The sequence below is a fragment of the Macrobrachium rosenbergii genome, chromosome 14 (genome assembly GCF_040412425.1).
Source record: "Macrobrachium rosenbergii isolate ZJJX-2024 chromosome 14, ASM4041242v1, whole genome shotgun sequence".
Classification (NCBI taxonomy): Eukaryota; Metazoa; Arthropoda; class Malacostraca; order Decapoda; family Palaemonidae; genus Macrobrachium; species Macrobrachium rosenbergii.
Window position 1 is genome coordinate 36,598,177 of NC_089754.1, and position 129,207 is coordinate 36,727,383.

Sequence of the window (129,207 nt, forward strand, 5' to 3'; positions counted from 1 at the left end):
AATCACTTTGGCGGTAGCGCTCAGAAGTATTTAACACCTATTTCGTAGTTTATCTTTCAAGACGTATGAATTTAGTTCAAATTATCTTAATGATCATTTGACCTTTCCAATATATCTAATTTAGTTCTTGAAAGGGTAAGTCCGTACGTAACAGACAAAATTCAAACCAAAGATTTTACGAAATTTAAACATCTGGAAGATACCGTATGTAGGTAGGGGCTTCGGTTCTTATAACACTCATCTCCAAAATCAAATAACCCCACTTCAAATAAAGTATATAAGGATTCTCGTTGATCATTATGCCTAAATCACAGGAAATTAGACTTCATCTTGCCTTGCACGGATTACGTAAATCCTTCGGACTTTTTATATTATATACAGCAAGCATGACAGAGTTCAGGCGCGTACAAGTTTGCCTTGCATGTCTATGACGCCTGGTCACACATGCAAGTATGGAAAAACACGCACTTAACAGAGATGGCTGATCGTTTCAACGCAATTTTCCACAATTTTCTTATATTTTTTTTTTTCATTTCACTTTTAATTCTACGCCTTAAATTATTTTTTCTATATTTTTTTCTGATACTATAAACTCTGTAGATATAGTAACTTGTGAAAAATAACTGCTCGTCCGGTAGCCTTAAGTTACATACTTTTAACTGCACTATTTTAAATTGTAAAAAGTAAGCTTGGAGTGAAAGGGAATAGGGAACACCAACAACTGTCAAATCATCAAAAGCACGATTCCACTCTTATTAACGCAAAGGGAATCATTGAAGATTATAATGTGACATTAGCTAGTCAATACAGTCTTCGTTTAGGTGGTCTTTTGCAAAGAAATATTCATACATTATTTTGGCGAATACATGACGGACACGGCCAATAAATAAATAATATGTAGATACTCTACTCGTTGAATCATCTGGTGGACGACAATAACTACAAAAACAACACAGCATCACTATAACTGACAATGAAAATTACAATGAACGATACAAAAACATAAATCAACAATGAAAATCTCGATGAACAATATGAGGCAGGAACTTCCATCCTACAAAACATTTTACCTGATCCCCACTGAAAAAAAAAAAATAGTAGTAGTAGTAATAGCAGACGGGATTTGCCTTTGAAACGGCTCCCTTGCTCGTTCTATCTTCCCTTTACAAAAGAGCCACCACGAGTTCATAATCAGTTTCTTCTTCTTCCGAATACCGTGACGTTCCTCCGGGGCTCATAATCACGCACGGAATAAGCGGAGGAGGCACTCTTCCTCTTTTTGATGTCAGGACTGCAGAGAGTCTCTCTGATTGCAGACCCCAATAACAAGCATCATGCTATACAGGCCCTACCCCTACTCTCCCCTCCCTCCCTTATCCACGACCTTCCTTTTTATCGTGAGGCTCTATTGTATCATAAAGGAAAAATGGAAAATGGAGGAGGAGGAGGAGGAGGAGGCGTTCTGCCGAAGAAGGAAAAGGGTTACTTTTGTGCTGGTCGGAGAATTTTGCATAATGTCTTGAACGTCTTCTGAGGTTTCTGAAAATGTCAAATGTCTATGACTTCTTTTTTTTCGCTCGAATATTTTTCTTTGACAGAATTGTAAATTTATTCATGTCCTTGGTGGCATCTAGAAGTAGCATGTCAAATACTTCGCAGAAAAAAGTTGAAGATATCTCTAGAAAACATTTGCCCCACATGATGTTTTTAGAGAGAGAGAGAGAGAGAGAGAGAGAGAGAGAGAGAGAGAGAGAGAGAATGAAAATGGTTTCTCTTTAGGAAAATATAACAAAGAGTACTTAAAATGTCACTGATGTTACTCTGTTGGCACCGACTCTGTACACAGTTATAACAAAGCTAATTTTCATATAAAAAAGTGTGATCGTCTAACCCTATCTCCTAACAGTTCCCTCTTGTTTTTAGCTAAAACTATTAGGAAACTGTCTGCAATTCTGGCTCTTCCTTCTCTCGTAACGTATCGGTACCGCGCCTGCCTTTCGCTTTGAAAAAAATATTTAATATATATGTTTGACTCCTTGGTTTCCTCCAACTCATCCTCCGATGATCGTATTTACAGACGATCCTGTTAACCCCCACTACTATCTCTGTGTGCAGATTAATTATAATTCTGATGCACCAGAAGACTAGGAAAGCCTAGGGGACCCATGCCATCACTTGGCAGTATCTCAAGGAATGAGATGACTTGTCTCAATATTTTGCAGCTGGTACAGCCATATCCTAAAAACAGAAACTACTTTACAGTACTCCTTCCAACTTCTTCCCTATCATTCAGACTTCTACAAGAGCTAAGTTTTCAAAATGACTCCACTTTGGAAACTAACAAAGTTTCTCAGGAAGGTAGTCTATTTCTCTTGTATTTGAAGACCGTAAATGTGTCCCTATTCCCATCTGCAGTGGCATTCGTTGTGTGTCTGTTCTCTAAACGACTTGTTTTTCTTCAATCAACTTTTTTTTAATTATTTACCTTGTGCCCTGCACACTCATACGCAGATTTGTGCTTACGTCTATTAATGTGGATGTGGATACTACCTTTGGGGTGGAGAGACTAAACGTGGTTTGCATAAATGTTCCTAGGCCAATTTCTTTCCTTTAATGTCTCTTCATAATCAAGTTTGAAAACTGATCCCCCCCAAATCTATCAATATTTTACTCTTCCAAATAAAATGTAGCATCTTTAAATGCTGTATGTGCTTTCCTAAGCATCTCCTTCCAACGTTATGTAGAACTTATCCATCCTCGTGTGAAGAATTATTTTCATAATATTCACAAACTTATCTTGATGACAAAGTGGAACCTAAGTTCTTACACCCAAACTTTAATTCACTTTACTTCCAACGCAAGGTCAAAGCCTTCTGCTTCTTTTGCAAATATTATTTTTGGCACTGCTCTTGAGATGTTCTTGACTGCTTCCTCCTCCACTTCTTCGTCCTTGCTGTAGAAGTCAGGCTTTATAATTACGGAAGTATGCGCGGAAGTCACTTTCTCAAGGATCAATCTGTTTCATTAATCTTTCACACTGTATCTCTAATCTCTAATAGGTGGAATTCGCTTCCCACCTCAGTATTTCCTGAAGAATTTAAACTGTTTCTTCTTCTTCAGAAGAGGGAAATTTATCACTTTATCAGTGAATTCCACAAACACACTTGTCTTTGAGGAATCGGGCTTGCTAGGGAGTGCACACACACACGGTTCGAATCCTGGGCAGCGCAGAGGCACTTATCAGTTATAATTCCCCTTGGGTGTAAGTTATTCCCCAGGTATATGAGTTCAATATTAAACTATAATTGTGGCTTAATATTTGTGGACACTCACGCATGTGCATGTGTCATCTGCGCAAAATTTCCAAATGGGTTAAAAGAAAAATAATGGAAAAGAAACAGGGCATCTGATGATACAAATTAACTCCCAATTTTTTGGAGGAGGCTCAACTCATGACGCTGCAAACTGAACCATGAAATATTTTCATTTAAATCACGGCTCGTTTCTCCCATCACGCTAGCCCATAACGGTCAGCAATTGTCATTCTCTCTGTATTACATTCGTCCCGAGAAATCAGCGTGAAAATTGCCTATGATACAAAATATCGAGCTGGGACACGGTCTCCGTCAACTAAGGCTAATTATGACGTATCGGTATGAATGATCTACACGCAATGGAGTGTGTGTGTATGCATACATGTATACCACACGCAATGTCGAGTATGTGTACGTATGTATGCATGTTTACCACACGCAATGTAGTTTACGTGTATATATACATGTATACCACCATACTATATGTACACACGCGTGCGTGTACATATCAGTTACCGTTTTAGCCACGTATTCTTACGTAAAACATAAATCAGCTGAGAGAACAATTGAGAGGTGCATTGAAAAATGCTTTATCAACACATGCAAAAGCTGCTAAAATAGGGGAGAGATGCATAAATCTTTCAAGGAAACTATTTAAAAAAAAAAAAAACTTCTGTTTGCTCCTACGACGTGTGGTCAAAAACGAGATCCCGTGTGTCTGTTCTCAGTCTCTATCAGGTAGTAGGGAGGAGAGTAGAGGGAGGGAGCAAGCGTTATGAGGCTATGTTATATACAAGGTTTCCTTTTTTTTTGGCATTTGCTCTTCCATAAGGGTGACAGGTAAACAGAATTACTAATTTATAAAGATATTTCGATAATTTTTCTGGTAAACATATTTTATTCTGCCTCGAGTATTGATTTAACCAGCATATTGGGACTTCGTTCTTAATTTTCATTTCAGAAAAATACTTAATAACTAAGACTCTTTTTATCTGCACAATGAGCTTGATAATTAGATAGCCTTTCCCCCCCCCACCCCATCCCCAAAAGAGGCCATCAAAGGTTAATTAAGTTCTTTGGACAAAAACAGCATTAGAAAATGTGACAAACTGACTTCCGTCATTTTCTGCACAAAATTCGACTGAGATGGGATTTGGTGGTGGAGTGATAAATGAAAGCAATTTTATACATCAACATTTTAGTCGTTCTAACAATAAGGGATCAACTGGTGTTTACTCGTTAGTTTATATTATAATAATGCTCTTAAATGTACCGGGCAGGTTTTCCAAAATATTGATATCTTTCTCAGTCTTCCTTCATTTTGACTACAAAAATATAACAGGAGCACTTGGTTTGAGATATGACTTTTCCAACTGCCGAAATCAAACTGATCTTCAATTGAAGAATGAGAATAATTTCCGAAGTACTTTCCAACAAGGAAAAAATAAGTTTTTGATGCTCATTTTCACAGAGAGCAAAAGTATTAAGTGCAAAATTAGCCAAATTATCTCCCCCACTTTCGACTTTGGACAAAAATTGAAAATCAAGGTCAGATAATTCATAAAAACTTATAGTGCTCATGAATTTTCACTAATCAAAACGCATTCTTAGTATAAATCAATACTAAGATTATCTTATGTTCTACAAAAGAAAAACACCATTATACATGCTACTCTATAAAAAAAAATTAGTTTGGTAAATACTACAAAGCACAGCATAATCCACGTGATGTCTATTCTTGTGCATCGAATGTACTGGGTTTCTAAGGGCACATGAACAATGTCTGAAAAGTAGCTGGTTCTAAATTAATTTTTATTAACATCTAAAATAGTAGAACTTAAGTATTTTGCAACTGACCGGACCATACGAAGATGCATGTCATAAATAATTTCAAAATGTATACTGAATACGAACTCGCCAAATATAAAATAGTTAACCAACTTCACGCAACTGAGAACTATAGACAGGTAAACCGGTTAAACAATACGTTCAAAAAAGCACTTCACTTCTAATAATAAACTCCATATATGTTTTCGAAAAGCATGCAACAAACCCGCACTTTTCTGAGAGAGAAGAGAGAGAGAGAGAGAGATTTTAATTCACTTCCGTTCCAGACCACGCCAGTCTTCCCTTTCGCTCACAAGTGAACCCAACACACGAGATTCCCCCCAACTGACCTGCTCCGAGTGCCAGACTAGACTGAGAGGAGGTATCACAAGAGTGCCTTGGCCTTCTGCACTCGTGCTTGTTCGTGTTGATGCGGTTGCCATGGCAACCACTATGCCATGCTGACCACGTGCTGCGACTGTTTGCTGTGTAAACAATGTCGAATGGGGAAATGAGGCTCGATTTTATCAAGAGTCAACATTGTCGTTTTAACAATTACGATCGTTTTCTTTTTTTTTTTGCAAGTTGCTGCTTTCGCTGCATTTGGTCTCTTAAGAAGAGAGAGAGAGAGAGAGAGAGAGAGAGATTTCAAAAACTCATATTCTGATTTCTGGCGTTCATATAAAGCATTTCATGTACAGCATCTCTTCTGAATAACATTTACAGCAACATCATCAATAACAAGAGATATGAATACTTCATACTTTAATCTGAAATGCAGAGGCAGATGGGGGAGGCAACCTTTATCCATACCAGCCCGGAAGGAAACAATACAAAGAAAAAAAAGAGGTAACGAGAAAAAGTGGTATTTCAACTGTCTATAGCCTTGCGTTTAATGCTCGTTTTATCCTTGGTGGAAGGACATATTACAAACAAGCAAAATTAACTGAAAACAGATAACAAATGTTTGTGGAATGAAGACAATTAAGATTGTTGTAATTGGAATAACACCAGGAGTTGATGGAATTACGAGTGATATGTTGGGGTACTTAAGTAGGTTGATTTATGAAAATTACGCTGTCAAGACAAGCACTGGGGCAACTTTGGCCGTTCAGCACTTGATACGTGAGAACAGGGAGCTGGGCAGCAAGACAGATATCCACCCAATTAAGGAGATGATGCACCAGGATCTGAAAGTGGAACTGGGAAAAACCCCACACTTGCACTGAGGTAATAGTGAGAAACTTCGAACAGCAAGAGTGAAGAAAGGAAGCAGAAGTGGAGGTCAATTGAAAAGCTACAAAGCAGGTTTAGATAAGGGCCGAAGGACGCTGCAACCACTCTTTAGTAACGCCTACAACGGACCACGTAAGGTGCACTGACGGCACTACCACCTTGTGGGGAGTTGGGGTACGTATGTGTTAACGTGACTGAGTGGCTGACCAGGGTTTTACTGCTACCTTAAGGCAGCAGGGTATGTGCAAAAAATTGCTGATAGAAACGAAGGTGGAAATCTACGAAGGGAATGGAGATGAAAGGCGAATGATGAAAGGGAATTAAACAAAAATTGTTAAAAACCGTTGAGATGAATTGTCTGCATTTGTGTGTTGTAAGCAAAACTGAAAGGTGAGAAATGTAAATGATAGACAGAAAGGGGTGTCTAAAAATGACCGTAGGTGAAAGGGTTGATCACAGGGTATAACGCATTTTTAATTAGGAAGTTTAATGAGGAAGGAGGCGAGGAATATCTAGAAAGTCCTGGATAGATGGTATGAAAGTAGTATTGAAAACGAGAGGGTGGGGGCTTAATATCCAGGAAGCATGGTTAATGTGTGTGTGTGTGTGTGTGTGTGTGTGTGTGTACGCGCGCGCGCAAGACAGATGCGAATATAGCCAAGTTCACTGAACCACCCGCCTTTACTACAACCACTAATAAAGACAGCATTAGTCTGTAATACTCTTTGGCTCCCAACCACATTCAGACGAAATGTAATGAACGAATTACTCTCAACGACTTCTTCAATTAAGAACTGGGGGTGGTTCATTGCAATAAGCAATTACGCGCCGACCTATCTAGAGTCAAACAATTATTCAGGTATTATCTTGTCTCCGGGGACAACGGGTTATTTCTACTGCGAGTTTCAATATGCCCATCTCGATACACCAGGAAATGTTATGTTGTTGTTCGTGTGCGCCTTCCTACAAGGGCTTTTTGATGATGGAAATAACGACACTGGTGTAAATATGTTCCATAAGAGTTATATTAGCTGATACACGACATTTCAAGTCGGCTACCTTCATTTCTGCCTCCATTCTTGAACCTGGTGTTCCTCGGAAAAATATTTTTCCAAGAACCGCTACAGACGTTTAGGCTTATGTGTGGTGTACCTAAGATACTGTATGTATCTATGTATGTGTGTGTGTGTGCTTACAACTACAGAGCCTAATCTTTCGTCAAGAAAACAACCTACCTGGAAAACCTGCAATTAAGATGCAGCTCTAAAAGTTAAAATGCATTTTTGAAAGAAAACTTGAACTGAAAACAAAATTTTTTGGGCTGCTGAGAGGATGTCATCATGAGCATTTCGCAAATTCGCTTCAACTCTTTCATATAAAAGGAAAACGACAGACGAATTTATAACTAATGAGAGGTATGAAGAAATTACTGCATGCACACAAAACGTAAATTCTTTCGCTCCATTCTGATTGTCATCTATTATATGCACGGTATAAGGAAGAACAACACGCTTCAGAGGTTTCCTATCAGGAAAACTTCAAACTTCAAATGACTGACAGGTCAAATACCGACAACTATTTAGCAACTTTTGCGCCATACAATCCCAAATAATAGCCTGGATTAAGAACAGAATACAACAGAACAAAGAATTTAGATCAAAGGCCAAGCGCTGGGACCCATGACGTCATTCAGCGCTGAAACGGAAATCAACAGTAAAAAGGTTTAAAAGATGTAACAGGAGGAAAACCTCGCAGCAGCTGAATCAATTGAATCAGCTGTTTGAAGAGGGTGAAAGTAAGATGGAAGAAAGAGGAATATATATATATATATATATATATATATATATATATATATATATATATATATATATATATATATATAATTTATATATATTATATATATATATATATATATATATATATATGTATATATATATATATATATATATATATATATATATATATATATATATATATATATATATAAAAATATATATATATATATATATATATATACACTTATGACTTCGTTACAGTACTAAATGTTAGTACAGAGTAGACAGAACAATAAGGCGAGGTCTACCGGCGTTAAGAATAGAACAGAATAGAACAGAATAAAGAACTTAGGCCAGGGGCCAAGCGCTGGGACCTACGAGTTCATCCAGCGCTGAAAGGGAAACTGAGAGCAGAAAGGTATGAAAGGAGTAACAGGAGGAAATCCTAGAAGCTGCAGCTAGGGGCCGAAGGGACGCTGCAAAGAACCGTAAGTAATGCCTACGGTGCACAGTGTGAGGCGCACTAACGGCACTACCCCACTTCGGGGACCTGGATTAAACATTCAGATCAAGTTAAATCTCTCCCTCGACTTCCTAAGAATGGAAGGAAGACAGAACTCGGTCAAAAGACAGGAAGAAAGGAAGACTCGGAAGGACAAATCATATATTCCTTGCAAATCATAGTCTTTCTAGTAAAGGTAACATGCCAAGAGAAAATACAAGGCACACGATTTCTTTGACTTAGTTATTTTATTACGTTTTTTATTACTGGTTCCTCTCGCAGTTTACGTTGCAGAGCCTAATGTTTTGTGCGGGTTTTGAAAACTTATATAAAAGGCTCTGAAGAGAAATTTACAGGGCTCTGGTTTTCGTTGTGGAATATCTATTTTTTTTAATGTCATGGGATTGTATGTGTTCGTATTCCAATACTGTAAGCACACACGTTGTATATGTATATATTGTATGTACACATTCTGCGGCTTTTGAACTTTTTTTAGTAATGTGTACATGTACATATATATATATATATATATATATATATATATATATATATATATATATATATATATATATATATTTATATTTATATATATATATTTTTATATATATATTTATATATATATATATATATATATATATATATATATACACACATACATACATACATACACACGCACACTATATATACATATAAATATTCGTACGTATAAAGTGTTTTTAAAAATATAAATCTGCGCCTTAGTAAGTCTGAAGAACAAAGAAAAGTTAGTTACACCAGCGATTACAAATAGAACAGTAAAGTTCACTGGTGTTAAGAAAGGATAGCATAGAGTAAAGAATTTAGGCCAAAGGCCAAGCGCTGGGTCCTACGAGGTCATTTAGCCCTGAGGCGGAAACTGAGAGTAAGAAGGTTTGCAAGGTGTAACAGAAGGAAATCCAGCAGTTGCACTATAAAACAACTGTTAGGAGAGGGTGGACAGCAAGATGGAAGAAAGAGAATATGAATGGGGGTACAGTAAAAGGAATGAAAGGGGTTGCAGCTAGGGGCCGAAAGGACGCTGCACAGAACCTTGAGTGATGCCTACAGCTGTGCACTGGCGGCACTAAACCCCTAAGGGAATGGTGTTAAGAAAGAGGTGTGGCTATAGATATATCTGATTATTAATTAGCTGAAGCAGAAACGAAAATAAAAGGTACTTACAGTTGCAAAGGTGTGGTTCAGTAACTGAACAAATATGTCACAGGACCGCAGTGAGGATGATGAAAGAATGTAATTAATCACAAGGATGAATAACGAGCTATGGTGAAAGAAACCAAAATTAGGAGTTTCTGAGGAGTATGCAAAATTCAAGCATGGGGTCACTTAGTCAGCAGAGTGTGTTTGCACGCATAGGAACAAAATATGGAAGTATGAAAAGGCTGAGTGATGGGGTAATGACATAGGAAGTTTGGTGAAGGAAAAAACTGAAATAACTAAGGAAACAAGGTGAATGATAATAAGAGACAGACACAAGATAATGATAAATATTATCAAGAAAGAGACAACGCTTCCTTCCCTGCTAGGAATGTGAACTGTATCTCCGGCGAACCTTATGATCTTTCAGCCTGGTCTCCACCCACACCCACACACACACACACACACTGCAGAGGAGGTTTCCGTGCGGATAATTACAACTTATGACTCTGGGGGACCTCGGGGAAGACACCTTACAATCAACGAGGTGACAAGAAGAGTTTAGCCTGGCACGCAACGTGCCTTCAATAACGGTGACCCACCAGCGTGATTGATTAATGTCTGACTGGCAAAAAAAAAAAAAAAAAAAAAAAAATTAGTTTTCTGTAAAAGAAAACTCCGTCCGCACTTTTTCCTGTCCGCCCTCAGGTCTTAAAAACTACTGAGGCTAGAGGACTGCAAATTGGTATCTTGATCATCCACCCTCCGATCATCAAACATACCAAATTGCAGCCCTCTAGCCTCAGCAGTTTTCATTTTATTTAATGTTAAAGTTAGCCGTAATCGTGCTTCTGGCAACAATATAGATATGCCACCACCGGGCCGTGGTTAAAGTTTCATGGACCGCGGCTCATACAACATTATACCGAGACCACCGAAAGATGGATCTATTTTCGGTGGCCTTGATTATACGCTGTAGCGGCTGTAGAGAAAACTCGACTGAGCCATAGAAACTTCAGCGCATTTTTTGCACGTTTTTATCCTTATTCCTATTATTATTATTATTCCAGGGATTCCCTTATTTTTATATTCCGCTGGAATTCCTTGGTAACAGTTGATACCATATAATTCGAATCTCGATATATATATATATATATATATATATATATATATATATATATATATATATATATATATATATATATATATATATATATATATATAATTTAATTGTATATGTGTGTGTATTTATAGCATATTGTGAGTCTTTTTAATGAAATTAGCTATTACCAAAGAATTTTCATATATATATATATATATATATATATATATATATATATATATATATATATATATATATATATATTTGTAAATCTGTTCTCATTAACACGCATACAAAACTAACCGTGACAGTACTGTCATACATAACATAGATGTTTGCAGACATATATCAGTTACGAAAATTACATTATCTAAACCTAGAGCGCCTTCATATATGTAATACAGTATCTTCAGTTACAGAGGTTTACTGTAGCCGTAAGGAAACTCCAGGTAATAAGAGTTGGTCTACAGTTGTCTTCGCTTTTATGTTATGAAGCCAATTTCGGTCAACTTAATGAGAGCTACTATTATACGGTTCATATCAAGTTACAGGCTCCGTAAGGAACACTAGCACAAATATCTGAAATAACCATTATAAAAATATCAGAATCACTCCACTTCTGTCAAAGTTTCTCTGAAATTGATGATGATGATAAGCAAATTGGTGTGTCATAATTAAAGCACTTTTCAAATACTCGTTTCTACTAAATATAAATTACTCATGTTTTGAGACTAGTGATTTGGCAAAACTGGTGACCAATTCATAAAACAAAAAAAAAAAAAAACACGCCATTAAAATTTTATGTGTAATGAAATAAATAAATGAAAAAGTATAAGAAAAACTAATGGCTTCATATCTGACGGCAAATTTCACCTTCTCAACCATTCAGTCATCATCAGTCTCACTGAAACTTTGACAATGGACTAGGCCTGATATATTTCTACGGGTTTTTATTGCAGATACTTATTATGTTGTTTCCAGAACCTGGAACTCATAAGAGACATATAATAGAAATGTGGAAATAATAACAATTTTAACCTTTACCTTGAATTTCCAACCTTAAAGTATCGTAAAATCACTCCGTCTAACTTTCCACAAGGTGAACTTGTAGCTTTGGGAAACTGTAGTTGAACTTGCCACATGGAGACTAACTTTTCTTGTGAGTACTGTATGCCATTTCCTGTAATGAAGATACAGAGTATTACAGACTAGCTTAAAATGTCACTAAGCGGGACACTGTAGCATGGAAGAACACTGTGATACATGGAGCACAGAACACTGGCATGGTACTTAATTTCTGCACTTGAGTAATTTCATGGTTGATATTCACTACGCAAGTATCAAGTGTTAAGCTTTGTGATTTCTTTATACTTTTCAATAATGTAAGACAACTCCACTAACTTCAATGGGAATGGATACTATGAGATACAGCAAAAAAAAAAAAAAAAAAAAAAATTATCATTAACCTAAGTACAAAATTCATCTAACTGCTGCTATGTAAACATCTCCCTAACTTCTCTCAATATGCTGTCTGCATTGCTGAACATGGGCAGTGCCCTTAAACATTAATTATCCGCCCAAAATAAAGCTTTTTTTTTTAATTACTGTCTTGCTTCGGCCTTTTAGATCAGAAATCAAGGTTCCAAACTTTACCTGGCAGTTCTTAAACCATCAACACATGGCAGAGGACTAGCCCTATCACTACTTAATACCTTCATGCCCACATCTGTCATCCAAGGATACAAAAGGCTTCAGATGACTAATTCAACTGTCAGCCCTCTAAGCTTGAGGTAAAGTCAATTATACAAACCCTGCGGAATCTAGGGAGGTAAACCACACCCTAAAAAGGTAAAGATACAGAACCCTATGAAAGGTAAAGATACTTCAATTCTGGCTGTATTAATAAACAGATCCTGGGTTGGGCAAAACCATCTTGGTAAGATCATGTTAAGTCTTTACTATCCCTTCTTGGTACCCTTCCTCCTCTTCCCATAGAAACATCCAAGGTTAGGTATGGTTGGGTTAAGCAAGCCAAACTACCTAGCATGGGCAAGAAGCACACCCCAATCCAGGCTATGATTTGTGACTTGCTAGGCTAGATTTTGACAGGATATCCAAGGAACAATGCGGGGAAAATCAATTTCTCATCTAAGAAGGAACCCAGTATTGCCAATGGATAAATTCTAACCAATGCAACGTTCTTTTCCTTTAGGAACACTGTATACTGGACAAGCTAATGGCAAGTGAGATAATCGATGGTTAATGTGGTAATTTTTTTATGATTCACATCATTCTCCCACCTCCATTTATTGCTACTCTCTACTCTTTTCTCCCTTTCTTTATCCAGTGTTCCTAAAGGATATAAGAACGTTGCACTGGTTAGAATTTATCCATTGGCAATAATGAGAAATTGATGTGCCCCGCCTCCACATTGTTTCTTGGATATCCTGTCATAATCTAGCTTAGCAAGTCGCAAGTCATAGCCTGGATGGGGTGTGCTTCTTGCCCATGTTGCGTAGTTAGGCTTGCTTAACCCAACTTTTGATGTTTCCATGTGAGGAGGAGGAAAGGTACTAAGAAGGAATAGTGAAGACCTAACGTGATTTTACCAAGATGGTGTTGCTTAATCTGGCAAAGAGGCTTTGCCCAACCCAGGATTTGTTTATTAACACACCCAGAATTTAACTACCTTTGCTTTTCTTAGGATGCTGTGCCTTTACCATTTTTAGGTGCGGTTTACCTACCTAGATTCCGCTGGGGCTGTACAACTGATTTTACCTTAAGCTTAGAGGGCTGACAGTTGTAGTAGTCATCTGAAGCCTTTTGTATCCGAGTGAGACTGAGATGTGGGTATAAGCTGAAGTTATTGAGTAGTGATAGGGCTAGTCCTCTTCCATGTGTTGATGGCTTGGGAACTGACAAATAATTTTTCTAGATCACGTCCCTAAGTTATTACTTCCTCATGCACAGCTGTTTCTGGAGGGGACTTGTGTAAGACAAAACAAAATCCTCTCTCATCGAGAGTCATTAGCTTCCAAGAACAAAGGTCATAGCAGTAAGACATACTGAATTCTAATAAATGAATGGGCTAGTTGTTGGTGTGATTGCTAAAAAAGTTACTTTAATTCAAAGTCTGCTGTTCTCACTCTCCATGTCTAAGGTACTGGTTCAAGCTGTAAAAAGGTAACAATACTTCCCCCCATAACAGTCAGGAATTATGTAGTTACCTTTGTCACCAATACAGGCGTCCATTCATTAAAATTGGCACCTTGATGAGCTGAAATATTTGACTTAGGAATTTTTTCTTATGCTATGCCACAAGCTTTATGAAGTGTTGATTTTTACTTGGAAAGATTTTATTGCCAGTATACTATATATGATGAGGCATTCTTTAAAAATCAGGTTAAAGATTATTCACTGAAATAAAATATACCTGTGATGTAATAAGTTATCTGATACACCAACTGTAGTAATGGAAGTTTTTGGCTAAATGTGAAGAAACTTGATACTTTTTGAGAGCTATCTCACTACAGTATATGGTGCTAGGTTAATTCACAGTTTTCAGTACTAAAGTAAACTTAAACACCAACCCTTAAAGACAGCCATGCATGTAAAGGTGGACTACAAACAAAAAATTATGCATACTTTTCACACTTTGTGAAGGTCAAATAAGAAACTCTAGCACTGCAGGGAAACATTTATGGCAAAGTTATAGTCTGTTCATTGAAATGTGTTTTTGCTTTGCAGTTCACAGAATGCTCCTCACAATGTGAGTCGAGACAGACCTGTTAGCTCTTTAGCAGTACTGTAATTGAATCTCAAACTTTCATTTGGCAGCTTTTCCAAAACTCCTTACAGTTGCCAATTTTGAAAATTTTTGAAAACTCTTTGTGCTACTATTCCACTGTATATGAAATGCTTGCTGCTTGTGGTTTATTTGATTTTTTCAACTGGCATTATGTCCAGTCTTGGTTTATCTGATTTTCCCAACTGACATTATATCGTCTTGGTTTATTTGATTTTTTCAACTGGCATTATATCCAGTCTTTCATTGTTGGAGCTGGACTATCACATTGCTGTTGCATTTTGCCCTGCGCTAAAATAACAAAATTAATCTTGGATTTATGAAGAATTTAAGGTATTTTGTATTTCTTGGTAAATTCTTAACTTTGCCCTTATTTTATTTGTAAGTGAAGCAGATGGTCTCCACATATGGTGATAAAGGGACACTTTACATGCAGGCATTTTGGAAGCCTTATACCGCAAGGGATTTGGTGCCCTGAAGGAAGAACAACAGGAATTTCACAACCTCCAAAAGTAGTACAAGCCTACAAGGGTATGGTGTAACTGACCTCCCCAAACAATTTCTGTGATGAAGCACTTCCAGTTACACACCTTTTTGGATGCTTCCATCAATGCATACAGCCATGCATGTACCAGGTGAGCAAAAATGGCAACAGAACTTAAGTAATACCCTTAGCAGCTTTTTCTGTGTACATTTAATGCTCAACTGCAGTCTGTTGCAGTAAAATGCCGACGTGGCACTCCACTGGGATGTCTGTCAAAGAAGTGTAGAGGCTTGAATCATCAACCAAGAAGTGAAAAGTAAGAAAATCACCGAGAAGCAAGGTACAGCTTTACACTACATTCTCACGGATGACAACCCTGCGATCTCAATAATTATGGCCGATCAGCAGGAAGGTTGTGCATACCAATGTGGTTGTGCTACACGGCCAGCTACCCTTCCCAGAAGGCCTCAGCCACCTATCACAGAACATGGCAACAATACTGAAGGCCAATCTGTACAGTAGGGTGTCTGGTGCGTTTTCATGGGCGAACCTCCCTTATCGGTTTCAGTAGCATCCAACTAATCATGATACCACTGCCACTGTGTGCAATGATTTCTTCAGTTTAACAATGGCTGCCTTTTATGTAAGAAGTGTTGATATGTATTTTAGAAGTAAAATAATTCCTTATTCATCTGGAAGTAACCCTCTCCAACATATAAACTTTAGCTGAATATACAGTAATCAGTCACTGGGACTGGGTTCCAACCTTAAGGTACGGAATATTTGTGTACAATGCTAAGGAGATGGGGAGACTCCTTAAACCAGTAAGGTTCAGTGTGCAAGGTTAGGTTAATATGAATTTATGTATTTCACTTTTATGATTTACAATGCTCTTGGTCAGGTTGGGATAGGGATCTGGTCAGGTAAGAACCTGCACCCAAGGTTAGGCTATGTCTGATTAAAGTACGTATTTTACTCTACAGCTTACGGTGCACTAGGTCTGTTTAGGTGCTGAGGGAGAAAGGGGTGGGCTAGTCCAAGAGGCCGATGTTCCCTGGACAGGTAAGGACCTACACTCGAAGTCTGCTTAGGTTGGAGAAGGTAAGGTAAGGATGCATCCCTGTAATTAGTCTCATTGATTCTTTGTCGGTAAAAAATGTATAGAACACAAGATGAGGAGTCAGAAAAGAGGAATCATAGTACAGTATTACCCCCGTCCCTCCTCCCTTCACTCGGTATGATTCTGTGACTAAGGTTAGGTTTCCTTCAATTATGAAGAGCTGTACCTATTCATGGATATTTTCCAATTTTTTCCAATAATTGTTAGAGGTTTGGGCATAAGAAACGCAAAAATGAGTGATGTGCTTTAAATGTGAAGGTGAAAAATACAAAAAAAAAAAAAAACCCTAGATAAACGGGCTGAAAAATATACACTTTGTTTTTTCAAGTAAGCAATTCGTGGTTGGGTTATGCTATCACAAGGGTGTGTGACCTCTAAGCCTGGTAAGCTGCTGTAGACTTCTCTACCGTAGGTCAAGTTAATGTAATCTAGGCTAGGCCTAATGTATGTCTTTCTTGGCATTTTCCCAATGGCTACATTTCCTCATGATGAATAAGATGCATACATCTTCACGACAGCTAATTTCCTTTTAGGGTTTTCCACTATGCTATTACTATTGACAGTTTACAGGTTCATGTCTTTCCACAATGGAGGTGTTACATGCGCCTACGTTAATTTTTGGGGGTAAATATTAAAAAAAACAGCGATTTCCCCATTCATGATAGTCAAAACCACATACGCCACAATATATGCAGCTAAAATAAAAACTCGTTTTCGGTTTAACTCGCTTCCCCAACCAGTCTTGAGTTAGGTGACACTTGCTCAACTATGCTCTCTTTGCTGTCAATAGCCAAAAATACCTGTTTTCCCAAATGGGTCCTTCTATAAATGAGTATGGGTAGTTGATAAAAACACCAGTTTTTGTCAACAACAATGGTCCAGCACTTACCAAAGGTAACTGGATTAATGTGATTCTGGACGGAAACATGAAATCTAATCTAGTGCTTAAATGAATATTACTCAAACTACAGTGCTTACCAAATCCTGATGCATATGAAAACGAAGTAGCCTTGAGTGATTGGATTTCAGCCTTTTAAGCCTGAGAAGTCATGTTTGTAGCCCACGTGTTTAGCAGGCTCCCACCTCTCCAATCAAGACATTCCAACAGCGAATAATTCTTGGTTTATCCATAAAATAAAGTAAAGCCAGGTGGTTTGACACTAACACTTGCTATGGAATATAAATAAGTCAATCACAAGGAAAAATAATCCGCAGAAAAAAATCAACAAGTAAGGACTTTTCAAGTCACTGACGTTTACAAGGATATGGTTGAAGACAGTAGGCACTAGCGGCTCAGGTCTGCCATCACAAACTTCAAAAAGCAAGCGAACACTTCAACGTCGAATTCCATTCACAGATGTAGTCAGCCAATGGCATTTTTTTTTATGTTAGACATTATTAACATATAATGTCCTTTAATAAATCTAACTCTTACAAAACATAACAATGTAATAGAGCCATACGAGGTTAAATTAGATTTATTATAATTTGCGCATTTTTTTTCTTCCTACGATAGGGTTTACTTTCAGGAATAATTTGGCGTCAGAAAACTGAGCAGGAATAACAGGAAACATATTTACTGGGTAATCGTTCTCTGTATCCTTTCAGATGGAAATCAGACAGGCGCCAGGGGAACCGATTTTCCCGACTGCAGACTTGAAAATTACGCGGCCATTAAAACATTTCATAATATACTACCACGTCACTCTCTCTCATCCTCAGTCTTTGATCATGATTATACATAGAAAATTCCATATAAAAATCTGTTAGCAAGAGAACGGGCATCATAGTTTACTTGGTACTGTACCATGGAGTTCATTTAAATTCGAAATTAACAAATCAGGAGGTAATGTTATTTGCTTCATCAATCTGAAATTATCATTTTCACATTAATGTGGAACAAACCTTTTAAATTAATCTTATTCGGAACAGAAAAACACCCTGTACGTGAAAAGGAAGAAGCGAAAAAGAAAGAAAGAAAAAAAGCTCAGTTCGTAACTCGCACTGAATATTTCCCGTTTTCTTTTGTCTTGTCTCAGAGCCAACAGCTACGTGATTACGGGCCTTTCGAGGAGTACCTTTGAAGAGCTATTTGCAATCGTCCTCTTATCCTAATGACTTTTAAACAGTCTTTTTAAACCATTCCACGAATAACGAAAAAATGAAAGATAAAAGAAATATGAGTGGGGAAAATAAAATTGCAATGCAACAAAATCATACCAAACGTCAACTAATAACAAGCTTAGTTGCAACATGCTTCGAGCTTGCACAAGATTGCTTTTGCATTATTTGCATAATTCATTTCGGCGAGATAACCGTAAGGAAATCAAGTCGACAGTTAACTCGGCAATGCATGAGGTGGTTCAAATGCTCTAGTTTAGACGAAATGAAATCCCGGTCAGCTAGAATATCAAACGATCTCAAGTTAAGATGATGTTTTTACTTCGCGTCATGATGCTGCACGTTTTGTGAAGCCATTCGAGAAGTCGCAGAATCGTGGTTTCGCCCGATGGTCCGAGATACGCCAGATAACAATTGTCTTCCTCCCTCTGCAGCCACGACAGGTTTTTCATTGGTATGCATAGGGTGAGTATCGATGTAGCCTGTGTAACGTTTGCTGCGAGTCCAGTGTCCACATGAATGCTAACGAGGTGGGTTGCCAGCGTTCACTATCCAAGGATAGTGCAGATGATGCTCGATTCTTGCCATATTCTCTAAATTTACTCAAGTTAACGATTTATGTCTTTTTCCATTATATTTAACTTGATAATGATATTATTTGCCATTCCAAAAGGTTTTATAAGTCTATTTGGTTCCAACTGTGCGTTCGCGTCTCTTGGAAACTATGGAATGAATATTCGCGAGTTCATTGTCAAAATTTATTATCTTCCAGGCACAAACTGACAGGATTTTGAGCTGGACCGGAGTCTGAATGGTACCCAAGACTTTTTTTCTTTTTTTTTAATATAATAGTGTAGCCATATCGTAAAAAATAACTAAAATGAGTCTTGTGAGACGGCAATTCCCGACTATAGCAGGGACATTATCCACTGTCCTGAAGCTCGGTCTAAGGTACCGTCATGCTGTATTCTTATATTTGGATCAGCGCGCGCGAGACTGACCCTGGGCTGGACTGACAAAACTAATATATATATATATATATATATATATATATATATATATATATATATATATATATATATATATATATATATAAGGTTCACTATTTTAATAGCATTTTTGAGGTATCATAATTTGAAAACATATCTTTTAAGATTATTGAAAAAAGTGAAAAATAGGTACCTATATAAAATTAGGCAAAATAAAACCTAACGATTTTTGGTGAGTAAAACTGGTATGATGCGCAATAGGAATGCAACAAAATAACACAGACGGAAGAGGAAACGCGCAATGATTACGGGCTCTGCGTTTTAGTCTTGGCCAAGAAAACAGAGAAAAATCGAAAGTAGGCAAAAGGAAACCATATGTAGGTCTAATATAGAAGACATGATATCGCACGTTAGCCGAATACGAGAAAGTTCAGCTTTAACAAAGCCGAATGAGGGGAAAGATACAATAAAAAAAAAAAAACAGCAGAAGAAACGAATAGGAAATCACACAGTAAAAAAGCAACGTTCTCCGCGCCAGAAAAAGAAGTCTCCCGAGAATAGATCGAAAGAAGAAGAATTTCCACGTACAACTAGTCATAGTCATTGTCTTGCATGTGGGTCACTCTCTCTGTGTGACGGTTACATTTTATCTCTTGATCAATACAAACCTTTTTTTTTTCCCTTGAGGACTCCATTTCAATTCAGCATTTTGATTATACTGGTCTTTGACACACAAGCCAGAGGCAGGTCTGTGCCGACGTTCTGATGAAAGGGTTATTCTATTTGCATTATATTTCATGTTTGTGTGTATATGTTTATTTACAGAATTATGCATATATAGGAGACTTCGTGGAAGCAGACATGATTTAACTTTCTCTTCATATACGTGCTTACATGCATTATATATATATATATATATATATATATATATATATATATATATATTATATATATATATATATATATATATATATATATAATATATATATATATATATATATATATATATATACATATATATATATACACACACGAGTATAGGTTACATTTATATATGAGTTTGACAGAAAAATTGGAAATCTGCTTAATGTGAACAAGTTTTAATGAACAATCTTCATTGTATTCAAGAAAATTACCTATAAAAAAGGACATTAATACTGGGGAGAATAAACATATGTTCTAGTAAACCTTAGGCGGTATCCCGCTCAAAGATTTAGTTTCTGATTCAGAGTTATATCTAAAAGTGTGTCAATATCAGCTATTTCCCTTGAGAGAGAGAGAAGAGAGAGAGAGAGAGAGAGATGAAGGCCATGGAACATCAATCATTCCCGTGCGGGGGATGAAGTTTGAACAACTTTTTGTGAAGAGGATGATGAGATTCTATTTAAATCTGTTCACATTTAGCCAGTGTGTTTTTTTTTTTTTATTAATTTCGCAATTTAAAAAAAATCCGTTCTATATCTTCCCTTGACCTACAATGAACTTTTTTTTTTTTTACATACCGAACTTCAAACAGTCACAACTTTTACCTTCTCGTTTCGCTCTTCTTTAAAAATCGACTCTGCTTTTCGCTCGTGTTATTACCATCAGTCCAACGTTCTTCCTCATTCCTTCGTTTGCTAAAATGCCTTCGGCATTTCCTCTTTTTTTACAGAAAGCAAAAAGAGAGTAATTTTCAAATCATATTTCATTTTCATTCTTGTTCTGTTCCCTTTTATTCTTCCTCTTCTTCTTATTATTATTATTGTTGTTGTTATTATTATTACCACTTCTTCTCTCCTCAGTTATTGTCATTATTAGCATGACTTTCTTTCTTCTTTCTCACAATTTATTATCCAAAATCCCCCACACTTCCTTTTTATTTCCCTCAGCCAACAAAAAGAGAGAAATGTCTAATATCTCTTGTAAGAAGAAAACTCCTTATAAGAGAAATGATGTGGTGACAGCCTTAAATAATGGCAAGTGGTATTTGCGACGTCGCGGAAGATACCTCGAGGCTCGAATCTCTCTGTTTCTTCCTCTTCTTCTTTAATAACGTCCAACGCGGGCGGCTTTGACAGACAACGCCCTTCTAACGGTTAGGCATAATCTGATGATTTTTTCCCCCCCACCCAAAAAAAAGGAAATAATTTAGTGTACAGTAATAATGATAATCATAATTTGTTAATGTCAAGAATTTATAAAGATTTAAACTGAGAGCTCTCAATAGAATTTCTGGCTTTCATCGTCAGGTTGTATTTGATCTGTTTAATATAATATAAGTTTGTGATTATATATTTTATGATAAATTATATGTATATATATAATATATATACAATATATATAAACCCACGTATCTAACACTGCATTTTCTAACATAATCAAATACAGGTTTTGACATTGGAAAATTGAGTTCAGCTTCGCTGAAGATAAGGGAAAATGCCTTCTTATCACTGAGTCCATTATATTCCATCACGTGTCATGGAGTTTATAAAGATTAAACTGAGAGCTTTCAATAGAATTTCTGGCTTTCATCGTCAGGTTGTATTTGATCTGATATGTTTAATATAAGTTTGTGATTATATATTTTATGATAATAAATTATATGTATATATATATACACACACACACATACACACATATATATATATATATATATATATATATATATATATATATATATATATATATATATAATATATATATAAACACGTATCTAACACTGCATTTTCTAACATAATCAAATTACCAAACTTACAAGTAGACATTAAACATTATAAATGCCTAATTCACTGTTAGTTCTTACTATATAATGTAACACGGCTTCACGACAACTAATACAAACACATCTACATCACGAGCAGAAATAAACCATACATGTGCTGGCAATATTCTAATTTGAAAGGTTAAGGTTAATGACACAATCATACGGCTGAAATTTTTATGCAGTTATAAAGTAAGTCTTTTAAAAGAGTCTAGAGAGATACCTTTCGATTAAACTTAAAATCATACTAAAGTTTAAAGCCTACAAGTTAAAGATCGCGAAACTGTGAGTCAATCTGGTAACGTTTTCTTTCCTGGTACATGCCTACTCCGGAACTCGACAATAAACAATTTCATTAAATAATTAATTCACTGACAAAAGGATGGCGTAGGAAGAGTCTCACGCAATATTTGCATAACACTGACCTATGCCATTAATGTTTTATGCAAATGATTGCGTGAATTCTACATTGCATGAACGGTAAAAGACGTGGGAACTTTGGTAGTCGAAGCTGACATTTGTTTTGCCCGTTTCTGTGAAATGGACTTTATTTTTTATAATAATATTCTCGGTTTTGCTTCGTTTAGTGACAATATCTGCAATTCGTTTACCTTCGCTCTGCGTTAGACCTTGGCTAGCTTCGTTTGGTATTTAATTTTCTCCCTTATTGCACAGTTCCTCGTTGGGAGAGTCGGTAGAGTTGTCGCCAAGCACTCGCTAGGCCCGAGTTCGAGTCTCCGGCCGGCTAATGAAGAATTAGAGGAATTTACTTCGGTTGATAGAAATTCATTTCTCGCTATAATGTGGTTCGGATTCCACAATAATCTGTAGGTCCTGCTGCTAGGTAACCAGTTGGTTCTTAGCCACGTAAAATAAGTCTAATCCTACGGGCCAGCCCTAGGAGAGTTGTTAATCAGCTCAGTGGTCTGGTAAAACTAAGGTATACTTAACTTTTCACTTATTGCACAAAGGGCTAGACATTTCTCGTACGGAACCATTACGCGCACACACACATACACATTCATACATATGAATTTTTGTCACATACTCGCTTAATCTTTTTTATATTCACAAGCATCGTTCAACACTGAATTCTCCCTTTCTTTGGAATAACTTTTCACCCAAAGGGAATTATAATTGATAACTGCTTTGATATGATACTGTCGACGTATAGTTCATATATATATATATATATATATATATATATATATATATATATATATATATATATATATATATATATATATATATATATATATATATAACTCCAACTCTACAGTTTTGACATATCGCCTTCCACTTACCTATTAATAGTACTAGCAACAGTAGTAACAGGAATTACCTATGAAACGGCTCCCTTGTTCGTTCTATTTCTCCTGTTTGTGTACCCCCCCCCCCGTACCAGCGACTGACATCTATGGGAGTTACCTATAGTCTGTTTTTTTTTTCATCTGTCCACCCGCCTGTGGTGCTCGCGCATGGTAACACTGTGTCCCGGGCTTTAAATAGTTACGTTGTGTAAGTTTTAGGTAAATAGAAAGTTATCTGGGTGTACATTTGCAACTGAAAAGTGTTTTAATAATTTACTGTATGCGAATTACACGGTTAATATTCGAAATAGGATATTATCCTAAAACTTACACATAGTGTAACTATTTAAAGCCCGGGACGAAATGTTACCATGCGCGAGCACCACAGGCGGGTGGACAGATGGAAAAAAACAGACTATAGTTACGTGAACGGCATCCCAGCGGGACAGTCATTCTTTTACGAGGCAATTTTCTCGACGTCATTCCAGGCGCTTAAAATTTGGTTACATCACTGAAGTGTTTTCTTCTTTCTCTTCTCTTCTTTTCGCTTCTTCCAGAACCTGAAATTTCATCCCATTATGTCACTAACATCCAAGGTCTTGAGTCTTAAAAAAAAAAAAGTGAGGCCATTATTTGGAGAAGCTCCAGTTATCTCAAGTTTATGCGTTTTTTCGCCGGGTCTCGAGGGGAAGTTTCTCTAACGACTTCCGTCGCCCTTGGAAGGTTAATCCTTTTTAGGGTTGAACATCGCTATTTTGGAAAGAGCCGCCGAAAGCTTCTGGAAGACGTTGGAAGTTGTGGGAGTGATGCCTTCGAAGTGGACCACTTGGATGGTGCCGTCTCTACATCCCAGGATCACGTTCTGAGAGGAAAACGAAAGAATAATAAAATAATAATAATAATAATAATAATAATAATAAAATCCAAGGGGATCTTTCTTTTTGTCCGCCCCGGGTTGGGTTGGGTAGGTAGGGGATATGGAAGGTATGGGAGACATGACATATCCAACCTCCTCCTCCAAACCTGTTTGTCTGCCCCAGGTGGGGCGGGGTAGGTAGGGGATCAGGAAGGTAGGGGAGACATGACACATCCAACCTCCTCCTGCAAACCTGTTTGTCCGCCCCGGGTGGGGGTGGGGTAGGTAGGGGATCGGGACGGTAGGGGGACATGACACAGCCACCCTCCTCCAGGAAACCGGTTTGTCCGCTCCAGGTGGGGGCGGGGTAGGTAGGGAATCGGGACGGTAGGGGAGACACATGACAGGCAGATAATAAATGGGAAACAGATTATAGTCAAAAGTTGTTAATTTGTTGAAAGGAACAACAAAGATTACTATTCTAATATTTCAAAGTATTTGCGCTTAGTACTATAACTGATTGTCCAGAAAGAGCAATGAACTTCAAAAAGGCTGAGGCAGAGATAAGCGCCAGGGAGTGAGGGAACGTTTCTCTTCTCAGGCATCACTCTTTGGATATTGCGAGCCATACAAAAGTAATGAAACATGACTGCTCATTTTCTCTGAGCATTTTCCGCATAGAGTTTTCTGCCATTGAAATTAGCAAGCTGATAAGAAACTCGCCTGCTAAAAAAAAGAAAAGGAAACTCATCTGAAAAAGTCATTGTTTATAAACGACGTGTGCTAGTATAGGCTGGTTACAGAAGACAAATATGGAAAGAGAGTATGAGACTGTGATGAAAGGGAATGAACACATAAAACAAGGCTAATAAAGAAATACAATACACGGCGTTACAGAGAGAGGTTCGCTGTCTCGCGACCTTTAAAGTTTCTACTGTTATTCCTGTTCGGATACAGTGTTTACAGGAAAAATAAAAATTATTATTATTAGCATAATAATAATAATAATACTAATAATAATAATAATGTAACATGTTGTTTATGGTAACTTTACTTGAGCCAAACATGGATATTGTTAAAGTTTCTTCATTTGTACTTGTTCGGATAAAATGTTTACAGAAAAATTTAAAAGATTTTTTATAATAATAATAATAATAATAATAATAATAATAATAATAATAATAATAATAATAATAAAACTAAAAATTTTTAAATAATTTTGTTAACATAATAATAATAAACTCAAACATTTAAAATAATTTGTCAGCATAATAATAATAAGATAATAATAATAATAATAATAATAATAATAATAATAATAATAATAATAATAATCAGTAAAACTTAGCCAGTGCGTCTGAAAAACGTCGATGACGATAAGCTGATTATTTGCACGATAAATAAAAATAATCAATTTAAGCCAAACATTTTTGCCCTGTTTGCCCGCTTGTTATTACTGTTTGTTCGGCTAATAAAAGACACAATCGTTTGATTTGAAAGTAAGTCCTTTTTCTCTCTAGTATACTTCGGGCTTTAGGTAAGCTCTCTCTCTCTCTAGTATAATAATATACTTCAGAATTTAATAATAATAATAATCTCTCTCTAGCATTAGGAAAAGTATACTCAAACATTTAAAATAATGCTGTCTCTCATAATATTAATAACTTGGAATTTAGGTAATCTCTCTCCTCTCTCTAGTATTAAGAGAAGTATTCTGAGCAGTTTAATGTAGCCAGTCTCGTATTAAAGATGAAGCACCGTCGTAATCTCTCTCTCTCTCTCTCTCTCTAGTATTTCATTGGTAAAAAAATAAATGACAAATCGATAAAGAGGAAAGAATTTCAATGTTCACGGCAAAACAGTATTTTTCCCCATTAATTGTTTGCCCTTCCTAACACTTATTTTCTTAATTATCTGATTTTTTTTCTAAAGAATGAAATATAATTGCTAATATTGAAAAGAGACAACGTATTTGCATAGGGCTTGGGCAGAGGAGAAAGAAAGTGATCGCGTGAAGTCACGCCTCCTCTTAATCCCCATCCCCTCAACCCGCCCCCCGCCATAATCCCTCACGTGAGACCTTGTTTTCTCTAGGCAGTGGGCAAAGCAGAGATGTGTATTACCGCCAGATAGCCGCTGAACGTGGCCAAAAAGCCGCTGAGAAAAGGAATCTTGCTCTTTTCGTATTATTTAATAATCTGGGATGATTTTAAGGTCGAATGGGGATGATGATTTATTTCAAATTGGAGTGAATCACTAGGAACTGTAAAGTCACCACATCGGCGCCAGGATATTTCGGCGGCGCCATTCTTAAGTCTCCTCTCTGAGCTTGTTTTATTTGGTGACTTCCCATTTTCTTCAAGCTCAATTAATGTAAAACGTGCCAGGTCACGCATTTTTAATCATTTTTACTTTATGGTATTTATAGAATGTCACACATTGTATATCACATGTTTCTTCATTCACAGGCATCAAGACTGTATCCATCTGTAGCTCTGTATGTTTTCATTGTAATTTGTACTCGTTCAAAAATAATTGACAAATTGTTTGACCTCAGGAAGTCAATTCCATTGTCTTTTGCAATATATTGAGGTAAACACGGATAACTTTTACCTGCTGGTTTGACATACAGTGGTTCAGTATCCCGGAGCCATTTTTCCGGCGATTAGTCTTGTCAGGATTTCTCCAAAACGCTCTTCCTAACACGGCGCTGTAATTTTCTTAATATGACTCAATATGCGATTTATTTTTCGGAAAAGAATGAAATATAATACCCCACTAAGGGGTATTAAATGGAGCGGATATCCCCTCCTTTGCAGTTAAACGCGGACCCGTGGACAGAGGTTTACCTACCTCCCATCACAGAAGTCACGCCCGCCCTCTTAATCCCCATCCCACCAGCGCCCCCACCGCCATAATCCCTCACGAGACCTTTTTTCTCTAGGGAACCCATCAGTGGCGGGCAAAGCCAGAGATGTGCCAGGATAGTGTTTGGCGGGCGCCATTAATAGTCTGAACGTGGCTCACGCCTAAAACGTGCCAGGTCACGCATTTTTAATCATTTTTACTTTATGGTATTTATCTTGCATTGTATATCACATGTTTCTTCATTCACAGGCATTTATCCATAATCTGTATATTTTGTGATTTTAATTTGGTTCTGCATATTATTGTTTATTGTTTGATGATTTATTTCAAATTGCCTGGATCTGTAATAAACTAGCAGTAACTTTTACTGCTCGTTTCTTTGACACCTACAGTATGTATGCTGATCTAAATAAAGGCAAAAATACATATTATGAAGTAAGCAACGAATGATTAAAAACTTTCAGTGGGGTAGTACAGCTGAGTTCGTCGTTTCGGCCGTAAGTCATTTAGGCCGTAAGCACGTTTACGTGCAAAATGGGCGCCGTGTTTAGTACCAGCCCCTTGGGGATGTACGCAAAACATAAAATAATAACGGTAAATACCATAAACATAACGGTAAATATCATAAACATAATGTCTTACATTGTTTTGGATGTTACGGCCTAAGTGACTTACGGCCGATTCGCCGAAACGACCAGGACCGGTACAGCTAGCCCCAGGACTGAGACTGTAAAAAGGCACTGGGCTAGTACAGGTAGCCTAAAGGGTTCAAAGGGTTAACGGGGCAAAATAATTAAACAGAAAATATATAATTTACGGTGACCTGATATAAATTTAGTCATCCACAGTTATTTTAATTATTAACCCGTTTAGCTGCGATATACTGGGGAGGTGCATAGGCACTGAAAACCGTAGATTTACCCGAAAACAAATGCTAAATATCCTTTTCCATGTATTCTAAAAAGTGGGGAAGGCTATTTTATTACAATAATTGGCCATATCCACTAAAATGTTTATTTCATTGTGATTGAGGACCATTTAAAAAAAAATGACCAAAAATTTTTCAGAAATTTAGGAAAACCTTCCTGTAAGTGCTAAATGCAATGCAATAAGCTTACAATGATTATATTATACTAAAATGATATACAACGAAATTTATCAACACAGAAATATTTTCAAAATATTTTTATTATTCAGAAACAAGCTTATTAATAAAATATGTGTCAAATGTAGCATTATTTTTGTTACATGAACTCCAAAAATACAGTTTAGGAAAACATGAAATTCCTTTTAAATATTTTAGCATCATCATTTCCATTTTTGTAATTTTTAAGTTTGGAAAATCTCAAAGCACAGATGCTTCCACACACAACTTCTATAGAACAACGCTTAAAACAGAGAAAGGTCTACCTTTTTTTAGCCATCCCCTTAACTTTTTTGGCGCATTTGACAGGAAGTACGCCACACAACACATCTAGGGAGGTTTTTTTTTTTTTATTATCATACTGTCCTATGAAATGGCATTCATTTTGCCATTTGCCATCTGCCTTCCATCATAGTGACAACTGTAAGTGGTTTTTGGCTCTCAAGAGTACAGGCCTAGTCTGCAAACAACCCTCTTATTTATTAACCTAACCAACAATAAAAGCCTCGACTAGGATTCCGCATTTGAAATTCCCAAGCAGGCTACAGTATTTTTTTTAACTACTCAATCAAAAAGCTTAGGCTAGGAGACTACATATAAAATTCCCCAATGGGCTACATTTTTTCTGACTACACAAAGTAACCTGGGCTAGGATGCTTAGTGTGAAATTCCCTAGTAGTCTAAGCCTATTCGACAAAGTAACCTAGGCTAGCATATTTAATGTGAAGTTCCCTAGTAGCTACAATATTTCTAAGGCTGCTCAGCAAAGTAACCTACACTAGATGTCAAGTTCCCTAGTAGTCTACAATATTTTTAAAACTACTCAACAAAGTAACTTATGCTAGGATACTAAATGTGAAGTTCCCTAGTAGTCTACTGTATTTTTAAGACTACTGTACTAAAAAAAAAAAAGCCTATTCTAAGGTGCTGTATCTAAACCCCTACAACTACTCAATAAGAAAGCCTTGCCTAGGACACTGCATCTAATATTCCCTATTGGACTAAATTTATTTCAACTACTAAACAAGTTCCCAAGTAGTCTACAGTATTTTTTTGTTTGCTCAACTAAGAAGCCTAAGCTAGGATATTATATCTGAATTTCCATAGCAAGGTACAATATTCTCTAAACTGCTAAGGCTACAGTGTGACGGTATAAAAAAATTTCAGCAGCCTAAATCATATTACTGTAGTTTCTACAGAGAGATTAGGACAGGAAAGCAAGGGTGTCTCCTTATAGCTATGAAAAGTTTCTTCCTGTGAAAAAAAAAAAAAAAATTGCCGTGAAAATCTTTACTCCAAGTAAAATATTCATTGGCAAATTAAAATAACAGGCGTTACTGACGGCCCAAATCCTTTTAATTGGCCATATCATTATATTATAGGTTGTACTGATGGCCCAAATCCTGTTAATTGGCCATATCATTATATCATAGGTTGTACTGATGGCCCAAATCCTGTTAATTGACCATATCATTATATTATAGGTTGTACTGATGGCCCAAATCCTATTAATTGGCAGTATCATTATATTATAGGTTGTACTGATGGCCCAAATCCTGTTAATTGTCCATATCATATTATAGGTTGTACTGATGACCCAAATCCTGTTAATTGTCCATATCATATTATAGGTTGTACTGATGACCCAAATCCTGTTAATTGTCCATATCATATTATAGGTTGTCTGATAAATCATATTATAGGTTGTCTGATGACCCAAATCCTGTTAAATAAATTTTTGTACTGATGACCCAAAAAGAATATTGTTGATGACCCAAATCCTGTTAATTGTCCATATCATATTATAGGTTGTACTGATGATTAAATCCTGTTAATTGTCCATATCATTTATAGGTTGTAATGACCCAAATTGTTAATTGGTGATCATTATGTCATAAACTACAGTCTAACTTAAATAAATTTTAAAAGAAATATGTAGGCACACATAAAGAGCTTATCATTTATAATATTTTTAGAGTGGTGACAATATACATATATATATATATATATATATATATATATATATATATATATATATATATATATTATGTCTATATTTCTTTGTAATTCGTAGTTTTTAACACAATAATTACTCCTTTCGCTCCGGAAATAAACATTAAAAAAAGGTTTCAAAATTCCCGCCAAATTATCTGCCACTCGAGAAAAGCATTTACACCCCAAGTAGCTGTTGCCATCTAGCGGTAATTAGCGAGTGCAAACCCAAAACAAACAACAACTGATCAATCAGCGTTGGCTTTTAATGCAGACCGATAACCATTTAGCTGCTAGCTTGTATTTTAGGAAACAGTAAAAAATGTTGCTATGGCTCCGAAAGTACTATTTTACCAACAATATTGACAATACATTTCAAATTTCCCGCCAGTTGAGAATCACATTTGCACCCCAGTAGCTGCTGCCATCTAGTGGCAACAAGCGAGAGCTAAACAATAACAGCACACAGCTGATTAGTCAATGACTCAACGTACTGTTGGCTGCTGAGGGTCAATGGCATGGAGTAGGGATCTCGCTTCCCCGCGTGCGACCTCGGTCAGCCATATTTAAACCCCCAGTCAAATACACAGTACTATACTGCAGTGACTAATCACTAAGGCAGCAAAATGCTTTTTTTATGTTTAATTATAGCAAGAATGTTATTTCCAATAAAGAGAAACTAATCATTACTGTAATTTCGAAATATTATTGTTCTGATGTCTATGTTTGTTGAAATAAAGAATTTTGCATCTTAATTTGTATATATCTCAATTCTAGAAAGCCATATACAGTTTTATTATATAAAAACATAAAACACACAGTCATTATATACACAAATAACTATATCTTATAAATAATGGAATCACCTATTTTAATCTGTACTTATCTCAAATATTGGAAATCACCTATTTTAATCATTTATTCAAATATTGAGAAAGTCAAATATTTATAGCTTTTTAACATTTATTCCCTTTGAGAGCAATCAGAATATTTATAGCTTTTTGACATATTCCTCTCTCTCCCTCATTTATGTAATATATATATATATGTATGTATGTATGTATGTATATATATATATATATATATATATATATATATATATATATATATATATATATATATATAATATAATTATATAGTATATGGGACGACATGGCGAAATTTCGGGGATGTTCATACAGTTGCATATGAAAGAGAGAGAGAATCTTCCTTCGTGACCTCACTCACCTTGGCCTGTGGGCTGAAACTGATGGAAGACGCCCCGTGGGCCTCGTAGGTGAGTATGGGCGCGTGCGAGAGAACAGATATGTCCCACAGGTGGAAGCCCTCACCGTGCACGCCCACAAGGATGTTGTTGTACCAGGGGCACCAGCAGGCGTCCGAGTACCCGCCCGTACTCTCCGATGCCTTCGGGTGGGGAGAAAGAGCATTACAATGAGGCAGAAAAAAAAGGAAAAAAGCCTTTCCGATGGATAAAAAGATTGTCACGAACCAGATCTGTAAAAGTTACAATGACAGGGGAAAAGTGAGGTGTCATGGCAGCAAAAATACGAATTAAAGCAAAAAAAAAAAAATAAATAAAAATAAAAAGGGTAATTGGGTAGGAGAGAACTTGAAGATTTACGAATGGTTAATATGAGTTCCTTACTCCTACGAACAATAGATTAGTCAATCTGATGTGAATTAATGAATGAATATATATCGTTGTCAGCTAAATTAAAGGTCAACTATGCTTCCTTAACTTTATTCTATCGTTCGACTTTCAATCTACGGTTTACATTCTTTATTTACGTTTATCAGCGTTATAGAACTGTAGATGTTAAGAAAAAGAATTATTTTATGACCATCCTGAAAATCTGCGGAAACAATGTCTTTCAGAATGAATAAGCCTTATGCTTTAAAAGATTTTAAAAAAATAAATAGGCAAAATCATTAAGTATTCGTTTAATTCTCTTCGTAAAATTCCAGGATGTTTAAGCATATGAAGGAAAAGAATATAAAATAAATCCTAAACAAATATATGCATATTTGTGTGCAACAATATGAATATGCATAACCATATGTCCGTGTGTTTGGGAGGCTGTATATACACCTGTTAATATGGAAAATAAAACGATTTTGCAGAGAGGGCGATGTCACATACCTGTTCGTTTTTAAGGACATACCTGTATGTTTTCGAGGACATACCCTTACGTTTTTTAGGACATACCTGTACGTTTTTTAAGGATATACCTGTAAGTTTTTTAGAAAATACCTGCACGTTTTTAAAGACATACCTACACGTTTTTAAGGGCATGCCCATACGTTTTTAAGGACATGCTATACGTTTTTAAGGATATACCTGTTTTTAAGGGCATACCTGTACGTTTTCAAGGATATACCTGTATGTTTTAAGGACATACACATACGGTTTTAAGGACATACCTGTACGTTTTCAAGAACAAACCTATACGATTTCAAGGACATACCTGTACGTTTTCAAGAGCAAACCTACGTTTTTAAGGACATACCTGTACGTTTTTAAGGACATACCTGTACGTTTTCAAGGACATACCTATACGTTTTCAAGAACAAACCTATACTATTTCAAGGACATACATTTACGTGTTCAAGGAAATACCTGTACGTTTTCAAGGACATACCTGTACGTTTTTAAGGACACACAGGGGTTCCATTTTGTCGACGTGCCAGATCCTGATGGTGTCGTCCATGGCGGAAGAGAGAAAGATGCTGCAGACGTCATCTGGGGGCATCGGCCTCCAAGCAAGACGCGTGATCATGGAGCTGTGCCCTCGGAACAGGGTGCGGGTCCCCCGTCTCTCAAACGTCTTGCACTGCCGAGGAATTCGGTTTTATTTATTAATATTGAGCCACAACGAGAACAGGTGGTCACATGCATCAAGACAAGTGAGAGACAAGTATAAATCTCTCCTCTTTTGTCACTGCCCTAAAAGGATCCTCATTGTATTTTAATACTTTGCTTACATTTTCATCTATTTATTTATAAATTTATTACTTTCTTTTTTAATAACTGTTCTCTTCCTTCTGTATTTCCTAATTCCTTCTAGATCCTATGTTCTTTGGAAGTTTGAGTTTCAAGGCAATGGCTCTTGTTGGCTTGTTCCATATGAACAGGGTTCAGATGGAATAATAATAATAATAATAATAATAATAATAATAATAATAATAATAATAATAATAATAATAATAATAATAATAGCTAGTAGAAGGAAACTCTTGAAACAGAGGGATTACTTCCTTGCTTAACGGACATTTAGTGGTGAAGAAACCTTGATTTTATTGAGCATCTGCATATCAAGCAAGGGACCAAGAGAGAATGGACACAGTTTTGATACCTTCACTTTCAGAGAAAATATGAATTTTGTTTTCGATCTTGATTTAGTTAAGGAATTGATTTAATCATCCGTTTAAATACTGAAACTTATTGAACATTTTGGAAATAAACAAAAGGTCGTCTAGAACAAGGTAACGATATTCAATTAAAACTTTCTTCCTACCAATCACAAAGTTGATATGCTTCATCTTACTAGAAATTATACTCAACCAAGCATCTTCACTGATATACGTGGCCTATTTTAATGACTTTACCAGCCACTTACCATCAGGATATCCCCAGAAACCGTGCCTAGAAGGTAAGTGGTGTTGTCTCCAGGCCTGAAGGCAAGCCTGGTAGCTGGAATAATTTCTGGGAGCAAGACGACGGGTCTAGAATTCCCTGATCCAACGTGAACATGAGGGGATTTATCTTGTGTTCCTTCTTCATTCGGTAACAAAGAAGGCAGACCCCCTGCGATCTCTAGAGATACCCAGGGTGGGACGCAAACTTTCATCAGGGCTGTGGAAATGAAAATTTGGTCAATGGTATTTCAGTCATTTCTGGAAATGTGCTAAATTTGATGGGCTCTTACATGTGGAACTACTTTGAGGGAAACTCTCTTTACATGGAATACTTGTGAAAAAAGGAGCCTGTTGATGTTTGTGCCTGAGTTAAAGCAACTGAAGGAAGGGGAGTGGTATTGATTTGTTCTTTGCACTGAAGTATACAGCACGAATTAAACTGTCAAGTTCCAGGCAATGTATGTTGACTAGTTATAGTAGTCAGATAGGTAAGAAAGCAAGACTTTTTCTTTGCATGATAAATTCTGAAATACATTATGAAGTTAGAGGTTCTGAAATAGGAAACAGCATGATAAACTTTCACAGAAGGACTCAGTACATACAATCTTTTTTTATAACATAGAAGAAGTTAATGCAGACAACGGCATCGTATTTAGTACAGTTCTAAACAATTAATATGGAAGGAATTTGACATATGAAAAGTTGAATTTGGTTTTAGGCAACATTTGCACCTTCTACCTTTTCCTCAAGGAGAATCCTCTGAAACATATTTCCCGTTATATTTTGAGGTTAGACTAATTCACAACATGTAAAAAACCACAGAAAAAAATCTCCAAATTAATATCACAAAGAAACGAAAATTTACCACTAAGACGCATGAAAAAAACTCTCATTACTGATCCCAAACGCTGACTTGATATCCATGTAATTCTAGGAAAAGATTTGTTAGCTAGACATAACGGAGAAGAACAAAGAAACTCTGGTATGCAGCAGCCTGACAAAGGCCCCGAAACAATACGTGCATTGATATGCTGATGATTTCAAAGTATATGCAGCACCATATCTGCCCCCAGTCCTTTAATGGCTTCTGTGAATGAGTGGATAGAGGATTAGCCAAGCATATTTGAGCCTTACATCTCCAAAGGGGTGAGGGGTATGTCTTTATCACTACTTTTTACTGAATGTAATGAAAAAAAAAAACCTATTACTTAACATTTCAACATCAGTTTAAACAAGATTTCGAAGGCTTCGTTTTACGGCGTTTTAGTCCTTTTTCGTAAACAACGGATAACTGAGAGGAAACTTTGAAAGAAAGGAAAATACTGAATTAAAACCTGCAAGAATCACAAATAAAACAGAAAAGAATAGAATATAGAACTTGGGCCAAAGGCAAGCGTTGGGACCTATGAGGTCATTTAGGGAGGTTGGAAGTGAAAAGGTTTGAAAGGCGTAACAGGAGGAAAACTTCACAGTTGCAGCATGAATCGATTGTTAGGAGAGGGTGGAAAGCAAGAAGAAGGAAAGAGATTACGAACGGAGGTATACAGTAATAGCAATGAAAGGGGTTGCAGCTAGCGGTCGAAGGGATGCTGCAAAGATCCGTGCTGGCATAATGGCACCTTAATCAAAAACAACAGGAGGGACAATAAAGAGACTCTCAATGTTGCTACCAAAAGGACAAAATATTGCAGTCTGGGACATCAAGTGAAAGAGGTAGATTCGGAAATGAGCAATTCCCGTTTACGATCTCCTCCATTAGTCTGTTTGAGAGTTTCGGGTAAAATGTAATGTATTAAAAAAAGGCATTCGGAAAGAAATATTCTACACAAGGAACAGAAAACACACTATTTCAGAAGGTAAATATAAAAAAGGAAGCATAAGGTGCGTCAAAGCACTGTGCTTTTGGAAGCACATCACAAGATGCTTTTGGAAGCACATCACAAGATGCTTTTGGAAGCACATCACAAGAAGCTTTTGGAGGCACACCACAAGATGTTTTGGAAGCACATCACAAGAAGCTTTTGGAAGCACACCACAAGATGTTTTGGAAGCACATCACAAGAAGCTTTTGGAAGCACATCACAAGAAGCTTTTGGATGCACATCACAAGATGCTTTTGGAAGCACATCACAAGATGCTTTTGGAAGCACATCACAAGATGCTTTCGGAAGCACATCACAAGATGCTTTTGGAAGCACACCACAAGATGCTTTTGGAAGCACATCACAAGATGCTTTCGGAAGCACATCACAAGATGCTTTTGGAAGCACACCACAAGATGCTTTTGGAAGCACATCACAAGATGCTTTGGAAGCACACCACAAGATGCTTTTGGAAGCACATCACAAGAAGCGAGAGAACAGAACACAGAAAAAGAGACGAGTGTTTTTAGAAGATCACAGAGCCCACCCCCGCCTGGCGTGTTGAAATTCGTAAACTTTGTAAACCGATAAGTTAAAGTATTCTAAGTATTACCCTGACCTTTATGCAAGGTCAAACTGACGTATCGGAAAGATACCGTCCATATGTGATTGTCATTCCATGCAAATTCCAGAAGTTATGGGAAAGTTGAATACTTCGACTTGCTGTCATCGGCAGCCGACTCAGATGACGAATTTCCGGAAGAACAATTATGAATTCCTTGCTATTATTATTATTATTATTACTCAGAAGACGAACCCTATTCAAAAGGAGCAAGCCTACCAAAGGGGCCACTGACTTGAAATTCAGGCTTCCAAGAATATGGTGCTCATCAAGAAGTAAGAGAAGGTAAAGGGAAACTACAGAGTGAAGAGATCTCACTTGTTAAAAAGAAAAAGTAAATAAATAAATAACGTATCACTGAACTTGAGACTACTTAAAAAAATAACAAACGGCAGCAATTTTGTCATTTTCCAGTGGAAGAGAATTCCAAGAGATTTAGAAAATACATAGAAATAACAAAGGACTATCAGTACATAAATGTCACTTTTACTGCTACCGGAAAAATAGGGTGCATCCTCTTATGCTGAATGAAACTATAAATTTCGTGGGAGACACAAATTGCCTTGTACGGGAGACATTTACCGTCCGTTTGAAGGATGCTCCGCCGATGTAACTCTTCCAATAAAGCTGCAGAGAGAGAGAGAGAGAGAGAGGAACTTACTCGTGCAGCGGTATAATCCAGAAAATGTGAACAGCCATTCCTTGACGGTCCCGTCTTCAGAAACTGACACTAGACCGTAGCCACTTCTCTCCTGTTTCGGCACAAAGTGAGAAAATAATACTGTAGAACACAATAGAATAAAGAATTTGGGCCAAAGGCCAAGCGCTGGGACCTATGAGGTCATTTAGCGCTGGAAAGGAAATTGTCAGTACGAAGGTTTGGAAGGTGTAACAGGAGGAAAACCTCGCAGTTGCACTATGAAAGAATGTTAAAGAGGGTGAAAAGTCTGATGGAAGAAAGAGAATATGAACGGAGGTACAGTAAAAGGAATGAAAGAGGTTGCAGCTAGGGGCCGAAGGAACGCTGTAAACACCCTTAAAGTAATGCCTACGGGACAAAGTGAGGAAAGTGAGAATGAGAAGAAAATAAATTATCTCAAACAAATTGTACACATAATCAGTCAAAAACTCTTATTTAGATAGTAGTGGTTCATAATTACGTCACGTGCTTCATAATAAACTCTACATTTTATTAATTGCAGAACTTATGAATTATTATCTCAAACAGTTCATATCACGAAGTACTTTTCGTTGACAGCACTAGAAAATTAGTGCCAAGTGATAAAAAAAAGTTTTTACAAGTTTAAAATTTTTAGAACAAACGTAGACGATGAAATTTAAAAGACATAAACTAGCAAACTCTGAAAAAACGTTTTCAGTGCTACGGGATCAGTGTAAAAATATTAAAACGTTTTTGTAAGTTTAAAATATACATCGTCCAATTATGGATTTCAAAATACACACAACTTTTCCATTCTATGTCTGAGAAAACGTTTTGCAATATGAATTAGTATTATTATTATTCAGAAGATGAACCTTATTCATATGGACTACCATATCACTTGTATACATTAAAAGTAACAGTGGACCAAGAGCGCTACCCTGTGGAGCTCCAGACACAATAGGTCTTGGTTCGCCAAAGATCCCACCAACAGCAACTAGCGAATTCTGAGAAAAGTTTACAGCGCAAAACGATAAAAACGTTTTTGTAAGTTTAAAATAAATATAGAGCGAACGTAGACGATGAAATTTAAAAGACATAACAACAATAGAGCATTAAACTAGCAAACTGAAAAACGATTACAATGCTAGGAAATTTGTGAGAAATTATAAATATTTTTGCAAGCTTAACATAAAAATATACCAAAACAGACGATGAAATTTACACACATAACAACAACAGAGCACTAAACTAGCAAACACTGGGAGGCGTTTAGAACGTTATATTAGTGCGAAATGATAAAAATATTTTTGCAAGCTTAAAATAAATATATACCAAAATAGACGATGAAATTTAAAGACATATATAACAATACAACAATATTTCGTGTGTCTCTCCCTTACACTCACACTTGACCCGTTCAGAGGAAGAGGGATCTCCGTCGTGACCCGGGACCTGTTTGCAGGACATGTCGTATCATCAACAGAAGGACCTCCCCCTCCTCCTCCATCAGCGACGTCCTCCGCACCGGCGACAGATGCGCCCTTCCCGGAATAGGATCCCAGAGAGGCCACCGTGGCGTAGGATTCTCGCCAGTCCACCGCCCACACGGGAGCGCTGTGCTTGTCCACGCTGCAGCTGTGGAAAGGATATGATTGGTGCTGTGTTCGATGCTGTGATGTGTGTCATCAGGGAGAGGAACATGTCTTATTTAATAGATATTCTCTCTCTCTCTCTCTCTCTCTCTCACACACACTTCGGAAGACAGATCATTAAAAAATCAGTTTGAGATTTTTTATTGTATTATAAAAGATTCTCTTTCTCTCTCTCTCACTTGGGAAATAAGACAAATATTACAAGTTAAAAATGCGCAGAAGTTTCTTCGGAGCAATCGAGTTTTCTGTACAGCGTATAATCACGGCCACCGAAAATAGATCTATCTTTCGTTGATCTCTGTATAATGCTGTATGAGCCGCGGCCCATGAAACTTGAACCACGGCCTGGTGGTGGTCTGTCCTATATAGTTACTAGACGCGCGATCATGGCTAATTTTAACCTTAAATAAAAGAAAAACTCCTAAGGCTAGAGGCCTGCAGTTTGGTAAGTTTGATGATTGGATGGTGGGTGATCAACACACCAATTTGCAGCCCACTAGCCTCAGCAATTTTTAAGATCTGAGGGCGGACAGAAAAAGTGCGTACGGACAGACAAAGCCATCTCAATAGTTATATTTTACAGAAAACAAAAAGTAGTGTGAGGATTTTTTGCTTGCATTATAATTCTCTCTCTCTCTCTCTTCCATGTACATTTCTTTCAGGTCAAATATACTGTGATGTCGAAGAAGACACAGAGGTACCTTGATCATTGACGTTCCTGTTCTCTCTACATGCCTCTTCTCTGTCTATCTGTCTATCTATCTATCTACCTATTACCTCTCTATCTTCTTTCCTATCTACCTACCTGCTTCTCTAACTCTCAAAGAGCAAAGCTCTAATTCTTTTATATCCTTCTGCGAAGTGAATTACAGGAATCAGGTAATATCATGAGTTATAGAACCAGTTGGAATATGAGCTAACTACGACCTGCAGGGTTACGCCACATCATTAATCAGATAACAAAAGGGAACCGCCTTGAGTTACCCGCCCTAAAAGATGGTAATCTCGAATAATCGCAAATGGAGATTTATTTTCTCCATGGGTGGCGACTTCTCTAAAAGAGTTAGTTTCAAGAGGGGTTAAGTGAATGCAAGATATGCAAGGTTTCATAAACTCTCCGCTTAGGCGTTCATCACAGGTGAAAAGGTTCATCTAACATAAGGAAAGATAATTCTTGACTTTTACGCGAGGCCACAAACTCGAGACTATAACTCAGTATATCCTGGAATGGAATGGAATATAAAATTGAGGCCAAAGACCCAACGCTAGGACCTATGAGGTCATTCAGCGCTGAAATAAAAACTGAGAGTAAAAAGGTTTTAAACGTGTAACAGGAGGGAAGCCTCGCAGTTGCACTCTGAAGAAATTGTTAGGAGAGGGTGCAAAGTAAGATGGAAGAAAGAGAATATGAACGGAGGAGCAGTAAAAGGAATGAAAGGGGTTGCGGCTAGGGGCCGAAGGGATGCTGCAAAGTAGTTCACTTCCCTGACAGCACTACCCCCTACGGGAGTAGTATATTCTCATTTACTAACAGTAGTTTTTAGAATGATTATTGTCATTATTACTTGTGAACATATACCATAAAAAAATGTCGGTATAATAAAGTCGAAGACTTGGAACGTCACGTACCATTTAAGTCGAAAGATTTATTCTCATTATTAAAATTGTGCCCCATTTACTAAGACTGACTAAATATTTTACATAAACTGGGGTAACTACGCCTAGGTTACCGACTCCGGAAACATGCATTTGGTAGAAAATTCTTTTACTAAAAAGAGAGAGATATAAAGTTAATCTATCAGTTTTAAAGAAACATTCATTCAGTCCATATTTGTTTTTTAAATACTTTCACAGTATCAGCATTTATAATCTACTGAGGAAGCCAATTTCCATCAGATCGAACATCCCAAACTGAATCGGTCATTTACGATTAGCGACCACTGCTGAGGAAATGATTACATTGAATTCGTAGATGGAAGAAGAAGAAGAAGAGGAGGAGGAGGAGGAGGAGGAGGAGGAGGAGGAGGAGGAGGAGGAGGAAAGGGATAAAAACGATAATAATTAAGGTTAAAGGGCAGAGCACAAAGTGAGGAGGAGGAGGAGGAATTAGAAAAGAGGGGAAAGGGATAAAAACGATAATAATTAAGGTTAAAGGGCAGAGCACAAAGTGAGGAGGAGGAGGAGGAATTAGAAAAGAGAGGAAAGGGATAAAAATTATAATAATTAAGGTTAAAGGGTAGAGCACAGAGTAAAGAAGGCGGAGGCTATTAGAAATGTGGAAGAATGACACAGGAATAACCTTAAGAATGGCAACATTTAGTGCGAGAAAGAACAAGAATGTGATGCAGAATATGTGGAGAGGTTAACGATGGAATAAAAGCAGACAATCAATGCAGTCAGGAAAAGTAAAAGCTATAAATAAATTAGTTAAATGAAGATTTAGTAACAAGAAGGGAAGTCACACGATTAGGGAGAACTTACTAGTTATCAAAAAATAAATAAGATTGACGAGTCTGAAAAATCGAGATGGCCAGAACAGGAATAGGAAATTAAATATCTTCTCATGTTTACAAGAAACGAATAAATTGCTGAAATGCACTGCTATTGACAATGACCGTAGCACAAACCAAACGGCATAGTTTGCTCTTGGGTCTGAAAACGAGCTCTCCATCCACCGCCAGAGCACCTCACTATCCAACATAATCTGACAGGCAGGTAAAAAATGGAGACGAGGTCTGCCCTAACCTGACAAAAAAGAAAGGACAAACTGGTACCTGCATCAAACCCGAATGGCAGGAGAAGTAGCAGATGATACAGCCATTAACCTGACAGGCAGGAAAAGGAGAAACTTATGGGTGAATTAAACCCAAAAGCCAGGAAAAGTAGTTAAGGGATACATACGTTAAACTAACAATCAGGAACAGGAGTGTCATCTAACTTGGCAAGCATGGAAAGGGAAAACTGACATCTGCTCTACCTGACAGGTAGGGAAAGGAGGTATCTTGACATCTCCACTGACATCTGCTATAACCTGGTGATCAGGGCAAGGGATAACAGAGACATATCTGTACTGACATGACAGACAGGAAAAGGAGGAACTGTCATGTACATTAACCTAACAGGCAGGAAACTAATAGCTAAACTAACCTGATGTTCAAGATTTAGCTGATCTGCACTAACCTGACAGGCGTAAAAAGGAAAAAAGTGACATCTGCAGTAATCAGACAGGCAGGAAAAGGCAAAAGTGACATCAGCATTAACCTGGCAGGCAGGAAAAGGCACAAATGTCATCTGCAGTACTCTGACAAGAAGGAAAAGGCAAAAGTGACATTTACGGGAACCTGAAAGGCAAGAAAAGGCAAAAGTGACAGTTGCATTAATGTGGAGGCAAAAAAGGGACTTGTCATTATACTTACAAAAATAAAAGGCAAAAGTGACAGAATTGGAAAAGGAAAAGTAAGAGGAATTGTAACACAGAACGAGATATAAGGCCAGATTGAAAAGTACGAGAGAGAGAGAGAGAGAGAGAGAGAGAGAGAGAGAGAGAGAGAGAGAGAGAGAGAGAGAGAGAGAGAGAGAGTTAGCAAACAAGACCAAAATTATTTTTCTGTTTGCTATCCACTTCAAATAATAATTTTCCCCCCTTCAAGTTAAATTAAGTATACCTTAGTTTTACCAGACCACTGAGCTGACATGCTCACACATGCAAAATCCCGAACACATGTATATTTTTTGGCATAAACAACTTGTGTAAGTATGTGATGTTTGTATGTTTTTATAGTGATTATACAAGAGACATGCACGCATACATACATAACCTTTGAGTTTTGTGATATGGAGGCCAGCCCTATGAGAGCTGATAGTCAGCCCAGTGGTCTAATTCAAATATTTTAATAATAATTTATGATATGCAGTTGTGCGGTAGACTTGTAGATAGCATGGCTGCAACTAATCCTTATGTTTTGAAAGTTTATTATATAACTTTGTTATATGAGTCTTACATTTGATATGCCACAAAGAGGGTCTTACAAAAACAAATGAATCACAAAGAGCGATTCCCCATGAACCAAACTGCATCTAGATTTTCCACTAACAAACTTATAGGTAACATGGTTGTAACTAATCCTTATGTTTTGAAGCGATACTACTCAACATTATAATAAATTTACATTTAATGTGCCACAAAGAGAGTCTTACAAAAACAGATGACTACGACTCTGTTTCCAACAATCCTTTTAGAAAGAATCGCAGAGAACGATCTCCCTCTAACAAAACTGCATCCAGACTTTCTACCTGAAGCCGTACTCACCTAGTATCCATAATTAGGGTAGGAGTCGGCGTATCTAGCTGGTAAACACGTATGGTGCCATCGAGGAGGGCAATGCAGCATAGCTGAGGTGCAACAGGGCATGAACTCACCACGGTGACGGGCAAGGGTAGGCTGATCCTTGATACCCAGGAAGCGTTAGAGTGGAAAACAACAGAGAAAGGGCAGCTGTTATTTTGTGACTAAAAATTAGTGGAATTCCTCCTCCTGCAGCGTCTGATTTTACGCTCGATTGCAACGACAAACCTTGTTCGGTGGAAGACTCAATTCATGATAACTGATTGGGTAGGTTTTATATATATATATATATATATATATATATATATATATATATATATATATATATATATATATATATATATATATATATACACATACAGTATATATATATATATATATATACATATATACATATATATATATATATATATATATATATATATATATATATATATATATATATATATATATATATATAACGAATCATACCTCATTATAAAACGATTTAAACGAACAGAACTTCCTGTGAAGAGAAAAAGATCACAAGAAAACTCCTGGACACTTAATTCACTTATCTTTTTTTTATTTTTATTTTTCGCCAATTTTCGAGGCTAACTCCATGAAATCTAGCTCCTGCCACTTCGTGACAGACTGGCTGACTGTCTTAACCGCTCATTTCCTGTGACTGGATGCGAAGGAGGTATGCGGGAAATGACAGAAAAAGATTTTTAGGAACTTTCCCGTCTTTTTTTACAATTGATTTTAATTTCAGGTTCACCGAGAAATTTTCATGAATTAGTTTTATATATCCTTATTATCATTAGCCATAAAAATTTATTATTATTATTATTATTATTATTATTATTATTATTCCAAGAAAGAAATATAAATTAAGAAGAATGATACTTCGATTATTATGAAGTATTTGGTCTTATGATATCTGGAAGAATGGGTTTGCACTAAACGTAGATTTGTAAACGATTATAAGATTCACAAATTTTTCCTATGCGTTTCATATGTTGATAATCAATTACGCAAGTGATAAAACATACAAATACTATTCTAAAAAGGTTCTATTTCGATTTCTAAAACGTACAAATAATATTCTAAAATGGTTACACTAGAAAGGTTGTATTTAGTTTACTAAAACGTACAAATACTCTACAAGGGTTGTGCTAGAAAGGTTGTATTTAGTTTTCTAAAACGTAAAAATACTCTACAAGGGTTGTGCTGGAAAGGTATTTAGTTTTCTAAAACGCTTAAACATTAGTCTATAAAGACTATATTTAGTTCTCTAAGACGTACATATAATATTCTAAAAAGGTTATATTTAGTTTTCCAAAACATGCAAGTAACATTTTGAAAAGGTTATATTTAGTTTTCTAAAACTTACAAATAATATTCTGAAATGTTTCATTTAGTTTCTTCCAATGATATTATTTTAAAACACTGAGGTGAAAAAAGCTCTCAATTCCATATGGATCTCTGCAGAAGAAGAAGAAGAAGAAGAAGAAGAAGAAGAAGAAGAAGATCCGGAAATGGCACTTAACGACCGTAAAAAAAGCCAGTAATGGACTCATTATTAACGATGATTCTCAACGCCCACGCCAAGATTAAAATGGAGATGATTAAGATCGAGTTAAGATTGAGGATTGTCACGGGGGATTTCCTCTCCGGAATTGCTTTCAAGCGAAGGCCGTTGACTCTCCTCCGCCTTCTTGAAAACAGTGTCGACTCTTAGGGAATTTGCCGCCATTACGGTGAATCACGTAAAAGCTTCCTGCTGTAGGCGACGTTATGAGGCAGGGCTTCGTAACGGCTGTGTGCATATTTGGATCGCATGCATGCACACGCTCACACGCATATATAATATATATACACATATACATATAATAAAGGGCGTCCATAAAGTCTCTTTACAATTAAAAAAATATATTACAAAAGCCACTGATGAGATATCTTAGTCATATTTGTTCTACGTACTCAGCAGTCATCAAAGTTTTTAATCACATTGCATTTGCGTATTCCAGGTACTCTGTTGACGAAAGAGGTACTGTTAAACGAACCCCTAAAAACTGGCTACTCCTCAAGAAAAGGGACTGCATGTTCGCAGGTTCCTAAATTAAGCATTCAGTTCCTCGCTGGATGAGTCGGTAGAGTTCTCGGCTAGCACTCTGCTAGGGCCGAGTTCGAGTCTCCGGCCGGCCAACGAAGAATTAGAGGAATTTATTTCTGGTGATAGAAATTCATTTCTCGGTATAGTGTGGTTCGGATTCCACAATAAGCTGTAGGTCCCGTTGCTAGGTAACCAGTTGGTTCCTAGCCACGTAAAACAAGTCTAATCTTTCGGGCCAGCCCTAGGAGAGCTGTTAATCAGCTCAGTGGTCTGGTTAAACTAACGTATAATTAACTTTTTCCAGACCGGTGGATTGGAAGGGGTGGCCCAATTCCCTGGCCACCTCGTTCACCAGTTATCACTCCCCCAGACTTCTTTCTATGGGGTTATGTTACAGATATCGTGTGTCGAACAAAGATACGGGACATCACTGATCTCAAGCAAAAGCTCACTGATGCCACTGTCACCATTGATGGGGCTATACCACAGCGAACATGGCAAGAAATCGAGTACCGCCTTGATGTGCTTCGTGCAACTAATAGTATCCATATAGAGGTGTATTAAATGAGGCAAAAAACTTATACATGTACATACATACATACATACAGTATAAAAATACAGTATATTCTGTACAGTACTGATTGGAGATAGTGAAGAAACCCTACAGAAACCAGGGAAAGAGTTTTAAAATATTTGCAAGACAAGAAAGTTGAAGGTAAATGTGAACATGAGTAGTTTTTTAATATATAATATATATATATATATATATATATATATATATATATATATATATATATATATATATATATATATAAGTAAAAACACAAAATATATATATATATAATATATATATACATACATACAGATAGACAGATATAGAAATAGATAACTATATATAGGTAAAAAAACAAACAAGCTATTACCACAACTCGGGCTGGTCGATTCTCTTGGCACTCCACCCACAGAAAACGCCTCCGGAATCATCTGAGAAGGAGAGGTTGCCGTAGGCCGCCAGAATTAACCACTGAAAGGATAATAATAAATAATAATAATAATAATAGTGGGTTTTATATTAGTGATAATTGGCACATATTGAAGGCTAAGAGAAGACAAACAGAAATACAGAAGGAAGAGAAAAAAGATGCAATAATAATAATAATAATAATAATAATAATAATAATAATAATAATAATGGTGGATCTTATATTAGTAACAACTTACAAATATTGAAGTCTAAGACGACAGATAGACGTAATAGATTGAAGTAATAATAATAATAATAATAATAATAATAATAATAATAATAATAATAATAATAAGTGGGGTCTTGTATTATTGATAATACTGAAGGAACTGAAAATAAAAAAGGCAAAGAAAGGGCAAAAATCTAATGCTGAGGGTAAAAAAAAAATAATAAAAAGTAAAATTAAACAAAAATAAGATTTATAACACAAATGAAACGCAATTACAGCACCGCGGCTACACTGCATGAAACCACATCTTTAAATAAATGTTCTGAAAGTAATTACAAATGGAAGCAAGAAAAACTGAAGTAACGGAAGCAATAAAAATGAAGAATGTAACAGAAAATCATAGAACGATTTCAGTCTAATAACATTAACTGGAATTTTTTACTTAATCTTATTACTCTCTCTCTCTCTCTCTCTCTCTCTCTCTCTCTCTCTCTCTCTCTGTCAGTTGGATCTTCAAGTTCCCTCGCGTAACAGGTTCTTTCAGTATCATGATAATTTTTTTATCAATTAATTTCTTTATTTATTCTAAACTATATTAAGAAATTTTGTGATTTAGTAACCTAGGGGGAAACTGATAGAGACAGGAAATGAATTTCATTATTAAGAAGGGATAATCAATTATTATTATTATTATTATTGCTTATTTATTTTTTATTGACTTATCGATTTAATATTTACTATTATCATTATTTTTATTTTTATAATTATTCTTATTATTATTATTATTATCATTATTTATTATTATTATTATTATTATTATTATTAGTTCACCCAGACCACTGAGCCGCATCTGAAGATTCAGAGAGCTGGCCAGAAGGCTCTGTACGTAAATGGGGAAAGAAAACTGAAACAAGGCGCAGTCAGAGAAGTTGGGCAGCAAAATGTAAAGATACAAGAGAGAAACACACACATACACACACAAAGATATTGGGTTTCCTTCCATACTGACCTCTGCGGTAAAACAGCTTCATTATAACGAAAGCAGATAATAAGTGAAATATTCTAAAATATAAAACGTCAATAAAAAAAAATGAATATAACCTCTACCGTAAAACCATAGTTTGATACACAATAGGTCTAACGTACCTGAAACAGAGTAAATTAACAGGAATCCAAAACGAAAGCAGAAAATAAAGTGAAATACCCTAAGATGTAAGATTGTAATAAAAAACATGTTGAATTCCATCTTGATGATTATCTCAAAACGTTGATACCAATTGCGAACAAAAGCATCTCCTTGGAAAATTGGATGGATTGTAGTAATGAGCATCCGCTTGCCAGGGTTTTCATAAACAGGAAGTAAGGGTGACTAAAATAAAAACGTGATTGTGATTGAAAGGCTTCATGGAATAAAAAAAAATATACTAAAAATGTGGTCTAAGATCTAAGGGACTCTAAGGTATATTAGGAATAAAATAACGTAAAAAAAACTTTCCAGAATCTGTATGGAGGAGACAGGCTTGGATGAAATGGAGGAAAAGACTATCAGCAGAACTGAGAGGAGAGATAAAAATTAAAAATAAGGAATTCTTTAACAGAAAAAGAGAAGAGGAAGTCTGTCTACAACGAGAAAGTCTTCGAAACATTAGGAGATAAATAAGAGAAAACGCCTTCCAAGGCTTAACTAATTGCTTTACCGCTAAATGATACAAAGACATTACGGAGTTGAGCGGAGTGTGAATTATGTAGTTCTGGCGTGGGAAATTAGACGCAACATTCTATACCCGGCACAATAATTAAGTGAGAACTTTAAATAAAATACCTGAGGACCTAAAAAGCCACAGAAGATCGTAAAAGAGACAATATTCACCTCCAACTTTCAAACAATACGATCAGGGAAGGAAAGAAAATATAAAAGAGCCATTAAAATGAAAGCTGAACACTAGATATATGAACTGGACACTCTTAGAGAAAACGGGGACGAAAGAAAACGCGATTACAAACCGGAGAGTCGTTGCAGAAGACGATGCAGTTCACTCTCAACCCTTCGGTGACGTCACTGCGAAAGGTCCACAGTTCCTCGGTCTTCTTGCTCTCGTTGTCAACTGTAAGAGAATAATGGAACCTTAGGCCTATAATACAGTGACATGCCAAGTCATGACATGAGGTATCAGTATGAGAGGAAAAGAAGTTGTTGCTGCGATAGCACCTTTGAAAAGGAGTTGAAAACTTCCAGTTACTCGAGGAAAGTCAAGTCGAAGTTTTGTAGATAGCGTTGGAGGAGGGTAGGTATATTTGCGAAGGTTTCAGGATCTTCTACATTTCAGAATGAAGAAAAGAAAGGCCAATTTACGGTCTACAGAGGACGAATATATATATATATATATATATATATATATATATATATATATATATATATATATATATATATATATATATATATATATATATAATCTGCTGTAACTGTTGAAAAATCTCTTAATGCACTGTTTTCTCTAAGTGATTTAAGACTGATATCCTGTTGTACTAGATATTAACGCAATATGACTGTCATTAGTTTGGAAGAGGAAAATAACTTATTTGAATAATGTCACAGGAAAAAAGACTTTTAATTACTCAACTTTTATGGAATAATTTATGAATAATGATGCTTAAATGGTTTTCTAGGATGCGGTTATAAATAGAAAGTAAGTTATTCTCCTAGAATTATGTAGGTGCCGTGTAAAAAAATATGGAAAAATATTGAAGCAAGAAACGGTATCTCAAGATTTTTTTAATAGAGATTACAAGTAAACTATCAAGATTTTTTAATAAAGGTCACAAGTAAACTCTATATTTAACCTAATGATTAATAGAGATTACAAGTAATTTCTATAATGATAAAGTTCCTGGAGCTTGGAGCTCATGTTGGTTATAAATTTATCTCAGGTGAATATATTAACTAAATTGTAATTTTTTGTACATGCTTTTTTACTTTTAAAGTAAAGAAAATATGCACATAATACAATTTGTAAGCTGAGCTCATTAAAGTAAAAACTCACTTATACTCACATGGGGGAAATTATTCATTATGTACAGACGAAAATATATATTTTTTCTGCAACAGATTAAAACCAAGTAATTAATAAAGAAAAAATTTTAATTTTCCCAAAGATATAGCTTAATTTATAACAGTAGTAATTCCAGTTTAGTTGTGACATATACATAAAGGATAAGGCATAACGGAAATATCTTTTGCAGAATAAGCAAAAATGAACTGACAAATTTACATTTAATGCTCAATATTGAAAGAGTAACTAGCGTCCTCGTAAAAATACCAAAATTTAAAGTAATTTATATTTAGTATTTGTATTTTTCCTAGGTATACAAACCATAGCTTTACATATAGGGATTAATCCAGTGTATCGTCTGTCGGCTGTGTACTGAATAAAAAAAAAAAAAAAGACCTCCATAGGTCTACCTCGGCCACTGTATTGTGGTAGAGGTAGGTTAATTCTTTACAAAAGACTACGGTTTATATACCTACGAAAAATACAACTTACTTTTAAAATTTGGTATTTACTCCCATGGGGATACAAACCTCCGCTTTCCATAAGTGGAGTCTCATTCCTCAGGAGGGAAGACCCAGTAGAGTTAGTGCCGACAGTGCACCTCACACGGTGCACTGTAGGCGTTACTTACGGTTCTTTGCAGCGTCCTTCGGCCTAGAGCTGCAACCCTTCATTCCTTTTATTGTACTTCAGTCCATATTCTCTCTCTTCCATCATACTTGCCACCCTCTCTTACGTTGTTTCATAGTGCAACTGTGAGGTTTTCCTCTTGTTGCGTCTTTAAAATCTTCTTACTCTCAATCACCCTTTCAGTGCTGAATGACATCATAGGTCCCAGAGTTTAGCCTCTGACCTCAATCTTATATACCATTCCATTCCTTGAGTTGAAGGACGATCTACCTACTATAAAGGTGCAGTTAGCACAACACGAATGCCATTTCTATCCATTCCATTCCTTAAGCAGGAGGACGATCAACCTACTATAAAGGTGCAGTTTGCTCAACACGAATGCCATTTCTATCCATTCAATTCCCTGGGCATGAGGACGATCCTCTATTATACAGGTGCAGTTGCACCACACGAATGCTATTTCTAGCCATTCCGTTCCTTAGGCAGGGGTAGGACGATCTACCTGCTATAAAGGTGCAGTCTGCAGAACATGAATGCAATTTCTATCCATTCCAATCCTCAGGCGAGGGGGCGGATGACGCTCTACCTAATATAAAGGTTCAGTTCACACAGAACGAATGTTATTTCTAATCATTTAATTCCTTAGGCGGGAGGACGATCTACCTACTATAAAGGTGCAGATAGCAACACGAATGCCATTTCTATCCATTTCATTCGTTAGCCGGGAGGACGATCTACCTACTATAAAGGTGCAGTTAGCATAACACGAACGCCATTTCCATCCATTTCATTCCTTAGCCGGGAGGACGCTTTACCTACTATAAAGTGCAGCTAGCATAACACGAATGCCATTTCCATCCATTTCATTCCTTAGCCGGGAGGACGGTCTACTTACTATAAAGGTGCAGTTTGCACAACACGAATGCTATTTCTATCCTCACCAGTCTCCGAGTTCTTGTCCTCCTGGCGCGTGGGGTGGCTCGTGTAAATCCGGAGGTTTTTGAGGTTTTCAATCGAACACAGCTGCCTCTCGACGCATGCCAACCCCTTCAGCAGGCTGTTGACCTCCACTCCTGCGACCTCGTGATGACCTGATCCTCCGTCAGGTGCCAAAGGATCTTCAGTCTGGTTTTGAAAGCCAGTGAAGAGTTGAAGACAAGGATGGGGGGAAATGACATGTCAATATATGCAAAATAAATGAACTAAGAAATAAACAAAAACCTGGATGCTCAATTTAACCTTTTTGTGAATAATTCAACGAAACAGATTCAGAATTTTTTTTAGAAAACGCTTAGGAAATACAGTTAATTAAAAAGTACAAAACAAAATATCTGAAATTCAAATGACGTTCACTTTAACTCTTCTGTGAATTATTCAACGAAATAGTTCAACATTTTTCCTCCTTGTTCCAAACAAGGCTTAGTAAATAAAATTAATTAAAAAGTAAGAAAAATGTAAGTATTTTGAAATCAGAGGCTTCTTATACGACCTCGTAAGTATATTTGTATGCTAATGTAATACGTGAATAACAAATTAGTGCTCCATACTCTGGCTCAACCATCTACTGAGTCTAATGTAATTGAGAAACCAGAAGACGACGGAGTCTAAGGGGAAATGATTGAGAGACTCCTTTGATGAAAAAGGCTTAAAGCGGTTGAGAATGTTCCAATTAATTTAGAAAAAAGCCTAATTTAGTAATTAGTCGCCTTCTACAAACCCCTGTTTTGCGAAATGCTTTGCCATTAGGAGATGCGAAGTTTTATGTTTCCTGAATACAAGAATTTTGTTCTGTAGTTTTGAGGGATAATTTTTACTATATATTTACATACACACACACACACACACACACATATATATATATATATATATATATATATATATATATATATATATATATATATATATATATATATATATATATATATATATATATATATATATATATATATATATATATATATATATATATATTATAGCAGGACCTCATTTAAACAGGATGGTATCTAACACAGATTTTATTCACAAAAGCTAAAAAAAAATTATCCGGTAGCTGGACGATGGGGACAGATTAGTCCTTGAAAGCTTGTATATCTTTTTGAAACATTTGTGGATACAATCTCTGTTAGGTCCTGTCATTCTTTGTATGAATGCTCAGTGCAGTTGTGAATGCGATCAAGTTTAATTTAATATATATATATATATATATATATATATATATATATATATATATATATATATATATATATATATATATATATATAGCTTAGTGTAAGGAGTCAGGAGTCAAACACAGATGTACAAACTGTCTTTATTCCAACGTTTCGCAAGTGTCCATTTAATAACATCATCAGGGCTGTTAAAATTAAACATAAAACTCCTTTTTAGTTCTTACAGTATTACAAGGAATTTTATATATGTTTCATTTTAACAGCCCTGATGATGTAATTAAATGGACACTTACGAAAGGTTGGAATAAAGACAGCTTGTACATGTGTGTGTCCTCTTCTCTTTATTGATTATATATATATATATATATATATATATATATATATATATATATATATATATATATATATATATATTATCATCGTGCCATAACACGAAATGACAAATCTTACCCAAAAATAACGATCAAGTATAAATATCACGGCATTACGGTATTCAAGTACGTTACAATTATCAGCAAATCCATCAAACAGGGATTATAGACATCGAAAGAGATAACTATTAAAAGAAAGAAAAGTTCTTGGTAAGAATATGCTAAGAATATTAAAATTAAAAAGTTTTACTTTACTTACACTAAACTTCTTTGGATCGCCTAAGTAATACTGCTTCTTGGGATGAATTTGACGCTTCCGCCTTGTTAGATCTGTGTCGAATAAAAAATTTAATAAAAACCCAATCAAAAAATATATACGGCTAAATGAAACTATTCATATTGAGTGATGTTAGTACCAGGAGAGAAATGTTAATAAGTATATTATTATTATTATTATTATTATTATTATTATTATTATTATTATTATTATTATTATTCAGAACATGAACCTTATTCATTTGGAAAAGCCCACAGGGGCCACTGACTTGAAATTCAAGCTTCCAACGAATATGGTGTTCATTTGAAAGAAGTGACATAAGGTAATAGGAAATATAGAAAGAAGAGACTAGTTATTAGAAAAGAAAAAATAAACTAACAAATGAATAAGTGTACAGCATATATAAAAATTTAAGTAAATTATTGAGATATTGTTACTTATTATATATGAAAACTTCATCTGTCACTAATTCGACGATTAAAAAAGTAGCAGAATTACATGTGAAAAACAAACGGACTGAAAAAAATCGGAATTGTGAATATTGCGTGAAAGATTGGTTGAAAATCTTTGAAATTTTAAGCGTAATTAGAGAGGTGAAGTTTGTGGCCAAAACGGAATAAGGTAAAAGTGGAGTGAGAAAATCAAACATCAATGTCAAAATTTTGTTTGTCTGCAAAAAGTAAGAGAATATTTGAAAATTAAATCACAAATTGAAATGCGATGTCAAAATTTTGTTTGGTTGCAATAGATAAGAAATATCTATACATTAAATCAAAAATTAAAATGCAATGTCAGAATTTTGTTTGGTTGCAAGAAGTATGAGAATTTGAAAATTAAATCACAAATTAAAATGCAACGTCAAAATTTTGTTTGGTTGCAATAAATAAGAAATATCTATAAATTAAATTAAAAATTAAAATGGAATGTCAAAATTTTGTTTGGCTGCCAAAGGTAAAAGAATATTTGAAAATTAAATTAAAAATTCAAATGTGATGTCAAAATTGTGTTTGGTTGCGAAATTTATGAGAATATGTAAAAATAAAAAAATTCAAACGCAATGTCAAAATTTTGATTGAGAATAAAACGAAGCAGAAAGGAATAACAATTAAAATACAATCTTAACATTCCAGTTGGCAGTGGAAGGTAATAGGAATAATGGTGAGAAGTGTTTAATAAACGCTTAAATAATCTCGTAAATTACTAAACCATTCGTGCTAAAAATCACCATAGTTTTAGATGCTGGAAAAAGACAGCGTGAACTCCGTCACGTGCGCGTTTATAACGAGTTTTTTTTATAACGTGTTTATAACGAGTTAAGTGCAAGTTTATACATCGTTTAACTTACCTTTCAGCAGAGAAGTACTGTGTCCCTGGCGGCTACTGAACTTTGATAATTTCTGGGTCATCCTCGAACTCTCTATCATATCAGTCACTATGATGCGTAAAAAAAAAAATAATTTTCTAAGGTACTTTTAAAAACTAACACTCTAAGAAATTTTAAAAATTATTTCTCTAAGAGACTTGTAAAACAGAAATTCTCTAAGATACTTTTAAAAATAATTCTCTAAGATACTTAAAAAAATAATTATCTAACATACTTAAAAAAATAATTCTCTAAGATATGTTTAGAAAAATAATTCTCTAAGGTATTTTATCAAATAAATTTCTAAGATGCTTAAAAAAATATTCTCTAACATACTTTAAAAAATAATTCTCTAACATATTTAAAAACAATAATTCTGGAGATACTTTTAAAAAATAATTCTCATATTTTCAAAAACAATTCTCCAAGATACTTAAAAAAATTATCTAAGATATTTTTAAAAATAATTATCTCCAACACTTTTAAAAAATAATTCTCTGAGTTACTTTAAAAGTAATTCTCTAAGATACTTTAAAAACAATAAAATAATTCTCCAATATACTTTTTAAAAATAATTCTCCCAGATGCTTTTAAAAAATAATTTTCTAACATACTTTTAAAAAATAGTTCTCTAACATGCTTTTAAAAATAAATCTCTATGATAATTCAAAAAATAATTCACTGGAAATGATATGATTGGAAATTAATGAAACTTGCTATATACAAGAAATAAATAAAAACACAAAGTCACTATGAAACTAAAATAAATCATTTACCAAGCGACATATAAGCGCTATAATACAACTGAGCTTCTATTGTAAGGGAAAGCAAAACTCCATATTAACAGGAAAGTGTCACCATGATGAGATAAGTGGAAAAACATACTAATCTCTCTCTGGCTAATAATTCCTCGTTAACAAAAACAATAATAATTACAGAGGTTCATGTAAGATACAGCGTTATAGCCTCCAGAAAAAGGATGTTATTAATGCATCCAGTAAGTCACAATATTACAAAAGTGCAAAGAAACCACCATAATATTTATAAAAGATGTCACAGAAATATGTAGAAAATAGCTCTGATGGACTTAATTTAGACCAACGGCGTAAAAAAATTATTTAAAAACTGTTTAGAGAATTAATTCACAAAAAAAAATTACTACAAAATTCTTGTACTTTTACACTTCGGTGATGGACTTAAGTTAGACCTAAGGGCAGAAAAAATAAACAAAAAATTCACAAAATACTGTTACTAAAATCTTGTACTTTTTGAACTTCAGTGCATAATAATCCTCTTAGCCAGAAATGAATGGAGGTGAATGTTGTGATGATTATTCATTTGATTATTTTTGCATTTCCACGAATAATAATTCTCTTAGCCAGAAATGAATAGAAATGAATGTTGTGAAGATTATTCATTTGATTATCTTTGCATTATTATCTGTGTATTTTTCAAATTCACCAGCAGACTTACCGGATTTTTTGAGAGTTCGGTATTCGTCGTACATACTGGACTGCGTCGCCATACAGCTGGTATCCTGTCAATCAGGAGAAGTCTGATGATGAAAAGCTCAGGAAAATTAAGTGTTAATATTTCTAATTCACTTTGCTTCATATCATGAAATGCTAAATATGTTTGTTACGGCTATGCACTCCAGTATCAATTAACTTCAATTGCTTAATTATTATTATTATTATTATTATTATTATTATTATTATTATTATTATTATTATTATTATCATTATTATTATTATTATTATTTACATGAGAAGATACATCCCCTATTTTCGTATCCACAATGACCCTTCAACTTACTGAATTTAAATTTATTTATTATTATTATTTTATTTTTTGCTTATTTAGGATAAACTTTTCACTGGAAGCCTAAAATACGAAATGGGAATTACATGAAGATGCCCTCCCTTCTCATGGGGATTCGAACCCAAATGACTTAGAGAGAGTCAGGCTACCAATAAGCCATTGCCGCGTGGCCAAAGAATCTTCATCGTCACTTAAGAATTCCCTTTTGGATTCGAAGGTAAATTAAAAGATAATTAAAACAAGAAGTCCCTTTTTTAACTCCAAGGTAATTAAAGGTAATTAGAAAAGAATTCCCTTTTGATTTCAGACAAAAAAATAATTCCCCTGTGAATTCAAAGGCAAAGACAATAAAAAACAATTCCCTTTTGAATTCAATGGTAGTTAAGGATAATTAAAAAATAATTTCCTTTTGAATTCAAAGGTAATCAAAGATAGTTAAAAAGAATCCCCTTTTAATTCAAAGGTAATTAAAGATAATTAAAAATAAATCCACGTTTAATTCAAAGGTAATTAAAAATAATTTCCTTTAGAATTCAAAGGTAATGAAAGATAATTTAAAATAATTCCCTCTTGAATTCAAAGGTAATTAAGGGTAACTGAAAAAACAATACCCTTTTGAATTCAAAGGTAACTAAAGATAATGAAAAAGGAGGAAAAAAAAGGCATAAAACATTCACAGCCACAACATAACAGGTCTCTCTCTCACACAGCATAGCACATCGCGTCGTGCATAACATATAACCGACTGTTCAGCTTCACGCTCAACTGACCGACCATGTTCTCCGAGTCTGCCAAAGCACAGTTGTACAGAAGTATTCAGAAAGCGTTTTTGTGACACTTGGAGCAAGGCGGTGTTTCGTGGTCTTGGGTCCTACTTAGTTCTGGCAGTGACCTGGCACTAATGCTGTCGTTAATTCCTAGATATCTTCGGTTCGATAGGGACTTTGATTCCGTCGTTTTAAGGTTTAACTGTTCTTCTAAAAATGATACATTTCTTTAAATGTGAATTTTGAGGGACACGATGCTTACGTTAAACAGTTCCTGATTTCCATTAATGTATCTTTTCCTTATTTTTTCCCCGAAAATTGTCTGATTTTTATTATATTTTTTTTCAAAGTGCGGTTTTCTCCGGATCTTAATAGCTCTACTGACTTCCGATATAATCAGACACAAAAGATATGTAAACTGGATCTACAGACTTCCGATATAATTTGACACAAATGATTTACAAATTGGATCTACAAACTTCCTATATAATTTGACACAAATGATTTACAAATTGGATCTACAGGCTTCCAATATAATTTGACACAAATGATTTACAAATTGGATCTACAAACTTCCGATATAATTTGACACAAATGATTTACAAATTGGATCTACAGACTTCCAATATAATTTGACACAAATAATATACAATTGGATCTATAGACTTCCGATATAATTTGACACAAATGATATGCAAATTGGATCTACAGACTTCCGATATAATTTGACAAATGATATGCAAATTGGATCTACAGACTTCCAATATAATTTAACACAAATTATATACAATTGATCTACAGACTTCCGATATAATTTGACGCAAATGATAAACAAATTGGATCTACAGACTTCCAATATAATTTAACACAAATAATATACAATTGGATCTATAGACTTCCGATATAATTTGACACAAATGATATATAAACTGGATCTACAGACTTCGGATATAATTTGACACAAATGATAAACAAATTGGATCTACAGACTTCCAATATAATTTGACACAAATGACATACAATTGGCTCTATAGACTTCCGATATAATTTGACACAAATGATATAAAAACTGGATCTACAATCTTTAGAAATAATTTGATACAAAAGATATCAAAACTATTCTTTTCCTCGATTAATAATTTAGTAACAGATACTCTTTCTATTATCTTCTTACCTTTGTGGAAACTGCAGATTTCTGGGTGGTCTTATCCATGGTGTAATAAGGGACTGTCTGACAGGTGATCTCTCTGCTTCTGACAAGACCGCTGTTTTTCTTCTGAAAGCAAAAGGTAAGATGAGCGACGACAGAACAATACGTATCTGGTCTCGTCCTGACTGAATTTCTCTCTCTCTCTTTTGTGACGGTACCCTAATAAGAACTCGCACGGATTGTGTATCAACATAATATATACGCGTGTATGTGAAGGAATGTTTGGTTTATTAAGTTTACTTGTTTTATGATTTCCAGGTGAAAACTAAGCATGAAATAATTGCATAAACATATAGAGTACCTGCATTAATATTCGGTTAATTAAATATCCCTTTTTTTTATTTCAATTTTTTCCAACTTTTAACCTTTTTTATATTACTAAATTTTCATTTTTTCAGGATGAAAACAAAGCATGATTTAACAGCAAAAACACCTCGAGTACAGTATCTGGTTCACGAAATATCCAGATTTTTACCGTGCAACCAGAATAAGATTACGTACGATTGAACGGCGTGCAAATAAAGCACGTACAAATACGGACGAGAGGAACTTGGTGAATCGTGTGCGCCAATAATAAGATAATCAACTGCAGCCCCATCGCTCATGCATAAAGAGAAAAAAAATATTCCCAAACACGTAATTATGTCTGGTTGAACAAGGGAGGAACAAGAAGCGTAAGATGAATGGAACGGGGGATGAGAGATGCAATGTTCATGCGATATCTCAGTCGACGAGAGAAACTTTCAGTGTATTCAATTTTGACCTCGGGAAAGTTATCCCATTTTGAAGTTCTTGAGTGTCTTTTTTTTTTTTTTTTGTATGCTCTAAAAACATTCTTCTCTATCATCTTGGTTCATGGGGGAAAATGAATGGACTTATATTTTAACTAATTAACTTAATACATAATACTGGATACTGATTCTTAGCTTTTAAAGACTACAAAGTTTTAACAAACAACAATATTCTTTCCTTTATTCTACATTGGTCTAAAAGTTTTTTATTTTTATTTTTTTACTACTTCGCATCTTTCAGCTTTTATGGTCATTTCGCAGATTTCTGTATATTTCAGAAATTACCTATACATTGTTATGGTAAGACATAAATAAAAATTCCTTTACATTTCTAAGTTATCCGTAACTTTTTTGTTATATAGACATCAATAAAAATTCCTATATATTTCAGAAGTTACCCATAAGTTTTTAATGATAGAGACATAGCAAAATATTCTCGTATATTTCGGAAGTTGCCTATAACTTTTTTGTGATATAGAGATAAAAAAAATATTCCTGTATATTTCAGAAGTTACCAATAAGTTTTTCGTGATAAGGACATAAAAATAACATGTTTACGAGTTTCCGATTAATATCGAATGATAATGGACATTCACTACTTTACAAAACCAACAAATATTCTTCATCTTGATGTACAAGGAATTTTTTCTGTCTTTCTCTCATAATAATCTTGTATGAATACAAATGTACATAAATGAACATAAATATACATTAAAATAAACACGGAAACCTACACATGCATGTCCGTATTCACGTGCAATCTTTAGCGCAGTACGTAAAGTGAAGCAGCAGACGGAGAACACCTGTAATAAAATCAGCAAACCGTGTCAGTTCTCCTCTCTCTCTCTCTCTCTCTTTGTCGCCTCATCTTCATAGCTTTGCGGTAAGCGTCACGGCTCCCTGGTTTAATTACCAAGGTGCTCAAACATACTTTTCTTGAAATTGCTAAACAGTTACGATTCGATCAGATACTTTCACGAGTTCTTCATCAGATCTTGGCTGTTTGTTCAGTTATCAACAGAGTAGGTACAACAGTCACTGTAGGACTGTAAAAAGTGTCTTCGGGAATGCTTACTGACGCGGCGTATGAGAGAGAGAGAGAGAGAGAGAGAGAGAGAGAGAGAGAGAGAGAGAGAGAGAGAGAGAGAGAGAGAGAGAGTGGCCTTGGAAGAATAGAAAACTCGCGATAACTTACTGACGAGGCGTATGAAAGAGCAACTTTGGTTAATAGAAAATATATTTCTATGCTCTTTTATCACAGTTCCAAAGACAGCCCTTGAATTCGTTTTATGTATCTTCAAGTTTTATCTATTCAGTCAGGTGTTATATTTATCCAAGTTATTCCAAGTGCTTCCAAAGATTCCTCGCGCTACTTAATGTTTCTGACAGAATATTGAATATTTCTGGCAGAGTATGTTGAACAACAAACACTTATTCATAAGAATAAAGAAAATTTTGGCCTTTTTTAATTGATCTTTACAATTACTTCACCCTGTGAGATCCCACCTACTAAACTTTTAAAACTCCTTTTGCTTCTAGGGATGAAATTAAGAGAAAATTCTCTGCTTGATTATGAAAATATACGATTGTTCAAAAGTAAAAATAAAACCTCGTTAAGTGTTGGACTGAAGAGATTTTTCAGTCAAAACAGTTCAGAAACTCATTTTTCACATTAATTTAAAAGACAGTTTGTGTGAACCATACCAGAGACTCTTCTGACTAAAAAAAAAAATTAGGATATTTAATATCTACAGAAACCTTAATTAAAACACTTTTGGAAAATATAGCATCTTCAAGCACTCACTTGAAGATACATCAGTAACAATAAAAATAAAAATAAAAATTTAAGTCCCATAACTTTTAGCTCGGTTAGATTTATATAAATGATGAATCGCAAACCTCTCTTGTAATGTAACAGTTCTTTTGTATTTGTAAAAAGCCTTGAAAAATCACAGTCACAAATAAATGAACCCCTTTTACAAATCAACATTCACAAAAAAATGAACCCATTTTACAAATCAACATTCACAAAAACATTCCCTACACAAAAACATCCATAGACATATTTATAAAACTTTCATCCTGAAAGTTACACAGAATTTACAATACAAAATAATCTCTTCAGACGATTTCTAATAAAGATAAACTCGTTAAAAAGCGAAGATTTTGCATTCCATTCAGTTATAGACTGTCGTTAGATTGGCAAGTGTAACGACAGGGAGTAACTGGTTCCTCTCTCAGAATAAAATTTAGTAATACCTGTTCTAGTCCTTATCAGATAACGGCTGGGTTTTGGTCCCTTAGCTAAGTGCTGTCCGTATTCGCTCCAGATACAAAACGCCCACTCATTACCGCTATCACCCTCAGTGGGTATTCTAGTTCTTGCTGTTATTGTCGTTTAGTTGATACCCTTAAAGACTGTTATCCCAATCCCAAGGTGCCCGTGGAAGAGGAAGTTACACACAGCAAGAGCTAGAAGGGAATAATAAAAAGCATAAGCTGGCGCTTTCGTGTATTTAATATACACTTCTTCAGGGCACAGTACTGTACCCTGAGGAAGTATATATTAAATACACGATGGCGATAGGTACTTATGTCTATTATTATTTGCTTCTGGCTCTTGCAGTATATTTAGTCATGTGATCCTTGTCACGGTATAGCATATGAGGATATGGATACACAATGAATTTTGTGTAAAATTATTACTCAAGGGGTCAATTTGGTAAGATCTTTTTAATATAACTCATAATTCCTCTCTCTGTGGGACAGAAATTACGTATATATGTGTGCGTGCGTGCATGTATGTATGTATATATATATATGTATATATATATATATATATATATATATATATATATATATATATATATATATATATATATTTATATATATATAATATTTATATATATGTGTATACATAAATATGAATATTTATACATTCATATACAAATACATACACACATAAACGTATATATATATATATATATTGTACATAAATACATATATGTATACACATAATTATATACATATATATATACACACACATACATCCCAACTCATTACTGAACTAATAAAATAAAGATAAGTTATTCTAAACATACTTTACGATAGACGTCCCACTGAGCAATGAATATGGCAGCCAGCTGATCCTCGAAGTGAAGCGAAGTGTTCTCTTGATAATAAAGCTCCATCGTCCTCGTCTCCTGAAGGTGGACTCGAAACACCATTGCGGTCATCTGTTAATAATAATAATAATAATAATAATAATAATAATAATAATAATAATAATAATAAAAGGAGGTTAAATGACAATCTTTTAACTCTGTTTATGTTTTCTATTCAGATCCTCTCTCACCAGGAGTTCATTTTCGTTTACATTTAGGATATTACCGTAAAAGGATGTCCCAGGGGACATCCTAGGCAGTGATTAGGATTACCAGGATGAGCTTTCTAATTCATCCCAATTAGACATATTTCTACATAACCCTGTCCAGACTACCCATACATTTGTTCCCTAACCACCGTGGGTATGAAGTCAATTAAAGCCCTTTACTTATCTCTGGATTCTTTTATTGATGTTACTACATACGAATATTATCTCCAAGTAAAACATATTTCTCGTTGACCAAGTCCAGACTACTAATACATTTATTTCCAACCCCGTGGATAGAAAGTTGATTAATGCCCTTATTTATCTCTGCGTTCTTTTACAGATGTTACTGCTTGTGAATATTATCCCACAATAAGACACTTCTCGCTGACCCAGTCCAGATTACCGATACATATGTTCCCAACCACCGTGGGTATCATGTTAATTAATGCCCTTTACTCAACTCTGCATTTTTTTTTTATAAAACTGCTTGTGAATATTACTCTTCTGAGAAAGTTACGAAATGCTTTCATAAGTTGTATTTAAACAGAGATCTTTCACATTCACAATAGATTCCTGATCCCATTTTCCTGCCAAGAGTAACCAAATTTGCTGAGACAGCAGCACAGTCCAGATTATGCAGTAATTGTGCCTCACTGTAGAACATGTTCGATTCCAATGTCCTTCAACTCTCATTTTTTTTTTTTTTAGACTGTGGAACAATCTCCCTGGGGATGTCGTGCAATTGCAGCTTCGAAAGTTCAAGCGAAGATGCAATGTATTACTACCCTACTACTACTCTCCTTGCATTTTAATACAGTTTTGTCTATTAATTTACTTTTTTCTTTTTTAATAAGTGAGATCTCTTCTTTCTGTATTTCCCGTAGCCTCCTCTTACTTTCGTTGGCTGAGTCGGTTGAGCTTCAGACTGTCCTCGATCCTCACACTGTTAGACGGAGTTCAATTCCCCGGCCGGCTGATGAAGAGTCAGAGGAATTTATTTCTGGTGATAGAAATTCAAGCTGAAGATATAATGTGGTTCGGATTCCACAATACTAGCTGTAGGTCCATTTTAAGTAACCAGTTTGGTTCTTAGTTAATAAAATAAGTCTAATCCTTCAGGACGGCCCTAGGAGAGCTGTTAATCAGCTCAGTGGTCTGGTAAAACTAAAGTTTACTTAACTTTTTCCTCTTACTTCTTCCTTATGAACACCAAATTCTTTGGAAGCTTGAATTTCGAGTCAATGGCCCCTGTGGGCTTGTTCAGCACGAATAAGGGTCATCTTCTGAATTTGAATTTTGAAATTTCTTCATCTGAACAATAAGGAAGATTCCTGGCACTGCTACATTTAAAAAGTTAATCTATTCCTTCCTTCCTCAGAATCTATATCCAGCAGGGCAAAAAACATCATCCACGTATTTTTTCCACGTGATTAAACAGAGCCCAGCGATATGGATCACGCGAATTATTGAGGCTTCAGAATATTCCACACACAGATTGGTATATTTCGGGCGGAGGCGGGTTGGGGGGGATGGTGAAGAGAAGAGCCCATAACTGCATCTGGTGTTAGTTTGTATGTTTTTTGATTGAAAAATGTGTTTGTCATGCATGACAGGGACAACGTTGTAAAATAATGTTAAAAAACAATAACATACGAAAAGGCAGAAGTTTATAAGGTGCATTAATTAACTCGATATATAAACGTCACGAACAAATCTTAGAAAGGTTTAGCAATCAGCCTCATGGGAGTTGTTACAGGAGCTAATATGGATATAGTTTATATGGTAGACCCAGGTAAGAAGGAAGACAGATTTTTTATGGTTACAGCTATATTACAAAAAAGCTTTTAACACGATGACTGTACGTACATAAACCTTTAAGTCAGAGGAACCTTCCAGTTTTTCATTATTATTACTGCTGTGCCTAACATGATATTCGACTGCTTATGATCGCACACAATTATGCACCGAGACCAAACAGGATGCACAAAATAATTTACGATTTATTTTTGAAGAAGGAAAACCACTTGAACACTTAGCAAATATTAATGTAATAATTTACACCGTAAAATTCCATCTGATGCTTTTCTCGACTATCACTTACAGGAAAGATTCGGCACTATGGGATCATTCAACCACCAAAACTCAATGCCACGTTGGCCACTGGCTTGACCAAATGTGCCTTCTGGACTGCATCTGTGTCACGAGAGAACTATATTGACTTTAACTGTTGCTCTGAATCGCTTGCGTGTCCCGATTCGACTCACCTTGTCACCTTGAATCCACAACGGGAGATGACAAAAACCGACTTTGTAACCCCAGCTACTTACCTTAGCCGAAATAGAGAGGCCTAGACGAAGATATTACAATTCACTACACTTTAATGTGTTCACATAACCCGTCTAAACTTTAAAATAAGCAGAAGAAGAGTGAAAATGCCGATAAAGTCTCCAAACACACAGATATCATTCGTGACGAGAGAGGAGTTGAGAAAAAAAACATGGTCGTGAATAAAGGGGGAGGGGCTGTTTACTTTCGTTACCATGGCAACGGGGACGTGGTCACTATCCTCGTGATTCAGAGCAGCTGGTATATGTAAAATGATTCGTGATATACTTGCTATTGTTGGTCTTTAATTTATTATATTTATTTATTTAATCATTAGTCTTTAAATTATCTTCTTTGTTTATTTCTTTTTTTTTTTTTGGGGGCGGGTAATCACAATCTGGATAAATTCTCTATTACATGAATTTCTTTGTTTACATCATAATCTTTCTAGACTGCTTCAGTTTTGCTAAATGTATTTCCTCAGTCACCTTTACATTCGTTAACATTTATGTTCTCATCAGTGCTGTATAAACGCTCGAACACCGTACATACATCCATACATACATAAATACATATATATCATAAATATGTACTCTTGTCCGTTTAAGAGAAAGATCGGTTCCTCAGGCAGAAAACCAACATTTAATGCTTCAAGAACCATCCTTATTACTTATAAAGTTAACTAGAAGATAATGCAATGTTGAGCAGATGCTTGTTGCATACGTAATGTTGATACAGAGATGATTGCAATTCCGGGGAGACGTGCAGGAGAGATCTCATCCTGGATGGTCTGGGAGGAGGGTGGAGTTCGTTCTCTGCAAATCCTTACCGTATTTGCAGGGCAACTCTGCAGGATTATTATAGGATATTACGGTACTCGTGGAATCTAAATGAGGTCTTGGGGTTTTGACTTGTGCCTCGGAAGGTTTTTTTTTTTTTTTTTTTTTTTTTTTTTTTTTTTTATTTAAGTTATTTTTTATAAGGTTTTGGTCCTTAAGGTTGAGGAGTGGAGTGAATATTGGTTTGAGAGAGTCAATAACGTCTTATAGTTGTTGGTTAAAAACTTGCAATATCCAAAGGGAAGATTTTTCATTTCTCTTTCACATATTTTTCCATGGGGTGTCTTTGTGCGTAGGTGTTTTTTTTTCTGAATTAAAATTCTGGAACATTCGTTCAAGCAGTGTTATGAATTAAAACATACTTACTTAGGAGTCACAGATATCTTTATAATTTATTATTCCAACTCGCGCCGAATTTTTTTGCTATTGAACTCAATAAATGTTATTTTATTCCTACTTTCTTCCATTTGCACAGTATAGTTTCCTGTGACAGTTTATTAAATTACTGCCTACATTTGAAATAATGCAAGTTTGGAATTATTACATAATATATATATGAATATACATATATAATGTGTATATATACATACATTATTATAAGTATATAAACGTCATTTGTAACGGTAGTGACAATACCTTCATATATGTATATATATATATATATATATATATATATATATATATATATATATATATATATATATATATATATATATATAAATATATATATATACAGTGTGTGGGGGCTGTCACTACCGTTTACACGACGTTTATATACTTCTTATAATGCCAAGTCATAAACAACCCATTAATATACAATTCCCCCTCACAGTAGGAATAACTTACACCCAAAGGAAATCACATACAAGGGCATCTGTTCTGACCAGAATTCAAACGGTTGTTACACCAGGGGAATTCCCATGAGCTTCAAGAATGAAGATTCCTTTGTTCCGAGGGTAAGGCTAAACGAGGAGTTTATTGCCCCAAGACTATTGTCCCTGGTCTTCTTACATTAACTTCATCTATGATGGTATGCGTCCATTAATAAAATTATGATATGCATGCATGCATGCATATATACATACATACACACAATTCATGTATGTTCACCGAATCTGCCAGATTTGTGTAATATATATATATATATATATATATAATATAAATATAAATATAACTATATATATATGCATATAAATATAAATATAACTATATACATATGTATAAATACACACACATGTATATTATGTATATTTATTTGTTTCTCATTTGTCTAGAATTCTACATTTTGTTTTATACAGTCATTTCCTCACCTCAGGCTAAAACGATCTCAGGTAAGTCATAAGCCCCAAGAACCAGTAATTATTTGTACATATTCCACCCAGCTCCTTTACCACTGCTTTATATCTCTGTAGTTGGAGTGATATGCTGAATACTTTAGTGTTGATTAACTTGACCTTTACATACAGGTTCTTGCTCACTCAGCAATTGTAGGAAACACAGTGATTATTGCAAATTACAGACGATATTCTACGTCGTAATAAATCCTTCATTCCATGTAATTGGGCAGGTAGATAATTCACACAGGTAACGGGACAAGGTAGATGGTCCTAACATACTGTACTAAATGTGTGCTTTGGTCTCTCTTTCTCTCTCTCTCTCTCTCTCTCTCTCTCTCTCTCTCTCGCTGGATTCTGACAATCTTTAGTAGAAGACGGAGCTAACAGGCATTCTTGGTTTCGCATCTCTCTCTCTCTCTCTCTCTCTCTCTGGATTCTGACAATTTTTTGTAGAAGAGGGAGCTAACAGGTATTCTTGGTTTCGCATATCTCTCTCTCTCTCTCTCTCCCTCTCTCTGGATTCTGACAATCTTTTGTAGAAGACGGAGCTAACATGCATTCTTGGTTTCGCATCTCTCTCTCTCTCTCTCTCTCTGGATTCTGACAATCTTTAGTAGAAGACGGAGCTAACAGGTATTCTTGGTTTCGCATCTCTCTCTCTCTCTCTCTCTCTCTCTCTCTCTCTCCTAAAATCTTTTGTAGAAGAGGGAGCTAACAGGTATTCTTGTTTTCGTATCTCTTTCTCTCTCTCTGGATTCTGACAATCTTTTGTAGAAGAGGATGCAAACAGGTATTCTTGGTTTCGCATATCTCTCTCTCTCTCTCTCTCTCTCTCTCTGGATTCTGACAATCTTTTTAGTAGAAGGGAGCTAACAGGTATTCTTGGTTTCATATCTCTCTCTCTCTCTCTCTCTGGATTCTGACAATCTTTTGTAGAAGAGGGAGATAACAGGTATTCTTGGTTTCTCATCTCTCTCTCTCTCTCTCTCTGGATTCTGACAATCTTTTGTAGAAGAGGGAGCTAACAGGTATTCTTGGTTTCGCATCTCTCTCTCTCTCTCTGGATTCTGACAATCTTTTGTAGAAGACGGAGCTAACAGGCATTCTTGGTTTTCATCTCTCTCTCTCTCTCTCTCTCTCTCTCTCTGGATTCTGACAATCTTTTGTAGAAGACGGAGCTAACAGGTATTCTTGGTTTCGCATATCTCTCTCTCTCTCTCTCTCTCTCTCTCTCTCTCTCTCTCTCTCTGGATTCTGACAATCTTTTGTAGAAGAGGGAGCTAACAGGTATTCTTGGTTTCGCATATCTCTCTCTCTCTCTCTCTCTCTCTCTGGATTCTGACAATCTTTTGTAGAAGAGGGAGCTAACAGGTATTCTTGGTTTCGCATATCTCTCTCTCTCTCTCTCTCTCTGGATTCTGACAATCTTTTGTAGAAGAGGGAGATAACAGGTATTCTTGGTTTCGCATATCTCTCTCTCTCTCTCTCTCTCTGGATTCTGACAATCTTTTGTAGAAGAGGGAGCTAACAGGTATTCTTGGTTTCGCATCTGCGTGTGTGTGTGTGTATGCTGACACTGTTTTGAAGACGAAGGAGCTAACATATATATTTTCTCTCTCTCTCTCTCTCTCTCTCTGGATTCCGACAATCTTTTGCAGAAGAGGACATCTAATCAGCTGTTCCTCAGTCAAAACAACCAAGGACAACGACTGACAGATGACCTAAGGTCACCCTCGCAACGAGTTCATTGAACAACAGGACATATTGACCGTAACACGGTGTAAGTATTTGATACCGTCTTCATGGAAATGTCGTCGAGAATACTTGTCAGCTCCATCTTCTACAAAAGACTGTCAGATCCAGAGAGAGAGAGAGAGAGAGAGAGAGAGAGAGAGAGAGGAAAACAAGACTACCATCTTTTGTGGAGGATAAAGCTAACAAGTATTCTCAACAACATTTCCATGAAGGCGATGTCAAACACTTACACAGTGTTACGGTCAACATGGACCTCCATGTCCTGTTATTCAATTAACCCGTCAGTCGTTGTCATTGTTGTTTTGACTGAGGAACAGCTGATTAAAGGCTCTCGTTATTTCCTAATGAGGTCAGGCCAGTTCGTGGTTAACACTGGCAAGAAAGCAATATTCTCTGGAAGATGTCTGCAATCATTAAAGCGAATCTGAGAATCTGTGGACTACTCCTGACGAATCTGACGCGTAAAAGTTAAGTTAGCAACAAAATCGCTGCATTTCAATTCAAATTATACTTTACTTACTGTAAAATCTCCTTATAGATCAAGTAAATAGACAGAAAGACAATAATATAAAAATTAGATTAATTTCACTTCGTTCATCAGGTGACTCCATACTCCAGAATTTCTCTAAAATGTAAAACTACTGGTTGCTGAGTCTTTCTCCTATACCAAAGATACTTGATCGAATGAATTATAAATAAGATAACAATTATAAACAGAACATACTACATAAATTTTAATCTATTATCATTCGCAATATATGTTCTCTGAGTGTGAAAACTATGTTATATTTGAAAATTACCTACGTTAGGCTTCCAGTTTCATAGGACAAATACTCGATTTCAGATTGAATTCACAACTGTATCACTTCTCGACTAATTAGTCTTCAAGGAGCCTTGACATAAATGAACAAGTAATCGAGAGCCGCGTAATTATTCCTGTGTCTACCATGACATCTGGTGGTAGGCACGGTAAACTTTGATGCTAAGATGACAAGTACACACTGAGATACCCACTAATTTTACTCTCTTCCGCCTCCTCTTCTCCTCCTCCTTCTTCCTCCTGTTCTCCTCCTCCTCCTCCTCCTTTTCCCTTCTTCCCTCCTCCTCCTCTTCCTGCCTCTGCTCCTCCTCTTCATCTTCTCCTCCTCCTCCTCCTCTTCCATATAAATTTCATAATGAAATTCAGCATCTGCTTCTTGTTTATCAAGTTCTCAACAATACTTGCGTGTTTATACCGCTCTCTAAGAGTGACAGATTGACGGGTGTTTACAAGCTGTTTACATTAACTGCTGTTTATAATTAGATATAAGCAATGACGTGCATTTTCACTCGTCAGTTATCTTTCATATTTGGGAACTGTATTTTATTAAACGCTTTCTAGAGAAGTTCACATGGAGTAGATGCTTCACAAATTACTCAAAAATATTAACAATAAATAGACAATGTAATAAAATAATTATTACTATAACTGAACATTACTACAATAATTTTCAGTCCAGGAAATTAATGACATGCAGCCGTTCATTTTATTGCAGTAAAAGAAAATAGATATTTCTCCTCTTACAGATTAGAAAACAAGAGAGTTACGGCAACTAAGTAAGGATAAAGTCACATTAAAAGCTTCTACCAGAAAGAGTTCTTGAAGTTTATAAAAAGAATTAATAAGGATTTTACATCTGAATGGTAAATGGGCAAAAACCCAACACGCTCTCTTTGATGGAATGACCGTTGGGTAAATATTCTTTCTAAAACTGAAAGTCATACTTTCTAAAATTGAAAGTCTATTTTCTAAAACAAAGTCATACGTTCTAAAATTCAGTCTACTTTCTAAAATTGAAAGTCGAATTCCTAAAATTGAAAGTCATACTTTCTAAAATTGAAAGTCATACTTTCTAAATTTGAAAGTCATAGGCACCAACAAAATCCCAAAAGAAAAAAGGAAAATGGGAAAATAGAAGGCAAATAATGAGAGGGTTCTTCCCAATCAAATTCCATTCCCTGGAGATTCTGCTTATTTGGGCATGAAATTACACTGGCCCCAAATAACAGGCACTCACACTTTTCCACTCCAAGAATTGCCTCGAATTCTATTAGCCACATGCGAGGGTACATCTTATACTTTTAGCGGATTCTGGCACACATGGATATAGTATTATTATTATGATGATGATTATTATTATTATTATTATTCAGAGGATGAACTCTTGTCATATGGAACAAGCTCAAAGAGGCCAGTAACTTAAAATTCAAGCTTCCATTAAATGTGTTTCTCTTGTATTATTATTATTATTATTATTATTATTATTATTATTATTATTATTATTATTATTATTATTATTATTATCATTATTCAGAAGATGAGCCCTATCCATATGCAACAAGCTCACAGAGGCCACTGACTTGAAATTCAAGCCTCAAAAAAATATGGTGTTCATTTGACAGAAGTAACAGAAGGTAACAGGAAATACAGAAAGAAGAGATCAGTTACTAGAAAAAATAAATTAACAAATTAACAAGTTAATAGGTAAAAATGTAAGTAAATTATCAAAACACAAGAGTTGTTTGAGGGCAGTAATGCTTTGCATCTTCGCCTGAACTTTTGAGGTCCCACCTGAACAACATCCTCAGGGAAACTGTTCCACAGTCCAACAGTGTGAGGAATAAAGGACCTGTGGAACTGAGTTCGACATCGAGGCACATTTCCTGTATAGTATACAGTATATACAGCATACTTGTGTGTCTATATAAACTAAGATTTATACCTAACCACAAAATACACACAATGGCATGAATGTTCAATATGCTTGCTTATTTCCCTGTAAATGAATTTTAGTAGAATAGAATATAGAATTTAGGCCAAAGGCCAAGCGCGGGGACCTGTGAGATCATTCAGCGCTGAAACGGAAACTGACAGTAAAACGGTTTGAAAGGTGTAGCTGGAAGAAAACCTCGCAGCTGCACTATGAATCAACTGTTAGGAGAGGGTTCAAGAAAGCAACGTGGAAGAAAGAGAATATGAACGGAAGTACAGTTCAAGGAATGAAATGGGTCGCAGCTAGGGCCCGATGGGATGCTGCAAAGAAATGCCTACAGCGCACCGCATAAGGTGCACTGACGGCACTACCTCCCTACGGGAGGATAAATGAATACTAGTTGACAGAAACTTTATCAGCATATGTAAATGGAGGCAAGCTTATTTATGTCCATAGGGGAGAACAGTGTTGTGGGTACCATATACAGACAGACGCCCCTGTCAAGCAAAACTGGTTAAGATGCAAATAAGGGAGTTTGACTCGACAACCAGTAATCCTCAGGACCCTAACCCTTGTGCCTCTTATGAGTTTATAACGGAGAAAGAACCGATCATTTTTTATTACATTCGAAAAGAACGCAACCACACAAACCGGCTTCTCGGAATGATAATTGAGAAATAATCTTATTTTTTATAAGTTTCATGTTTTGGGTTAAACGCTTGCCGTTCAAGACGCCATTTCGTGGTCAGAGATATAAAATCAGGTTTTTATTTGCATGGCAACGTTAAACGTTTTAACTCGAGAACTGAAGCGTACAGAATTATGCTCGTGATATTGCGTTTTTATAGCAAATGTGCAATTAGATTTTAATCGCATTTCTCTCCATTTTTTCTCACTGGGTTAATTTTTTTCCCAGATGACAAATACTTAAAGTATGATGTTGCAGGTTTAACTTTTTCAGACGTCAACTATTTATGTGATGCTGCCTTTTTTAATGTTTTTTATGACAAACACTTGATAGTATGGTGCAGCAGGGTTAGTTTTTTTTTTTAATATGTTAACTATTTAAATTGTAATGCTGCCTTTTTAAATGTTTTTTAATGACAAATAATTAAGAGTATGATGCAGCAAGGTTAATTTTTTCAAACGTCAACCATTTAAATTGTGATACTGCATTTTTACGCCGAGATAAAATCATCTCCGAGTTGACTTCGCTGACAAAAGAACCATTTTTAAACATAAATGCCTGAGTCACCATCATAAAAACAGTCCACACACAAAGGTTCGTTCGCTTATTCTTAATCAAATATCGTAAAAGTGATTTATGTCTGTGAGCACAATTTTTATTGCCGGTGTCGCTTGCTTAGCCACCGTTAGACACCTACATACATTGACACAGTCTCTTTTCTCTCTCTCTCTCTCTCTGTAAGGGAAAAGTGTGGGAGAACTGGGACATAAAGGATGTAGACTTGCAGATCTCAATTGTGGAATCTATATGTGGTCCTTAGCATCCCTAGAGAGAGAGAGAGAGAGAGAGAGAGAGAGAGAGAGAGAGAGAGAGAGAGAGAGAGAGAGAGAGAGACTCTCAGTATGTGGTTCTTAGTATCAAATATATATAATATAATATCAAATATATATCAGATATGTGGTATATATATATATATATATATATATATATATATATATATATATATATATATATATATATATATATATATATATATATAGATAGAGAGAGAGAGAGAGAGAGAGAGAGAGAGAGAGAGAGAGAGAGAGAGAGAGAGAATGTTTGCAAGACTTTTTTTTCGGCCACATGACATCAGTGCTAACGTGTTACATGCTCCCACCTGACACTGTAATAGACTGTAGCTTCAGACTATAATTTTTTTTTGTAGCGTCTAGTACCTACCACTATTAAGGAAAATAAATCTTTCGATACTGCTGCCAACATTTCGTGCGTAATTAAATTTTTTTTTTTCTTTCTCCCTTTTTCAGGAATAACCAGTTCTGCTACTTTGTAGGCTCACTCGTTTAAAATTTTATATCCCTACCCCTCTCCACCCCATTCTCTGACCTACGGAAGCAAACCCCCCCCCCCTCAAACCCGCCTCTAACCTCCGAAATTCGATTCTCACATTGTACTAAAACTTTAAGGACCAAGCTCTTATCTGAAATCGGAGTACCTCGCCCGCCCGTCAATCATCTCAGTAATTCTATCTCGTGATGTATGATTAATACTTCAAGCAAAACAACAACAAAAAAGAAAACAAAAAACAAGAACTGTGCAAGCAAGTTCCGCAGTCTCTGATCGGCCTCTTCGGCATGAAAGCCTCTGGCCAAAAACTTCTCTGGAGCCCCACAATATCTTTGTGGTGTTGGTGAAAGCATTATTCGCCTCACGTGCTTTGGGAAGAAGAATGATACTGGGGTTTCTGTCCATTTTCCGATTTCTCTTCTCAATTACATTTGCCCTGACCATTTCTTTGTTATTGACCTTTCTTCGAAGAACTTTATAAGTCGTTCGCAATGACCTTTATTCTGTTCGCTGAGTGGTATTTTTTGAAGTTCATTGTCAAGGACTTTTTTTTTCAGTGACCTTTATTCTGTTTGCTGTGAGTGACCTTTTCTGAAGTTGTCAGTGACATTTTTTTCTCAGTGACCTTTATTCTATTCGCTGAGTGACCTTTTTTGAAGTTCATTGTCAAGGAAATTTTTTCTCAATGACCTTTGTTCTGTTAGCTGTGAGTGACCTTTTCTGAAGTTGTCAGTGACATTTTTTCTCAGTGATCTTTATTCTGTTCGCTGGGTGACCTTTTTTGAAATTCACTGTCAAGGACATTTTTTCTCAGTGACCTTTATTCTGTTAGCTGTGAGTGACCTTTTCTGAAGTTGTCAGTGACATTTTTTTTCTCAGTGACCTTTATTCTGTTCGCTGGGTGACCTTTTTTGAAGTTCACTGTCAATGACTTTTTTTTCAGTGAAAGCTGTGAGTGACCACTGAAGTTGTCATTGACATTTTTTTCTCAGTGACCTTTATTCTGTTAGCTGGGTGACCTTTTTGAAGTTCACTGTCAATGACTTTTTTCACTGACTTTATTCTGTAGCTGTTTTTTCTGAAGATCACTGTCTGATTTTTTTTTTTTTTTTTGTCAGTCTGGTGTTTAGGGGATTCCTTGATTTAAAATGGTATTTCCTTTATTCGGCCTGGTGTTAATGACCCTTTTCCTTCTTGTTCTTCATTAATTCCTTATGATACCTCATGGGAAACATTTTCCGTTAGTTGTGTTCATGTGGGTGAGTGCTTCATCTTCTTTCATTTACTCATGGCGGAGTTTTTGTTCATCATTTTTCTACTACCTGAAGAATCAACAGCATCTGGGAAATAATCTCTCTTTTAACTGCACTTTACATTAGGCAAGAAAACAATAATATAGAACATCTTAACATACTTTTATCACAGTTTTTGTTCGTCATTTTTCTACCACCTGAAGAATTAACAGCATCCGGGAAATAATCTCTTTTAAATGCTCTTCCTACAAGGCAAGGGAACAATAATACAGGCAAAATTAATATATTCCTTATTTCTTCATACTTTCATTTGGTATTTATAGTGCGCAAAATTGCGTAAACAAGACAACCGCCTAAAAGAATAAATAAATAATTGTTTTTCCTTCTTATTTTCCTCTCTGAGGTTGTCCGCTCTGAGCAAAAGTACCTAAAAACATGTTCTCATATTATGTTTCTTGTTCTTTACCCAAAACACTGTATAGTTTTCCATCTCTCTTTCTCTCTCTCTCTCTCTCTCTTTCTTGACTATTAGCATGCACAGATTACTTTTGGATAGAATTATGAGAGAGAGAGAGAGAGAGAGAGAGAGAGAGAGAGAGAGAGAGAGAGAGAGAGAGAGAGCTGGAAAATTATGCACATCTTAAGACCTGCCAAAAATGAAGTGATTAGCATATACATACAAGCCTCACAAACAACTAATCACCTAAAATTTTGACATCCCTTTACTATTCTTTAAACTTTTGCCTTCATCTTTCTATGCGATAATCGAATTCCCATTTTCTCGCTTATATGCCTTTGAAAAATTCCGAAAAACAATAATCAACAAAATAATGGACCGGGTGACTCAGAAACACAGAGGGTCGTCGGAATTAGCGGAGTGACCTAACCGTTGGATCACTGGTTATCTGATGTCTCTTCCCCTCTCTCTCTCTCTCTCGAGGTCAACCGGATGCAAGGGCTATTAAAAGAACCGTAGTAGGATGGTGAACATTTATAAGCTGAATCAGGAACCACTAAGACTGATGCCTGATTTCCAGCAAATGACAAGCAACAGTCACAAGATGAAATTCGTTATCTGCTCTACGATTTTTATAATCTTTATTCCGTAACCTTTCTCTTTCTTCTTCTTCTTCTTGTGCAGCCACCTTGGTAGTCACCCTACCGGTTTTCTAACCGAGCCATAAAACGATAGAACAAGTATTTTGTCCTTTTACAAGCAGAATTAAGCTGCCATTTGATATTCTCGCTTGGAGAAGACTCTGAATACTGCTTGATTGTTGTAAGTTTCATTTACATGTTAGGCATTCGTTGTGGGAAATAATGCACGGGATAAATTCAAAGAAATGTTGCTTCTTCTAGAGATACGAGCTATAATGTGGAGCCTTCAAGGGTTCAAATACACTGCCTTCTGGTCAAATTTCTGCTATGTTTGTTTGTCTGCTTATACTTGTCCAATTTCAGTAGAGTTCAACACATTGCGAATTATTATTATTATTATTATTATTATTATTATTATTATTATTATTCAGAAGATGAACCTTATTCATAAGGAACAAGCCCATAAGAGCCATGGCTTGAAACTCAAACTTATAAAGAATATAGTGTTCATTAGAAAGAAGTACGAGAGGGTAAAGGGAAATAAAAAAAAAAATAAATGAATAAGTTAATAAATAGATAAAAATGCATTAAAATACAAGGAGAATAGTATTGGGGTAGTAATGAATTGCATCTTCGCTTGAACTTTTGAAGTTCAAGTTTGAAGCTCCGTGTTCCATTTCTCTCCTTAGGCGCTGAAGAAGTTGTCAGTTACAGAAAGAGATTTCCAGAGATCGGGCAATCAGGAAACGGACGAGTGGTCTATGGTCTCACTCAAGTCCAGATTTGCCATCCTCTGTGGTTATCTGGTCTCCATTCATTGTTAATAAAATCAAAAGTGGAACTCGCTAGTTTACATCACAAAGAGAGAGAAGAAGCTAATGTACTTCCCATGTAGATGGTAATCAGCAACTGAACATTGTATAAGGCACTGTTACACATAAGCGGTGCTATAGTAACTCACAGCAATCATAATTTCAAGTACAGGTACTAGGGTTAGTTTGCAGATTAATGTTTCTGGTAAAAAAAGAAAAAAAAAAAAAAAAAAAGACAGACATTTGTAAAATCCAGTTGTCTTTGCCTAAGGGTCCTTCTACATTGATGGCGATCGAGTTCCTTTTAGTTTTCTGTAAAAGAAAACTATTGTGCCGACTTTGTCTGTCCGTCGGTACTTTATTCTGTCCACACTTTTTTCTGCCCGCACTCATATCTTAAAAACTATTGAGGCTAGAGGACTGCAAATCGGTATGTTGATCATCCATCCTCTAATTATCAAACATACCAAATTGCAGCCTCAGTAGATTTGATCTTAAGGTTAAAGTTAGCCATAATCGTGCGTCTGGCAACTATATAGGATAGGCCACCACCGGGCCGTAGTTAAAGTTTCATGGGCCGCGGCTCATACAGCATTATACCGAGACCACCGAAAGATAGATCTATTTTCGGTAGCCTTGATTATACTGTGTAGCGGCTGTGCAGAAAACTCTACTGCGCCTAAGAAACTTCGGCGCATTTTTTCTTACGGCGCGGACGGAATGACATTCTGAAGCCACTTTGATGACACTTCTTGTCACATAAGTCATTTACCGCCATTAAGTTACTTCTCGCTTCGTTAAATCCAAGAGAGCAACTTCAAGAGGCGACCCACTTCCTTATATAAAGGTATTCTTTAACATAAGCTACAAAGTTATAAGAGTGAAAAGTTTCTTAATGTTCCTTTACCTGTCACGTCGACAATTAGCAAATACCTTCTCGCCGCGCCGGTCTAAAAAAATCTATTTTCTCATCCTTAGGTGAAATCTAGCCAGGAAGTTTTGGTACGCTCAACACTAACAAGTCTATAACGTGTACTGTACGGCTGAGAAACCTTTACTATTATTATTATTATTATTATTATTATTATTATTATTATTATTATTATTGAAAGAGAAACCCACAAGATTCCTGTGTATAACTTGTTTACTTGTAAATATTTACGTATGACTTGAATCTCGAGTACTTTCAGGTCCTAACTGTGACCCTTTTTCAAGAGATCTTCAGGAGGAAACTGAAAGAAGTTTTTGTTTGGTTCATTATTATTATTATTATTATTATTATTATTATTATTATTATTATTATTTTAAAAAGGGTGGCTGCATCATGCGAGTTAATTTGGTATTGAGTCTATAACAATTAAAGAATTATAAGGCAAATTAAGAAGACTCCATACAAAATTAACTCGCATGATACAATGCAGCCATCCTTTTTAACAGGATATGTTTAAGAGACGGTCTTTTATTATCATTATTATTATTATTATTATTATTATTATTATTATTAATAGACACTTTAAAAATCAGTTGTGAATTACTTGCTCAAGATTCATTCATTTCCATTCATTCAAAACTCAGAATTCTCGCGGTTACTTGCTACGGCTTTGAATGGTCCACTACTTGCGTTTACTCGTACGTTTTGGTTAATACTTAAATCTATAATGAATACCCTGATAGTAAACAGTAAATTAAAATTATTTCTCTTTTCTTATTCTTGAAGCGGCCGAGGTCAGGTAAATGTGATGTGATGTCCATTACCTAAAAAAAAAAAAAAAAAAAAAAAAAAAAAAAAAAAAAAAATATATATATATATATATATATATATATATATATATATATATATATATATATAATATATATATATAGAGACAAATTCCATGAAGGAAAGAGAAACAATGGAGAAACAATGAGAGCATTCCACTGTTTCTCTTTCGTTCGTGGATTTTCTCTTTATTTGTATATTCATCACGTTCCATATTTTCAGTGATTCAGTTATATATATATATATATATATATATATATATATATATATATATATATATATATATGTATATATATATATTATATACCGTATATATCTTGAAAAGCCACTTTGAAGTTTTATCACTCTGAGATCATTTCAAGATTAATACCTTTGATGTAATATTACGTTAAAATATTTGCTAAACTGGGAAATTATCAAATAACTAAGTGAGACCTGAAATCTTCTGTGAAATAAAACTTTCTGATATGCAATGTTCTCAAAACTCACTCTTCATCCTCAAAGAGTATAAGTTGAAATAAACAAATATAATTTAAGTAACATCAAGACCAAACGGTGTACTTAAAGAGAATCGAAATAACTGCCAAAAGAAAGAGAGAGAGAGAAAGAGAGAGAGAGAGAGAGAGAGAGAGAGAGAGAGAGAGAGGCTGAATCAACCTTCCATCACATGCCCACAAAATTAGCCATGAGAAAACCCGCAATTTAAGCTGCTTAACTCAGCCTGATTGCGAAGCTATTGTTTCTTCCGTATTAACTCACTACTATGCGGCAAAGTTCAACTTTTTATTTTTCTGGTTCTATAACCTGCTTTCATTTTTTATATACCTAAGTGGTTTTGCAATTATAGGGCTTATTATCTCATCCCCTCATATGACAGTATGATTTTCAGGGGCTTATTCTCATATCAGTCGTCTTTCTCCCGTGCGCCATTCTTCTTATTATTATTGTTTTCTTTTTTCCACTCTTAAAGGTTCAATAAACTGCAGTACAAATCGTGCTCACAGAGGTAAAACTTTTTTTATATCTGATCTGTTTGTTTATATATATATATATATATATATATATATATATATATATATATATATATATATATATATATATATATACTATATATATATATATATATATATATATATATATAAAAATATATAACAAAATGTATAATAAAATATTAACACACATATATATATAATTATATATATATATTATATATATATATATATATATATAATATAGGGTGACTAATTGTTAATCTGAAAAAAACAAGTAAAAACATTACAACGATCATGATTTCGTGACGATCTGGATTCTATTTGATAAAGAAAACTTTAAGACTTCTGTAAAGCGTTTGAACTATACTTTTGAACATGAATCTAAATCCAACGTCGCAAATATTTACAATGTCTCATATAAAAACATAGATACACACAAAATTATTCATGAATCCATGCAAAAGACTTATTATATGTTATATATATATACCGTTATAATATATATATATATCATATATATTAATGTTTTTTTGCCTTCTGAGAAAAAACAAGGACGAATGCATTCATACTTTAACCAATGAACTATACCTGAATCCCACGTAGTTTTACATCTCCACGAAATTGTACATTTCATGAATCCATGCAAAAGACTTATTAGCAGTTCGTCGAACCGTTCTAAACACACATCATTAATATGTTTTTTTCCTCTAAGACAAATGTCAGCAAATAGGGATAAGTTAACCCAGATGGGATACTTTCATATTTTCGGCAAATTTGACATGGTGGGACCTTTCGCACTGTGAAAATGCTGGAATTTTGTTGCGTCGAAATATTATGGGTTTGACACTAAACCTTAACGTCACTCTAAAGTAAAGTTTGTTTTGTAATCTTATCTACGAAGAGAATATTACTAGATTTCAAGGTAAATATTAGCCCGTTGGGAATCTTGGACTAGTTACATTCATGCAAAACTCCAAGTATGCTTCAGCATCTAGGTTAATAGGAAAAGAATAATTATATAACTGCAAGAAAAAATTTGACCTCCTTACTTGGGGCTCGTGTCATCATCTTCACAAATCCTGCAGTTCGTAAGTGCTGGCGAACCTAATTTGCATGAAACAATGGCCAAGAGGTCCTGGCTAACTCGCCTGGTACCAGCAGGCAATGTGCGGTCCACAACTCATGGGCTCCTCAAATTAGGCGTTGTCAGACTCCTTTACAAATTTTGTGGTTCCTTGTTATCTTCATTCTCGTGTTTTCTCTTAAGGACTATCATCTATTAAGCGATGCTGCAATCCTGCATTTAAGAGCAATATACCTCGAGCCTTAGCAGCGATGAATCTGGTCAAAATCATCGCCGTTTCTCTGTGTTTTCTCCAAAAACTCGTGCAGAGCTATGGAACAACTTTGATTTGGTCCCCCTTTACACTACAGAATTGAACTTTGACCCCAAGAATCGCTATATTATAATTATTATTATTTTTTTCACAAGATGATCCCCATTCATATGGAACAAGTCCCAAGAGCCATTGACTTGAAAATCACGCTTCCAAAGAATATTAAGGTGTTCATTTGAAAGAGATAACAAAAGGTAACAGGAAATACAGACAAAAGAGATCAGTTATTAAAAAAAAACGAATTAACAAATTATTAAATAAAGATACAAATGTAAATAAATGATTACAGTATAAGGAAAAATTTGCAGGCTAAGAAAAATGTTGAATACAAGACACATATTTCCCATTAATCCTGAGTATGTCAGGTAAGCATACGGTTCTGCTTAACTGTGAATATGTCATTACCAAGCCGTTTTATCATGGGTTAAATTTTTTCAAGTTTCTAAAGATTTTAATGATATTCTGGACCTTTCCCTGGAGGCAAAGCTCGACCCCTATCATTACTAGAAACCAAAGGGTTGGCCCTCGGTTTCGGGTAACCCTTGCGTAAAATTTTAGGACGCAAAATCGGCAAGTTACCAAGACGTAAACGGGTGGGCATAGATAGCGACACGAATAATAATAGTAATACTGATAAACGGAGTCCTTACGTAACGAATAGAAAAAATACAATTTTGGCTTTGTGAATCCAGGAAAACAAACATAATGATCAGAGAAAATTTTATATGATTGGTCACTGCACAATACATACGTTAAGTTAAGACATCTTTTTTAACTGTCTAAAAACGGTAAAAAGTCGTAGATCAGAGATAGGATAGCCTCTCTTACGTCATCAGACAAAGATAATTACAACTCTTCGCTGAAGTCGTCAAACAAATTGACTTGTTCTGACAAATCACAGAAGAAGAAGAAGAAGAAGAAGAAGAAAGTCTAAGTAAACAAACAGAAAGGCGAACACTTCCACTTAAAACATAATTTTCGAAGCAAGATTTATGCAGCCTCTAATAATAATGGACTAACGACAGACGATGCATTGGATAGGGGAGGGGGAGGGGGGGGGTTACGCATGCGCAGTGCATGGGAAGCGAGCACCCCTTAAAAGGAGAAAATCACACACTCAAAATTGAAGGCAGGTAAAGACATAATTAAGGAATCCTTCCTTGAGGGGTCGGAAGCCCCTCTCCTCCCCCTCCCCCCCTCTCTCTCTCTCTCTCTCTCTCTCTCGAGTTGTGCAGGTATTCAAAAGTTATGATTAAGGACCATATAACTTACTGGCGCTGGGATGTATATCACCAAGGAGGGACTGAATGGACATAGCCTACTCGATCGGATAATATTTATGCTTCATATTTCAAGAGGTAAAAGAGCGTGAGGAGAAGACTGGACAAGCTCAGGCTAGACAGAAAAATAAATATTAAAGCGCTACGGAAGATTATCAAGCATTGTCAGTTCCTAGGAATAGAAAAAAAACTCTCTCTCTCTTTCTCATCAATCATACTGTCTTACTTTTAACTCTGTTATCACATTTTAAGTGCCCTATACATAACATCACAAAAGTAAATCAAATCTGCCCCTGCCTGCCTCTCCCTCTCTCTCTCTCTCTCTCTCTCTCTCTTCCTTCTCAATCATGTTTTTAACTAGGTTTTTATTACTCTTTATCACTGTTTCGTGTTCACCATACATAACATCATAGAGACAAGTAAAATCTCTCCCCACCACTCTCTCTCTCTCCCTCTTCTCAATCATGTTTTTAGCTAGGTTTTTATCAGTCCTTATCACTGTTTCGTGTTCACCATACATAATATCATAGAGACAAGTTAAATCTCTCCCCCACCACTCTCTCTCTCTCTCTCTCTCTCTCTCCATCATATCTTTACCACTGTTATAATTCTGTATCACATATTTCCAATGCACCATGCACAACATCAAAGAAATAGATAAAATCTCCCCCACCTCTCTCTCTCTCTCTCTCTCTCTCTCTCTCTCTCTCTCTCTCTCTCTCTCTCTCTCGTTTTTAGCCAGTTTTCTACCAACTATCACATATTTGCAGCGGATTAAATTTAAATGGTCTAAAGCAAAACCGTATATTATAATACACGACATGATCATAATGACTACTAGAAAAGTAAGTAAAAAATAAGATGATAAATTAACATACAAATACATTTCTGAAATCATAAACAGATGAATGATAAAAATCTTTGAATTTATAATCATCGGGAAAACTGTTAGCTAAATTCGTTTAAGTACAGGGCAAACGTAACGACTGCTGTTATATATAATTAAATAAAAGCAAAAACATGGTCTAAAACAAAAATTATTAGAATGACCTCTAGAAGCTGGAGTAAAAAAATAAATAGATAAATCACCATACAAATATATTTCTGGAATCATAGACGAATGATAAATTTCTTTGAATTTATAAATATCGGGAAAACTGTCAGCTAAATTCGTTTGAGTTGGGCAAACGTAATGGTTATTGTTATCTATAATTCAATTAAAGCAGCTTTTTATTCTTTAGGATGAGGAAAGATGCTTCATCGTTAACATTATTTACTAAAATAAATAATGCTCTCAGAAGCTAACGCGAGTTGCATCAACATCCTATCGTCTAAGAAATATAAAAACGTTTTTTTCCTTTGATACAGATCAACTTTAAGAGCAATGTTTACATCTCCACGCGTCCATAACGGGTTAATAATCAAAACCGTTAATAGTATTAATGATACTGAAGTTCACTGACCAGTGACCTTCTGGCTGGGACGAGGTCTTAGAGTCAGGGATGAATGAACGGTAAGTTATTTATCGAACGTACAACTCACAAATACTTACACATACGCGGTTGTAAATCTATAAGAGCTACAGCCTATTGTTTATTAAGTGAATCTATAAGAATTATAACCTATTAAGTATTTAAATCTATAAATATAACCTATTTTCATTAAGTAAATCTATAAGAATTATAACTTATTTTTTATTAAGTAAGTCTATCAGGATTATAACCTATTGTTTACAAAGTAAATCTATATGAATTGTAACCTGTTTTTTATTATATGACTTATAACCTATTGTTTATTAAGTAAATCGATAAGAATTACAACCTATTGTTTGAGTAAATCTATAAGAATTATAACCTATTGTTTATTATATGAATTATAACCTATTGTGTATTAAGTAAATCTTTAAGAATTACAACCTATCGTTCACCGAGTAAATCTATAACAATTATAACCTATTGTTTATTACATGAATTATAACCAATTGTTTATTAAGTAAATCTATAAGAATTACAACCTATTGTTTACTGAGTAAATCTGTAAGGATTATAACCTATTGTTTACTGAGTAAATCTATAAGAATTATAACCTATTGGTTATTATATGAATTATAATCTATTGTTTATTAAGTAAATCTATAAAATTACAACCTATTGTTTATTGAGTAAATCTACAAGAATTATAACCTGTTGTTTATTTTATTTATTGTTTATTGTAAATTAAAATAACCTATTGTTTATTAAGTAAATCTATAAGAATTACAACCTATTGTTTATTGAGTAAATCTATAAAATTATAACCTATTCTTTATTATATGAATTATAACCTATTGTTTGTTAAGTAAATCTATAAGAATTACAACCTATTATTTATTGAGTAAATCTATAAGAATTATAACCTACTGTTTATTATATGAATTATAACCTATTGTTTATTAAGTAAATCTATAAGAATTACAACCTATTGTTTATTGAGTAAATCTATAAGAATTATAACCTATTATTTATTATATGAATTATAACCTATTGTTTATTAAATAAATCTATAAGAATTACAACCTATTGTTTATTGAGTAAATCTATAAGAATTATAACCTACTGGTTATTATATGAATTATAACCTATTGTTTACTAAGCAAATCTATAAGAATTACAACCTAATGTTTACTGAGTAATCTATAAGAATTACAACCTATTGTTTATTATATGAATTATAACCTATTGTTTATTAAGTAAAACTATAAGAATGACAACCTACTGTTTATTGAGTAAATCTATAAGGATAATAACTTATTGTTTATTGAGTAAATCTATAAGAATTATAACCTACTGGTTATTATATGAATTATAACCTATTGTTTACTAAGCAAATCTATAAGAATTACAACCTAATGTTTACTGAGTAATCTATAAAATTACAACCTATTGTTTATTATATGAATTATAACCTATTGTTTATTAAGTAAAACCATAAGAATGACAACCTACTGTTTATTGAGTAAATCTATAAGGATAATAACTTATTGTTTATTGAGTAAATCTGTAAGAACTATAACCTATTGTTTATTAAGTAAATCTATAGGAATTACGACCTATTTTTATTGAGTAAATCTTTAAGAATTATAACCTATTGTTTATTATATGAATTATAACCTACTGTTTATTAAGTAAATCTATAAGAATTACAACCTACTGTTTATTGAGTAAATCTATAAGGATTATAACCTATTGTTTATTGAGTAAATCTATAAGAATTATAACCTATTGTTTATTATATGAACTGTAACCTATTGTTAATAAGTAAATCTATAAGAATTACAACCTATTGTTTATTGAGTAAATCTATAAGAATTACAACCTATTGTTTATTGAGTAAATCTATAAGGATTATATCCCACTGTTTATTAAGTAAACCCATATGAATTATAACCTATCGTTTATTAAGTCAATCTATATGAATTATAACCTACTGTTTATTCATATCTTTTATTAAGTCAATCTACATGAATTATAACCTACTGTTTATTCAGTCTTTAAATGATCTAAGGGAGACTTGGAGTATATTCAAGGTGACACCCTGCGGGGTGACGCCATTGGTATACCAGCAAGTAAGTGTTGCATACGCATATACGACACTACCTTATAACAAACTTGCAAGAAACTGTAGCAGTCAGGTGCAGGCGGCAAAATATATGGAACATAACAGTATATAGAATTCAGGCCAAAGGTCAAGCGCTGGGACCTATGAGGTCACTCAGCGCTGAAACGGAAAATGACAGTAAAAAATTTGAGATGTAAAAAGGCGAAAACTTTGCAGTTGCACCATTTAAAAATTGTTAGGAGAGGTTGGAAAGTAAGATTGAAGAAAGAGAATATGAACGGAGGTACAGTAAAAGGAATGGAATGGGTTGCAGCTAGGGGCCGAAGGCACGCTGCAAAGAACCTTCAGTAATGCCTACAGTGCACTGCATGAGGTGCACTGACGGCATTACTCCCCTACAGGGGCAAAATATATGCAGACATTTTAAGCAGCGAAAACCAGATGATTATATTTTCACCTTAAAACTTCCCTCTTACAAAAAACAATAAAAACAACTTCCCTGCAGCAACAACTTCACGCTCCGTCGAACTTCGAGTTGTTCTCGTGTACAGATGTCTTGTTTTCTTCTCGCAACTCTTTACCTTCTGACATTTAATAAAAGTGTTCGCGTTCCAAGGTCCTGTCACACACAAGTGACTATAGAAGCCTGGCTGGATTCTGCATGAGAGAGAGAGAGAGAGAGAGAGAGAGAGAGAGATACTGGAGAGAGAGAGAGAGAGAGAGAGAGAGAGAAACTGCCTGGATACTGGAGAGAGAGAGAGAGAGAGAGAGAGAGAGAGAGAGAGATACTGCCTGGATACTGAAGTTGAGAGAGAGAGAGAGAGAGAAAGGGCTGGATGGCATGGACTCTCATGAAGAGAGAGAGAGAGAGAGAGAGAGAGAGAGAGAGAGAGAGAGAGAGAGAGAGAGAGAGGCCTGGATGGCATGGACTCTCAAGGAATGAGAGAGAGAGAGAATCCTGGCTGCATTTTGAAGGTGAGAGAGAGAGAGAGAGAGAATGTATGGCGCCCGGGCCCGGGCATGTGGTTAGGTTTCACCAGATAGGAAAAGAGCGGTCAGCGAAACTGACTTTCACCTTTGTTCCAGACGAAGCATTAGCATAAATCATAATCCTAATGAGGACCTCTAAGCTGATTAGATTCGAATTGTGTGTCAACATGTCCAAAAGCTCTCACGGCAGATTATGTCCTGCTGCTAATGTCTCTTTTTTTTCCGTCTCGTAAACGCGTTCAGCTGCGTTCGATTCACTAGCTGTGTGTGTGTGTGTGTGAGAGAGAGAGAGAGAGAGAGAGAGAGAGAGAGAGAGAGAGAGAGAGAAGAGGAAAGGAAAAGTACGAAAGCGTTTCCTTAAATAGCCCAGCATGTCTTCGCGTAACTGAGCAATGAATTTGCAACCGGTTGTTAATCGACTACTTTGGGATGCAACCGGAGTAGCAAGAGGTTACTGAGTCTATGAGGATAATTTTTAACCAACCAGGATCGAACCATTCATGATAACTCGGCCTTTCCTCCACCACCAGGATCGAACCATTCATGATAACTTATCTTCTCCCTCGCTACCAGGGTCGAACCATTCATGATAATTTGTCTTCTCCCTTACTACCAGGATGGAACCATTCATGATAACTTATCCTCTCCTTCACTACTAGGGTCGAACCATTCATGATAACTTATCTTCTCATTCACTACCAGGATCGAACCACTCATGATAACTTGTCCCTCACTACCAGGATCGAACCATTCATAACTTATCTTCTCCTTCACTACCAGGATCGAACCATTCATGATATATTCTACAATTCTACTCTTTCACTACAATTATAATTCATAGTGTTTCACGACACACAACAGATGGTTCCTTCTACCGGATGAATTACCATCTTTGAGAGGGGGGGGGGGGGAAGGAAAGGGGTTGGTGTTGGAGCCCATCGCTTAGCAACAAAAGCGTGGCAGTAACAATCCGCTGTGACGTAACGATTCAGGTTAATGAGGCGGAGTTATTCTTGCCAGACAGTGGTTACCTTATTGTAATTTCCGTCTTAAAAATGTTGATTGTCTTGTAAACTGGTCTTCAATATAAAATTTGAGAGGCGATGCACCACTGACCAGGGATAATATCGAATTACGTGGCCTATCAGTTGCTCAAGTGAACTTATCTAAGTACGTGACGAGTTACATAAAGTATTTTCTGATTATGACAGAATCTACAATTTTTAATATCCTCTTCATAATTGCAACGGAGGAGAAGGATGAAACAAGTCATGAACTATAGGATATTTTTTTCAGTACTTTGCGTCAATTTTCATTCATTTTCGTCGTTTGAGAGAGAGAGAGAGAGAGAGAGAGAGAGAGAGAGAGAGAGAGAGAGAGAGAGAGAGAGAGAGAGAGAGAGTTAGTTTCGATTTCTAAATGTCATGGGTAAGCACTATTTATATATTAATTTGTACATATGTTTAATTTTGCTCGATGACATACAGTATATATATATATATATATATATATATATATATATATATATATATATATATATATATATATATATATATATATATATATATATATATATATATATATATATATATATATATATATATATATATATATATATAAAACGTGCGTGTGTGCAGCTGGTCAGTAAAGTGGAGGAACGTCAGGTATAGTCATTACTTGGATAAGTGACCACAAGGAAGAACTATACCCTTGAACGTCACTCCAAATATCCTGAAATATATTTATGACAAATGGGTATTATGTGCATGTGTGCAAAGGAGAGAGAGAGAGAGAGAGAGAGAGAGAGAGAGAGAGAGAGAGAGAGACACTGGGTGTGCATGGGCTGGTCCTGAAGAAACTCAATGTAATTTTCTCAGGTACGTTACCAAAAAATTAATACCAATTTGTCATATTATGATACGTTTCTCCGCTATTGCAAAGGATATCACGTCTTACCCTGTGGTATCTCATCACGCACTCCACAGTGTCATTCAGAACTTTGAACTTCTTCAGAACAAATGTTAATGTGCGAATTTTTTCCATAAGGCATTCACCTATACGAAATAACGGAGCGGTTTTATAAGGTCTCAGGCAGCAGAGGCGTTTTATATAAATATAAATATGAATACAAATATATATATATATATATATATATATATATATATATATATATATATATATATATATATATATATATATATATATATATATATATATATATATTCTTTTAATAACTTTTTTTATATTATCCTGTTATTCTTTCTTCTATTGGTTCCTCCACCCAAATATGTTTAAAAAATGTAAAATTAGGTTCAATGCATAAAGCACAACAATTAGTTAGGATTTTCTATGGTGATTTCACTGCAGATTAAATAGGATTTATCTATGTGGGTTTAAGCGCCTAGGACAAGGTTATTACTATTATGCATTTTGTGATATATATGCGTAATAGTGCTGATGTTAACGAGCCGAACAAATTAAGAAGCTTTGTATATAATTTTTCACATTTTTTGCCTTGGTTATTCACGATCTGGTGTTTTTCCTTATACGTCTTTATACTGGCGTCATTTAGCAAAAAATATTAATTACTAATAAAAAACTTCATTACTCTTCAATCGTTTTTCTATCAACCATTTAGCAAAAAAAAATTACTAATTAAAAACTACATTATGCTTCAATCATTTTTTTTATTAATCTATCTGAATGTATAATTATGAAGCTAGTGCAGTCATTTCTAAGAACATATATATATATATATATATATATATATATATATATATATATATATATATATATATATATATATATATATATATATATATATATATATATAACATGCATTAACTCAGGGCAAAGATACGTGGTTCCAGAAAGAGTTAAGTTCCTGATTTTTTTTTACCGTTATTAACTCTCCACTTCAGGCTGCCACCCAACATAGTCGACTGACCACCAGGTACATAATTTACTGCCTAGTTGCGTGGAGGCTCACTGAAAGGTAACGAAATGTTTCAAAAGCGTTCCGAACAACCATAGGGTACATCAGTTAAATAAATACTCGTGTATATATATATATATTATATATATATATATATATATATATATATTAATATATTTATATATGCATATATATATGTGTGTGTGCGTCATACGCATTTTCGACCCACATATTCACAAGGTCACATTCCTGTTACTTACAACACCCCCACCCACCTCCCAGGTAGATCCCCTTAATTAAAGAAAGAATGAACATACGGCCAATAACCTCCTGAAACGTATCCTATAAAAGGACTCCTCCTCCTCTTCCTCTCCCCAGGTTTACGCAAAGGAAAGGATCTCCTACTGTGCTGACCCGTTAGGATGGACACAGGATGAAGGATATTAGGAAATATCCCGAAGAAGTGGTTTGAAAAGTGGGACAATGAAACTGGAGAGGATTCAGGACCCATCGTCATGTCATCTTAGGAGAGGCAGACGGAAGAGTCTGCGCGGACCCAAACCTGGTTGGTCCTACGTAGCCTGTGTAATGAGTTCATAGATTCGTTTATATATATATATATATATATATATATATATATATATATATATATATATATATATATATATATATATATATGTGTGTGAGTGTGTGTGTAAATATACTGTAAATATATATAGACATGTATACATCAAAATATATATATATATATATATATATATATATATATATATATATATATATATATATGATTATTATCACTTTTGTACGTGATCCATTTGTCACACATTACCACAGGTGAAAAATAAGAAAGCAGGGTGTAGGTCTGACCGGTTTCGACTTTACTTCCAAGCCATTGGAAATAAAGTCGAAACCGGTCAGACCTACACCATTTCTTATTTTTCACCTGTATGTAATGTGTGATATATATATATATATATATATATATATATATATATATATATATATATATATATATATATATACATATATAATATATATAAAAATGTTGATATACACATATGTCTACATATAATTATATTTACAAACACACACACACACACACACACATATATATATATATATATATATATATATATATATATATATATATATATATATATATATATATATATATATATATATATATATATATACGAATCCATCAAATCATTACGCAGGCTACGTTGGACCAACCAAATTCATTTCTGGGCTTCCTTGGCCAACTGGTTCTAATCTAAAGGTATAACGAGAGTCCCAAATCGGTTCCGGGTCGGAGAAGCAATTTTGGGCCATAGAAAATATCTTAGGTCCCTTCTGAGTGACTGTGTCACTTTTGACTCGAGCAGAGAATCAAATTTCGAATATAATAAAAATCATATTTCAAAGAGGTTCAACTCTGTGATTTATGAAATGAATGAAAAACGTAAGAAGAAAATATAATCATTTGTTTGGAGTTCAGTGAATGATTTAAAATGTTTCATATACATCTTATGAGGCATATGTATGCATGTGCATTTCCATTGGGATATCAAATAAAAAAACTTTTTTAGATTTTACAAAGGCCAATTTTAAAAAGTAAGAAATTACATTTGATAACTGACAGCAATCGACCGAATATTCATAAAAAAAATTGCAAGAAATTCTGACAAAGAATATAAGGCGGTAAGTGAAAGAGAATCAACATGCCAATAATAAAAATGGGAAGACAGAAGCGAAGGAGAATTAATAAGACAAGACAACAACAAATATAGAAAGAAATCAACAAAAATACCTGTCTTATTAAAGCAATGTGCAGACAAAGCAATGCAGCCCTTAGCTAACATAAAGCCCAGCAATTAACCGTCAGATCTGACAGGTAAACAAGATGAAGAAGAAAATAGTTATTATTGATGAATGCAATGGCATGCAGGCTACATTAAAGGTCAGACCGAGGCTCCATAACAATGGAAAATAATTCTCCATAATAAATCGTTAATGGAAGGCGAGTTTCGAATTAGACTTGCCTGATTACAGGGTATATCAAGACCGAAGTAGTTTTTTTTTTTTTTTTTTGCTATCCTTCTTTGTCCTAGAATTGAAAATATTAAATCACTGGTGTAACAGCAACATAACTCTCTTGTATTAGACCAGTTCTTACATTTGACAAGACTTTGATTCCCACAAAGAAAATTTTGATTCTCACGAAGTTTCTGACAACACAACTTAGCTGCTAATCTTAGACCTTTGAACGCTGTTAACCATTCATTTATATTGAGGCAGCTTCTGTCGACACTTCAAGAAAGTTCGATATCAGTCTAAGCCAACGATACAGTAATTTGTTGAAAATACTGCTAACACAGGCACGGACGGCCGTAAGCAGGTAATAAACAGCAAATTATTGCAATCAAGCTTTGATTGTAGCCATCTCGACTTTATTTCAAACTCACTGGAGCACTGGTTTTCGCCTGGGAACTTAAACCTCTTCGGGAAAGTCATTGAAGAAGGAAAGTTTCTCAGCAGTAAGGAAAAAGAACAGGTTCATATAGTCACGTGGGGTTGATTTTCAAACTCCTGAATTGTCACGGCCGTACCTGTCACGACTTTCCTTGGTTTGGAATCATTTGTAGAGTGCTTGACATGAAAAAAAAAAAAAAAAAAATATATATATATATATATATATATATATATATATATATATATATATATATATATATATATATATATATATATATATATATACATATATATATATATGACAGATTTTTTGTATCTTTACAAAAAGAGTATCAATATGTATTGGTGTTATTCATCTTGCCAAGCATTCTGACACAGAATAAAATTACGAATAAGATTACAGAGACGTTCTTATTACAAGGTGCAGTAATGATAAAAAATCAAAGAGCAACGTTGCCTTATTGAGGTGCTTATCACTGATGGTTTAGCGTGATTTTAATGGAAACCATTTTCCAAATTATGCAACAGAACAATTCATTCCTATGTCTACCAAGATGTCATAATGATAGGTCTCTCTCTCTCTCTCTCTCTCTCTCTCTCTCTCTCTCTCTCTCTATAGAGAATATTTTTTTCCTAATACATTTACTCTGAAAGTTGATAAAAATCCGTGGAGACAGAGAGAGAGAGAGAGAGAGAGAGAGAGAGAGAGAGAGAGAGAGAGAGAGAGAGAGAGAGAGAGAGAACTGCAGACGACGAAAAAAGTGAGAGAAATTAATTACAACGAAAAGAGAAAAGTGCTGAAACGATAAAAATCGAGGCGTATTGAAGACGCGAGTTCCCTCTTCCTGACTCCTAATAAGTAAAGATTCCTTGCTCTTTTATGTGCCCAGATAGGGAAGGAACGCTTCTCCTGTATGGTCGAAGGGGAAATAGGACGACCGAGGAATGTCGTCCAAAAGGGCTCTTACATACCAATCGTACGACGTTCAGGATTGACTGAATAGGAACTATGGTTTCAGATAAGGTCTAGACACCTTGGTTAAAGGTACAGGGGGTTCCGAACTATTGTTACAGGCTAGGTCACAGGCACAGGGAATCTGAACTATTGTTACAGGCTAGGTCACAGGTACAGGGGCTCCAAACTATTGTTACAGGCTAGGTCACAGGTACAGGGGGTTCGAACTATTGTTACAGGCTAGGTCACAGGTACAGGGAATCCGAACTATTGTTACAGGCTAGGTCACAGATACAGGGGCTCCAAACTATTGTTACAGGCTAGGTCACAGGTACAGGGAATCTGAACTATTGTTACAGGCTAGGTTACAGGTACAGGGGGTCCGAACTATTTTTACAGGCTAGGTCACAGGTACAGGGAATCTGAACTATTGTTACAGGCTAGGTCACAGGTACAGGGGCTCCAAACTATTGTAACAGGCTAGGTCACAGGTACAGGGAATCTGAACTATTATTACAGGCTAGGTTACAGGTACAGGGGGTCCGAACTATTGTTACAGGCTAGGTCACAGGTACAGGGAATCCGAACTATTGTTACAGGCTAGGTCACAGGTACAGGGGCTCCGAACTATTGTTACAGGCTAGGTCACAGGTACAGGGAATCTGAACTATTGTAACAGGCTAGGTCACAGGTACAGGGGGTCCGAACTATTGTTACAGGCTAGGGCACAGGCACAGGGAATCTGAACTATTGTTACAGGCTAGGTCACAGGTACAGGGGCTCCGAACTATTGTTACAGGCTAGGTCACAGGTACAGGGAATCTGAACTATTGTTACAGGCTAGGTCACAGGTACAGGGGGTCTGAACTATTGTTACAGGCTAGGTCACAGGCACAGGGAATCGGAACTATTGTTACAGGCTAGGTCACAGGTACAGGGGCTCCAAACTATTGTTACAGGCTAGGTCACAGGTACAGGGAATCTGAACTATTGTTACAGGCTAGGTCACAGGTACAGGGAATCTGAACTACTGTTACAGGCTAGGTCACAGGTACACGGAATCTGAACTATTGTTACAGGCTAGGTCACAGGTACAGGGGGTCCGAACTATTGTTACAGGCTAGGTCACAGGTACAGGGAATCTGAACTATCGTTACAGGCTAGGTCACACATACAGGGGGTCCGAACTATTGTTACAGGCTAGGCCACACGTACAGGGAATCTGAACTATTGTTACAGGCTACGTCACAGGTACAGGGGGTTCGAACTATTGTTACAGGCTAGGTCACACGTACAGGGAATCAGAACTATTGTTACAGGCTAGGTCACAGGTACAGGGCTCCAACCTATTGTTACAGGCTAGGTCACAGGTACAAGGAATCTGAACTATCGTTACAGGCTAGGTCACACGTACAGGGGTCCGAACTATTGTTACAGGCTAGGTCACAGGTACAGGGAATCTGAACTATTGTTACAGGCTAGGTCACAGGTACAGGGGCTCCGAACTATTGTTACAGGCTAGGTCACAGGTACAGGGGCTCCGAACTATTGTTACAGGCTAGGTCACAGGTACATGGGCTCCGAACTATTGTTACAGGCTAGGTCACAGGTACAGGGAATCTCAACTATTGTTACAGGCTAGGTCACAGGTACAGGGGCTCCGAACAGGCTAGGTCACAGGTACAGGGGCTCCGAACTATTGTTACAGGCTAGGTCACAGGTACAGGGGGTCCGAATTATTGTTACAGGCTAGGTCACGGGTACATGGGCTCCAAACTATTGTTGCAGGCTAGGTCACAGGTACAGGGAATCTCAACTATTGTTACAGGCTAGGTCACAGGTACAGGGGGTCCGAACTATTGTTACAGGCTAGGTCACAGGTACAGGGGCTCCGAACTATTGTTAAAGGCTAGCTCACAGGTACAGGAGGTCCGAACTATTGTTGCAGGCTAGGTCACAGGTACAGGGGCTCCGAACTATTGTTATAGGCTAGGTCACAGGTACAGGGGGTCCGATCTATTGTTACAGGCTAGGTTACAGGTACAAGGGATCTCGAAAGAAGGTGTTGGTTGTCTGCTGTTGCTACGAATCCATTGGAAAAGGTCACCTGGTTTCGCTGACCTAAACTTTTGATGATTCTACGCTAACGAATTTAGGGTCCTGTAACCTACCATTTCGTTGCAGTGATTAATAATAATAATAATAATAAAGTTACATTCGCCTCACCTTCTAGTAATAAAATTAACACATGCGGTTTTATATGAACTCTTTTTAATAATAATAATAATAATAAAGTTACGTTCACCTAATCTTTTATTACTAAAAAATCGCATGCGGATTTGTTAATATTATTCTAATAATAATAATAATAATAATAATAATAATAATAATAATAATAATTAAGATATTAAGATATTGTTAGCTTTCATTTAAAAATGTCATACTGATGCTGCCACTCACGTAGGTTGGCAGAGAAAATCATCATGGCAATGATGACAATATGATTCAATTGTAACTGTATTAAAACATCAATTAGCATATACAATCATTTTACTGTATCCTGGAGACCTCAAGCCCATGCAGTAGTTTCAAAAAATCAGTAGCCAATTCAAATAAGTCCAAGGGCAGAGCAATGCCCTTTTACGGTGAGCCCTTCAGGATTCCTGCAAAGGACGTCGCGTTGTTCTAAGGATACTAAAACCTTGGACGCGCTAGGCATTCGGCTCTCAAATGGATGCGTTAAAGATAAGAGTGCAATCTGACTACAAGGGGGTTTAACTTTTATAGAATCATTCTTAGGAGGTTGTACTGTCAGTATTATTCTGAAGACATGGCTCCGTGTAGGTTTTCCTCGTCTTTAGTCTTTTATTAGTTTTACACTATAACATTTAAAAACATCACTAAATACTAATAAGGAATGATGCAATTTTTCACTGGTAATCTCACTGAACACTGACCGATCCCTTTAGAATCTAAGATTAAAATAGAATATAGAATTTAGGTCAAACGCCAAGCGCTGGGACATATGAGGTCATTCAAAACTGAAATGGAAACTGACAGTAAGGTTTGAAAGATGTAACAGGGGGAAAATCTCGCAGTTGCACTATGAAACCATTGTTAGGGGAGGGTGTATAGCAATACAAAAGAAAGAGAATATGAATGGAGGTACAGTAAAAAATCCAAGTTCAAATTCCAGTGAAACAGAGCTGTAATATGTATCAAATAAGTCACTGTCTTCTCTCTTAACACATTTAAAAAGCTAAATGAATATTTACTCAAACAGACACTGATTTTTGTTGGAACTGATGATTTTAAAATGTATTTTGATAAAATTCAAAGTTACAAAACAGCAAGACATTTTCAATTCTGTTGTGAAGATATATAAAGACTTGTAGAATTTTATATTTTATCTCTGAAAATTTTCAAGCAGGACGAAAGAAGGGACATGAACTTCTACACCAGCCTGCAAGCAAAAGATGAAAGTGGTCTTAATACAGTTTCCTTTGCTACTGCAAAGTAACGCCAAGAACAGAGTGGTCTGCCCGGCCCATAAAAACTCCATTTTCTGATACTGCTTTTAGTTTTCTTGCTATAATGATCTCATTTACATTAGGAAACGGCCGAATTTGTTGCCCTTTGCAAATACAGAAAAGTCTCTTCCCTGCGAATTTAATTAGGTTCTCTTATCAGTGTTTTATCTTCGTAAAAACTTCACCGGGGATAAAAAGAATTTGTTGGCCACACAAATGCCTGTTTACCTCCCATAGCGATTTATATATGTGCTTTTCCCTTTCTTTAAATTCCTGCATCTTCCCGAGAATGTTTATTCCTTTATGAGGAGCTCACGCTTCTCCTGATATGTTCCAAAGTCTTCTACGAAGAAAAAGGTGATATCACAGCAGCAGCAGCAGCAGCAGCAGCAGCAGATCATACCAGACAAATTCATATCAGGAACATTTCTTAAATCAGCGTTTCAAATTTCAGTAGTCATGGTTAATTTGTAGGCACTGACCATTTTTGAAAAGTAGAATCCAGTAGTCTTCTGAACTCTACATCATCCCCAAAGTTACTAGAGTGAGACTTGAAGAAACTGCTTAATGCCAGTGACCAATCAGTTCAGAGTCAGACTGGGGGCCTCTCAGAGAAACTGGGGAACCTTCCTTGGCCGGCATCTCACCTACTACTCCTGAGAAGACAGGTTTTTCATTATATTCAGCTCCCCGGCTTTTTACGGGTCCTTGATGGGCTAACAAACCTTGTCAATTATGAGGCGAAGTCCTCATTAAGCTGCAGTCTTGTTTTGAATTGGGATTCTAAGGTGGCTGCAAATTTTTGTCATTGGCGGAGTAGCAAGAAATCTTGCCTAAAAGCGTTGAGGAAATAAGGTACTGATCTATAGATAATCGAGTATTGGGAAACTTGATTTATCCATGTGGGGTCTATCTTTGAAAATAATAAAAAGTAAAAAAAGCTCTAGGTTGCTGAATATAATTAAGAAGCTTACTTCTTTTAGGTGGAGTTGCAACTGCCGTCGGGACAAAGTGGGTACGGTACCGTTCTCAGCTAGCACTCTGCTGGCCCCGCGTTCGAATCTCCGACCGGCCAGTGAAGAATTAGAGGAATTTATTTCTGGTGATAGAAATTCATTTCTCGCTATAATGTGGTTCGGATTCCACAATAAGCTGTAGGTCCCGTTGCTAGGTAACCAATTGGTTCTCAGCCACGTAAAATAAATCTAATCCTTCGGGCCAGCCCTAGGAGAGCTGTTAATCAGCTCAGCGGTCTGGTTAAACTAGGTATACTTAACTTTTTTGCCGCCGAGACCAGAGGTGTAAGGGAAAATTATAACTAATATTCTACAATAAATGAATGAAAATATGGCAATGCTCTTCGGAAGAAGAGGAAGAAGAAAAGGTGAGAGAGAGAGAGAGAGAGAGAGAGAGAGAGAGAGAGAGAGAGAGAGAGAGAGAGACGCAGCCTGACACACTTTAGATGCACAGACAAAAAAGTAGACAGATGAAGAGGAATGACCCACGGCTGAAACTGTGAAATAAATGAAATACTTCAGATATAAGTAACTCATCTTGCTTCTATAAACTAAATAAAAAAAATACCTAAACACACTTTAGTATATCAAAATATTTTGATGGCTTTAAATACAAGACAATCGATGAAAGTTAAAATCGACATGAATAACAGACGAAATAAAGATCAATTGATTGACTTTAATGTTGTGGCCTACCACTGATGAAGTATGTGCTGAAAGCAAAAGTAAAAGTAATGTGATTTTGACATGAGAGAATTAAAGTTCTTCTCTCTGTGCATTAAGTGCATGATCTTGTAAATGTAATGTAAATTGGCTTTAGACCTTATTTAAAAAGATAGGTTCTTTATTATTACTAATCGTTTTGTAAAAATATTCTAGGACACCACTGTACATTTACATTTTACAATCAAAAGAATGCAAGAAATTGTTATAATTAACCCAATATAATCACGATCCTCCCCCTTTGTAAACTTCGTGTACTTGAACTAATTACGCAAGTAATCTCTGCATGCATGAAGTATGTTCAATTCGAAATTGCAAGCATAAATTCCAGACCACAAAAACCAGTCTAGCATGCTGAAGAAGGTATCTTCTGCAATTTCAGCTAACGATAGATCAGATCATTTTCAAGAATTTTAAGATCTTTTCCATCACACACACACACAGCATCCTTGCACAGGCGTGAACAGATGGCAGCATTCCCTGAATGTCTGAAGCATAATTGTAATTCTTTAATACTTCGTTATACTGGCTGAAGCTTATGCTGCATAATAGATGATTTGTTCAGGCGGTGGGTAAAGGGTTCTTCTCTTTTGGTTTGTTGAATCAAAATGAATAGCATATGCCCATCAGTCGTGGCCGTTTTAAAATATTCCGATGTCATCACCCTCCACTTGTGACGTATTGAAGAGGTAACATGGCTCTTTCTCCTTGTATTTTATGATTTACATTTTTATCTATTTATTTGTTAATTTGTTAATAAATAGATTTATTTATTAGCAAATAAACTTGTTCGTTTTTACCATATCTGATCTCTTCTCTCTGTATTTCCTATTACCTTCTGTTATTTCTTTCAAGTGAACAACATATTCTTTGGAAACTTGAATTTCATGTCAGTGGTCCCTGTTGGCTTGTTCCATGTGAAGAGGGTTCATCGTCTTCTGAATAATAATAATAATAATAATAATAATAATAATAATAATAATAATAATAATAATAATAATAATAATAATAATAATAAAAGTTCTTCGAAAAAATAAGGCAGAAAACGAAAGAAATCGATATTTAACAAAGTAAGGACACTAACAACAAGAATTATCGTGCACAGAACCTCAACAAAAAGCATTACGACGAATGTTTGGTCCCCTAATGAAAAACGACCTTAAACGGCGCACGCGCACTGGAAAGAATAGCCATTCTTCCAATGACAATGATATATGAACGAGAACCACAACGCTAATCCGAGGAACTGACGGCATGACAGAGAGCATGAAAACTCCATTTGGAATAGCAATGAGCATTCCCGAATCGATGGGACCAGAATCTATGAAGCGGTTTGGGGGTGACCTCTAATGCATTGACTTAGTCTGTTAGCATACCGTTCTCTCTACCTCCTCAGAAGCTGATGTACAGAGAGCACACCGTCTGGTTTATAGGTGTATCTTACATATAACCATTTACTAAGTTATGACCCCTTTTTTTGTGATCATTTATCCTGTGTCTTTTTTTTAACACCCGAATTCTGGTTCTGAAATAATGTTTTTTTCTCTCTCTCTTTTATTTGTAGACAATCTCATAAGTAATGTGTTTTAGTTGTGACCTATTGGTGGTAATTTATCCTGTCATTTTTTAATATCTGCGTTCTGGTTCTGCGAGAATGTTTTTTTTTTCTCATATATAGACATTCTCATAACTACTGTCTTTTAAATTTTGAGTCAAATAGCATTCATACTTGTCATTAAAACTCTACTGTATTCAACGTCTCCTACTTTGAATCACTCTGAATTTAATGACGGATCTCAGGTTATCCTTAGAAATCTCATCGTCCGCTGTACAGTAGATGTCAAGTTCGGAAACAATACACACAATAGATGCCATTCCCGTCCATTTGAGCAACCCTTTCTGTAACCCTGCAAGTAACCCTTACTAGGAAAGGCCAGATAACAAACATTAACCCTTCCATCGGCTTTCTCACAGTGAAGAATACCAAGGAGAAAGAAGGAACAGGAGATATCTCCCCCTTTATATATGACTTGCCTTATCGCGTCCCCTTTTAGGAATCTTGACCCAAACTGATCCAGGAGCGCCTCTTTTTTTAAGCATACGAACATACGTACATACACAAACACATACATACATACATACAGGCTCGCGCACGCGTCCTCCCCAAGAGAAAAAGGAATACCGTCATGACGTACACGTGAGCAAATAGTCACAACAGACTCCTTGCATTGTGATACATTTTTATCTATTTATTAATTTATATTAACTTATTTTTTCTCTTTTAACAATATCTCTTCTTTCTTTAATTTCTCTTTAACGCCTCTTACTTCTTCCTAATGAACACCATATTCTTTAGAAGCTTGAATTTCAAGTCAATGCCCCCTACGGGGGGAAGGCTTGTTCCACATGAATAAGGTTTCACCTTCTGAATAATAATAATAATAATAATAAACGCTGTCCCAAATCCTTTTCCTCTCATTACGTTTATTTCCAATTACCTGGGGGCATCTCTTGGTTAGATTCTCACCTGCAGCCCTCAGCTTACCTGTCCGTAATGAGTCGAAAGTTGCCAGAGGGCGACTTCCTGCGACTCAAACGTCATGTCTTCTGTATCCGGTCTGGCCCGAAGGAGAAGCTATCACTTGATGATATTAAGCTCAAAATTGGGGAGTGTTTTCACTGACGCGTTTAAAGAAATAATTTTTTTTTTGTAATCGACAGTATTCAGTTTCTATTCTAGAACTGCAGATTCACGTGTATATCACCTATGCGCATGGGGACAATAAATAAATAAATATATATATAATCATCAAACATACATAAATACGTATGTATGTATATATATATATATATATATATATATATATATGTGTGTGTGTATATTTAAGTTTACATATATATGAGTTTGCTATACTAATGTGTGTGAGAGAGTGAGAGAGATTTAAGTTTATATAGAGTGAGAGAGAGAGAGAGAGAGAGAGAATGAGAGAGAAAAAGAGAGAGATGAATGAAATAAAAATTCAAAGAGAGTGATTCTACGCATATATAATGAAAAATAAATATAAATATATCAAAGAGGTGATTCTATATATATATAATATAAACATAAATATTACAGAGAGAGAGAGATAAGAAGAGAGAGAGAGAGAGATGAATGATTCCATATATAATGAAAATATAAATATTACAGTTCCGCTTATTAGAGCAACAGGAAAAAAAGAACGATCAGACTCTTCCAAGCGAACTTGAAATTGCTCACGTGCATTCTCATACGAAGCTTATTACCCTTGTGAAATTTCTCCATCTTGATAAGGTGCAATGGCCAGATTAGAGAGAGAGAGAGAGAGAGAGAGAGAGAGAGAGAGAGAGAGAGAGAGAGAGAGAGATTTCCGTCTGGATATGCAATGACCAGTCATGCAGTCATTTAGACAACTGGTATTCGAAATTGCACATACTGAGGCAAAATAACACGTGCTATTACATGAATAGAAATGCATATATCCAGTAATTTGGAAAGAATAAAGGCTCCAATGGTAATAATATTAATTTGACTATTATCTTTCGTAAACTATGGATTTCTGTTGTAGAACAGATTTCGAGATGAGATTTTAATGAGGAAAATTTATAATAATAATAATAATAATTCATTATTATTATTATTATTATTCATAAAAATCTTATAATCGCAAGTCACTATAATGGTGAAGAAATCATCAATAATGGCTGTGTAAATATATACTGAAAATATACATAAATGTAAATATACATTAAAATATATATTTTCAATATACAGTATATTTACACTGACATTATTGTGGATTTCTTTACCATTATTTTATTACTATCATTATTATTATTATTAATCATAAAAGTCTACACAATTGCAAAGCAAACTCTGCATATATGCACAAACAGAAAAAAGTAAAAAACTCAAACAAATTAGAGATAAACATACATAATTAACAATATAAAAAAACAGCCAGAAATGAACGACTACTGAACAACAACGTAGAACACATGCGAAAACAACAACTATGTTCTAGGGCCTCTCTCCCTCCTTGGGGGATGCCGCAAGTCTGGCCAGCTCTAATCGCTGCATTTGATCCAGTCAGGAGAAAGTTCCACGACCTTCCAGGCCATCCTTGAGCCATGACCTCTGCTGGGTCAGTGACCTGTGTATGCATGAAGAGGGTGCCTTGGCCCTTCCGGTTTGCAGAGTATGAGTGAAGTGAATCAGCTGATCGTCCGTGAGAGAATGTAAGGATAAATATTTCAACAAGGAGAATGCTTTAATTTGTGCTATTTGTCATTTTTTAGAGTGAAAGAAACCGCTAGCAAAATATGTATAAGTGTTCGTTAGTGAATCTGTATATATATATATATATATATATATATATATATATATATATATATATATATATATATATATATATATATATATATATACAATATATATATATATATATATATATGTGTGTGTGTGTGTGTATGTGTATTACTGTATATGTATATATATATATATATATATATATATATATATATATATATATATATATATATATATATATATATATATATATATATATATATATATATATATAGCCTATATGAAAATTTTTCTAAAACACAAGACTCAATAACGGTATAAAACAAAATTAGTTTACAACCACAGGCTTGAATAAGAATTCATAAAAACAAGCCGAACTTTGAAATAAGCTTCCTCAAGAAGAAGACGATGAAGAAGAGAAGAAGAAGAGGAAGACTAAGACAGTCAGGATAATCAAACATCATTCAAACACATAGATAAAATCTCCCAGTCGGATTCTTCAGCGGGTGATGGAAACCAATTATCATTCCTTCGGGTGGCATTTACTGCTGGGGAAAGGGGGGGAATTATTCCGCAGGATGATTTCGAAGGCGAAGTCTGCAGACCTGACCTGAGACCATCCTGATCAATTATCTCGCTATCAGAGACGATTCTCCTCTAATTGCGTGTTTCCTTAATTGCTTTATCGTCACGTCGACAACAGAAAGAATTTAGGTAAAAAAGTCATAAGGATGGAAATGAGTTGCCTCCAAATCCTATAAATGAAAGACATAAATAAATCATCCTTTTTCTGGCGAAGTATCGAATATGCATCTTTTTGTATTTTTTTTAGTTATCTGCATCGATTTTTTATCCCCTTTTTTACCATTTATCTTTAACCCCGTTATTTTTACTCGTTATTTTTACCCATTATTATTTTTTACCCCTGTTATTTTTGCGTCCTGTTATGTTTTACCCCTGTTATTTCTTACACCCCTGTTATTTTTTACCCCAGTTATTTTTTATTCCTGTTATAGCCTATTTACCCCTGTTATATTTACCACCTTATTATTTACCCCCTTTTTTTAAACCGTTGCTTTTACTCCTGTTATTTTTTACCCCTTGTTATTTTTTACCCTGTTATTTATTACCCCTTTATTACCCCTGTTATTTATAGGTTATTTTTTATCTTTTATTTTTTACCCCCTGTTATTTTTTACCCCGTTATTTTTACCACTGTTTTTTCCTTGTTATTTTTACCTCCTTTTTTTACCCGGTATTTTTTACCCCAGTTATTTTTACCCCTGTTATTTTTACCCCTGTTATTTGTTTACCACTTATTTTTCACCCCTGTTACTTTTTATCCCTTTTTACCCCGTTATTTTCCGCCTATTATTTTTACCCCCTTTTTTACCCCTGTTATTTTGTACCCCCTTTTTTACCCCGTTATTTTTTACCATTGTTGTGTACTCATAAAATGTTCGAGTACATGCGTCAGAACCTGTTTATGTTTGTGCTCGAGTAAATTATTATAAATATGAGAGAGAGAGAGAGAGAGAGAGAGAGAGAGAGAGAGAGAGAGAGAGAGAGAGAGAGAGTTGCACAGCTATCATGAAACATTATTTACAAGAGGTGTAGCCACCAGTTAGGGAGCATGAGCTTCATGCCTGTTAGAGGTACTAGATGTCAAGTTCGAAATATGAAATACGAACCTACAACCCGTTTGATTATTGCTTGTAAATTTCTCCCTAATGTCCTCGGCTAATTAGTTCCTTTGATATCAAGAAATCGTAATTCAAATTTCGTACTGTTCTGGCTGACGTCAGCTGGGAAAAAAAGGAAGTTTTCTCAAATGCAATAAAATTCTTAACTCTATATCGTCCTTAATTCACTGGCTTTTGTTAAGAAATACATTTCAGTAAATTCCCTTAGGCGTTCGTCCTGTTAAAAATTAAGCTTTTGTCGATAATTTCTTATATAAACAATATCTTCCAATCTGGCATTTCTAAATATGGATAAAACTGATAAATGACAGAAGGTGTGCCCAGATACCATACTCGTATACCCCCAGTTAACTGTCAGGTATAATCTCCTGGAAGGATCGCCATTAGATAACAGTAAATTTTGTTACTACGTACATTTTATCCCTGTAAGTCTTCACCGGGAGAAAAAAACGAAAAAGTTACAGTTAATTTCAGTGGTTCCTGTTTGACCTTATAAGGTCATGTCGAGCCAACGGGGATACAGGTCAGCGCCCTTTTCTTACGTCCACGTGTTGATTTGTTTGCTTTTACTTGTTCGTTGAAAATAAGCTGTATGCACATAAGCATCTTACATTCTTAGATTTAGGAACTGTCGTTACAAGTCAGCTTAATGTTTGTTTATGAGTAATGATTGTGTTCGAAAATTATCTGCGGACATAAATATTACGTTAAGTGAAGAATAATAACTACATTTGAGAGAGTTTTTTGCTGCTTTGTCTAAGCAATATGTTTAAGAATACATTGCAAAAGTCATTTTCAAGTTAAGATGTGACTGTCTTTGTTTATCATAGATAGATTCGTAAGTGGTGACAGATATTATAATGTTCGTATCATGAGTAAAATAAAATAGGTAAAATAAAATGGTGTTTGAATTTCCGGATGTTCTTTAAGATAACCCAATTTAGGTTCAAAGAAAACAAAACCAGTTAACCATTACGGAACACGCACAACAGAGAGAGAGAGAGAGAGAGAGAGAGAGAGAGAGAGAGAGAGAGAGTGGAAATATTTCGCTTTCGATAATTCCTTTACGAACATTCCAACCACTTTATGTGCAGAATGGAAACAAGTTCCCTCGCACTAACTGACTTTTCCAGTCTCCCCGCCCCCACCCACACCGCTCCCCGTTGAGGAGCGCCACCCAGACCCAAGCCAAGTCATGCCTGGGCTGTTCTCGAGCGACAAGAGACCGCTATCCGAGACCAGGCTCCGAGAGCATTAGCATACAAATGACCTCGGCCTTTCTAGTTTTTCCTTCCAACTATGATAAGACAGCGGTGTCCGGGAATCCATTACGATGCTCCCTGTCTAATTCAGCGTGAAATATGTGCCACGAACAAGGAGCACTGACAGCTCTAAGCACTGCTACCTTATGGCGCCATATAGGCCTGTCTGAAGTAGACCGACACGAATTGGCTTTATTTTCTCTCGGGACACCACATGAGTGGTTTTGCTCATCGGAAAGGCCAATTAGCTGACTTCAGAAAGTGAAGGTAACTGGGGACGTTATCCTTTTACAGGGAGCGTCTCCCAAGACGACATAACATGAAGGTCACTGACACATTCATACTTTCCAACGGAATCACTGATGAAGACCCTTTATCAGATAGCTTCGATATTAGCCTGTCTATAGCCTATCTACAAAGAATGCTCGCCAGCAACCCGAACATATTTCCACAATTGTACTTATCGGTTCTAAAAGATGCTTCTGCTATAGGTCTAATTGGGTCTGAATATATTGGTATCACTGCTAGTGACCAAAGAGCCTTAGCATAGAAAGTCTTAGTTAATCACTATTTTCCCATCTCCTTAGCTCTATGACTAAAATCTCGAGCCAACTGAGAAACAATACAACTGGAATTAGTACCGGTACCAGCCGTCATGAGGCTAGGAAATTTTAACAGATGTCAAAAAAACCGAGTGTATTCCATCCCAACGGCAATTATCAATATCCGTACAGAATACGATTGGTCATAACTTAATAATTAATTGTTTATCATTAAGTTCAATTTATGAAGGCAATCTAGACTCATGCCTTACGACAAGATGCATGCTTGCAAGAAAACATTCTAGGTCTTGTGGTAATATTTCTGGATATTCCTAGTTGCATCCAAGACAGAGCTGACAAATGGATATGAGTTCAGACTTACCATTGGAATTTAGCGCTGTCCTTGATCTTATTAATAACAAGACTCCTGTATACAGTGTAAGCACTGCAATGGGGTCATTCATAGCCTTGTAATGACCAGTAGCATAGCCTAACTGCTGCTTCATGTTTTGACAGTGATATGAAATCTGACTATCACTCGAGAAACATACTATGGGGCAGCTTTTAACAACTGTATATCACGACTGAAAATTTTCAAATTTCAAATTGCGATAATATTGTTATTTATGAGGCAATGGCATTACATTTTTTTTCAGCTAAAGCTAATTCTACGTAAATTATGCCCACGTAAAAATGTTTGAAAAAATGGTATTACTCTCTGAGATACTACATTTGCAAGTTTATGAGGATTTGTCATTTTTCTTACACTAATTCCCCAATTCATGCACCAAAATGGGTTTTATCATCATGTTTTACGGCATAACACCAACAACACTTTGTTCGTATTGTTATGCTGTTTGACAAAAGTGTGAGGCAGTAATAAAAAAAATTCTATAACATCACTACTATTTGTTTTTGTTTCTACAAAATTGACTAGAAATTTCCAAAAACATTTTCACAAGGGAAATAAACAGCAGTAAAAATTAATAAACATGTCATGGAGTATGTTAAAAAGAATCGGTGCAAATCTGTGAATGATGATTAATAATGACTATGGTGATTAAAGCAAAAACTTCTCAAAAAACTAATAGTCACAAACTGTTCAGTAGCATTAATAACCATGGTGAATGTTCATAATGGTTCTAACCAACCAGTGAATAATAATTAACGGTGAAGATAATAGTGATTAATGAAAAATAAATTTCAAAAACTGATGTGAAGGCAGTTAATAAATGTTAATAATCAGGCATATGATAATAATACTCCTAGAAAACCTGTGAATAATGATTGATGATGAAGGTATTGATTAAAATTTCAAAAAATTTAATGTTATACTTATTTAATAAACATTAATAAATTTAAAATAATTCTAATAATAATCCTAACAAACTTGTATATAATGAGGAATGATAATGGTAATTAATGAATACCAGATAATCCTTAATGAATGAAAAAAAAAATAAGAGATGGACAATGAAAATAATGGTTATACTCACCAAAATCTGAGAAGTTCTTGTCTTGTTTATTTTTGTTGAGTAGTTAGTTGCATTAATCCATAGACAGTCAAAGGTCATCAACAAGGAGTTGGGGGGTGGGGGTTGCTGATAAGACTAGCCAAAAATTTGTATTTGTAGTAAGCTGGCACAAAAACAAGGACTTGGCTTGGTCTGCTGCAAGTCCATGGCAACAGAGACCCAGTCAACAGGGTTTGGCAGTCTTCATGGCAATGGAGGCCTCAAGTATTTTTTATTGCTCTGTGCCTTCTGTTCTTGTCCAGGGTGAGTTTACCGGTGCAGTACCTGGAATAAACTGGTAGAAGTTTCATGTAGTTATGAACACCCTGTTGATTTCCTGGGGTTGGGTTCCCTGTCCCTCAATTCCTTTACTGTTGTTCCTCCCTTTGGCAACTTTTCCATTGCAATTTGAGCCCTCATAGGCTGCCTTGCAGTGTGATATTTCCTTTCCCTTGAAGGTAACAGAGAAGCTCAATGTCCACGTCTTACTTTCTTCAGTCTTAGATCGCCACCTGTTGATGGGTTCCCTTTGAATACTTCTTCAGTTATGCTGTTTGCAAGTTACTGTCCCTGTAAACTACTCCACCTAACCTAACGTAGGGCATTGTAAATGAAAATAAATAACAGGGTTGCTAATTAACCTAGGGCACCAGGTCCTTACCTGGTCCCCCACTAACATAACATAAGTTAACAGGCTTTTGCTTAGTGCATGATGTTACTTTAAAAACCATCCATAAACATTACCTTAATCTTGCTCAGAACCTACATAGCTTATTATGGGGATTTTGGAATACATCTTGCATTTAACTTTTGCATATTCCGCTATCCAAAAAACTCAGGTTTCCCACTGTGGTCCCCATAATTGTAGCCTACTTATTTGCTACCATAATGAACATCAGAAATGTAAACACACATTAAAACTAACTGGTGAAACTTAGCCTAGAACAAAAGAACCAACCAGGTTTCAGCGTTGTTCATATACCGACATATCCACATGAGATTAAGAAAAGAAATTTCACAATAACACTCTGGGACAAACAAAACCGATATGGGGCCACACTTGCTTGACTATTGCTGCAAAAACAAAGAACTTAGAAAAGTCCAAATGGGTAATACTAGGCCTGTTCATCTGTAAATATCTCGGGGGAAGTTAAATTGCTGTTGATTTTCCAATGAATTGTGTAATATGCATATTAAAGAGACTTTATGTCAAAGTGAAAAAAAAAAATCCAATATCAAGGTCTGGTACTGGAGTAAAACAGACCTACTACCAAGTTTCGGCAGGGCAGACCAAGGTTCTTTTACGGTAAAGTAAAAAAAAAGAACTAAATATGAATGACTAGTATTAAAGTAAAACAGTCCTAATACCATGCTTTGTAGGCCGGACCAAGGTTCTTTTGCCTTTTAGTAACGTTAGCAGCCCATGTTCCTGGCCTAATAGCCATTCTTTTGCCTTTTAGTAATGTTAGCAGCCTATGTTTCTGGCCTAATAGCCTTTTTTCTTCTGTCTTCCTCATCAAGACAGGTTCCATTGTGCCTATGAGGGAGCCACTACTATTGGTAGTGCTAATATTTAATATTTAACTTCATAACTGATGGGAGTGATAGACTTGCCCACATGTAGGCTATGAGGCTGCTAGTGGCCATGGATCCTGGTCGTTCCGGCCTTAAGTCATTGAGGCCATAACATCCAAACCGGCAAACGGCCGAAATGGGTGTATACTGTGATCCCCGAGGGGTTAGTACTAAACATGGAGTCCCTAGGAGCTTCCGCCATGGATTAAGGCCTAAACTTCATATGGCCTGACGTTGTGACGGCCTTATGGGTTTACGGCCGGAAATAATACGGCCTAATCGCCCCGAACTCGTGGCCACAAGAGGATGGACCATCCTAATCTGTGTCACTATCACTAGTATCATCCAATGAGTCAGTCACTAGGCTATAGTCGTAATAACGGGCCTAACGCGAAATATTATCTCTTTCCACAGAGCTAGCCTGTCCCTTTACCTTTTCCTTCTCTCCAGTGTCGCAGCTTTTCTCTTCACTCTCACCTGTCATAAAACTGTCTATATAGCTCGCACTGTAACCAACATCTGTAGCCGAAAAAGGCCCAAAATCATTACAATCATCATCTGATTACGAAACATAATCGAGAAAAGCTTTATTAAAGGAACCACATCCAACTGATTCAGAGATAGGCCTATTTTTTCACATTAGCCCTATCCGTGGAATGCCTGGAAACATCGAACATTCGTATAAAATGTATGTGCAGTAATATTAACGCTCGAAAATTAAGAATACCAACGATAAATCGATAAAATTAACGGTTTACGCGCGCGATCCACGAATACTGAGGATCCGAGTTTCCGACCGCTGATTGGTTCTCACACAACAATAACAAAAGCGCTGATTGGTCGGAATGCTTCTCGGGGATACGAAATTAATCTCGGTGATAGATATTCCTTCTAACGGCTCTCCATAATTCTCGATGACAGTAATTATTTTTAGTGTCACAGGCAGTGTGTAGAATTATACCTTGTGCCTTATTTTTCTCGAATGTTTCAGGAGAGGATGAACTATACTTAAAACGGATGCACTGTACTTAATGATGTTTGGAGTTTGACATTACTTTGTTTTAGTTTACCTCCAAGCTTCCAAAATCACCTCACCAAAACCTTTTGCCAACACAGACTGGCACAGGTGTTGATGGCTCATGCTTCCTACTGCATGGGAATATTGTTCTTCCTGGTTGTCAGCAGCATCCCAAAATTCTTAAATTCTTATCGTCCAGACAAAATTTCCGGCAAAAATGTTACGATTTTGCCCATTATAAAAATATGTCCTATTCAGTCTTATTCCAGAACCATGTTTTTAATACTGAACTTACTCTAATAATTATTTTCTTAAACCTTGACTATTGACGCTCACAACTGCAGAAATTGACTTAGAAAGATAATGGGCAATTAAGACTATTTCTTATGAATTTTTGCTAAAAAGTAATAGTCTCTCTCTCTCTCTCTCTCTCTCTCTCTCTCTCTCTCTCTCTCTCTCTCTCTCTCTCTCTCCGTGTGTGTGTGTGTCACCGTCTTCTACGTAGTTCAGACAATATCATGGCTGATTATCCTCATTTGCATATTACACGAAGGGACCGGTTTAAGTTAAGCTTCTAGTGTATAATACCATAAACATTTTTATAATTTAAACAAGAAAATCAATATCTCTATTTTATGAATATAATTGCTGTGAGCTTATCATCCTAAATTATTAAATGATTATAATTTGTGACTATAATACGCAAGGAAAGACTGTACTTAGTAATTTTAAACAAATATAAGCAAATATAGATTTAGCTCTTAACATATAAATTTGAAAACATACTTAAGGTCTAACGGATGGAACACTAGATGATAAAAGCATATAATAAACATCTACTGTATAAATAAGGAAACTATAACAAATAAAAAAAAGGTATAAGAAACAAAAGGAGTAGAAAGTTCTGTAGCACCTGCTACCCGCGTCCACCGCTGTCAGCTTTGGGGTTTCTAGAATTGAAATGTTTTCGCCTCAGATTCTTTCATGAAGATGATTAAACGAAGCAGCGTCTGAAGCTGACAGATGCATTGAGATATCCTTCTTCAGCAAGGGGAAAATACTGTTAGTTTGATTCACTGATAATGTCTTCTATTTTGTTTATATATATATATTTATTTATTCTTCGAATTACGAATGCTTTAAGCACGAATTAAGGCACCGAAAAGTGGCTTGAATTAGAAAACGAACATTTATTTATTCTTGGAGTTGCGATACTCAAGTAATAATCTCTGTATTGAAAAGAAAGTGACCAAAAAATGTAAAGTAAACCTTACGAATTTAAACCACGTGGAATCAACAGTAATTTTCTTTTTATTTACTTATTAATTTAGTTATTTATTTATTCTTGGTGCTACAATTCTTTAAGTACGAATCTAGGTATAGAAAAGAAAGGTACTCTTGAATTATATAAAGCCTTAGGAATGAAAACCATTTGAAACTATTTGAAATTAACTGTAATTTTTTTTATTTATCAATTTATTTTTTTATTCTTGGTGTTACAGTTCCTAAGTACAAATCCCTGTATTGAAAAGAAAGTAGCCATAAATCATACAAAGAAGCCTCACGAATCAAAACCACTTGGAACTAAAATTTAAAACAACTATGAAAGAAGAAGAAGCTATTATTTACCTTCAGAATAAACCGCGTAAAACCTCCGTCTGACAATAAGGTCGTCAAAAGCTCCAAGAACCCAATGGCTTCTGACAGTTTCTTTATCTGTCTATTTTTCATTTGACTCCCAATGTCTCATTTGAGCCCAAAGGCGCTTCGAAGAGTGCATGCGTGTGCTTTTAAGTGCTCTTATCTAAAACACGTTTGTCAGTGTTTGAAGTTTAGATGATTCAGTATTAAAAGCATTCCTGCCGCAAACTTTTTCTACATGTATTATTATTATTATTACTATATTCTCATTCTTATTATTATTATTATTACTACTTCTTGTCATCCATTTGTAAAATATAAGAAATGCCTTGATTTTGTAAGGAAGTAAGGCAGATTTTGTAAGGAAGTAGTAAGGGAGATTTTGTAAGGAAGTAAGGCAGATTTTGTAAGGAAGTAGTAAGGGAGATTTTGTAAGGAAGTAAGGCAGATTTTGTAAGGAAGTAGTAAGGGAGATTTTGTAAGGAAGTAAGGCAGATTTTGTAAGGAAGTAGTAAGGGAGATTTTTTAAGGAAGTAAGGCAGATTTTGTAAGGAAGTAGTAAGGGAGATTTTGTAAGGAAGTAAGGCAAATTTTGTGAGGAGGTAGTAAGGGAGATTTTTTAAGGAAGTAAGGCAGATTTTGTAAGGAAGTAGTAAGGGAGATTTTGTAAGGAAGTAAGGCAAATTTTGTGAGGAGGTAAGGCAGAGTGCCTTGGACTGACCTGTAAACATTATCCATTATAAAGGCCAACGATGGAAAGTCACGAGTGAGAGTAATCTTTCAAGTATAATCGATTGATAGGACAAATTCATGATTCTTAAAACATATTAGCAAGGCATAAAACTTCTTTATTTCACATCTGTTATGAATTATGGTCTGCTATAGACTAATGAACAATGATTACAGTCATGACAAGAATAGGAATTATAACAAGAGGCTCAAAGCCTCGCGCCTTTCCTGAGTCATACTTGTAGGATCCAAACACCACCCACCCGCCCCCAAGAATAAGACCATGACTTCATCTTGGGTGATGTCACCCACCACTTCATGGGGTAACAAAGACCTTGCTGACGTCACGGCTTCCCGAATTTGTTTTTCCCTTTCTTCTCGCTAGACTTTCTCTTTCAGAAGAAAGCGAGGAAAGACAGAATCCTTTGGGTCTCAGAACCTTTCGCTCAGGGATAGAAACAGATTGCTTTCTGTTCCATGTTGCTTTTCCGTGAGCAAGCAGTAGTTTTCCTCTCCTTTTGCTCTGCTTAGTCTCGTTTATCTTCTTCTTCTTCTTCTTCTTCTTCTTCTTCTTCTCCTCATCCTCCTCCTCCTCCTCCTCTTCTTCTTCTTCTTCTTCTTCTTCTTCTTCTTCTTCTTCTTCTTCTTCTTCTTCATTTTTAATTTTACATGCTTGAGAAGCGACTCTGGAGAGGTCTTTAACCCGGGCACGGGCGTGACCTTTGAAAACTGCTGAGCACCAGGCTGAAAGCCATATGCGGATCGGCTAACAATGGAAGAGTGGGCGGGGTAAAACGGTCATCTGATAATAATTGTCACCGGGTAAATGATAAGTCCTTTTACTTCCCTTTTGCGAATCTATGAAATTCACACTTTTAATTTCGAGACGGGAATTTTATCTGTTTGTGAATGGGGTGAGTGAACGAAAAAAAAAAATGGAATAATTATATTAGATAAAGACATTTTATGCATAATTTACATGAGAGGTGAAAAATACGAATCAACTGAAATTCACACTTTTAGTTTTCTGAAAAGAAAACAATTGTGCCGGCTTTGTTTGTCAGTCCGCATTTTGTCTGTCCTCACTTTTTCTATCCGCCCTAAGATCTTAAAAACTACTGAGGCTAGAGGGCTGCAAATTGGTATGTTGATCATCCACCCTCCAATCATCAAACATGCCAAATTGCAGCCCTCTAGCCTCAGTATTTATTTTATTTTATTTAAGGTTAAAGTCAGCCAAGATAGTGCTTCTGGCAACGCAACAACACAGGCCACCACGGCCGGCTGAGAGTTTCGTGGGCCGCGGCTCACACAGCATTATACCGAGACCACTTAAAGATAGATCTGTTTTCGGTGGCCTTGATTATGTGCTATACAGAAAACTCGATTGCGCCGAAGAAACTTCGGCGCACTTTTTACTTGTTTAATCTAAAACCAGGAATTTTATCTGTGAATAGGGTGAGTGACAGGGAAAAATTTAATAATTACGTTAAATAATTACTTTTTTTATGCATAATTTTCATTGTTCCTTTATTCACTCTTTGTAATTTTTAGGAATTTCATCTGTTTTTGGTTGGGGTAAGTGAACGAAAAAAATGGAATAATTACGTTAAATAACGATTTTTTTTTTTGCATGATTTACACGAGAGATGAAGAATAGGAAAATTTTCCTTTGTCCCTTTATTCATTTTAGGTAATTGCACGAATTATATCTGTTTCTGGCTGGATTGAGTGAACGAAAATAATTGGATAAATACGTTAAATAATGACACTTTTTATGCGTAATTTACATGGGATGAAAATAGAAAATGTTTTCTTCTGTTCCTTTATTCATTTCTGGTAATTTTCAGTTACATTTCTTCTATTTCCTTATTCATTTTGGTAATTTTCAATTACATTCCTATTCTCTATATGTGATATGTAGTTACATGACGAAGGACAACGCAAGAGACCTCCTAACCTGCAGTAAACACAAGGTACTCTACCAGCATTAAATTTAAAACTCGCAGTCAAATTCTGCAACGGCTAACTACGGCCTATTGCATGTTACGAGTTTTCATCACTATGTTTTCTCTCTTACCTGTTTATTACTTTTCATTAGCTTTATTTTATAATGAGCACTGATAACACGGGTAATCAGCAAGGTCTTACGAGCATGCGTTGGTATGATGAAAAGTAGATATTATGCATCGTAAATAAAAAGAAAAATGCAGTAGCAAGCGCTATATTCAACAATTTTTTCTGCGCTCTCTCTCTCTCTCTCTCTCTCTCTCTCTCTCTCTCTCTCTCAATAGAGTTAAAAAAATTTCAGGTGTCTGGCAGAATGTTAAAATAAAAACTGCCGTTCTCTCTCTCTCTCTCTCTCTCTCTCTCTCTCTCTCTCTCTCTCTCTCTCTCTCTCTCTCTCTCTCAACAGAGAAAGAAAAAATATTAACAAATTTTGCTGCTCTCTCTCTCTCTCTCTCTCTCTCTCTCTCTCTCTCTCTCTCTCTCTCTCTCTCTCTCATCCTCTTTTAATGGAGAAAGAAAAAAAGAATCCCCAGAGTTCAAGCACCAACAATAATCAGATTTGCTAATCGAAAAAAAAAATGGCGTCTTCTGTTATGAGGTTGCATCTCAGACTGCCGAGGATTATCAAAAACGAATCCTCAGAGGCACCGGTTTAACATGACTATCAATTATGTCAACATTCCTCGCTCCTCTGAGTAGGGTCTGCAGCGAGTCAGTCACGGGCTTACTTGAGTATTTCCTGGTCTGCTGCTTTAGAAGAGTTTGTTTTGCCAGGACGTTAAACAAAGGTCTCCGTTGGTCCCTGGATTCCTAAAGTTTTGAAGAGAAGACGAAGAGGACAGTCAGTTGCCAGCTTCGAAATTGATGTTGTTTATTCTCGTTGCTGTTACAATTTTAGGAAAGAATGTCTTTGTAAATGCAATCGGGGAGACTTTCTTAATCTGGTTACCCTTTGTGTTCCTATTGAAATAATAATAATAATAATAATAATAATAATAATAATAATAATAATAATAATAATAATAATAATAATAATAATAATAATAATAATAATAATAATGCAGAAACAAATCCAGGGTTATGTATGGGTACAAATATATTTGAAAATAAATCTAAACATATTTATTTTTAAATATATTTGTACCCATACATAATTGTGGATTTGTTCCTCCATTTCAAGACTGACGCCACTATACTTATTTTTAATAATAATAATAATAATAATAATAATAATAATAATAATAATAATAATAATAATAATAATAATAATAATAATAATAATAATTTATTAAAAATCTCATAATCACACGAGTCACTAAAACGGTGAAGAAATCGATAATGACGTCAAAGTATATATATATATATATATATATATATATATATATATATATATATATATCAAGTAAATATATAACCCAAGAGCTTTCGAGACCCTGCTTGATTCTCCTTATCAGTGATTGATAAGGAGAATTGAGCTTGTTCTCGAAAGCTATCATTTTATATGTTTTTCTTATATATGCTGACACTGACATCATTGTGGATTTCTTCACCAATAATAATAATAATAATAATAATAATAATAATAATAATAGTAATAATAATAATGAGATGATGATATATATTTCCGGTTCATTATCAAAGAGAAATTTTGAAGAGATCTAAAAGAGAAGGATGACATTTTAAAAAATTTTACTTGAAATATTTATGAACGGAAAGTACAAGAAAGTCACGGTAAATTAACTGACCCTTTGACTCTCAAGGGGCAAGAAAAATCTCCAATTTCCTTCATTTTTACAGTGATCTCAGTCTATTGGAATTACTATTTTCAAAGGACGGCTTCACTGATTCCATTATGAATTAATATTTATGGTCTTCTAGATGACGTGTTGCTGATATTGGTATCTAAACTTTAAAATGAGAAATGGAAGAAAATGCTAGAGAAAATAAAACGTTACGTTATTGTTAATTTTGATATATGAATTCTTATGCTGTGAACTTCATACTATATATATATATATATATATATATATATATATATATATATATATATATATATATATATATATATATATATGTGTACATATATACATATATGAATGTATATAGATGTATATATATATATATATATATATATAATATATATATATATATATATATATATACATATGTAAGTATATGTAGACATATATATACATATATCTCTCTCTCTCTCTCCTCTATCTATATATATATATATATATATATATATATATATATATATATATATATATATATATATATATATATATATAACGCATCTCGTTTCTTTATAGTGTACTAACCTATTGCTTTGATCCTTTCAAAGAGAGAGAGAGAGAGAGAGAGAGAGAGAGAGAGAGAGAGAGAGAGAGAGAGAATTTTTATTCAATATATTGACAGATATTACTGCCGTAAAACAAATGGAAATTACTGGAAACTTACAATCTTGAGCCAATACCATCAACCTTTCATTTTTTAAAGTAATTTTTTCAAAAGACAAAGAACTTATCAGTAACGGAATAGTCCTCTTTACTCTCTCCATCAATTTCTCTTTCATCCTCAAACACGGCAATTCCTCTACAGGCATCAAGGCAGAAACTCTTGATCCTATCATCCCTGACCCTTCCTTCCCGTACTACAGGATTTTCCAGTGTCTTTAACCACTACCGGGTTTTGGGTGGGTCCTTGGTCATGGGGTCCTTGCCTTCCCGATTTCTTTCACGAAATGCTCACGCGATGGAGTCAGAGTTCTATTCTTGACTTTGCATTCACAGCATTCTACCGAGAGAACCCGGTTGTCTGACCTGCGTGCATTGTTGCCACGATCGACTGTTGATCAAGTTCATGCAGCGTTATCCATGTTCTTTGTAAAAGTGTTTGTCAGGGTGTGTTTTTCATTCAAGAGATACTGTTTTTTTTTTCTGAGCAAAATTGTTTTCATGAGCCGTGAAGTGCAGTCTTGAAAGGGTTTCTCTTGTCCACAAAAAGATTTTTTTCTTTTTCCTTGATTTGATTTTAGATGCTTTCTCCCTGCACTGTTGCAAATTAGGTTGGGCTCTGTTGTTATCAGAATGGAAGAAAAATAATTTCGAGATTAATAAGTAAAAAGAGATTTTTCTTTTTCTCGATTTTATTTCAGATGATACCTCTTCCTGCACTGTTGCAAATTCAGGTCTTTGTTGCTGTCAGAATGAAAGAAAGATAATGTCATGATAAAAAGAAAAACGAAAATAAAAAAAAAGAAGGAAATCAGAATTTCGTAAATATATTTCTCAGAGCAACTTTCACTCGCATTTCTTGAAAAAAATAAATAAATAAAAAATAATAACTTACTCTTAAATTTATATCCAACACACGCCCTGGCAACTGCAGAATTAAGAAATTACGTGTTGATTCTTCAAAAACAACTTAGAGGTGTCAGGAGATTAGCATTACTTCGTGAGCAGCCAATACGTTTCTTGCTCCGCCTAAGAAAGCAAGTCGTGACCAACGGCCCGTCCTTCTCTCTCTCTCTCTCTCTCTCTCTCTCTATATATATATATCTATATATATATATATATATATATATATATATAAATATATATATATATATATATATATATATATATATATATATATATATATATATATATATATATCTATTCTCTCTCTCCCTCTGCCTTTGTGTATCTCTCTCTCTCTCTCTCTCTCTCTCTCACACACACACACACACACACACACACACTTCATTTCTGCAGCGATAAACTAGGAATCGACACGGAATGGGAAGAGAAGAGAAATACCGATTCTAACAGTTTCTTACAATGGAAAGAATTCACATCAGTATAATATAAATTAACAGTTATAGTTAACAGTTATAATCAACAATTATAATTATCAATCATAACTAACAGTCACAATACATACAGGGAATATCAATGATAAACAAAGACGAATTTCTTCAATCATTTTCAAGACAGACTTTGCGAACTTTCTCGGAAGATCTTGTGAGTAAACGTACGGCTACTCGACGTCTCCCTCACTAAAATCGACGTAAAGAGTCACGAAGAGTTTTTGCGAGAGTAAAAACACACCAATCAGATCCGGCTGAAGACCAGATTTCATTCTGAATTGTCTTTTTGTTTCGTTTGTTGAATACAGTTTTTTTTTTTTTTTTTTTTTTTTTTTTGCTTAGAACGGATGGATCCATATGTTATACATCTGCTTCTTAAAACTTTTTTGGGGATGAATGTGCTTCTCCACCCGTTTTAGGGGGATGTGTATATATACTGTATATATGTGTATGTATGTATGTATACATATGTATGTAAGCCAACAAGCTCATAGTAGGATGTATGGATAGGAAGAACAGTCAGCTCATCATTAGTTCCTCACTGGACGGTCGATATCGTTCTCGGCTAGCACTGTGCTGGGCCAGCGTTCGATTCTCCGACCGGCCAATGAAGAATTAGAGGAATTTATTTCTGGTGACAGAAATTCATTTCTCGCTATAATGTGGTTCGGATTCCACAATAAGCTGTCGGTCCTGTTGCTAGGTAACCAATTGGTTCTTAGCCACCAAAAATAAGTCTAATCCTTCGCGCCAGCGTTAGGAGAGCTGTTAATCAGCTCAGTGGCCTGGTTAAACTAAGGTATGCTTAGCTCATCATTGACCTATTTATTAACAGCTGCAGTTCGGGATCACCCATATCCCATCTTTTCTGGCTGAAAAAACACAAAAATAAAAACATCAATTAAAACTTACAACGGAGCTTACCAAATTAAAATGCTTTAAAGATTGAAAAATGACAATGATAAAATAAAAATAATATATATATATATATATATATATATATATATATATATATATATATATATATATATATAAATTATATATATATGTATATATATATATGTGTATATATACTATATATATATGTATATATATACTATATATATGTATATGTATATATATACTATATATGTGTATATATATATGTGTGTGTGTGTGTGTGTGTATGTGTGTGTGCGTGCGTGTAAAGGGAGACTTGTACCTGTTTTTACTTATTCACGAGTTAATCCTTTTTCTTTACTTGAATGCCTTTTAAATGAAAAGGGAAAAATACGTTAACTCATTTCCGGAAGGACGCTAGTGTTGCCACTAGTAATGCTTAAGAAAACTGTAGGCTTTTAAGATTTAAGGTGTAAACAGGCATAAATGTAAATAAGAATCAGCATATGTAATGAAAAAATGCATAACATTACCAGCTTTTGTAAATATCGAAAATATTAAATGCGTATATTCATCGTGTAGGGTCAATATGAATCCTGATATAAGTTTATCTTAATCGACAACTTACACCACCAATAAAAATGACTGAACGTGTAATCGTTATTTAAGAAGGAGAAAGAACCCTAAATAAAGCCTTCAATTATAATTTCAAGTGGCACGTCCACCCATTACAGACATATTTGTTATAACCGGTTATAAAAGATGGGTCCCAAATTGTCAACATATTTCGGATTCGGGTCACCTGGCCCAAACAAGTTCACTGCCGCCGGATCAGAGAATGAAAAATGCATGAGATATGTAAGATAATAATGTTTGGTTAATTAATTTGGCTGCTTTTGTCGATGCTGAATAAGGCACGGTAACAAGAGAGCTTCAGGTCATACTGGTCCATAAACGTGCATTATCTGGAATAGACTGGTTTGTGAGGGGTGGGGGTTAAAATAGGTTGGGGGAGTAGAGTTGGTGGGGGAGAGGATGGAATTAAGGTAGGTTGAGGGAAGAGGGAAGAAGTGTATGTCGGGGTGGGGAGAGTAAGGTAGGTTGGGGTGGGGGAGCAGGGGGAACATGGTAGGTTGAAGTTGGGGGAGTAAAGTAGGTGGGGTGGGGTAGAGGGTGAAGCCGAGTAGGTTGGGGTGGGAGGGGAGGGGAAGTACCGTATGTTGGGGAGGTGATAGGGGAGAAGTACTGTAGGTTATGGTGGGTGGGGAGGGGAAGTACATTAGGTTAGGATGGGTGGGGAGGGGGAGTACATTGGGTTAAGATGGGAGGGGGGGGGAAAAAGAGGAGGTTGGGGTAGGAGGGGGTGGGAAGCACGGTAGGTTAGGATGGGAGGGGGGGAAGTAGAGCAGGGTAGGGCGAAAGGGGAGGGGGAAGTAGATTAGATTTGTGGAGGGGGAGGGGAAGTAATGTAGGTTGGGTGGGGGGAGCAGGGAGTAGTAAGGTATTTTGAGGTGGGGGAATGGGAAGTAGCGTAGGTTTGAGTGGGGAGGGGTGAGGTACTGTACGTTTGATGGGGGACGTAGAGTAGGTTGGGGGCAGGGTGGGGGGAAGAATGGTATGTTGGAGTAGGGGGGTGCAGTAGCGATGGGTGAAGAGTAGGGGTTGCTACGCACTGTCCCCCATTTAATTATGTTTAGTGTAGATAATGGGAGAGGGCCGTTATTTATTTATGGTATTTATTGCACAAGTGGATTTATGGTCATGTAACACATGTTCTTAACTTAAGCTTCCCCCTTTTTTTGTTTTTTGCAGGTATGTGGTCACATATGCCTTCCTACTCTGAGCTCTGCACTAATGCTTATTAGTTATTAGTTCTGTTATTAGTTCTGTCTATATTAGTCATTATTATTTGCTATTTTTAAAAATTTCTTTTTCTCATATGCGGACTCTATAGTTTTTGTAATCAGTCTTTGTTATTGTTTAATATATTTACCAAGGTTGTTTATTTTCTCATTTGTTATTTATTTGGTAACTTTACAGTTATCAGTTCTTGTTGTTGTTTATTGTGTGAATATATTTACCAGGTCATTTATTTTTTTTATTTATTTTCTTGTCATTTTTCCTCTCCGTTTTTAAATTTTGCAAAACTGGAAATCTTATTTTGTGGAAGACTGTCTTGTAAGTCAATGCTTTCAAGCAATGGTTGTGTCTTCCCTCTTGCAGACCAAAATCCACCTCACCATGGACACTGGGCGTGCTTGCCTACGCAATACCTACGAAGACCGGAGACCGGTATTGCCATGGGCTATGCTATGACCTATTCAGAGTGGAAAGAGTGGGCTAACTGTAGTTTCTGCAGGGACAGATCTGGGATCCTGATTCTTCCTTTAAACGTTTTAATGTTGAATATATTAATCGACCTGTTGTAATTATTGTTAAATTTTATCCGAATAACCAGTGTAAATTGTAAATAAAGATTTGAATTGAATTGAATTTAGCCTAAAGCGTCCACAACTGAGTTTTTTTTTTTTTTCGATGGGAGGTCCCATATATCCTTTGACTTACACACTCGTTCCCAGAGCAAAGGAGTTGTACCTTACTAAATGAACCTTGCGGGTTGTACACCTTGCCCAAGTGTAAGGTACAAGCAACTGCAATAATAATAATAATAATAATAATAATAATAATAATAATAATAATAATAATAATAATAATAATAATAATATTTTTCCGCGTCCTTTGGAAATTTATCATACCATCTCTGCAGATTAGAAGAATAAAAAAATAATAGAGAAGCCTCTGTACAAGCTAAATGCCGATGTAACAGCAATTGTTTTGAATAACACTGCCCTAAAAGAGGGATGTCTTCTAAAGAATAATAATAATAATAATAATAATAATAATAATAATAATAATAATAATAATAATAATAATAATATCTTTCCATGTCCTTTGGAAATTTACCATACCATCTATCTGCAGACGAGAAGAATAAAATAATAACATACTGTAGAAGCCTCTGTACAAACTAAAAGCCGTTGAAACAGCAATTGTTTTGAATAACAATGCCCTAAAAGAGGGATACCCTCCAAATAATAATAATAATAATAATAATAATAATAATAATAATAATAATAATAATAATAATAATAATAATAATAATAATAATAATAATAATAAAAAAGCAAAATATCTTTCCGTGTCCTTTGGAAATTTACCATACCATCTATCTGCAGACGAGAAGAATAAAATAAAAACATAGAAGCCTCTGTACAGACTAAATGCCGTTGGAACAGCAATTGTTTTGAATAACACTACCCTAAAGAGGATGCCCTCAAATAATAATAATAATAATAATAATAATAATAATAATAATAATAATAATAATAATAATAATAATAAGAGTAAAAGCAAAATATCTTTCCGTGTCCTTTGGAAATTTACCATACTATCTATCTGCAGACGAGAAGAATAAAATAAAAACATAGAAGCCTCTGTACAGACTAAATGCCGTTGAAACAGCAATTGTTTTGACTAACACTGCCCTAAAACAGGGATGCCCTCCAAATAATAATAATAATAATAATAATAATATGAGAGATTACCTCTCAAATAGAATGCTTAATATCGTTCTTGGCTGACGAATACCATACTTCGTACAATAAATCCTCCAATTTTACGAGACGCAATCCTGATTATTGTATGATATTACGTACGTCAAAAGAATCCGGCGAGGAACCCAATTGTCAAACAGGTTCGCTCTCCGACCGCACAAAGAAATGTGATCCGCCACCAACGGCAGCAGCCTTATCTCGTAAGCCTTCATTTCCTCGTGTGTTTGTTCGTCTGTAAATTAGACTTTTTAAAAAATGGCTCTTTGTACTTAGAAGTATTTTCATTTTTTTACTGTTCAGAATTCTTCTCCTTTCTTTTATCAGGTTTATTGTAAATGAATGATCGGTTACTGAATGTTAACATTATCAGGTGTTTGTATTCTTGCCACTTGGGTGGATGTTAAGCTAAAAGGGGAAACATATAATATATTTTCTCCAAGCTGATGCAAACGTGTATGTTGGTGGGCTTCGGAAGAGCAGCAGATTCTTCAGCCCCGAATATATTTACAGTTCTTTGAGTCTTGTCCTTTGGTTTAGCTAACCCTTAATAAATTTTCTTATTAAAATACAAGCGATCTTCACAAATAATAGCAAAAAACATATTGTTTTAGTTATTGGTCACATACATTCGACTGACTCAAGGCTGGTTATATGATCACGAACAATATTTTTTATATTATATTTTTTTGTACTTAAAAACTGTAGCCCCGTTAGAGTGATAAACAGAGCGTCAAAATACACGTGAAATAAATCATAAACTAAAGCAAAAACATACAATTCTGCGTTTTTATTGTTACTGTGCTCAGCATCTGTATCTATCAAAGCATTTGTCTTTGTTTTCCTTTGCCTGTAGGAATCCAGTATCCTTCCATATCTGTGAGGTCCTTCAAAAGTTAGTAAGTAATGGTACGATACTGGTCTTGGATTCCTTAGTGTCAATATTTATATAAGTTTCTAAAGAATTTTGTTTATGTATTCACAAATACCTAATTGGCACTGTGATATAAGTTCAGGCCATTTATTCGTAAAACATGGTTATTGTTTGTTATAAGTTAAGTATATCTTAGTTTAACCAGACCACTGAGCTGGTTAACAGCTCTCCTAGGCCTGACCAGAAGGATTAGATTGATTTTACGTGGCTAAGAACCAATTGGTTACCTAGCAATGGGACCTACAGCTTACTGTGGAATCCGAACCACATTATAACGAGAAATTAATTTCTATCACCAGAAATAATTTGCTCTAATTCTTCATTGGCCTGTCAGAGAATCGAACGCGGGACCAGCAGAGTGCTAGCTGAGAACGATACCCACCCGTCCAACGAGGAACTTATTGTTTGTTATGAAATATATGAATAATCATAGGATTTATCATGAGTATCAGCATCATCACCACCAACATCATCACTATTATTACTGAAGACTATGAAGGTCAATCATCTTTAATGGTGACGATAAGATAAGGCCATTTTCTTGTAATCTTAGTGTATTGTTAGAAACACTGTACATTTGAATCCCTCAAGTTTTACAAAGAAATATTTCCAGGGCTTCAGGTGTGTTTCTAAAAATATGCCAAGATTGAACACGCAAGATAAGGGTCTTATTTTATCTTAACTAATATCATTATCAAAATTACTACTTCAGTTCTTTCCACCGTCGTCATATCATCAGCATTAATCTGATCTTCTTCACTATTATAATCGTTATCGTCACTTCTAGAATGTATTTTGACTCCAATTTCGACATGACTGCTCCATAAAAATTTATATTATATTTTTTTTAATTCATGAATTGTATTACGAAATTCTTGAATGGAAACAGTTCATGAAGAAGAAGAAGAAGAAGAAGAAGAAGAAGAAGAAGAAGAAGAAGAAGAAGAAGAAGAAGAAGAAGAAGAAGAAGAAGAAGAATAAGAAGAAGAAGAAGAAAAACGAGAATAAGAAGATGAAGAAGAATAAGAAGAAGAAGAATAGTTCGTTGGCATCTAACTACTAATTTATGAAGACTGTCAGAGCCAAGACCAAAAGAGAAAAAAATAAATGAAAAAAATGCAAACCTGTTCTTGAGATAACAATACGTCGCAAATGACTTATGCTTCCTGGGTAGGTTTGGCACCCTTTGCAACAATTCGAATGCAAATAAACGCATGGAGCTTTACTGCTATGCCCGCTTATTTAGCCAAGAGTCATACCTCAGTTTACTCTGCACACTCATATACATACATATATATATATACATATATATATATATATAATACATATATATATATATATATATATATATATATATATATATATATACATATATATATATATATATATATATATACATATATATATACTGTATATATATAAGAATATTCATTAGTTAGTCACGCAGCCACAATCCATTAGTCCAGTTATACATTTGCATGAGAATCCTTGTTTATGTACCAGTAACTTTACAAGTGACAGGAACCACCATTCATCCTGAATAGGAATCTTTGCCTCTCCCCCTCTTTCTCTTACACACAGGCACACAAACACACACGTACACGCGCGCACGCACATGCGCAAGCGCACACGTAAGAATCCTGTTCTCTATGCACTGCGTGTTCTTGCAAATGAAGCACTGAACACCTCTCTTTATTATCCTGATTTCTGTTCGTTTGCTTCTCTCTTTGGTTATTTTTCACATTTTCTCTTTATTTTCTTGTTCTTGTTTTCGTCAATATTTAATCGTTTTTTCTATCTGATCGAAATTCATCAGATTCTTCCGGTTTTTATGAATAAATAGATAATTTTAGATTGTTTGGTAAACATCATTCTAAGTTCATTCATCAGCAATATAACAAATTTATCTTAATTATGGTAATGTGAACCAGCGATGCGTAAACATGACCAAGCACACCATTATTTATTTAGATTTAATTGAGCAACTGAAACCTCAGAAGTTCAAGCGAAGTTGCAATGCATTTCTACCCTAGAACCCTCCTCGGATTTCAATAATTTACTTACATTTTCATCTCTTTATTTATTTATTTGTTAATTAATTTTTTCTGTTGGCTGGTCTCTTCTTTCTGTATTTCGTCTTACCTTCTGTTACTTCTTTCAAATGGGCACCACATTCTTTGGAAGCTTGAATTTCAGGTCAATTGCCCCTTGTGGGCTTGTTCCATATGAATAGGGTTAATTTTTTGAGTGATAATAATAATAATAATAATAATAATAATAATAATAATAATAATAATAATAATTTTAATAATAAGAATGAAGAATTCCACAATGGTGTAAGTGTAGATATATATTAAAAAAGTGTACAAACGTTTTGATATATATTAAAAATATGTACAAAATATTTTATATATTTTATATATATATATGTATGCACTTACACAAATGTGGATTCCTTCACCATTTAAGTGACGCATACTATTATGAGATTTTTATTCAATAATACTAATGATAATAATAATAATAAAACATCAAGTGACCATCAGGCAAAGAATAAATGTAAAGAATTTTGAATAGCGCAAAGTTTTCAAGCGAATACTACAAAACACCTCTCAAAAATGATGGAACGTGCGCTGGTAATTTCCTCAGAGAATATGTGGAATATTAACAGCTGAAAGATTATACCTGTGATGCATATATAATGTATGTATAAAATGGAAAGAGAGAATTTGGTCCTGTGACGAATTGGAAAAGCTGACAGGGGAGGAACGAGAAGCTAGTGGCGTATATCCAGAATTCTTGAAGCTTAGGTAATTAAGCATGCAAAACATGCTTACACATAGATGCACGTGTGTACATGGACTCGTAGACACATACACGCATACATACATATATAAATATATATATATATATATATATATATATATATATATATATATATATATATAGAGAGAGAGAGAGAGAGAGAGAGAGAGAGAGAGAGAGAGAGAGAGAGAGAGAGCTCATGTATCGTACATCGTAACACAACATCAATTCAAGAGACCGATGGCTATTATTTTTAAACCAAGATCTATATATATATATATATATATATATATATATAGAGAGAGAGAGAGAGAGAGAGAGAGAGAGAGAGAGAGAGAGAGAGAGAGAGAGAGAGAGAGAGAGAGAGCTCATGTATCGTACATCGTAACACAACATCAATTCAAGAGACCGATGGCTATTATTTTTAAACCAAGATCTAGAGAAAACAAAAAGCAAATTGCATGTGGCTTAATCATTAAACGTGAACATGTAGTAATGACAAGTAATCAAAATTTGCACAAGATAAAACAAGATAAAAAAGATTAGTCAAAGAATTTCACAGCAAATTCAGAAAATATCTTAGCATATAACAGAATAAATATGGCATTGTTGACACAGAAGTGAACAGAACTAGCGCCTAGTCAAGCTTGCTTGCTTTATGAAAAATTTTTTAGGAGCTTTACAAAATACTTACAAGAGATCTTAGTATATAAAAGAATAAATATGGCATTCTTGACAGAGAAGTGAATAGAACTGGCATCTAGCTTTCTTGATGACAAAATTTCTAAAATACAAAACGGAAGTGGCATATAGTTTATGACAAAATTTCTAATGTGCAAGAACGCATAGAAAACGGAGCAGAACGAATTCAGCGGTTACAGCAAATAAAATCATCGATTCGTATAGAAAGAAAACGATCTTCTTGTCTTAAATTAGGATGGGATCGCTATTGATAGCAGAGCAAATTTCAACCTTAGCGGCTCCTTCTGCTTCCTCTATGCATTTATAGGTCGCAATTGCACGTGGAGTGGTTGGTGAAAGCGGCAGACGTTCCTGCACAAGGATGTATTAACGTTTTCCCTTTGCGATCCGATAATAGCTTCTATTATTATCTATAATGGATTCCATTATATCTCTCGCCCGCATAGCTGCGTCAGTCATCGGGGTTTATGGCTCTTCTTTATTACGTGGGAATTCAGCTTTTGCATTCATGATTCATGTGGAGGACTGATTCTGAGATTCGGTGGATGAAAATGTTATATATATATAAATGTATATATATATATATATATATATATATATATATATATATATATATATAAATGTATATATATATATATATATATGTATATATAATATATTTTATATATACATATTTTATACGTTTATTTATATATACATATATATAAACATATGTGTATATAATATATATATATATATACATTAAATGTATATATAATATATATATATGTATATGTACAGTATATATATTTTATATATACATGTTTATTTATATATACATATCTATAAACATATGTGTATATAATATATATATATATATATATATATATATATATATATATATATATATATATATATATATATATATATATATATAGAGAGAGAGAGAGAGAGAGAGAGAGAGAGAGAGAGAGAGAGAGAGAGAGAGAGAGAGAGAGAGAGAGTTCTTACATTGCAGTAAGATGATGATTAGCGGTAAAGTGAAAAGATTTGTAATATGATAATAAATAGTTTAATTCGAAGAGTTCGATATATATTTTTTCCGTAAGCATAATATTTACAAAACGAACGAATATTATAGATATGTATTCACAAAAACATTTAAAACATATGCCATTTAATTTTTATAAGAGATAATGACTCTTGAAGTGCAGTATTTAGTCATTTATTTGCTCAACCGAAAGAAGCTATTTCTTAGGTTAAGCCCTTAGCAAATTTCAACGGCCAATAAAGACATTATTTACAAGTAATAATTCAGCAGATTAATAATTTAATTTTACATCCTTGCAACCATTTCTTCTTAAAATATAAATTGATCATCGTAAATATGAAAATGGAAATACTAAGTAAACTGTAATGCACTAAAATTTCCCAGAATATGTGACTTATCACCCAGTATAATTTTCTAGACAGATAACCAAGCCAAATATTATTCTTCCAATGAACATTTTTGTGCAACTGGAACCTCAAATGTTCAAGAGAAGATGCGATGCATTACTACCCTAATGTAATTCGCCTTTTACTTTATAGTTTAGATATGTTTTTATCAATATAAATGTTAATTTGTTAATCTATTTTTATTTTCTAGTAACTGGTCTCTTCTTCATGTACCTCTTATTATCTTCTGTTACTTCTTTCAAATGAACAACATATTCTTCGGAAGCTTGAATTTCAAGTCAATGGTCCTTGTGGAGGGCTTGTTCCATACGAATAGGCTTCATCTTCTGAATAATAATAATAATAATAATAATAATAATAATAATAATAATAATAATAAATAATAATAATAAGAAGAAGAAGAAGAAGAAGAAGAAGAAGAAGAAGAAACACCAGCTAGTTTGCAGTAATAAGTGGTACGAACATCAGCCTGCGGGAGTGATAGAAAACGATCTGGCAAAGATCCTCTGGGACTATGGTATCAGAACAGATAGGGTGACACGTGCCAATAGACCA

General features: G+C 35.2%; 2 protein-coding genes across 2 annotated transcripts in view; both read right to left on the bottom strand.

Moving 5' to 3' along the window:
* The window catches only part of LOC136845932 (dynein axonemal intermediate chain 4-like), a 58,278-nt gene extending 40,620 nt beyond the window's left edge, over positions 1-17,658 (bottom strand). The window contains exons 1-2 of the mRNA XM_067116433.1: positions 17,317-17,658; positions 11,974-12,109 (exon numbers count right to left, since the gene is read on the bottom strand). The gene's annotated coding sequence lies outside the window, so the exon portion shown is untranslated. The remainder of the gene's footprint in view (positions 1-11,973; positions 12,110-17,316) is intronic.
* A 6,032-nt stretch (positions 17,659-23,690) lies between these two features.
* Positions 23,691-109,808, bottom strand: LOC136845933 (dynein axonemal intermediate chain 4-like). Its single transcript, XM_067116434.1, has 16 exons — positions 107,444-109,808; positions 61,986-62,120; positions 58,058-58,159; positions 55,769-55,832; positions 54,278-54,364; positions 52,915-52,985; positions 51,058-51,241; positions 48,441-48,541; positions 46,167-46,267; positions 43,110-43,247; positions 38,555-38,783; positions 37,146-37,236; positions 33,982-34,217; positions 33,004-33,195; positions 31,589-31,768; positions 23,691-24,363 (listed from the first exon to the last, which is right to left on the bottom strand). Exons 1-16 carry the CDS (start codon positions 107,519-107,521, stop codon positions 24,226-24,228), a joined length of 2,127 nt encoding a protein of 708 aa, XP_066972535.1. The 5' UTR covers positions 107,522-109,808; the 3' UTR covers positions 23,691-24,225.
* Positions 109,809-129,207: the final 19,399 nt, after the last annotated feature.

Coding starts and splice junctions, on each gene's coding strand:
- LOC136845933 (XM_067116434.1), bottom strand. CDS start 107,521: ATGACCTTTGACTGTCTATGGATTAATGCAACTAACTACTCAACAAAA. Junction 62,121..107,443: donor CAAGAACTTCTCAGATTTTG/GTGAGTATAACC, acceptor TATTATTAACAG/ATGACCGCAATGGTGTTTCG. Junction 48,542..51,057: donor GGACAAGAACTCGGAGACTG/GTGAGGATAGAA, acceptor ATTCTCTTACAG/TTGACAACGAGAGCAAGAAG.